General features: G+C 52.5%; 1 protein-coding gene across 1 annotated transcript; it reads left to right on the forward strand.

Annotated features, from left to right (window-relative positions):
- The first annotated feature begins 10,317 nt into the window (after positions 1-10,317).
- Positions 10,318-93,963, forward strand: MYOM2 (myomesin 2). The gene is made up of 37 exons (XM_047856717.1): positions 10,318-10,369; positions 26,002-26,120; positions 28,427-28,570; positions 32,038-32,176; positions 32,294-32,451; positions 33,854-33,946; positions 40,582-40,670; positions 40,747-40,797; positions 43,155-43,319; positions 45,854-46,015; positions 48,390-48,531; positions 50,557-50,756; positions 51,394-51,447; positions 55,374-55,501; positions 59,049-59,232; positions 60,447-60,621; positions 62,160-62,281; positions 63,150-63,337; positions 65,322-65,448; positions 65,870-66,048; positions 67,067-67,181; positions 68,129-68,285; positions 68,368-68,474; positions 70,943-70,987; positions 71,543-71,679; positions 76,270-76,414; positions 76,525-76,584; positions 77,867-77,934; positions 82,570-82,683; positions 82,857-82,944; positions 83,469-83,507; positions 86,822-86,927; positions 87,995-88,158; positions 88,364-88,400; positions 89,682-89,704; positions 92,089-92,144; positions 93,264-93,963. The coding sequence occupies exons 2-37, from the start codon at positions 26,014-26,016 to the stop codon at positions 93,576-93,578; spliced, it is 4,383 nt and encodes a 1,460-aa protein (XP_047712673.1). The 5' UTR covers positions 10,318-10,369; positions 26,002-26,013; the 3' UTR covers positions 93,579-93,963.
- Positions 93,964-142,472: the final 48,509 nt, after the last annotated feature.

Raw genomic sequence — 142,472 nt, forward strand, 5'->3', positions numbered from 1 at the left:
GCCGTGAGCTGTGTGCGCCGGGCTTGTCCCCGGGGCGCCAGCTCCCCGATCTGTGCACGGACCTGCTCCGGCCGAGTCTTCAGGCATTTTCTCTGGCTGGGACCCTGGGCAGCCTGTAGTAGAAAGACCTGTAGGGTTTTGGGTTTTTTTTTTCAGACTTAAAAAAAATTTTTTTTAATGTTTATTTTTGAGAGACAGAGAGAGACAAATCATGAGCAGGGGAGGGGCAGAGACAGAGGGAGACACAGAATTGGAAGCAGGCTCCAGGCTCTGAGCTGTCAACACAGAGCCTGACGCGGGGCTCGAACTCATGAACCGTGAGATCATGACCTGAGCCAAAGTCGGACGCTCAACTGAGTGAGCCACCCAGGTGCCCCGAAAGACCTGTAGGTTTTGGAAATGTCACTGGCTTTACACGAGTGTAGATACAAAGTTTAGGTACTATTTTGGGTGGCGCTCACTGCTATGAATCAACCATTTCAACACAGAATTTTGCTGCTGGGAAAAATCTAGTGAACCAGCTGGCTTTTCCCTTTGTTGCAGGAATAGACCAGCGCTGGGACATGGCCCCTGGGCCTTGTGGCTGTACCAGGTGCTGGTTCTCCCCGGAAAACCCAACTAGCAACGGGAACATTATAGACCGTTGGAAACTAGTTTTTCCTGTAAATACGGGGACATACAGATATATGGACGCATATGTACATCTGAGGGCGTTGGGGACGACATCGATAGACTAATGAGTGGCGAGTTGGAATTCTGGAGAGAACAAAGAATTAATATTCTAGATCCTTTTCCTCCCCTCGTAGTGCCTGGTGTGTATTGTTTCCTCGGGTGGAGGAAGAGTGATGTGTGATGGGGAATGTGTGGGACCAGTTGATTTACAAAGCCTAAGATGCCCTCGGAGCCAATGCTGATTTATCACGTGAGCGGTGGTGTTCCTAACTTGGTTTACAGTGTGTATATGTGTGTGCGTGTCTGTATGTGTATATGTGTGTGTTTGTGTGTCTGTATGTACACGTGTATGTATGTGTGAGTGTGTGTGAGTGGGTGTGTGTGTATAGGCATGTAGCATTCTGATGTCATATTTGTAAATGTTTTCGAAATATTTATCTCTAAAATCTGTAAGACTAGAATTTCTAGACCAAAGGGAAGGTGTATGTTTAACTTTGTAAGAAACGTCCAAATATTTTTCCAAAGCGGTTGTACGGTTTTTAAAAAAAAGAATTTTTTTTAATGTTAATTTATTTATTTTTTTTTAATTTTTTTTTTCAATGTTAATTTATTTTTGAGACAGAGAGAGACAGAGCATGAGCAGGGGAGGGGCAGAGAGAGAGGGAGACACAGAATCTGAAACAGGCTCCAGGCTCTGAGCTGTCAGCCCAGAGCCCGACGTGGGGCTCGAACTCACGGACCGTGAGATCATGACCTGAGCTGAAGACGACGCTTAACCGACCGAGTCACCCAGGCACCCCGGTTGTACAGTTTTACATTTCTATCAGCGATGCCCGAGAGTTCTGGCTGCCTCATATCCTTGCCAAACTTGGTATTTGTCAGTCTTTTACAAAATTTTTTTTTAAACGTTTATTTTTGAGAGAGAGAGGCAGAGTGCGATAGGGGGAGGACAGAGAGAGAGAGAGAGAGAGAGAGAGAGAGAGAGAGAATCCAAAGCAGGCTCCAGGCTCAGAGCCATCAGCACAGAGCCCGACGCGGGGCTTGAACTCACAAACTGTGAGATCACGACCTGAGCCGAAGTCGGATGCTTAACCGACTGAGCCACCCAGGCGCCCCAGTATTGTCAGTCTTTTTAATGTTAGCAGCTTTAATGAGGATACAGTGGTATCATTGTGGTTTTAATTTGCGTTTCCTTGATGACTAATTATATCTACATATCTCTATGTCTGTCTTTCTATCTCCCTCTGTGTAGTGTTGTCTGAATTTTTAACTGGGTTGTGTGCATTTGGGCTCCTATAACAAAATACCATAAACTGGGTAGCTTATAAAGAACAGAAAAATGTCACAGTTCTGGAGACTGGGAAGTCCAAGATCAAGGCACCAGCTGTTCTGGTTCTGGCTGGTGAGGGTCTGCGTTCTGCTTCATAAGTGGCTGTCTCTTTGCTGTAACTTCACATGGTGGAAAGTTCGGGAACTATGAGGGGTCTCTTTTTTAAGAGGCTAATCCCACTCATGAGGGCTCCACCCACGTGATTTGAGACGTCCTAAAGGCCCCTAATTCCAACACAGTGGGCATTAGGATTTCAACCCATGACTTTGGCGGGGTGGGGGGGACAGTGGGGGGGGGCGGGGAACGATAGAAACGTTCAAACCGCAGCAGGTTGTTCACGTGACTACTGGGTTGTAAGAACTTCTTCTGTGTTCTGGATATGTATTCTTTGTCAGATATACATTCTAAGAAATATTTTCTCCCAATTTGAGGTTTGTCCATTAAATTTTCTCAGTGATGTTGTGTCATGAGCAGAAGTATTTTCGTTTGATGAAGTCCAAACATATCAATTTTATTATTTCGTGGTGTTACTTTTGTGACCTAAGAAGTCTTTGTCTCCTCCCAAGTTGCAAAGATATTCCATATTTTTTTTAAGAGTTTTATAGCTTTTACTGTTACATTTAGGGCTATATCTCTGCTTCCACAATTTTTGTGCGTGTATACTAAATTTTTGTATAATATAAATTTATACTAAGATTTTTAATTTTTACTTGTTTTGTTTTAGAGAGAGAGAGAGAGAGAGAGAGAGAGAGAGAATCCCAAGCAGACTCCATGCTGTCAGCTCAGAACCTGATATGGGGCTCGATCCTACAACCTGGGATCATGACCTGAGTCAAAATCAAGAGTCGAATGCTCAACTGACTGAGCCCCCCAGGTGCCCCCGTACTAAATTTCATGTCTGGCATGTGCCGGGTATATATTTTTCCATGTAGATACCCAGCTGTTCTAGCATCATATATTAAAAGGACTTCATCCATCTTTAAAAAAAAGAAGTATATCTCTAATTCCATTTGAAATTTTCAAATATAAATTCATACATGCCAGCAATTCTGTCCAGTCATTCAAATTTCATGGGGTTTAAATTTTGTTTTTAGGAGAAACTCACTTTTGTTAGGTAAGTGTGGCCATCCACATGGCAGACAGACCCACGAAGGGGAAGCTGCTTGTCAGATGTGGCCAGGAGCTCCCAGGTGACTTTGTTAGCAAAGTTAAGGACATCACGTTTCAAGTGACACCCCATCCTTGGCTCCTGGGGTCTAATTTGTTCAGTCACCTCTTGCCACATTCTCCCATTATGACCACATTTTCTTTGCCCGAGAAAAACAAGCTGCTCTTTTCACTGAAAATATTTTTGCATCTAGGACAGAAAAGAAAAGAAAGCAAATCCAAAGAACACCACCCTGTAATCGAAATACTCCAGACCAACGGTCAGCAAACGTTTTCCCTAAAGGGCCAGACAGTAGATATTTCAGGTTCGGTGGACCTACTGGTCTTTGTCCGTATTTTTCTTTATTGTGTTTGGTTTTGTTTCTACAACCTTTTAAAAATGCAAAAGCCGTTCGACTTGGGCCGTGTACAAAAACACGCGTGCCCTCTTTCCCCGAGATGAGCGTGTCCTGCAAACGAGGCAAATGCCGGCGATGTGGGCCACGATGCGTGTCCCGTTAGGATGTCATCGAGGTCTTATAAAACTCAACCCAATTAAAGCAATTTTTTTTCCGTGAGTTTCATGGGTGAGCATTTCTATAGGATTGAGGTGGTTCACCGCTTTCTTTACCCTGTAGCTCTGTCCCGTACATTTCCCACCCGGAGCCGTTTTCCTTCGTCTGCGTTACACCCTTAGCGTTTTCTGCTGCTCGGAAAGTCTCTCAGTGGCTGTTTGTCTGGAACGTCGCCCGCACTGCTGTTGTTCTCGGGGGATCTGCTCTCTGGTTGTCAGACACGGTTCCGGGGGGCAGCCGCTTCCCCGTGGCCACAGAGGACACCGCTCCGGTGTCGCTGTTCTTGGTGGCCGCTATAGAGGGTCCACTGTCCTCAAACTGCAGGTAACCCTGGACCCCTTTCCACTTTTGTTTGGTTCTTTGTCGGCTCGCCCTGCCTCTCTGTCTCTGTCACAGTCAGTTTCGGTGTGGATTTCTTTGTCTTTCTTCTGCTTGGCATTTGTGAGTTTTCTGGAATCTGTGGATTGGTATTTTGCATCAGTTCTGGAAAGATGTTATCGTCTCTTCACATTTTGGCTCTGTGTCAATCTCTAATAAAGCAGATTTTAGAATGTCTTACTTTCTACCTTGTATAGCTCTCACATTATTCTGTATATTCTTAGCAGTTTTGTCTCTGGATAATTTATTCTGATTCATATCCCGGTTCGTGAAATGTGACGAATCTGCAGTTAGGTTTACCCATTGACTTTGGCTATTTAATTTTTGTTTCTGAGAGCTCTAGTTGGTTATTTTAAAATCTGAGGTGTGCCTTTTTATGGTTTCCTGTTATCTTAGATACCTTCAGGATTGCCTTTTATTTCAGTGGTTTAGCATATATTTTAGCCCCATGGCTACACACACACACACACACACACACACACACACACACAGTAAAACCTTCGTTTGTGAGCATAATTTGTTCCAGAAACATGCTTTTAACCTAAAGCACTCGTACATCCAAGCAAATTTCAAAAACCATTGGCTCAGTTGTGATCATGTGACATTTGGTGTCATGTACGACTCGAATTGCAAGACATCGCTCGTCTGTCAAGTTAAGATTTATTAGAAATGTTTGCTCGTCTTGCGGAGCACTCGTAATCCGAGGTTTTCTATATCTATATCTGTATCTATCACGTACCATACACTTCTCCCGTTTAAAGTGTATGATCCCGTGGTGTGTAGCACATTCATAGGGCTGTGAGCCCATCACATGGGCAGCTTTAGAATGTCTTCCTCATCCCCAAATCAGCCCTGTCCCCGCCAATGGTCACTCCCCTTTTTTCCTCAGTCTTTCAGCCACTAAGTTCTCTAAGCTCCCAAGAATTGGCCTCTTCTGGACCCTTCGTTAAATGGAATCGCCCAGTAGGGGGTCTTCACGACCGGTAGGTACGCGACGTCTTATTTTACCTGTTGATCATCTGTTGGACGGTCGAGCTGTCTCCACTTTGTGGATCTGACGAGCCATGCTGCTGTGAGCGCTCATGCACGGGTTTTGTGTGGGCCCCTGGTTTCATTTCTCTGGAGTGCGTATCTGGGAGCGGCGTCGACGGTTTTCTGTTTTCTCGGGTCCTCTGCGATGCTGGTTACCATCAGCCTTGAACATCATAGCCATGTAGCGGGCATGCAGTGTTTCATTGTGGTCTGATGTGCATTTCCCTGATGGCGAATGCCGTAAGCACATCTGTTAAGAGCGTATGGTTCTCCGGTTTATGGCATATTGTGTCTGCCTGATGCCGGCCACGGCAGAAGTCTCAGAATCTGTTTTCACTGTCTGTTGTCTCTGATGCATGGGGTAGTTGTCACGGATCTTTCCTTCTCTTTGACAATGTGCTAGTTACTGTGTTTGAAAGATTGTAGGAACCATTTGTTCCTGCCAATGAGGTGCCTTTTCCTTTTTGTTTACATTTAGTTCCACCAGGCTGCCGGGGATGGGCGGGGGTGGGCGGGGGTGGGAACCATTAATCTGGGACTCCCTTCAACCAAGCTCAAGGCACAAGGTTCTCGTGATGGTACTGGGGGGTTGACCCGAGGCTGTGGTTTTGTGCATCGCCCCGTGTTCACCCTGACCTGTGCCCCTCTGGATTTCCTGGTTGGGAGGGGGTCGCCCACCAGATTCCTCACCTCCTCTCAGCCACGGGAGTTTTATTTCTGCCTTCCTAAGTGAGGCCGTCAAATGAAAGGGTTTTGTGTGTGTGTGTGTGTGTGTGTGTGTGTGTGTGATTAACAGAAGCCATCAAGGAAAAATTGTTTCCATACTCATCGTGTAGGACTTTATTATTCTTTTCTGTTTAGGCTGGTATTCCTTGTGAAATTCTTGGTCAGTTCTTCTGTGTGTATGAGTCTGTGAGTGTGTGTGAGTGTGTGTGTGTGTGTGTGTGTGTGTGTGTGTGTGTGTGAGAGAGAGAGAGAGAGAGAGAGAGAGAGTGAGAGAGAAAGAGAGAGAAAATGAGGGTTCTCCAGAGAAACAGAACCAACAGAAGATAACACATAAAATCAAATGTAAAAACCAGACCTAGAGAGAGATTCATTGTAAGGAATTGGATCCCACAATTATCGGGTTTCGGCAAGTCCAAAACCTGTAGCTGGGCAGCAGCCTGGAGACCCAGGGAGAAGTTGCAGTTTGAGTCTGAAGGTGATCTATGGGCAGAATTCCCTCTTCTGAGGATGTGAGTCTTTTTCCTATCGGTGCCTTCAACTGATAGGATGAGGCCTACCCAGTACCATTCAGGGTTATCTGCTTTACTCCAAGCCTACTGATTTAACTATTAATCCTGTCTAAGAGATACCTTCATGGCAACATCTAGACTGGTGTTTGACCAAGCATCTAGTTACCATGGGATGGCCAAGTTGACACATTAAAGTTAACCATCACAGCATACACACACACACACACACACACACACACACACACACACACCTTCAGATATTCCAAAGTTTATTTTCAGTGTAAGAGTTGTTATAAACAACTAATTTGCCATTAATCAACTTGGAGTTCTTTACACTGATATGTTTTTGGTTAGATACTATTACTGTGACTAGTTGGAGCCAAGTTAGGATTAATATAATTTTTCCCAAAATTGCAAAAGATTGTTGGCAATAGAATTTTAAAAGTTTATTTATTTGAGAGAGAGAGAGCATGCATGTGCAAGCAGGGGAGGGGCAGAGAGAGAGGGAGAGAGAATCCCAGGCAGGTTTTGAGCTGTCAGCACAGAGCCCAATGTGGGACTTGATCTCATGAACCGTGAGGTCATGACCTGAGCTGAAATCAAGTCAGATGCTCAACCACCTGAGCCACCCAGATGCCCCAGAAATAAAATTAGTTAAATTTGTTTAATGTTTTCCCTCTCTCTCATAAAGTGCTTTTGGATTTCTTCTCAAAGTTATTGATATGGGTACATTTTTTTCCCCCTTAGAAGGACAAAGATGGTTTTGAGGGTTTGGAGCTCCATCTAGTGGATGTAAGTTGAATTCTCCCTTTGGCGAGATTTCCCAAGCCTGGAAGGTGCAGAACTTTAAAAGAGGCTGGCTTGGCACTTCTCCAGGTGTGGCCAGGAGTCTCCGGGAGATCTCTGATATCTCTTAGGGAGCCAAGGGGTCCGAATCATTTGCATAATGCTGATAAGGTCAGTGATTGTTTTAACAATGTGAGTTTTTGCTTCCGGGTGATGGCATTTGGGTGGATTGCATAATTCAGTGAACTATTATTTTCCAAATGGCCAATGTGTGACGTTACCAGGTTCTGCATGGGTGAAGATCCACCCACGTGTGGGAGCTGTCGAAGGGGCTGGTGTGGTTTCAGATCCCACGTCACGGCTCATCCTCCGGAAGTTGCCGTGTGGCAGAGCACGATGAGGAAGACCGTCTACAGCCGTCTGATGGGGCTGACCCTGCTCCTGACTGGGTTTCCTCCACACATCTCAGCCCGCACTTGGGTCCCAACACACCGAATGCACAAACACACGCCCAGTTGTCTTTCCCTAAGCCTGACGTCGAAGAGATTGGCAAAAATATGAAAACGTGCCGCTCTAGCTGTTTTCTTGTCTTCAAAATTATCGTTATTGTTCATAAATATGTTGTTGGTGTTAATATATAATGGGTTCATTTTTGTTACTTTAAAATGAAAAAAGCACATGAATTTTATAAAAAATTTCTCCGTTTAAATTTCTAGTGTGGTCGATGTAGGTAGATACAACCTACATAAAGAAACGCCGTTTGGGTTATCAGTCATTTTTAAGGGTGCGTAGGGCTCCGGAGTATTTGACCAAAACGTTTGAGAATGTTTAGATTGAAGAAATAGTACCTGATAATCTACAGAGAATTAAAAATAAAATGTAAAACTGAATTCAAAAACTATAATGGGTCGCCTGGGTGGCTCAGTTGGTTGAGCATCTGACTTCGGCTTAGGTCATGAGCTCACAGTGCGTGGGTTCGGGCCCCACGTTGGGCTCTGTGCTGACAGCTCAGAGCCTGGAGCCTGCTTCGGATTCTCTGTCTCCTTCTCTCTCTGCCCCTCCCCTCTTCGTGCGTGCTCTCTCTCTCAAAGTAAATATTTAAAAAATGAGAAAAACACTATAATAATTTGAGTCATATCTTGTTACTTGTTGATACTTTATATCATCTCCTTGGTATATCAGAACAGTTAGTAGTTGATAATTATAGTTTTACATTTCATAGTTTAAAAGCAGGTTCCATCCCTGACTTGACCACATGTCTTAGCTCAGTTTATTTCATTATTTTTTTAAAACAACCAAATCAAGAAGTACTTATTGGGTATCTATTATATGTGCAGGGACATCGCTGAACTATAGCAAGAGAATGAGACTAGTTTCTACCTCTCCCGGGGTGAGACAGTAATAACGTATCTATGTACGTATCTAAAAATAATTTGCTCAGTTTCCTAACATCACTCCCAAATTTAACTCAGAAAGATCATCTTTTAATTTATGAATAAGTGAGTGTTCTTGGGCCCCCGGCATTGAGACTTGTGGTTTTATGCCTGATTGGCAGTAATGAGAATTTTGTGCACATAAACTTTCCATTAACTTTATTCTGCCATTGGTGTGGTGTGTGTACGTTTTCCCCACAGAATCTTCTGCAAGTAAGAAAGTCTGTTCTGATGGAAGAAATGCTTTTAAAGAAGGATGACAGCGGCGCCTGGGTGGCTCAGCCGGTTCAGCGTCTTTCTCTTGGTCTCTGCTCAGGTCATGATCCCAGGGCCGTGGGATCAAGCCCCGCGTTGGGCTCTGCGCTGAGTGTGCAGCCTGCTTGAGATTTCTCTCCCTCTCTCTCTCTGCCCTCCCCCTGCCACTTGCACTCTCTGTCTCTCTCAAAAATAAAAAATAATAACAATAAAAAATACTTAAGGAAGGATGACAATCGAAAGCCCAGGTTCGGTGACATGACTCCGTGTAAGCACCACGTAGTTATAAAAGAAAATAACTAAGTACAGAGCTCACGGGCAAAGTAGGCAGAACGACGTGGACCCCGCACAAACGTTGGTCTTTTGGAGAAACATTTTAATTGTCCTTCGCCCAGAGAGAGCCTGCCTGTGTTTCCCTCTCATGCAGCGTGCCTCCTGCGGTGGTGACCGTCGATCAAAGTGTGAGGTGGCCGGCGCTGTCCCGTTCTTGGATGCTTATTTCATGTTGGTTGTCACGAGGCTGTGTGTTAGCGTCCACGGAGGAAAAGAACCGGTCCGCTACGGGTAGATGGACAGGTCGGTCGCTGGGTCGGTGGAAGTAAGATTTATTACGGGCATCGGCTCCCGTGATGAGGGAGGCCGGCAAGTCCCCCCGTGTGCCGTCTGCGAGCTGGGCGCCGGGAGCGGCGCTGTAGAACTCCATCCAAGCCCGACGGCCTGGGCGCCAGGGAAGCGAGGTCCGAGGCCGGGAGGAGACGGCTGTCCCAGCCCCGCAGAGGGAGGGGATTGGGGCTCCTTTCGGGCCTCAGCGGATTGGATGTTGCCCGCTTGTATCTCAGAGGGCTTCTCCGCTCGCGTGCTGATCTCTTCTGGGGGCACCCCCACAGACGCCCCGGAAATCGCCAGCGCCCCGGGCCTCCCTGGGCGCGGTCAAGTTGACATGAAAATGACCCCTCACAGGGTGATGGCAGATACACGCCCGTTGTCGCAGCGTATTGATTATTAGTCCCTTCTCCCACTGCTGAGGGGGTCCCTGTGTGGGTCATGGGTTGTGTGGTCCCCGCGTTGTAACAGAACCACGGACGCTTGGGGGTGAGGTAGATCTTAGTGATTGCTTTGTTTGACTACTATCTTTTCACCGCCTGCGGTCTAGTGGGAGGCTGCATATTTGTGTGATCTGATGTCACAGGGCTCATCGGTGACCATCTCTAGGATGCACGCTTGGAGTGTCAGTCCAGGACCACGTGTACGGCCACTTATTCGGCGTCATTATCTCTCCTTTTAGTCAGTTTGCCTGTGGCCTAATGGGTGTCTTGGCATGATGGCGGTGGCCCCAGAGGGACTTGCTGGAGGCTGGCGCTTGAGCCCCTCGGGAGAAGAGGCCGCTGTGCGATGGCAGCTTCCCCACGGCAAACAGACTCGAAGAGCCGGACACCACGTGAGGACCCAGTTCCTGAGAATGTGCTGGAGAGCGGGGTTCATCCTAAGCCAGGCACATCCAAAAGCTCAGCTGTCTGAGGATGATGGGTGAGTGTTGCCTTGACCTCCGTTTAACCCCGAGAAGAAAGTTTCCTTCATCCCACCTCGTTATGCGGGTGGAAAAAGCCATGCTCTCTGCTGTCCCCAGGGGAACTGGGGACAGCTGTTAAGGGCACAGTCTTAAGGTTTGCGTGGGCCGGTAGATTTGGAGTAATCACAGCGTCAGCTTCCTGGGGGAGATGCCTCCGTGCCTCGCCCGCTGCGGAAGCCCAGTCTCATCACAGGGGCCCCCGCCCGAGCACAGCCTGCCCTTAGGAAGCAGGAACAGACCACCCCGCTGGGAGTAGCAATGCCAGGGAAGTGACACAGGATTCTAGGGACCCTTTCTGACTTTCACGGATTTAAGAAGAATTTGCCCCCAGAGCCTGCTTTTGTTATGCATCAAGCCTAGGGTCTCAGCAGACGTGACCCAGTAACTACCCCTGGAGGTTTGGCCAGAGTCGAGTGCAGAACAGGATCATGGCCTTCACCTTGACCTTGACCTGGGAACCACCCCTCCCTGGAGGCTGAGTAGCGATGGCCTTGACATCAAGATACTTAAATTTTGGCTCAAAGTCATTGCACAGCCCTGTGACCCCGGACAGTTTTTCCTGTCCCAGCCTCCAGCCGCCCCACCCTCTCCTGGAGCCCAGGGGCACTTGGCTGGTTCCCTCTCCGGCAGGACAGGCCGGCCCTGCCAGCTGAATGTGCGCACGAGTGCCTTCCATCCATTTTTATTTTATTACGACCACTCTTCTTCCAAGCACATGGCTGGGCCGCATTGTTGGTAATCTCTAAGCCACTAAGTGCTTTCGGAATGGAATCCTCTTGGCGTGGCCGGCTTGTGCTCTGGTTCCCGTTTCCTGGATCCTATTTGGAGCCAGGCAGCTGGTGACTGTGTCCATGTGCGGGGACGCTCCCTTCCCTGGGCATGATCATTCAGGATTGAAATCGTAGCGTATTGGGGCTTAAACGGGGATCATGTAATCCAAGTCTCACTTTACCAGCGGGAAAGCCAAGGCCCAGGGCGGTCGAGGAGATTCTGCCCGGGTCACGCAGCTTTGACAACAGATTAGCAAACTTACCAGCCAGGCCCGGAGCCAGTGCCCTTGACGACCGGCTCGGGGCTCGGTGGCCAGATCTCGGCCTCTGTAGCCTCGCTGTGATTATTTAATGACATCGCAGAGATAAACTTCCCATTAATGGAGGGCTGTATCTGTAAATAGAAACCTGCAAATAGAATCTACAGGATAAAAAAAGGTACTTGTTGAGTTTCTGTGATGCACAAGGCACCGTTTCAGTCAAAGTCGGGGGATCTGCACCCACTTTTGTCTCTCACAACCCTGTGGTCACTGGGTACAGTTCGTTCGGGAGAAAGGAGCCCGTTGTATGGTTTTGACTCAGGCAGGTGGACGATTCGTACGGTTTTAAATATAACCACGCGTATCGCATCCACGGCCACGTTTTCATCTTTTACATTGAAATACAGTCAACATGCGGTGTTCTGTTAGTTTCTGGCGTGTAATATGATGACTCCACACTTCTGTACATCACCCGGTGCTCGTGTTGAGTTTTACCGAGATGCAGAAGCCTGTGGTGGTCTAACGCAAACCATACGCGACCTCGGTCTTGGCCTCTCTTCTTCCCGCCTGGATCTCCGCACCCCCTTTGGGTTTCTCTCTGCCGAGAAAATGTTTACCCCCTACCTGGTCCGGAAGATCCTTGTGAGTCAGAGAAGAACTTGTAACTGCTAAGTGAGCTGGGCTACGTGTGTCCACGGCCCTGGGCCCCAACACCCCACCTCGTCGACGGGTACGACGGAGGTCACGCCGGGCAGAATGCACATATGATACCTGCCGAGGGCTGCCTGCCAGGTTTCCTAGGCTGTGTTGATTTACAAAACATGGAAAAACTTCGGGCCTCAGTACAGAGCCATTGAGCGACGCCCAAATACCGACCAATCTAGTTGCTTTGATGTTTGGGGAAGGCTATCGGTTTTATCACCGCTCAGTTTCTTATTGATAAAAAAGGAGGCACATTAACGAATTTATTTGGTTTACTGGTTTGGGAAGTGAATGTTTCTTGAGGTGTATCTCTGCACCTCCGGGGATTGGGAAAACACCCTGTGTTCACGGTCGGCTTGGAGAGACGGTCGTGTGGGGCAGTGGCCGTAAGGAATGTGTGGCTGCCTGTCGAGGCAGGGCCCCTGGGAGAAGGAAACACGGCTCTCGGGAATGTGTCACAAAGGAACCTGACAGACTGGGGTGGGAAAAGGCATCTGAGAAATGGGCGTTTGAGGGGGAGTCTGAACGGGAGTTAGGCCGGGGGCCGGAAGAGGCGGGAGGGACCGTGCGGAGGAAGGCAGGGCCAGGCGGGGCTGTGGGTGAGACAGAGTGGTGGCGAGGGTGCCACGGGGTGACTCTCCAGGTGTGCACTCTGAGACACTTGTGTGGGACTTGGTTTGGAGGACAGTTTGTAGCCTGCTGGGGCACGCGGTGGGATGCGGGAGGCGGGGCGAGGTGGCGCCCGGGCGGTGTGGACGGAGGCGGGTGGCAGGCTGGACGGGGTATCCAGGAGGGACGACGCCTGGGATGTGTGGCCTGAGGAAGGTGTCCACGGCTTACGGCTGGTGCCACTCAGGGGTAGGGGACACTGACAGAGGCCAGATGGGGAGCTGCAGGGAGAGCACGAGTTTGGTCTTTGACCTGTTGGGTTTGAGGTTCCATTTACTCTTCAGAAGAAGGCGGAGAGGTTGCTTGACATCGAAGCCTCGCCCCTCAAAAGCCGTGGCCCAGCTGCGGACGAGCAGGGAGGGGGCGTGAGCCATGCCCTGCAGGGGCTGGAGGCAGGGACAGGGGCCCAGGGAGCATGGACTCCAAGCGGGAAGACAGTCGGCGGGCTCGGAGGATGGGGACAGGTGGACAGCGGGAGAGCAGGACAAAGGCTCTGGATTTGGTGGCCATGGTGACGTCCAGCTATTTTGGGGTGTGATGTGGCAGGAGTGGAAGGCAGGCTGGACTAGACAAAGGGTTTGGGGTTGGTGAATGCATGGAAAAATGTGACCGTATGCAGCTCTTTCCAAGGTCTGGCTGGAAGGACAGGTCAGCAGCTGCAGCAGGATATGTGGCCGAGGAAAGGGTCTGGGAGGTTGGAGGACATTTGGGGACTATGGGGACATATCCGGGGGGAGGCACTGAGAAGCAATGGTGTAGAGGGTGGGGGCGAGAGAAGAGCCTCAGGGCAGGTGTGGGGGGCGGGGCCCACAGGGGAGGAGAAGTTATTTGCATAAGGTGAGGGGGAGGGACTTTGCATGATGTTAGGGGGCCCTGGAACCTATTTAACTCCTGTGTGACTTCGAGGTCATCGTGCTGGCCCAAGAGGGGTCTGCTGCCTCCTGACTGCTGTGTGCGGTGGGGGCCAGGCTTGTCCTGGGGGCGGGGGCTCTTTTTATTTTCCTGCCTTTTTTTGCCTGGTTGTTTTATTTTGCATATTTTCTGTTGTTATATCTCCAATATATTCACTGACCTTTTCTTCTGAAATAATATGCTGTTAACCCCATCAGTGCACTGAAAATATCTCAGACGTGGCCGTTTTCACATACAAAAGTTTGACTTGGATCTTTTTAACATTTTCTGTGTTACTTAGTGAGTTCGATCTGTGTTCCACCTTCTGGAGCTCACGGACATGTGAGAGCAGCCTTTCTCCTGGGGCTAATGGTGACCCAACTGCTGAGTCAGTGCAAACATCCCATGAACCAGGAGATCGCCCTCCTGCCTGAGGGGCACCCAGAGTGTTCCAGACCCTCTGTGAGCTCCGGGAGTTTCCACACATGAGGGCGTGGAGTCCATGCATGGGAGGGCATGTGGGCCAGAGGGGGAGAGGGAGAGCAACGGAGTGTTGTTAAAGCTCTTTATTAAGTTCTTACCATTGGTTGTATTTTTCAGTTCTAGAATTTTCTTTTTATCCTTTAAAAAAATCAATTCTGGGAGAAAATCTAGATGACTTCGAGGACAGCAGTGACTTTTAGACACAACACCAATGATATGATCCATGAAAGAAATAATTGATCAGCTGGACTTCATTAAAATGAAAAACTAACTTCTGCTCTGTGCAGAACATTGTGAAGAGATCGGGCGGAAAGTCACAGTTGGGGACAAATATTTGTAGAAGACATCTCTGATAAGGGGCTGATATCTAAAATATATAAAGAACTTGTAAAGTTCGGCAAGAAAATGGAAAACCCGATTTAAAAATGGGCAAAAGACTTGAACAGACACCTCAGCAAAGATGAAAGGCAGATGGCAAGTAAGCCTATGAGATGTTCCGCGGCACATGTCATTACGGAGATGCAAAGTAAAACAACGCTGAGGTGTCACCTCACTCCTGTTAGAGAGGCTCAGAACCTGAGCACTGACCACGCCCAGGGTTGGTGACAAGGGGGAGCCCCAGGAGCTCTCACTCACCACAGGAGGGAATGCAGAATGGGGCAGACACTTTGGAGGACAGTTTGGTGGTTTCTTGTAAAACCGAACATTCTCTTACCATGTGATCCAGCAGTGGTGCTGATGAGTTGAAAACTCAGGAAAACAAGTTTCATGAATTGAAAGTTTTATGTTCACCTAAAAGCCTGCACATGTATGTTGATAGCAGCTGTATTTATCCTTGCCCAAACTTGGAAGCAGCCGGAATGTCCTTCAGTAGGTGATGGCGACGCTGTGGTCCATCCAGACAATGAAATATTATTCAGCACTAAAAAGAAATGCGCCTTCAAGCGGTGAAAAGACACGGAGGAACCTTGAATGTTGACGCTGAGGGAGAGGAGGCTGTGTGCAAAAACAACGTACTGTGTGATTCCAACTCTGACATTCCGGGAAAGGCAAAACTATGGAGGCAGGAAAAGATCAGTGGGGGTGGAGGAGGGCTGGACAGGTGGAGCACAGAGGATTTTGAGGGCAGTGGGACTATTCTCTGTGACACTGTAATGGTGCACGCGTGCCATTATATATTTGGCTAAGCCCACAGAAAGCACCCTGCCAAGAGGGACCCGGATGTAAACTCTGGATGATGACGTCGTGTCCGTGTGGGTTCATCAGTGGCAACAAAGGTACCATCTGGTGGGGATTTTGATAGTGGAGGAGGCTGTTCACGCGTGGGGACACGAGGTGTATGGGAACCTCTGCACTTCCCATTGAAGTTTGCCATGAACCTAAAACTGATCTAAAAAATAGAGTCTGTTTCAAAAAGAATAAGGAGTAAATTACAAAAAATATCCATGCTGTTCTTTAAAAAAATACAGTTCTCTGGTGAAATTCTCCATCTTATCCCCTTTTTTTCTTGAACATAGTAATTGCAGATATTAAAAAAATGTGTGATAATTCCAATGATTTGGAAATCTGGGCTCTTTTTATATGATTGGGTTATTCTTTTTTTTAAAGCTTTTATTTATTTCTTTGAGAGCAGGAAAGATGGAGGGAGGAGGGGCAGAGAGAGAGGAAGAGAGAGAATCCCAAGCAGGCTCTGTGCAGTCAGTGCAGAGCCCGAGGTAGGGCTCGATCCCACAGACTGTGAGCCGAAGTCAGGACTCCGTCACTTAACTGATATAGCTGCCCCCTGTGATTAGCATATTCTGGAGGCCTTTATACTGGGTTGAATAGCCACCCCCAACCCCATTCACTCCCACTGGCCACACACCATGTGATCTTATTTGGAAGTAAGGTTCCTGCAGATATAATTAGTTAAAGATTGTTCTGAGATCATACGGGATTATGGTAGACCCTAAATCCGATGTGAGTGCCCTGATGAGGGACAGAAAAGGACACAGAAACAGGAAAGGAGACGTGGAGACAGACACCGAGGTGCCCGAGACAGAGGCATCCACGGTGGTGGATGACAGGAGGCCATCAGGAGCTGGAAGAGAGGAGAAAGGATCCCTCCTGGAGCCTGCAGCGAGCACAGGCCCCCGACATACCGAGTTTTGACATCTGGCCTCCAGAACGGGGAGGGGCTACATTTCTGTCTTTTTAAGCCACCAAGATCGCGACAGTCATTACAGCACCCACAGCAAACAATAGTCTTCCTGTTTAGTGAACTTGGCCTGAATGACTGAAGTTGCCTTAGAGATATTGTCCGGGTTCGGAGTGATGCTGGTCTCATGGAATGGGGCCACCTGTCCTGAATGGCAGCGGGGAGATGGCACCTGGATCCACTGGGTCCTGAGGACAAGCAAAGCCGGTTGGAGGAGCAGGAGGCCCTCTGCCTCCAGGGTGCCCCCACTCTGTTCAGGGTCCCCGTGGAGAACCTGGGTTGTTTAAGAAGGCCCTATCTTTTTGGAGGGTCTAAACCCCAGTGCTGGTCTCAGTAGCACCATGGGCCCACTGGAAACCCTGCTTTGCCTCTTTACTACTTTTTGTTTGCTTTTTGCTCTCGCGGTGCATTGTGGTGAAAGTCAGTGCCTCGCCCTGGGCTCACATCCGTGGGCCTCGCCCTCTTCCTGCATCCTGGCCTTTCACGTCCTGCACGCGTCCTCTGACTCAGGCTCCAATTTCTCTCTCCCCAGCCCTGTGACACTGCTAGAAAGCTCCACTGTTCTCTCAGCTTCTTAGAGCGGGTCTCTGCCTTCCTAGCTTTCAGCCAGCCAGGAGTTGGAAAATGTCCAAAGGTCAAGAACAGAGTGCGGGAAGACGCAGTTCTCTCTAGGGGCCTTAGCATCTCTCGTCCTGGCTGATCGATCGATTGACCCACCTTATCTATCTTCTATCTATCTATCATCTGTCAGCTATCTGATCTCTCATACATCTATTCTTTCTTTCTCTCTCATCTCTTTCCTTATTTATATTAAAATTTTTTTTAAATGTTTACTTTTGAGAAAGAGAGAGAGAGAGGCGGGCAGAGAGAATGGGAGAGAGACAATCCCAAGCAGGCTCTGAGCTGTCAGCACAGAGCCTGATGTGGGGCTTGAATTCATGAACTGTGAGATTGTGACCTGAGTAGAAGTTGGACGCTTACCCAATTGAGCCACCCAGGTGCCCCTCCTTATTTGTATTGAAGCTGAATTTGTAGTTGTTCTGGGTAAGAGTCTTGTCCCAACAGGAGCAGTTGTGTTACGGATAGAGGGGTAATAGACGTACTTGTATGTACAGAAGTGTGGTCTACTTCAGACATCTGGAGGAGGGGAGAAGTAGTAATTCACCTTCGCGGGGAGATCGCCTGACACCCCGACGCCCAGGGAAGCGATGTGGAAACCTCTCCACCAGGTGTTCCAAGCTGGCCGTCCCTGTTGGGGCGATGAGAACAAACTGTCAGAAATGATCACAGCGGAAACAATACAAAGACACCCACCAAGAGTGCGCGTGGCCTCAAACTCCTCCGCATCCTCGCCGACGACTGTTGTTTTCTGGGTTTTTGTGGTTGTTGTCTGATGCTAGCTGTTCTGACAGACGTGAGGTGGTATCTTGTTTGGATTTGCACGTCTCTGATGAGGAGGGATGTTGAGCATCTTTTCATGTGTCTGTTGGCCATCTGTGCATTGTCTTTAGAGAAATGTCTATTCAAGTCCTTTGCCTCTTTTTTTAATGTTTATTTTTGAGAGAGAGAGAGACAGAGACAGAGAGAACAGTGGGGGAGGGGCAGAGAGCGGGAGACCAGAGAATCCAAAGCAGGCTCTGAGCTGTCAACACAGAGCCCAAGGTGGGGCCTGAACTCACGAACCATGAGATCCAAAGCCGGACGCTCCACCGACTGAGCCCCCCCCATTTTAAGAATCAGATTTTGCCCAGTTTAAGAATCAGATTGTTATTTAAGAGATTTCACACAGAAGTTTCGTATTTTAAGCAGATTAAAATGGGATCGAGGCAGAGACGGCCGTATGGCACTTAAAAGCGTCTCTGTTAGAGTTTCACTAGCTCAGATCTGAAGTGAAGCCAGCCGTCGTGGGCAGCCCCGAGCTCCGCACGCTCACGGGCCAGGAGGCGAACGTACCGGGACCCTCGTGGACGTGGCGAGGGGGGCATGGCCCTGTGAGGCCTGTGTAGGTGGCAGCTGCTGGGAAGAGAGCTGAACAGAGCCAGTGAGCTGAGCTGAGGCAGGACACCTGTTTCGGCCGAAGCCTAGGGCCGGGCGGGCCGGGCGGGCCGGGGGCAGCTCCGTCCTACTGCAGCCAGACCACCGGGATCAAGTTCTTTGGGATGAAATGAACACCCCCTGTGCCAGAGAGATGACCAGTCGAGGGGGAGTCAGGGAAGCCTGGGGCTGGGGGTCCGGCACCCCAGCCCGTCACCGCAGCTGCTGTCCGTTAGGGCCTTGACGCGTGTCAGACACATGCTGTCTCTGGGCAGCACTGGGGGACCCACTTCAGAGACGAGGAAATCCAAGCTAAGGAGCGTCCCACGGGCCGCGTGGCCCACAGGTGGCCAAGCCGGGCGCAAGTCTTGGCGTGCCAGGGCCCGTGTTTCTGCCACCCCCCACGTCGCGGCCCCCTGGATGCTCCTTTTCTGTGTGGCCTCATCCTTTGTAATGTAGAACAGTTAGGAATATCCGGCCTGTTGGATAGACATTTTCTAAAATACATCAGGCCATTTTTTTGGTTGTTGCTTCCTAAGAGTATATGGAAGTTAGCAAAATACCTTAAGAACAATTTTGCTCCTTTTTTCAAATACTCAAATAGATTTTGTGACCTGAATATCAGTTTTGGGCCCTGCGCTAGAATTTAATGAAATCCTGAGGACTTGACTTTGCCCCGTGAACCACGCACCGTACCCGGTTCCTCTGATGGAAAATATCGGGTGCCACTTGTTAGCGTCCCGTGTCCTTTTTTACGTCATCTGACACTTCTCACTGATGCCGATTTCGCTTATCGTTTGCATGGCGCAAACTCCAGCTGTGGGTTTGGAAATAAAATCGCTGATCGTTTTTCCTATGTGTCTGTCAGGATTCTTTGGGTCGCGCAAGATACGAGCCCGCGTCCAGGGAGCTTCAGCAGAGACTTTGGTGGTCCTGTAGATGGGGAGGTCTAGCGGCCACTGCCGTATGGCGTGTCTGAGCACACGGGCGGGGTCCCAGCCTGCCCGCAAGTGCCCCTCACAGTGCCCTTGGCGTCATCTTCTAGGACAGCGATGGCTGCACCGAGACAGGTGGGTCTCACCTCTCAGTGAGGGGGACTCTCTTCCCGTCAGGGGCCTGCTCTGTCCAGATGAGTGTTTGGCTTCCCTACGTAGTGTGGCTGAGACGGTGCGCCTTTCCTAGGGCAGCATTCTAGGAGGCGAGCTCCTACCTTATAGGAGGGGCCGGGGCAATTCTGAAATGGACGGTGAGGAGCATGAGAAGCTGGTCCACCTCTGGTCCCGTCAGGAGACGGCCTCTCCCTGCAATGAGATTGTTTTCTCAGAAGAGGCTAGTTTCCTGGGACTCAGTTGGCTGCGATGCCATCTGATGGGAGATGGGCCCCTGGAATCGTCCTTTCCGCACTGTGGGGCCGTGCCTGTGGGCGGGGGGCAGAGCCCACCATGGACCGTCTTGCGGGGCTCACGGACGAGGGCAGGATTGGTCTCCTTCGAGAAGGTGCCAAACAGGTAACACACCAACTACCTGTGTTTATTTGATACCCATTTAACTAACATTTATTACATTAAAAGCTAGGCCACTGGAACACTAAGTGGGAATAAGGCCCCGAATAGAAGCGTGCAGCCCCTGACCAAGTACGTCAGGGACTCTCAGCTAAGATTTACACACTCATTGACCTGCGTTGCTGGTCCTTGGCTGTGTTCCTGATACACCAGCTGTGCGGACACAGAGGGTTTTTTTAGTGCCCAGGCCCTTCCCAGGATAGTATTTTCTCCAATGTTTGTAAGAAACGTAAAGACAGCTTTCCAAGTGGGGAAAACAGAGAGGAAGACCAGCTGGCCGAAGGTCACACGGCCTCCGTGGTGAGCTGTGGTTTGACCGCAGTCCTCTGGATCCTGAGGTCGAGGGCCACGGCCACACGGCCCCTCCTCTTGGCGATTCGTGCCAGGTTACAGCCCGTGGCCGTGCCAGGCATGTGTTATTTATATTTGGACACATGCTGTGCGAAAAGACGGACACCCTGCAATTATCTGGTTGTTAGACGCAGCGCACATCTGTGGTAATAACTATAAATAAGACGTAACTTGCCGACTGGGCTGGCTCCTCTTTTAGGAGGACAGTTCCTGCTAAATTAACCTCAGGATGAGACCAGAGAAAGCTCGAATCGTTTCTGGAATAAACACAAAACAAAACAAATCCACACACCCAAAAAGCCACAGAGGCTGCCTTCCTTTCCTCCAGGACCAGAAGCGCTCAGGTGCCCTGGGGACAAAAGGCAAATGCCTGCTGGCAGTCTGGCCGTCATCAGACTCCTCTGGAGGTGGCAGTCTATGATCCAGGGAACCTGTGTTTCCACAGGATTGAAGAGAAGTCTGAGAGTTTATGCATAAAAGTTAAAACGCGTCGGGAGAGCCAGCCACGTGGATTGCTGGCCCGTCCCTCTTTTCCTGGGGTTCTCCCCGAATTGTCACACCCATGCCCGGGGAGAGACAGGTGCGCTTTGCAGACAGGACAGGCACTGTGCACTTTGTGATTTTGATTTTTTCCGACTCAAAGAATTTTCCCTTTTAGATCAGGCTGATGACTTATGGTGCAGGTATTAGTTCGGGGCGAGGCAGTCCCTGTGGCTATATATAGCGCCTCCCAGGCCATAAATGGGAGGGAGGGCTGGGCACTTGGAGGCAGAAGTAGCTGCGCTTTCCTCAGCCAGAGCCGCGTCGTGGGCGAGCCAGGCCGGCAGGGCATCTCTCCTCTGTGCCGTTTTCCTTTCTCTCTGGGTGAGTCCCCTTTTCTTCTTTCCTTCTCTAACCCGGGGCTTTGGAAGAAGGAATGACGACGCATGCCGAGCCGGTAGCAGTCAGGTGTCCGAGGTGGACCTATTCGGGGGAGGGCGCTCCGTTGGACAGACAAGGCAGCCAACGACTCGGTCTGCGTCTGTCCTTCCCGGACTAGACTTTACGCTTCCAATGCTTCCCGAGGTCACGGTCGCGAGTGTTATCGGGTGCGACCCGCTCAGGGCACCTGCCGGCTGACCCGAGCTCTACGGCATTTCTCACTGGGGCCCGGAGCCCGTGCCCTTTCTCCAGAGTCTGAGCCCTGAAGGAGTCTGTGGGGGCAGTGCAGATTGAAAAGGTGTGGAATAAAAGGTATTTTCTGGAGAGAAGGAGGAAGCAGGGACATTAGTGTGGCCTTGGACCCTGGTGTCTGGGGGAGGGGAAGAAGGCTCACTGCCAGCTCCCCACGTCGCCTTCTCCGTGCTCTGTGATGAGCGACAGTCCTGCAGAGTCTCTGGGCTCGGTGCCCTCGGCGGAGCCCGCGTGCTCCCTCCCGCCCTTGGAGGTGCGTCCACGAGGAAGGCGCTGGGGCGGGGGCCTGTGCGCAGAAGGGTCACTTTCCCAACTCCCGGTCTCAGCTCTCGCTTCCCGGACACAAGTGACACAGGCATCCAAGAGCGAGTGGAAGAAAGATAATTGAAGTTTTAAGTAAACCAGGTCTGGGTCACATTTGCAGCGAACTTACCGGAAACTAACACCGAACGGGGGACCTTCACCCACACAAAACCCAGAGACTCTGTGCGTAAAAGTTCACGGCACTGGAATATTTCCGGAGCTGTTGGTTTGTTTCTAGTTCTCTGAACTTGTGAAGAAATGGCAACCGTCTCTCGTCCAGGAAGCTGCACACGATCTCGTTGCTTGATCGAATTTGATCCTGCTTCGGCGTCAGGACACAGGGACTCGGGGTCCTTGGAAGCCGGAGAGCCCTGTGGCCGCGAGGGCAGGCCTCTGCCGTTCAGGTCACGGTTCCTAAAGATGATTCGGAGGAATGCTGGAGAAATTCAGCCGCCAGACATTAGATGTCAAACCGTGTTAGATTTGTCATCGAGGCTGATTTTAAGAGTGGTTCTGTGCTCAGTTGTCTTTTGGTGCAGTCGTTCGCAAAAAGCTTCGGGGAAAGTAGACCTCGGTGTGAATGAGGGTGGGTACAACGTGTCTCGGGGCCTGAGGGTTGAGTTACCTGGGGGGCGTCGGCCCACTGTGGGCGCCAACCAATCCTTTTCCTTCCTCTAGAAAAGCTTTCACTTGGTACGCTCATTGACTTGGACATTTTTAGCTGCACAGGCCACGGCTTCTTTTATTAAATGGAAATAAATGCATTGTGGTTGAAATGCGTCCACAAATTCAATTTCTTCTTGGTGGCAGGGAAGGCGGGTTCCAAATATCGTTGGCAGGAAGGGATCAGGTCTAAGCATGTCACAGACGCACAGTCTCCTGTACTTGAGGACAGGCTCGCATTTCACTTTGGTGTCCTAATTCCCAAACGTGTCAACAGCGTTCCGTGAGTGGCGGGGATGGGTGTGGGCAGGTGGGCACAGAGTCACAAGTGCAAGGTGGGACGTCGGCTCTGTCTCCGACGAGCCAGTGACCCGGGCAGATGATTTTTACCATCTGAAACTCAGTTTCCTCGCAGGGAAGGCTGAGATCCACCCGGGACAGAATGAGATCATCCGTGGCAAGTTGTGGAATCGCTCTGTGGTTTCAGATAAATGCCTTGCGACCCAAGGCTGCAGCTGCGAGCATGTGCCGAGCCTGCGGGGATCTCAGCATGCCCGGTCTGGGGCGGTCAGGGACAACGCGGAGGCGCTGAGACGTGAGGTCCACTGGGCGGGGAAGAGGTCGAGTGGCCTGGACGTGGGCCGCGTGGTGGTCCTGCCGCTCGGTCTGGGTCACCCAGGGGATCGGGAAAAGCCAGCACAGGCAGGAGGAGCTGAGGTCGCTGGCACAAGGCTCAGATGTAAGACGTGACGTCATCCCTGGGGCAAGGGGGGGCCTCTAAGACGGCCCCGTCCTTGACATGCAGTGGTTCTGTGATTCAGGCGTGGCCGCCACGGGGCAGGGGCTCCACGTGTTTGTGGCATGAAAAGTGGGCAGAAGTGAGGATAATTGCATTTGCAGGGTCCTCGGAAGCCCCTGGTTTTGATGGCCGTCTGCACAGTGTGTCGCGAAGTGAGCAGAGAGTAGATGTGGGATCAGTGCAGTGAAGTGCTCTCTTCCTGCCCTGCCCAAGGCCTTCTGGGGTCGGGAGAAACAGCGATAGCAGGTCTAGGAGTCGGAGCGAGGACCACCGGAGCCGTGTGCGCTCAATTCCGGCCCCGCGTTGCTAATCAGTACAAAGTGTGTGCTCCCTGAACGGGGAGTGTTGAGGACTCCCAGACCCGCACGAGCACACGCCGAGTTAAGTCAGAACAGAAGCACGGGTCCCCTCGAGTGTGTATTACCCTCCTCTGGGTGCCGGCTGCCACAGTTTAGACATGTCAAGGTAGCATATCACCTCTTATCGTCGGGGCCGTTTCTGGGCTCTTCCCTTCACGGAGAAATGCAAGCGCGTTTGAAGGTTGACTCAACGGCAACGTTAGCAAGTATCGAGATGGGACGTGACCACCTGGCATCACAGCACCTGCGGGCATCGTCCTGGATTGGTGCCGTAGAATTTTCCTCCGGCCCTGCAGGTGCGGTGGGAGAAGCCCGAGACAGGAAGCTGGTTCAGAGTGGTGCAGCGTGTCCCCCGACCCTGGTCTGACTTCGGTTCCTGAGCTTTCCGCAGCACACGGGGGACTCCGGACGCAATCAGTGGAAGCCACGCGGTTGTGGGCAGGAAGCTTCTCTTGAAGATTCACCTTGCTGCACTTGCCGGAGAACCCACGGGGATGCCATCGAGGACGTTTCAGATAGTCAAGTGACAGAAAGCATTTTTTTCAGGTACCTTTTCCTACCCACAGCGTCCAGCTGGAGAACAGCGACAGCATGTAGCGTGACGGGGACAGCTGCCGATTTTGGTTGTTGGAGACCGTGTGCCAAACGTTCCACAGAATCCGTTCAGAACCCCAGGGTTACAGCAGCGAGAGAGTCACCCGCGGCCACGTCACTGGGCGGGGCTCAGGATTTAGACCTCGGTCTGCCCGATGTCAAACCTGTGGTCTTGGCCTCAGTGCTAGAATACCTGTGTCAGAGCTGAGGTGGGTGGAGAGGTGCCTTTTTCGCTGTGTTCCACTAGGCGCCACGCTCTGTTGCATATTTGTAATCAGATTTATGCTGTAAAACACATGCCCGGCCCTCAGTGGACCCGTGGAGGTTGGTTGACTGGTTGGTCTTTAAGAGGAAACATTGGTATTCATGTGGCAAAGGGTCAGAGGTCCAGAAACAGAAGTCTGAAGCCCTTTCTGCATGATTCCGGGGGAGCATTGCTCCCGTCCCCACCCCCAGTACAGTGGGGGTGGAGATAATCCCTAAGGATCTTCCTGAGCCCTGCGATTCTGTGACTCTGGGAGATCACAGTCTACAGGGATCACCAGCAGAGCACCTGGAGGGTTTTGTAACACCCGTGCCAAGGTCTGAACGGTGGCGGAGGCCAGGCCGTTTCACCTCAGAGCCGCACCTGCGTGTTGACCACTCCTGGTCTCCGTTCCCGTTGTCCCCCAGCACTGCCTTGCCTCTGCGTTTTCTTCTTCGAGTGGGGGGGATGAACTTACACACAAAGGACCAAAGTGGAGCTCGGATTGAGAATTCCTTCGCCCCTCGGTTTGGGGGGTTAGGGGTCACCGAGATGGAGGCATACTGCCTGTGTCACGCTTCGGAGACGGCCAAATAGCCCAGTGAGAAGTGGCGCTTTGTTCATTGTGGGTGCAGGTGGCCCCGTGGCCAGGTGCCAGCACTACTGCAAATTCCCAGACGCCGCACCGCAGGACGAGTTCTCAGGGAGTTTGACCAAGATGTGTCGCGTGCCCGCGCCCCCCTGGCTTCCCTGCTGGGCTCAGCCCTGCTCCCGCCCACCCCAGCCGTGGGCACCTACAAGTACCCTGCGGGATGTGATTTTAGAAGCGTGGATCTGGACAGCGTCCTGGAGACGAATTCCCTTTCCAGGTCACCGTATGTGGTTACGAGCTTTCCAGAGTGATTTCTTGTCCCGTCTCTTCAAGTATCCTGAGATCCTGTCTCCCCGCCTCCTACCTGCGCTCATGGGATGCCCTTCTCTCTGCCCCGTCTGCATCTGTCAGCCTATCCATCTGTCAAGGCTCTTCTCAAATGTCACCTACTTCAGGGGACCTCATTTGGCTGCCCTCTCTCCTGTTACGTGTGCCCCCTCCTAGCTTCCCAGGGCGTGTGTCCCTCTTTCCGCCCTTATCTTGTATTCTGAGTATTTGTTTACTTCTCTAATCTGTGTTTTACCTATTTTTATCCTTGTCACTCACACTGCCTTTCACGTTGCCTTGGATAAACGGGGTGTTGTGGAAACATCTGGTGAGCTCACAATGAAAAGAAACCTACAACCCAATCTTCTAATTTCCAAAGAACCCAACAGAAAATGAGGTCGGACCCCAGGGAACTTGATAGGTGTCTGGTCTCCCAGCCCCAAATTATTTTCACTTACATAACGTTTCTTCCATCCGTCCCTCCCCCGAAGGGGTTTGATGGACTGAAGTTGGTTTCCCCCCTTGGGACAACCCGACGTGTTGGCGTAGACACTGCCCGGGCAGGACTGCACGGGGGATGGAGCTCAGCACCGTCCGCCTCCCTCCTTACTCGTAGGTACCCACCGAGATGTCACTCGCCGCAGTGCCCCTCTACCAGAAGCGACACAAACACTTTGACCAGTCGTACCGCAACGTTCAGACGAGGTACCTTCTGGATGAATATGCTGCCAAAAAGTAAGCTGGAATTCAGCGGCTAGACTGGGAGGGGTTGGGTCGTGGGGGTCTGGCGTCCGGTCCCCTGCAACCTGGACGGGAGCGTCGGGAGGGTCAGAGATGGCAGGCCGCCTGACGCCCGCGCCCAGCACCCCAGGGGAAATCTAGCTCTCCTGGCTGCACCAGAAGCTCCGGGTTGCGCACCCGGGATCCCGGTAGATGCTGGCGGGTCCTGGCAGATCCTGGTAGATGCTGGTAGACTGGCTCTGAGCCCCTGGTGTAGATGATGAACACAGAGACTTTTTCGTAAGTGCTCCTTGACTTTGCTCTTCTCTACACATCTTCCAGAACTAGGATCCGGAAAGTCTAGGGCGCCTGGGTGGCTCAGTTGGCTGAGCGTCTGATTCTTTTTTTTTTTTTTTTTAATTTTTTTCAATGTTTATTTTTTTGAGAGAGAGAGAGAGACAAAGCGTGAGTGGGGAGGGGCAGAGAGAGGGAGACACAGAATCCGAAGCAGGCTCCAGGCTCCGAGCCATCGGCACAGAGCCCGACGCGGGGCTGGAACCGGTGAACCGTGAGAGGCCGCTTAACCACTGAGCCACCACCCCAGGTGCCCCGAGTGACTCTTGATCTCGGCTCAGGTCATGATCTCACAGGTCGTGAGTTTGAGCCCCACGTCAGGCTCTGGGCTGACAGCGCGTATCCTGCTTGGGATTCTCTGTCTCCTTCTCTCTGCCCCTCCCCGGCTCCCTCTCTTGCTCTCAAATAAAACCAAACAACAACAACAACAACAACAACAACAACAAAACCAGTCGGCACAAGGGCGGTGGGAAGGGCCACGGGAAGAGCGTCAGAGGGAGGAAGAGCTCATGAGGCAGAGTGAAGATCACGTGGAGGCCGATACCCGTAATTTTGCCGCAATAATACGCATAGCAAAACCGTACACGTATCCGCTGCCGAGTGGGCTGGCGTCGAGCCGCAGATCCGGTGGTTTCCGAAGCCGGCGTCCTCGGGGACCCGCAGCACGTGCCTGTGTGCCGAGCCCGGGATTGGCCTGGGCCGGTTAGACGGCTGTGCCGAAGGACGGACAGACGCCGCGGGTGTGCCGGCCCGGCCCGGCCCGGGGGCTCGTGCGTGTCGCCGACACCCTATATTTAGACGCGCCCGCGGCCCCGTGTCCTTTGCCATCCTTGTGACACACAGCCAAGCGTTCGCAGCGCTCCCGGCAGCCTCCGGGAGCCTCAGATCCCCGGAGATATATATAATCGTGGCGCTGGGCCAAGAGCGCCGTGGAAGGCGCTGGCTGGCACGGATGGAAAATGGCAAGGGGGAGGGCCGACTCACGCGCGCACGCGCCCCTCCGGGCACAGGCACGTGCAGACGGGGGCGGAGTTCCGTGTGCGTGCACGCATGCGCATGTGTTAGCTGTGAGCGTGCACGCACCCGTTTGCGTGTCTGCGCGCGTGTGCGTGCTCCTTCACGCCGGTGTGCCGCCGCTGGGAAAGATGGCGTGTCTGCCATGATAACTTTGTGTACTGTTTTTAATTTTAGTTTTTATTATTTTTTAGCATTGTTTAAACACTTTTTTAAAATGTTTATTTTTGAGAGAGAGACAGAGCACGAGTGGGGGGAGGAGCAGAGAGAGAGAGGGGGATGCAGAATCTGAAGCAGGCTCCAGGCTCCGAGCTGTCAGCACAGAGCCCGACGCGGGGCTCGAACCCACGAACCGTGAGATCGTGGCCTGAGCCGAAGTCGGACACTACACTGAGCCACCCAGACGCCCCTACCATTGTTTTTAAACATTTACTTATTTTTGAGAGAGGTGAGAGAGAAAGGGAGAGGGAGAGCATGAGTGGGGGAGGAGCAGAGAGAGGGGAAGACAGAGGACCCAAAGCAGGCTCGGTGCTGACACACAGAGCCCCTTGTGGGGCTTGATTTCAGGAACCGTGTGACATCGTGACCTGAGCCGAAGTCGGACGCTTAACCAACTGAGCCACCCAAGTGCCCCTGCTTTTAGCATGAAAACATTTAAATTCAAGTTAGCTAACCTACAGCACAGTCCCGGCTTCCGGAGTAGAACCCAGTGCTCATCTCTTACTTATGACACCCGGTGCCCGTCCGCCAGCCCCCTCCTTAGTGTGGTCACCCGTCTGGCCCATCCCCCCCACCTCCTTCCGGCAGCCCTCAGTTGCTGTCTGTATTGCCGAGCCTCTTACGGTCTGCTCCCGTTCTGTTGTACCTCATTTTCCTTCGCGCGCCCTGCGTGCCATCTGTCACGTTTGCCCGTGTACTTCTCTGACGCGTCCGATTTCTCCGCGCTCACCCAGGCGTACCTCCACGCAGTCGTCCGTCCAGAGGAAGTCGTCTTCCCAGAGGGCTTCCGGCCAGACGGCACTGGGGACAACGTGCAGTATCTGTGCGAAGAGGGTGAGCACCGAGCTGGAGGAGGAGGAGCAGGACAAGAAGAGAAGGTAACCCCCGCCTCCCCCAGACTGCCTGCAGAGGCCGCGCAGGCCCGCGGAGTCACCGCGCCTCGGGAGGGAGGGCCTGAAGGCCAGAGGGGGGGACAGTGACTGGGCGGCAGCCAGACGCACACCCGAGAGAGCCTGGAAGGCCACACTTGCTTCTTTTTTATTTTTTGTTTTTAAAGAAATTTTTAAATGTTTATTTTTGGGGGGCAGGGAGGGGCAGAGAGAGAGGGAGACCCAGAATCCGAAGCAGGCTCCAGACTCTTGAGCTGTCAGCACAGAGCCCGACGTGGGGCTCGAACCCACGAACTGTGAGACCATGACCTGAGCTGAAGTCGGATGCTCAACCGACTGAGCCACCCAGGCGCCCCGGTGATGCTTGCTTCTAACAAAAGCATAAGCTCCCGCTGCCTGCTTATTCGTCAGTGACATCACCTCAGTGGACCCTAAGAGGATAACTGTCGCAGAAGGGAACGTCGCAGACGGGGCCGCGTGCCATGTGTGCGTTGCCACTGGCATCCTGTATCAGGTCCCGGTCGCCGTCCCACGTGGCACTCGCTAGCTTTCCACGCACAGTGGGATTCTCACGTTAAAGCCCTAAGACCTGGCGGTTTGAAGGTCATGTGGAACCCCCACCGACAGCCTCCTGAGCTGCTCAAGTGGGGCAGTGAGGTCGCCGACTCCAGGAAGGCGATCTTCCTGAGACGCCCCGGCATTCCCAGGGGTGTCCGTGGGGAAACCGTCGTGAGGGGCCCGTAGACGGCCGTGCCGTGCATGTCAGGGGACTCAGCTCATGGGGAAAATGTCACGGGCGTGACATGGATTAATAGGGACGTCGGTCTTAAAATTATTTCCAGATCAGAGAGGCAGGTGGTGATCTTAGAAGAACAAAATAGTTGGGTGGGTCATGAGTGCTTTATTTCATTCCTGCTGCTTCCCCCCTCACCTCTCCCTCCTACTTCTAGAAAATTTTCTCGATATCTCTAACACATTGAAAACCTAAAAGAAGAATGAGATTTTGGTAAACAGGTTTCATTTTTGATGAATTTCACGATGGAAGGATCTGTGTAATAAAAATGTACAGCTGAAGAGATTAGCCCTCATTTTTAATCTTTGAGCGGTCTTTTAAATGCCTTATGGGAATTTTGACACATGAATTTCATTATAAAGTGAGGATTTCTTTTGTAAGAGAATCATTTCAAAATGTGTACGTTAGAGGAGTGCCTGGGGGGCTCCGTCGGTTAAGCGTCTGACTTTTGGTCTGATTCAGGACATGATTTCACGGTTCTTGAGTTCAGGCCCCGCGTCGGGCTCTGTGCTGACAGCTCGGAGCCTGGAGCCTGCTTCAGATTCTGTGTCGCCTTCTCTCTCTGCCCCTCCCCCACGCGCTCTGTTTCTCTCTCAAAAATAAACATTTAAAAAATTTAAAACGTGTACATTATAAAACTCTGGATTTTCTGGTATTGGATTATTTAAAAAATGGTTCTACCCATAGTTAGGGTTCAGGTGCGGGGAGTGAGAGGGCTAGAGCTTTATAAGTTTATGAGCCATTCCTTGTGTCCTTGAACATGCCACAAGAACTCTCCACTCTTCAGTTTTCGAGGGAGTGAAATGGGGGGGAAGGTCGACTTCTGTTGATCTGAGAGGTCAGGGATTCACGTGGTTTTGGCGATAATGACTTTGGTGACCTTCTGGCTGTGGGAAATCTTTCTGGGATACACGAGGCTACTCGCCCGAAGTAGGAAGCTGACTCATGGCAGGTATGTGGGTTATAACCCGTGTCTCCCCAGCTCATTTTGTTCCTCACCTCCTGCGGCAGAAACTAGTTTAACGCGTGGGACAGATTGGTTGGTGCTCGAGAGATGAACCCGTGGGTGCATCCGTTGGAATTACCACTGTATCTTCACGTAAAATAGGAACCCAAGACTCGTCGGGAGCTCTGCACATCTCAGCGTGTCCTCCTGGGGGATACGTGGATTAGAAGCAGCCCTTTCATGCCCCTGCTTCTGTGCTAGTGAAAGACGGGCCTCTGTGCATCACACAGGCTGTCTGTGGGCTTGCAGAAGAGGGCCAGAGGCCCGGACACCTCATCACAGAGCAGCGGGGATGCTCCCTCAGCGGTTGGGGGGAGGGAGAGGGAGTAGGAGAGAGGGAGGGAGAGGGAGAGAGAAGAAAGAAGGAGAGGGAGGGAGGGAGAAGGACAGAAGAGAGGGAGAGAGAGAGGGAGAAGGGGCAGGAGAGGCGGGCCGGGAGCGGGCCCGGCCCTGTTGGGCTCACAAAGATGGCACCCGGGCCAGATCAGCCGCACCTCGTTCTCTGCTCTCATAGATGAAAGGAGCTTCATTGTTTGCATCCTCTCTATTTTCCTGGAACACAGGTTTGCTTCCTGTCTGTAGCTGTGGATTCAGGAGGCTTTAACCCAGTCCTAAATTCACTCAGAACAGCAGTCTCCCCAGGAGAACAGGCGGTTTTTATAGGATTCCGCGCAGGAGGAATCTCCCGTCGTCTGCGTGGGCGCCTCAGCGTGGGGTGTCAGACCCCTAGGCCGCCAGATGCTGACTTTCTCCCTTTTTCAATGTTTATTTATTTTGAGAGAGAGACAGTGCGAGTGGGGGAGGGGGAGGGGAGAGAATCCCAAGCAGGCTCCACGCTGTCAGCACAGAGCCCGACATGGGGCTTGAACTCACAGACTGGGAGATCAGAACCTGAGCCGAGAAAGAGCCAGGCGCTTAACCAACTCAACCCCCAGGTGCCCCCTCCCTTTTTAAAAAATGTTTGTTTATTATTTTTGAGAGAGAGAGAGGGAGGGAGAAAGAACACGAGCATGAGCGGGGGAGGGGCTGAGGTAGGGAGACACAGAATCCTTAGCAGGCTCCAGGCTCCGAGCTGTCGCCACAGAGCCTGATGCAGGGCTCGAACTCGTGAACTGCGAGGTCATGACCTGAGCCAAAGTCGGATGCTCAACTGACTGAGCCCCTGGGTGCCCCAGTTGTATTTCAATTTTAACTTTTTGTGTGTTTATAAAAAATAATGCATTTTTGTTTCAATCCCTGAATTTCCTTTTTTTTACATTTTTTTCGATTTTTTTTTTTTTTTTGCGAGACAGAGAGAGAGAGAGAGAGAGAGAGAGAGAGAGAGAGAGAGACACGGAACATGAGCAGGGGAGGGGCAGAGAGAGAGGGAGACACAGAATCGGAAGCAGGCTCCAGGATCCGAGCCGTCAGCACAGAGCCCGACGCGGGGCTCGAACTCACGAACCGCGAGATCACGACCTGAGCCCAAGTCAGACGCTCAGCCGACTGAGCCCCCCAGGCGCCCCCCGCATGGTCTCATTCACGCCTCCTACACCTGCCCTCGTCACAGCTCTGTGTGGTGCAGGCTCACCAGCGCACAGAGGTCTCGAAGGAGATAAACACAGGCAGACGTGCCCTTTTCGGTGTGTCCTGAGAATAATGTCCCCTCTCCCGCAGGTACCAGTCTCTGGTGGCTTCGTATGGAGAAGCCAAGCGGCAGCGTTTCCTCCGGGAGCTGGCGGAGATGGAAGAGAACGTGCACCTGGCTCGCTCACAGGCGCAGCACCAGCTGGACAGATACGCCATTCAGCAGATGGTAGGGGGCCGCCTGCGTCTCCGGGAGAGGCGCGGGCCTCGCCCTGGGTGCTCCCGATGCGTTCGCGCGGCCTGTTGGCGGGGCAGGGGCGCTGACGCGTCCTCGTCCCCGGGACAGGTGGAGGACAAGCTCTCCGGGGAGAGGCACTCGTACGAGGAGCGGATGCGCAGGGCCCCCGAGATCCTGGTGCGCCTGCGGTCCCACACCGTGTGGGAGAGGATGTCCGTGAAGCTGTGTTTCACCGTGCAAGGCTTTCCCACCCCCGTGGTGCAGTGGTGAGTGCTGTTCCCGGCCCGGGAGGGCTGTCCTGTTCTCGCCCTCTCTTTTTAATGATGGTTTTTTAACGTTTATTTATCTTTTTCAACGTTTTTTTTTTTTTTTTTTTTTTTTTTTGGGACAGAGAGAGACAGAGCATGAACGGGGGAGGGGCAGAGAGAGAGGGAGACACAGAATCGGAAACAGGCTCCAGGCTCTGAGCCATCAGCCCAGAGCCCGACGCGGGGCTCGAACTCGCGGATCGCGAGATCGTGACCTGGCTGAAGTCGGACGCTTAACTGACTGCGCCACCCAGGCGCCCCTAACGTTTATTTGTTTTTGAGAGAGAGAGAGAGAGAGAAACCTAGACATGGGGCTCAATCAAACGAACGGTGACATCATGGCCTGAGCTGAAATCAAGAGTCAGACTCTTACCCGCCGAGCCGCCCCGGCACCTGCACTTTCTTGCAGGGATCTGGAAACGGCTGCCTGAGCCGCGCAGTGGGAGATCCACGCGAAGGAAGCACGTGGCACACGGCCCGTCCCGCTGACCACCTTGCGCGAGACTCCGGGAAAGGCCTTTATAAAAACTCGCAGGGCGTCCATTATAGATACCATGGCAACGTTTTTCATGTCGGTGCAACAGACTCAGCTGGGTTTTCAGAGGGTTTTTATTTCAGAGAGAGTTCCCTCGGGTGGCCCGTGTTTACACGAGTGGCTCTGCTTTTAACATGGGAAGGCTCCCCGCTGGAGCTGGGCTGTGGTCGACCGGACCTTAGGAGCCAAGACAAGTCTCCGGGCCCCATATGTGCTTGTCTGTTTCCTCACTTGCTGGAAGTGATAACATTCCCGAAGTTTGTAGCTTGCTGCGAAAACTGTAAGCATTTTACTCACACCCTGGATTGGGGCGCTCAGCCCAGATCAGGAAAAAGGAGCCCATGTGCCAGGCGGGCAGGGGAGGCTGCGACCCGCAGCCTCTGGGTCTCAGGGAGACGAGGTCCTGCTGTCCTGCCTGGGGCAAGGAGGCCAGCTTCCTCGAGTCAGGGTCCAGTGTGGTTTGATCCTGTGGAACTCTCTGGAGAGGCTGGCCCGGAATCCAGCTAACGCTGGCAACATTTCGTTCTCACGGAAGGGCTTTCCCTGGATTCCTGACGGAGTCCAAGGAGCCCTGCGGCCCTCGCTGTCATCAGTTGAGGATCGCCCAGACGGGCTGAGTCCTGTGAGAGCTGCTCTCCCCTAAACAGACAGGCAGACACGGGCCCTAGATCGCCCCCCCCCCCCCGGCCACTCCGCTGTGCCCACGGGCCCTGCGTGAAGCTCGCACAGGCGGGGAGTGGCGTCCCGAGGGGCCGTAAAGGAGGCTGGGCCAGAATGCAGAGTCCACTCTGCCTTTGCACTAAAATCAGCGTTTCCCTCGTTTAGGTATAAAGACGGCAGTTTGATCTGCCAAGCAGGAGAGCCGGGGAAGTACCGAATCGAGAGCAAGTATGGCGTGCACACCCTGGAGATCAACAGGTGAGGTCTCCGTGGGCCTGGCCACACGCCCTGGGACACCTGCCCCAAATAGCGCTGCTCATGCGGGAGAGAAACCGAATTTAAAACCAGGAGGTCGGGGTGCACCCCGTCCCTGTGGGTTCCACGTGCTCTCGCTGGTATTTCCGAGTCAATCTGCGGTAGAAGCTTCCCTTGTCATCCTCGGTGTCGGGCCGCAGGGAGGCAAACCCAGTGGTTTTGTCCGGGCCCCTGCTCTGGGAACAGGGCAAGTGGTTTAAGGACAGATGGACACGCTCAGGTGTAAAGGTTATGGCGGGTGCAGGGGATTCCTCCACACCTGTCCGGCCGCGGGGCTGCGTCTCGTACAGGTTTGAGGAGTAGTCCCTCAACCCAGGCTCCTCAAGGAAATACGACTTTTATATTTTTTCTCAGAAATTGAAAAAAATGTAGGATACAGCTAAGTAAAAGAAGAAAATCGTATTTCCCACAGCTGGCATCAGTATTTTGCTGGATGGATAGCGTGTCATTTTCCTTACACAACACATACACAGGCACGCACACACACACTACATCCACGTTGACATACGTGATCTAAACAGGTGGTGAGCGTGTGCGTGTAGGACGTCCTATCAAGTCCTTTCCAGGAAAAGATAAGGGATCCTAATACAAAGGCAAGAAATCAGTAAGACGTTAGAATATATAACTTTACTGGGTTCGCTGTTACCACCCTGTGGAGCCACCATGTCATAATTAGGTTCAGTTTACTTAGAGGTAAAGGAATCCCCAGTAAAATAGCTCCAATGAAATAATTCCCAAGGCGACTCGTGGAAGTCACGAGTCAGTACAACGTCACCTTTACCTGGCTCCGTCTTCCAGACGCACTTCTTCCGCTGAGGGGATTCTCTCCCGTTTTGTTGAAAAGCCTTTGTACCTGGGTTCCGTTAAAGAGAAGGTGATTCTGAGGGCGCTCCGTCTGGCGACCAGGGGGTGGGGCCCAGGCCCCCGCCCCAGAAGGGCAGTGGGGTGTGCTCCTCGGAGCGGGCGGGGGCGCGGAGGGAGACCACCGCGAGGAAGCGTCAGGGGGCGGGGGTCCTTCCAGACCCACCGGCAGGATTCGTGCCGAAGGCCGGCCAGGCGATGGGACTCGCCTGGGGGGCGGTGAGGAGCCCTGTCCGACACGGAGCTGGGGGCTCCCTGAGCTGACGTAGCGGGCTTCCCGAGCATGAGGACGAGGCCCAAGGTCGAGGTTCGGCGGAGGCTGACCCAGGTTGACCCGGGCGGGAGTCTTTGCCGGCTCCCTTCCACCCAGCGGGAAGTCGGTCTCGCCTCCTTTCTGCACTTTCCTTCGTCGCCCTCGCCGTTTCGTCCTCTGCCTCCTGCCCGTTTTCTCCCTCCCTGTTTCCCACTCTGACTTTGGGGTAGAGCCCAGGCGTGAGCCCCCCGGGCACCACCCACCCAGCACTCAGGACCGCACCGCACGGGGGGCCGGCTGGCTGTCAGCCCCAGGCTGCGTGTCCCCTCCCACCCCCCGTCCTCACGCGAGGCCAGCTTCCTCGTCGGTCACACGCACCCGGTATGTGCCTCTGGAGGCCCGGAAGGTTCCCCGTCACCAGAACTGTCACTGCACCTACAGATTACTTAGAACAGATGTTAGAAGACTGTAATGAACATGGAAGCGTCTGACAAGTCGTTACCCTGTTTTGCCAGGTAAATATGAGGCTCTTTCAGGAAGCTGGAGGTTCTGGCCTCATGGGCCTACTGGTGCTGTTTATTGACAGCCTACTGTGTACCAGGCACTGGTCCAGATGCTTGGGATACACGACCAAAACTGAGGTCCTCATCTCAGGTCTTATGTGCTGGCGTAAGGAGGTGAACTGTAAGCGTAATAAAATAGTGAATTATATAGTAAATCAGGAGGCTGTGGTACTGGGCGTGGGGAATGGGGGTGTCTTGGTGTGGGGGTGGGCTAGGTGGTGGGGTTAAGTGGGGTGGTCAGGCCAGCCCTCCCTGAGAAGACATCTTCTGAACAAGGCTTACAGGAGATGGTGACTGGGATAGATGGGGAGTTGGGCCACGAGGGTGCCAGCCCGGGGCGGCAGCTGCAGCAGAGGCTCCGAGAGGTTGTGTCCCAGCCCCTCGGGCTGGTCTGGGCTGTGGCCGGCGCGGGACAGGAGGTCAGAGATAGAGCCGGGACCGTGAGGGCCACACGGACGCTGTGGGCCGTGGCAAGGACTTTGAGGGGGGCGGTGGAAGATCTGACCCGTGTCTTGAAAGGGTCTAAAGCCTGGCTCTGAACAGAAGGCAGGGCTGAGTGCTGGTGGCCATGCCGTGGCTGGCGAGAAGGGTGTGGGCTCTACACGGGTTCTGGAGAGAGAACGACAGGAAGTGTGACAGATCGGAGGCGGGGTGCTCGTGGAAAGGGGGGCCGCTGAGATGAGCAGGCAGAAGGGGGGCGGGTCTAGGTGCAAGCACGCACAGAGGGTCAGGGTCTCCTCGCCTGGGGCATTGGAATGCCCTGGCCCCTTGCTGCAATTTTCTCTCCTTTGGTTTCCACAATTATGAAACTTTAGTGGACGGAGAGCCACACTCTGTAGGAGAATGTCCACCCTCATTTGGGGGGTGCGTTTGTGCTCAGGGACATCTCTTCTCTGGCCTGGGGTGCGTTGTGGCCGGTGAGGGTTACGAGGGTCAGGCTGACGATCCAGCTAGTTCCCCTCCAGCCGCGTGGGAAGGACAGTTTTAAGAGGAAAAACCACTTTCCACTCTCAAGTATGAAACTTTTAAATTTTTAGAAAATGCTTATTTATTTTTTGAAAGAGAGAGAGAGAGAGAAAGGGCAGAGAGAGCAGAGAATCCCAAGCAGGCTCCGTGCTGTCAGCACAGAACCCCACGCAGGGCTTGATCCCACGAACCGTGAGATCGTGACCTGGGCCGAAATCAAGAGTTGGACGCTCCCCCGACTGAGCCGCCCAGAGGCCCCAAAACGTTTAAATTTATACAGGCTTTGGACCAAACAGACTGATGAATCCTCGAAGGGCCCCGGATGCCGTCATCCGCAGTTCATGAACCCAGATAGGCCTGGGTCGGGACCCTCTGGGCAGAGGCAGTGTGAACCTTCTTCAGACACAGAGTGGAGGTGGGGGGGGGACCCTGCAGCTGCCGCTGGGCTCAGCTGTTCATTCCAAAGTGCTGACCTGCCATCATTTGATCTGTGGCCGTTCCGAGTGGTGGGGAATGTGCTGGCCACGTCTGTTGGGAGGGCAAGGGCGGGAGGAGGGGGGTTTGTGAGCTCTTCCTTCGTGGCCGCAGGAGTGACGTTCACCTCCAGGAATACTCCTTGGCGGCCGTCTGAATTCTTAAAGTGCCGGAAGGGAAGCTTCTGACCCTTTGGTGCTGCTCGAATTCGACACTATTTTATACGCTCGTAAGATTTTCTCTGGGGACTCATCATGCGCGTCCTGTTTCTTCAGGGAATTTTAATGCTGCTCTCATAGTGTAATGAGAGCGTTTAGAGGGATCTGGCTCCCGTTTTCTTTGTAGCACTGCCCCCCCCCGCCCCCCCATGCCTGCTGAGCTCAGCACGGCTGACCTCCTCTTGCACTTTCTTTAGACTTCCACATGCAAACTCTGATTCGAGTTAAATGGTGAATCCCGCGTAAGGACATTGGGCCAGAGTAGCCAGGGCAGGCCACAGACCACTGAAACATTCGTCTGTCCTCTTTAAGCTAGATACAATACCATGAGTCCTTTTCGAGGCAGTTCAGATCAAGACTTGGAGACACAGAAGTGCCCCCGGGAAGTGTGTACGAACGGGGACCAAAGGAACCCTCCTCTGTCTGTTCCGGCAACCTGTCCCAACAGAAAATAAAACCGTTTGCCTCTTAATCACTCGCTTGCAGTTTCTCACAGCGTGAAGGACAGGCCGGAAGCGGGCTCTGCCCCGGGGGGTGGGGGTGGCAGAGGATGGGGAGGGGATTGCCCAATGCCACCTCCCGGTGCGGCCTGGGGGAGGAGAGAGAGAACGCAGTCCTGCTGGCCCGTGGGAAGGCTGGACAGAAGTTTGAGCTGGGTACAGTCTGCTCAAAATCTGCGTGCCCGGCCCGTCCACCCTCTGCTTCCACGCTGCCCCAGTGCCCCAGACACCGTCCTTCCCGCAGCCTGCACGCAGCACCCGCACGGGGCAGCGTGTGTGAGCAGCACCCCCATACACCTGGGGACGCTTCCTTACGGCCTCGCGATGTCCCGGAGTTTTTTATGCAACATAAAACGTTTGCAAAGGGGAAACGCGAGAGCAACGAGATAAAAGCAAACGTAAGACCAAGTGTCGACTTAGCCACAGCCAGCACCTGTGCGGGACGCCCTCCCCGGGCGGTTGCAGTAAATCAGGGCGTCTGAATACTTGGGCGTATGGACTTCCTCGCACCCCGGACGAGCGCCGTGGACCCTGTTCTGGATAAATGCACGCGAGCACATACACAATCAGTCTATGTGCCACCGAGGAAGGTTCCAGCTCCTAAGTACCGGCTTTCTCCTCCCCAGCCCCATCCCTGCCGCTAAGTACTAAGTGATAATTGGTCCCTTGACAACCTGTCAGTGCTAATGTGTTAGGGAGCTCCCCTCCGTCTCTTATTCTCGGCTGAGACACGAGCTCAGAATCTTGTAGAAGTTGCTGCCTGGCTGAGTCCTGCCCTGCAGGACTCACCCTGCCCCTTCCTTCCCTTCTCCGAGTTGTTTCCAGGGACTCTGTCACAAGGCGCATTCCCTTCCCCTGTCCCTTCTGGCTGTTCCACCCACAGAGAAACGAAAGAGCAATTAATTGCAGTTCTCAAAACCCTTAGAAGTCTGTTTTGGTTTGTTGGAATGTGGAGGCAGAGGAGAGAGCCCGAGTCATGGAGCGAGCAGGGAAGCATCTTCGAACTTGGGTCCGGGAGCTCTGCTAATATGTTTTAATGAATAATGTACGAGCGAGGGACGGTCCTACAAACTACAAATGTTTTCAAATACGTTGTTTTATTTGATTGTCAGAGTCACCTGAGTGAAGGGCAGGTGCACGGTAGACGTACTTGAGAAGTTTAAGGCGGATGCTATCTATCCGTTACAAAGTCAGCGGATAAACTCGTCAGGCAGGTGGAGCGAAGGCGAGGATCTGACGTGACCCGTCTGCCAGCTCGTAATATCCCAGCACCGCTTGCCGAGTGCCTGTGGTTGCTGCACTTTTTAAAGGATCTTTCTTTTTAAACTTTATTTATTTTGATAGAGAGAGAGAGAGAGAGAGAGCACGCGCGCATGTGCGTGATGGAGTGGGGCAGGGGCAGAGAGAGGGAGAGAGAATCCCAAGCAGGCTCCACGCTGTCACACAGAGCCCGACTCGGGCTCGATCCCACGAGCCGTGAGATCGTGACCTGAGCTGAAGTCGGACACTTAACCGTCTGAGCCACCCGGGCACCCCTGCCGTACTTTGAAAAACTGCTAAAATATACATTGAAGACAAAATGGGAAGATTTGGTTTGTAAACCACGGGGCACAGCCTGAGGACCGCCGGTATGAAGTCCAGGAGGCCAAGGAGACAGGAAAGAGATTCACGGTGCCCGACTGGACAGCGCTAAGTGACCTCCCCATACGTGCTCTCTGAGGACCCGTGTTCCTGTGGCGGCCGGTCTCCCTGCTCTGCACGTGGTGCAGGGTCGGGACACCCTGACCCAGCGGTTCTTACAGACCTCCGTGCTTCTCTCCCTGTGGCCTTGGCTGTGCCGTGCTGTTGCCGGTGGGGGTGCTGCTTGCAGGGGCAGGTGTGGGGCTGATCCCAGACGCAGGATACCCTTCTGTCTGCAGAATGCATTTATGGAAACGAAATGGCTTGGGGCGCCGGGGTGGCTCGGTTGGTTAAGCATCCCACTCTCAGTTTCGGCGTGGGTCATGACCTTGTGGTTCGTGAGTTTGAGCCCCGTGTTGGGGCTCAATTTCCTGCCTATATCCGTGGTCTCTGTGACATTTTCTGTATTCTGCTGGGAAGCTTCAACTTTTTCCAGATCAGTTTTGGAGGGGGTGTAGGGGGGCTCCAGCCTGGAGAAGCTGGGGTCTGGTGGTTCCTGGGTCACGGTTCTTTCTGGAGGTGGGTGTCCATCATCCCTATGGCCCTGGGGGTGGCTGCCTGGGCTGGGTCCAGTTCGACACCTTCAAAACACCCCCGAGTGGGTGCTTCGTATCTGTTATTTTGGGGCTTGGGAAATACTCTCCCGTCCACATGGGAACCCGGGGTGTGGAGTGAGGTGGAGTTAATTTTCCCAGTGGTGGAGGTCAGGGGGGCCTTCCCATTGGCAAAATAAAGCCACGAGTCCTATAGAGGAAGAAAAATTGAGCCAGAGGGGAACATAGACTTCCCCTTGAGAATGCAGTCGAGGAGACTGAGAAGCATCTGTACTACTGTTTTCCTCGAGGACAGGGAAGCCATAGCCTGGGATCAGACCTTGCCGTGTCTATAATTAACAGCTTGTTCCACAGACAGAGCTGGCATTGTTCTTAAACCACTCACGAACAAAGGATCTGGGTCACACGCGTGGCTTTCGAGGAACCTTGCGCTCAGATTAGGGTCACCGGCCCCTGCAGAACAGTCCCACAGTGCATTCAGGGCGTGACCTTGCTTTCTCTCCTCCAAGGGCGAACTTTGACGACACAGCAACGTACTCCGCGGTGGCCACAAACGGGTACGGACAGGTGTCGACCAACGCTGCCGTGGTCGTGAGAAGTGAGTTGTCCTCCCGGGGTGCGGGCACGCCTTGGCGCCTCCCGTCCCCCGTGCCCTTCAGCGGCTTGTCTTGCAGGGTTCCACGGAGACGAGGAGCCGTTCCGTTCGGTGGGACTCCCTATCGGATGTAAGTCCGCTGTTTTCCTTTTTGTGCCGAAAAACGCGTGGCGACACAGCACAGAGTTAAAAAGTCGTTTTCTGAGGGTCGAATCGTTTCTTAAAGCCGTGTGTTTGCTGGCACTGCTAGTATGCTGACAGGCTGTCCCCACGTAACTCTGTGGCTAGGTGGAATTCTGAGACGCTGGTGAAACTGACGGACCTCACACCTTTGGATTGGGGACAACACGGAATCCAGATCTTTGACCTGAATGCGTGCTGTTGCCACAGGGCCCATTTATAGCAAACAGCCACCGTCGAGCAGGGTGACGGCATGTGGCAGAGGACACTCAGAAGCTGGCTCGGGGCCCTGCCTTTAAATGGTGGACGCTCCCTTCCTGCTGTGTATGATGCCCGTAGCCCCTGTGACTTCGGACCCGGCTCTTTCGCTTACCTGTTGAGAAGGTTCTCCCTCTCTGCACTGGACACGTGTCTGATGCCGTCAGCTCTTCTGCGGGGCTTGGGGACTGGGGGGCCACCGGTGGGCCCCCTGTTTCCAAGGCGACCGAGGTGGGCCCCTGATGAGGCAAGTCGAGTGTCTTCCTGAGCCCCAGGGCTGGTGTCGAGCCAGAAGGCCAGGAAGCTGGGGTGGCCTGAGTCAGGTGAGGGTGGAGAAGGGAGCCGTGTCCGCAGCATCTCCAGGACCAGGACTTGGCAGGCTGACTCAGTGACTTACCATGGCTTTGTCACAGGACGGGAGTGAGGCTTGGGGTTGACCTGACCTTCCGAAAGAATGATCGTGTGATTCCACGGCAGTGTTCATTTTACCCTGACGGGAGGTGGAGTTGTTCAGGTCAAGTGTCGGTGAAGACCTGACTTCAGGTCGGGTGCCCGAGGGGAAAGCCTTTCTGGCAGCTGCTGGACACTTGTGTGTGGTGGGCCCTTGGCCATTTCTGGGTCAGGTATCGGATTGGCTCGTGTCCTTCCCTCGGGGGTTGTCGAAGACCATTAGCAGGCGAGCAGGACAAGTTCAGAGCCGACAGGTGGAGAGGCAGGGAGGCCCGAGAACGTGTGTGCCGGGGAGACGTTTGACAGTGTCCCCTGGGTTCCAGGGACCATGTGGAGCCCGCTGGGAGGATGGCCCTGAGGCACCGGTGGAGACAGAAGGGACCTTGGGGGCTGTCCCCTGGTCCCATCCCCCGGGGTTCCTCTGTTGGTTAAAATTGTGTCTGCTTGAGTAAAGCCTCTGCGGTATCTGTAACATACTGATATGCACGGACCGTGACATAATAGACGCTGTGCAGTTGGTCACCACCCGTGTTCAGCAGAGTGAATATTTTCCCACTTTTTTCAGTTATTTTAAGAAAATTGGAGTCCGGTTGGCAGAACACAAAGCTAAGCATTTTCAAATGGACACTTCGGTGACCCTCGGGTGTTTTTAAGGAGCTAGAACTATCAGGAGTTGAGGAGTCTCCACAATCCTTCCCTCCTTCCCCTCACCCGTCTTCCTCCAAGAAGAAACCGTCACCTTGGAGCTCCCAGCTCCTTAAAAACATCTTCCCTGCAGACATGTGTTTCTAAGTCACAGGTGGTTTTCATTTCGAAAATTTACTGTGCACTTTTTTTCTAAAATACTGCCCCCTCCACTAAACAGTGTATTTTTGAGATTCAGTCTCGGTGCCTCTGGATCTGGTTAATTCATTTTGTCTGCAGCGTAAACGGCATTCAGTTGATGAATGTGCCTCAGTTCATTCTGACGACGAGAAAGCCCCCCATGTGGGGTCGATGCAGGATTCACACCCTTAACTCTTACCTGTGGTCCAGACTCCGGGTTGCCTCCTGTCCCGCCTGTTTCTGTCCCCTCTGTCACAGAGGGTCCGCTCCTCTCCAGGACGGGTCTTCTGGTTCTCTGGGAGTGGGTTAGTGAGCTCAGCTGCCAGGACGTGACCACACGCTGGGGGCCTCAACCTCACGCGTCTACTCACGGATCTCAGAAGTCAGAGATCACCGTGTCGGCCCAGCGGCTGCGGCCCCCTTCCAGCCGTGTGGATGGCTCCTTCTCACCGCGTCCGCCCACGGAGGAGAGAGAGCCCGAGCGTCTGCCTGTCCTGATAAGGACGCTAGTCCCATCACGGAGCCCACCCTCATGGCCTGATCTAGAACTGCTCCCCTTCCCAAGACCCCACCTCCTCGTACCTTCTCTCTGGGGCTTAGGGCTTTGACACGTGACTTTGGGGGACACCAGTCTATCCCATCACGCACCTCTCTCGAGGACGGGATGTGTGATGGTGGATTGGGGGACTTTCGCGGTCACGGCCTGCTGTGCACCTGCTGGGCTGGGAATGGCTGCGCCTGCCGCCGTAACGCTGTCCCGCTCTCCCTGTGCAGTGCCCCCTTCGTCCGTGATCCCATACATGCACTTTGACGTCCAGTTTCTGGAGAAATTTGGAGTCACCTTCAGGAGGGAAGGCGAGACTGTCACTCTCAAGTGCACGCTGCTGGTGACGCCGGAGCTGAAGAGGGTGCAGCCGCGTGCCGAGTGGTACCGAGATGGTGAGTGTGATGTGGGGACAACCCCCCGACCGGGGACACCCCTGGGCATTCGTGTCCCCGCCGTGGTCGCTGCAGACGGCACGGCAAGCAGGGAGACTGGGGAGAGCCGGGAGACTGCCACGGACCCTGACCTTCACCCCGGCGTGTGAGAGGTTAACGGGGGTGCCCGAATTTAGAGGAGATCTTCATAGCTGCCTAAGAAGGGTCTTTCTGGGGTTAAGAAGAAGCAAGGTGTCTGTGTCTTTATGTTCCTCCTTGGCTAAAACAACCCCCGCCATTTATTGTGTGTTGGACTGTGTGTTGAATGTGACACCCTTCTTCCACGCGGACCCGAGACGGGGATGGGGTTGTGGCTCCCTGCGACAGGCGGGCGCTGTGGCAAGGGGCTTGTTCAAGGTGCTTCCTGAGCAGCAGGACTGGGGCAGACGCTGTGCTCCTTCCCAGCGTGCACGGCTGTCCTGCGAGGTGCGGGGACGGTGCGAGAGGGTTTTCCTTCATCGTGTCTGCCCTGGGGCTCCTAACAGAAACCGGTTTTCTGTGCAGCCAGTGCGACTGGCCTGCTTATCTCTTCTTGGGCCCTAACACGGTGCAAAATATGACAAGGACGTAGGCCAGCCTGCCCACGAGGTATTTATAAACGGCTGCAGGAAAATAGAAATATAAAGCCGTGTCCTTTTAAAGTGTAAGAAATGTCCCAGAACGTGACGCTTTGCCAAATACACGGCAAGGACCACGTGTCCAGTCTGAGCGGAGCCGAGGGAGGGAGGGGGACACTCTTTGTGGTGACAGACGGGATTTAATTTACCCTCTGTAGTTCTAATTTAAGACAGGAGGTCTAACTTGAGTTCCAAGATTCTAATTTACTTCTTCTGTGGAGAATGACATCGGTTTGAGGAAAGTTTTCATTATGTCCCCGGAGGATAGTGATGTCAGCTTTGGAGGGTTTCCTAGTGACGGGGAAGCGCCTGGCATCCGGGTGACGCGGCACTTTCCTGGCCTTGACCTGTGTGCGGAGAACTCGTGCTCGGAGCCCGTGCCTGGCCTGTCCCCATGGCGAGCTGGGGCCTTGTGGCATTAGGGGGCTTAGCTGTGCCAGACGCCCCGCGTGCACAGTCACGGTAAGATCTTCACGGGCTTTAGTACTCAAGAGGGAACCGGTAGAGACTTATCAGTGGCTTATTTGTAGACATTAAAATGCAAGGAGATTTTGGGTTTTTTTTTTTTACCCTTTAAAATTAACGAGCTGTGAGGCTCCAGGTGGCTGGTAAACCCCGAGGTGATGTCAGCCCGAGGAATGCTATCCTCCGTGAGGCACGGCAGGTGCACCGTGCAAACGGGACGTGTGGAATTGGGGACACGAGTTAAGATGGATTAGAACTCTAATCTAACAGGAGGAGGGAGAACCAAGTTTACTCCTATTAAAACCCGAGACCCACCCTTGGGTGTGATTTGCACTTGAGGCCGATCTGGCAAGTCCTGAGATGCTTACGGAGCCCGTGGTGGGGTGGGCCTCTGGTCGGGGGACTGGCTCCTGGCTAGACATGCCACTCCAGCTGATGGGCCCTGGTCTTAAACACATGTGACTGCAAGCAAGTCACATGCGTACGTGCTGTGCATTCCCTATGGCGCGTGAGGGACTTTGTGGGGACAGACAGGTCCTCGGGAGCACGAGCCACGACAGCATCCTGCCGGGAATAGCCTGGTGTCTTAGTCCGTCCCGGCTGCGCTGACAGAAATACCACGGCCGGGCGGCTTACACAGTGGACGGACCTCCCACACTTCTGGAGGCTGGAGGTCCAAGTTCTTGAATGAAATTGTCACCCCCTGGGACACGTTCTTGGAACTTGTGCTTGTGCCCCAAACGGTGTGCCTGTCCTCAGACTCACCCCGTGTGGCTGTCCTCCCCTGCGAGGCGGGTGGCGGGGTCTCTCTGCCCTTCCCAAGTGTGGATGTAGCCAAATTAGGAGGCGGACGAGGATCGCTCGTTCGGTGTTTCCTTGATTTCCAGAGTGGGTGTTCTTCGCCGCTTGTGGTTTCATCTGTTCTTTTTCCGCAGCCGCCTTTTTCATTTCACGGCCTCTGATGGATGGTTTGTCGGTGCTTGTACTTTCTTTGCTGAGGCGCATGGGCGGGGTCTTTCCCAGGCCAGCTTTCCACCCAGGAGAGTGTTACCTGCGAGGAAGCCGTGGCCGTGGCCGTGGTTAGACCACGTGGTTAGGTGCGGGTGGGGCGGGGCGGGCAGACAGCAGTCACACGGCCGGAAGCTCTGAGCCCAGGTCGACCCGCCGTCCCCGCGGAGACGCGCCGGGTGTCTGTGCACCCCGAGTGCGGGCCTCGGTCCTGTCCTGAGGATGCCCCCGTCCTCCCGACGGGCCGTCGTGTGTGCTCCTGGCGTGTCACACGCCCTCGGGTCGTTGTGAGGCTGAGGCTCCCTTCCTCTGTGTCCCGCCGCCCGGCCAGGACACGTTGTCCACTTTCATCGTCCGATCTCCTTGACGGTTTCTGAGGCGATCCCGTGTTGCCCGCTCTTTCAGATGTGCTCGTGAAGGAGTCCAAGTGGACCAAGATGTTCTTCGGCGAAGGCCAGGCCTCCCTGTCGTTCAGCCACCTGAACAAGGACGACGAGGGTCTGTACACCTTGAGGATTGTGTCCAGAGGGGGCATCAGCGAGCACAGCGCCTTCCTGTTTGTCTGCGGTACGTGGAGCCTCCAGGGGCGAGGGGGGCACAGTCAGGGCGTGAGCGCGGGAGGCTGGGACCTCACAGGGGCTAGGCCGGAGCAGGTGCGTGTGTGGGGTCACTCACGCTGCTCCTCGGAGCCTCCTGACGTGACGTGAGTGTTCCCTGTCCTGCGTGTCAGCTCCTGTCCTGACAACGAGTCCCTGACTACACTTGGAAACAGATCAGAATCTCCATTTTTGTCTCCCCGTTGATAAATCGATAGAATCTATGAGACGGCTTTCCGGCATGAATACGCCTATGTCACTAATTCTCGAGAGCGTTGCAGAACTGAGGGGGCCCCGGAGTAGGGGGTTCCAGGGGGGTGCCCCTCATTGCCTCTGGGCACACTGACGAGGACAGGCCGGGAGGGGAGGGCTGCTGTTGTCACCACTGCCTCCAGCGAGTGTGTGGGTAGGACGCCCGCGTGGCATTGGCACCTGCAAAGAGCTTGACATCCAGCAGTCTGCGCGCTGTCCCCTTTCTTCCTGACGTGGTCCCGCCGGGGGCTTCCTGACTCCCAGTTCATGGAATTGAGGACAAAGTCATGGCATACCAACCACGGGGTCACACGTTCTGTACATGATCTATGAATCCCTATCACACGTGGGCACGGAGGTGTGTGTATGTGTATGTGCATGTTTATACGTAGACGTGTCATATGTGTACACATCATATATCTATCCTGTACAAAACGGACACATGGACACATGAAATGGATAAAATTATGTATATCATACGTATGCAGTGTATGTATGTGTCTGTGTATGTGTGCACACAGGTGTGCATGTGCACGTCCACACACACACACACACACACACACACACACACATCCACAAGTATGTGTATATACCCTACAATTCTTAGGCCCATTTTGTAAGCAAGGGCTGTTATTCTCGGTTTCCCAAATGCAAATGTGGAGGCTCAGAGGCCTGGGGGACTTCTCCAGGCTGGAGGGGCAGGGGGTCAGGTGTCTGGACCCTCAGCTGGAGCCTTCCCTTGGACACTCAACAGCCCCCGGGCTTTTTTCTTCACCTGGCAGAGCCCTTTTCCCTGTATCTACTCCCAGACCCCTGTGGCCTCCAGCTTGGAGGCCCTCCTCCGCAGGGCCCAGCTGAGCCCCGCCGAAGATCCCGGAACACTTCCGCTCTAGTTGCCCGGTGCTGCTGTCCTGAGCCCCTCCATTCGGAGGGGCTGCCCAGCCTGACCTGCGCTCGGTGTTCCGGGCACCTTTGTGCCTACCGCCAGCTCTGGTTGTATGTGCCTGGGATGGTCCCATCAGCATACTTTGTTTTCCGCTGGAACTGTCAGAGCGCGAGAAAGGGCTGTGTCATCAGGGAGTATTATAACTTAAAAAAAAAAAAGGAATAAATGTAAAACAAATACCCTCCCCCTCCCCACTCCCACAAGATGGCACAAACCTGCAGGGCCGGGGTTTTAGGCCCTTCCGTGAAGTTTTACCATTTTTATTAGGTTGGCATTAAAGTGTCCCTCCGGTTCTCCTGTACGCCTTCTGGCAAGATGTCTCGCCCCGTAAAGATGCAGTAAATACAGCGTAGCTGAAATTGCCTTCCTTATTCAGCACCACCAGCAGGAGGAAAATAATGCACGCAGGGGGGAGTTTTACTGTTCTGATTACTTTCTGAGGATTTTGAATGGGAGAGAAAATATTTGGCTCAATGTCACGAAATGCTTAGCTTTTAATATGCCTCGAACAGGAGAGTGTGGCAGTCATGGTTACGGAATAAATACAGATTGTAGGTAAGGAAATTCAACGTTCGGCGTATCCACTTTCTGAATAGCTCTGCTGGCCTCAGTGCTCCTGTAATTAAAACCTGAAAATAAAACTTAATGTGCACCGTGGTCACGAGCGGCCCATGAAGGAGTGAGTGTTGTGTGGACCTAAACGTTTGCTCACAGCTTGCAGAAAAAGGAAGGTTTAAACCCTCAATCTCCGAAGGATTTTGAAAGATAAAAGCCTCTAAGGTAATATTTCTCAGGTGTTAAAAAGGCCACACTGTTATCATTTCATTGGTTAGTTTTTGACATGACCTTATGGGATAATCCACTATCAAGAGAAGGTGACCTTCCATTTTGCAATCAATTACAAAAAAATCATAGACTTGAGTATCTTATAGAGGGCAGAACATGTTGACTTTAAAACCTCCTAACTAGGCTTCTATTTCTTGTCACCAATCCATCATAGTCAAAAAGAAGTCAGGTCATGTAGACGTGAGGACGAAGCAGGGGTCAGATCGAGACGAGTAGATACAAGTCTGAGTTTGAAGGAGCCATGAACAGGCTTGACAGTGTCCCAAGCCTCATGCCTCCCCTCCCCCGCCCCCCGGTGCAGACGCAGACCCACTGGTGACTGGGGCTCCTGGTGCGCCTATGGACTTGAGGTGCTATGACGCAAACCGCGATTATGTCATCGTGACTTGGAAGCCGCCCAACACGACCATGGAGAGCCCTGTCATTGGCTATTTCATTGATCGGTGAGTGCCCATTGTCTTCTTCTGGGGATGGGAACGTTCCTGAAATTATTGTTGGCATGGACAGTGTCTCTGGATATACTTCTAAACTCAAGTTCATGACAGCGTTCTTGATCAGGTACGTCACTATATGGTTATTTAAGGCTCCTGACCGGATAGTTGGAAGATATCACCAAATGGCGGGGCGAGGGCGGGTAGACTTCTGCATGTGGTGCTTGGAGCTCTGCCTGCCTGTCCGACACCCGGTACCGAATGCCCTCCAGCTTCTCCCGGCACGCGGAACCCTGGTTGTGGGTTCTGGGGAGAACTTCAGTCCTGCGCCTCCTTCCGGAGCAGAAGACAGGCCGCGTGAAGCGTAGCTGGGAAGAGCGCCTGCCCATTCGTACCAAATTCCAGTCTTCCTCTCCATTAAATTAGGTTTTCTTCTTGTTTCCGAGTTAAAAAAAAAAATCTATTGACATTTCAAGTACAGAAGATCGGACTTCACCTTTGAGTTAATAACTTAAATGTGGATCATCACAAAACGCATCAGAGTCTTAATTCTTTCATGTTCCTTTACTTGGTGTGGTGCTCAGGGCCTGGGAAGCAAACCAAGCAGAGTTGGTGAATTTGTTGCACATGCAGTTTATGCCTCAATCACACACACCAATCACTGAGAAAAACTGTAGTCAAAGAAAATGAATTTGGAAGTAAGATAAAAGGTCTAAGCTATGGATCTATCAGAAGATGATGCGTCTGGGGAGGGATTTAAGATGCCATATGTATAAAACACAGTAAAATAAGACGTTTGTTTCAGAAAAATCAAATCTTTTTTTTTTTTGTCAGTACGTTTGTTAAGTTCCCTTTTCCACACCAACAAAGCTGCTTGTTTAGGTAAAATATTCACCATCGGGATGATACCTGGAAGTGCTAAGGTCAGCTTTTGCAGAGGGCATCGGTCGGGGTTTACCTTGAATTAAAAAACAAAAAACTAAAACAAAGCTATTTTCTGTTTTCCTGTGACATTTGAGAATTTTTTCAGCCGTTTGGCGAAAACAATTTCATGGCCCTTCGCAGTTAATGACCTGCCCCCTCTCTCCTTCATTGACAAAGATAAACACAACGACTTCAGGTGGGGGGAGGCAGCTCTTACCCTACGCGCCCTCCCGTCCTGCAACAGCCAGGTGTCGATTTAAGCCAAGTTGTTCCCTGCTAGACGCTCAGCTATGACCATGTCACGTTCTGCCTGTAACAGGTTAGCACGTGTGGGTCGCAGAACTTCCATTAAAAATTCCGAAGAGTTAGAAAGAGAGTTGATTCTTTAAAGCAAATATACAACCTGGCTCCGAATGGCTCCGAAAATGATTTCTCTGAACTTGCTGTGTTCTCCTGGGAATTTGACATGATGTTTTGGGGCTGAAATTTCTCAGCCTGTGAAAAATGGAGGCCGATCTCTTCTGCATTTCCAGGTGTCCGGTCAGCACTTAACTGTTTTCAAAAGACTTCCAAATTCCACACGAGACGTGCTTGAAAGACACGTATTTCTGACATCGGGAGAGACTGAGCCATTGGGCTAGAGACCCTTCACTCCTGGGGCTCAGTAGGGTGGGAGGCATGTGGGGGATGGGCAGCGGGGCACTCCCCTGCACCCTGGCATTGGGCATGCTGGGGAGCTTAGGGCACCCTGTGATTTCGCCAAGTGTGTCGGAAAAAGGACTATCAAGGATACGCCTCGAGGGACCTTTGGAGGTCATTTTGCCTAAATGTGGTTGAAGGCAGGAATTGATTTTCAAGCTATAAGTCATCAAGCTTTTAAATATATAAATATATCTATTTCACATTTCCTAAGTGGCTTTGTCTTTTATGGTTTATTTGTACTACTTTTGACATAAATCAGTACTTCACCAGCATCGGTTTCTACCAACGCAAGGTATTTTCCTGTTACGGTTGTCCTAGATACATCACATGTGTGTAGAATAGATGTATAGACCTGAGTGAATTTACTAGGCTGATGTATTTGTTATTCTCTACTCTTTTTGTAATTAACAGATGTGAAGTGGGGACAGACAATTGGGTTCAGTGCAATGACGCACCTGTGAAAATCTGCAAATACCCCGTGACAGGCCTTTTTGAAGGGAGGTCTTACATATTCCGCGTGAGGGCAGTCAACAGCGCGGGCGTCAGCAGGCCTTCCAGAGTCTCCGAGGCCGTGGCTGCCCTTGACCCCGTAGACCTCAGGAGGTTACAAGGTAGGCTGTGCAGATTTCAAGCTCCAGTCGTGTCTTGGAAACTTGGGACGTTGTCTTCTGTGCTCAGCTGTATGTGAGCCTTAAGAACGTCTCCCGGGGCCGAGCGCGGGGCGGTGATATTTCGTGGTGCCCGTGTGTCCACCGGGGCCGCGTTAGGGGCGGGGCGGCCAGGCGGGCGCGTGTGCTTCACCACGAACGCACACGGCCGTCCTCATGCCCCTCCACTGGAATCCAGATCGCTGGGTTCAGAATTAGCCTTTTCTTAGTCCGTTGGTGATGCGATCTCAACACACGCTAAGACTCAGAAGGCTTTGAGATCAGGCCGCTCTGTTTCCGAAGTTTAATTTCCCACGACCCAGATTCCCGAAAGGGATGGGACGGTGGGCCCCTCAGTCGTGGTTTTAAGTGAGCCCGTACGTGTTCCTTACCCCCCCCGGTCTTTCTGATCCAGTACAAAGATCTGGGAAGCACTAACTCTTAAGCCTGTTTGGAATACCTACGCTGACTCCTGTAGAGTCGGGGGTATGCTGTAATTGTAACGCGGAGGTGATTTGGATCCCACGCTCGGTTAGGGAAGCTGGGCTTTCTTCAGGAAACCATTGGATGCCAAATTGAGCACCAACCTTTCTCTCTGCAGCGGTCCATTTGGAGGGGGATAAAGAAGTCGTAATGTATCAGGACGACCTTGAGGGTAAGTGGCCTCTCACCGCTTTGGCTCAGCTGGGGATTCAGCGTGGCAAGTAGAGACGAGTGTGATCAGCTGGTCAGCACAGGCTTTACATGTAAACGTAAAACCCGCGGGTCAGGTCTGCGTGCTTACGGCCTGTAGAAGTCAGGAAGCCCAAGGAGGGCAGATCGAGGAGAGCATTAGAATCCAGGGGTCCTCACGGGGCCTCATTGCTTCCGTGTAGGGTTCACTACGGCGTTCTCCTGGGGGTGTGCAGAGAAGATCAAACTGAACCTGAGCCTTGATCACCGGCTGAGGCTGGGGCCCCTTCTCTCAGACTCCGTTAGTGGAGGACTATTTTAGTCTTTCCTTTTAAGCCAAGATTGTATTTCCAGCATTTTAACCGAAATGGAGTGAGTTCTTGCGGTCGGTATCCCTGGTCCGAAAGTTTGCATTTTCCTCATTTATACTGGATTTTATGAACACTTCTCCTAGATAGTTCTCTCAGAGACAGGGAGGAGGATGAATTTATTAAGGAGGGGAACCTGGCGTTATGAATCACAAAGCCAAAGATCTTACGTGGACTTACAAGGACAGTTCATAGAGAACAATGAAAAACTTAAAAACGAAGCAAGTTGAGTTTGGAGCCTCAGGACACGTACTTTGGAGCGAGCTCTCCTTTGAAATCGCTGTGGTCCAAGCACTCTGTCCTCAATTGAGGGGTCCTTCGTTGATTTCCATATTTGCCCCCGGATGGTCTCCAGACTTGCAATCTTCTGCACCTAAAATGGTTTTTCTCTAGTATCTCAACACCCAACATCCAGAGGGACGCCCTTTAAGAGTCCTGGCTGAGCCCCACGGGAACATCTGAAGGCTTAGATGAGACCTCCACTTCCAGACATTCTCAGAGAAGGGGGGAGATGCCCAGGAAAGCGGTGACAAAAGAAAAACAATTTAGGGAAGGTTGACTTAACTGTGGCTTCATAAATACCCGATGGAAACATCGCTCTTTGAACAAGTAAAATCTGGTCCTGCTAAGAGTGGAGGAGGGGTTCCCGCAGCACCCCAGCCTGGGTAACGTAGGCGCTTTTGACAGGAGCGAGGAAAAGGAAGTTCTTTTGTTCGCGTCTGGTGGGCGATGGGGTCAGTGAGGAGAGAACCATCTGGGCCATCCTGAGTGGGTGTGTAGGAATTCACATAAAATTGCCCCAAACGAGGAGGCGTTGGCTGCTCCCCACGCCTATCAGTGGTGAAATTTGCATTACGTGAAGGTCACCGTGCAAAGCAATGGGAGTAAGAAATAATATAATAAACCTGCCCGTGGCAGGACCCGTGCCCGTCTGCAGAGAACATCTGCCTTTTTACACATAGATACGGACGTGTTGGGTGTAAACGGCCAGCTATTAAGTGCCAAAGAAATAACACAACGTAAGAGACTTCGTTTTCCGGCTGATAAAATGGGAGTTACAGACGCCGTGCATCTTATTTCCAACTGGAGTGACGTCACAGACCCCACCCTTCATGGTTCTCATGCTTCCTTTCTTATAAGAAGGCGGGTGCCTTCGTTTTGTGTGATGCGCCCTCGAACGTGGCTGTGTTATATGCACACTGTGGCCGGTGTTCCTGAGGCTCTGTTTGTGTCTGGCCACGCGGGCCAGGGGCTGAGACGCTCAGATGGGCCATGGTACTCCCGGAGTCCAGCCAGCGGGCGCCAGCTCTCCGGGGTGCGGCCGCACATTGTCCGAGGTCAGGGGCAGGCGGGTCAGAGAAGGCATCCCGGCGCCCCCCTTGCAAACATGTTAATTACGGTCAGTGCTGGTACTGGTCTCTGAATGTCGCCCAGCCTTCCCAACCTTTCCTGACTTGCTCGCTCGCAAGGTGCACGGTCTGTTCTGGGAAGGGCCGACAGGCCTCGCAGCCCAGGCAGATGGCTTGCCTTCCGCTAACTGCACACCCAGCGTCCGGGGCGAAGGCACCGTGTGCTCTGAACACGTGCGCCGTCTCGGGCTCTGTCATCCCGGGGATGAAGCTCAGGTTTCACTGACTTGGAGGGGACGTCTGGGCAGCCTGTGGAGGTTGCAGTCTCCCAGGGTGGAGAGAACCAAGTGCAGAATTTGCGATCGGGAGACCAGGGCCTGGGCATCCCAGCTTGCTGACCTGCAGTCACGTGGGAGCGCCGTGGGCTCCAGAGATGCGCAGCCCTGGGCGCGGGGACACCCAGGGTAACCTGGTAACGCACTTGGAGTTTCCTGTCTTCTCCGTTTGCTTCTCTCTGCGCCCTCCTCTCGGCTGTTGGGAGTGTGGATAACGGAGGTGGGTTCTGCTCGTGGCCTCTCCTTGTCCCCCTCCCTGGCCCCCCTCTGCTGTCCGTGGCTGACGCCATCAGCACATCCCCAAGGCTCCCGCCGCTGCAGGTCGGCCTGACGCCGAAAGGCTCTGGGACCCAAGCATCTCGCCCCAGCCAGGGGTCCCCTGCTGACACGAATGGGGACTCTTCCTCCTCCCCCAGCATCAGACGAGATGCTTCCTGCTCCGTTTTCTCTGGGCCTGGCAGCTCTGTGCGGGGTCTGAGAACAGTGACACGCTCAGACCTGAAAGCACGTGGATGGCAGCTCTGTGAGCGGGCACTCACACGTCCTTACTGCCTTCACCACCTTCCTTGCCGCCCTCTGTTCCCTGGGCTTGCCTCCCACGTCCTGCGGCACCTTGGACATAAAGCATAAACCAGGCTGCAGCCCTGGGGGCTTGGCACGCGTCACCCGAGGGGAGGTTCCTGTATCTTCTCCCGTCAGGGCTGTGTCTGGATCTCTTCAGGAGGGGACGCAGTGCGTGGGTCCCGTCGGGTGTCCGGAGGCCCCGCTCCACCCGGCCTTACTGGCACTTTCCTGGAGAGACTCCCTGAGTCCTTGTTTGAATCCAAGCCCCTTGCCAGGAAGCTCCTAGATCAGGCCACGACACCCTTCTGTGCCTGGTGGCCTGTAAAATGTGTAACAGGACTCCTGGGAAACCAGACCCAGTCTTGTTTGTCCCGTCTCCATGCAGTGGTTCAGTTCCTTGCCGGCTGCACAGTCCCCAGGGCGCAATGGGATATGGAGAAGGGCTCAGACGTGTCCTGGGGACGTTCAAACCGGTTTAATCATGTGCTAATCTAATCGGAAGCTCATAATATTTTGTATCACAGCTACAGAGATTGTGGGTCTGGAAAACCTCCACATCTCATGAAAAGCTCTCTCCAGATATAACGCCCCCAACACCTTCACGTGTGTTAAAGCAAGGGGTGTGTCACAAGCCAGGCACAGCAGACCCCTCCGATCACAAATGTTCCAAACTAGTTACTTGCAAGAGGCTTATTGATATCACTCCAGGATTTTAAACCTGTGGGTATAGGTTCCAGTGCTTGTGAACGTGGCCCGGGCCCCCCTAGGGAGGGAAGAACGACGGGCTATAGAAGGTCGGTGTTCAGATCCAGGGCTGTGAGGGCGAGCAGTACGAGGAAGATAACCCAGAGGACCAGCACAGCGAGGGTAATCCCCTTCCAGAAGGCTTCCGTATCGCGGAACACAGACCGCGAGCACCTCCTCTGCACGGGTTCCCGGCACCTCTAAAGCTCCACTCTGGTTAAGCACTCTATTTCTTCCGGGTGGATCTTCCCGCCTCCCCTTCCAGCGGAACTCTGGAAGATTTTTGGATTAGATTCTTTTTTTTTTTTAATGAGCTGGCTTATGTTAGAAACAAAACTAATTAGGTGATCTTAAGCAGTGCATTAGACTTGGCTGGGAAAAATAGTTTGCTTACCGTCCCCAAATAGAGGCGAAGCAGAGGACGTCACTGATAGGGCAGATCTTTGGTGCCTGGGAATGTACCCCGGGGACCGCACTCCAACGATGGGCTCCGGCGAACGGGGGGACCTGGGGCACACCCAGCACTAACTGAGTTCATCACTCCTGCAGGCGACGTGCAGATCCCAGGGCCGCCCACCAACGTGCACGCCTCAGAGATCAGCAGGACGTATGTGGTCCTCAGCTGGGACCCGCCTACTCCCCGGGGCAAGGAGCCGCTGATGTATTTCATCGAGAAGGTACCGTGTGTTGTAAACCCTCACATCGTGCTGTTTAATGGGTTGCGCTCTGAGGGCGCCAGGGCGCCGGCTGTGCTGTGAGTATGTGGCCAGCCCGGCCGTGCAAGTGGGAATCAGGGGACTGCGTCCTGGGTCTGGGTTTGCTGCCTTCCTGTGAGTGAGCGGCCCCACCCCCACGAAGGCACCAAAATGGGGGATCTGTATGTTTTCTTCCTGCCGACGCAGTCTAGCTCCCACGTCTCACTCAGGACGAGTGAGACGTGGGCAGGAGGGTCATTTGCTGCTGCTCTGCATTTGTTTCAGAGGTCGCGTGGCCACTTGGTGGCGGTCTTGTACAGGGATTCACACTGCAGCTGGCCGGGAGAGCCAGTTCTTGTCTGGAGGGCTCTAGGTCTTGACGCAGAGAGAAGTAGCTGTGTATTGCAGCCCTGCACACGCACGCACACACACTCATAAATGCACACACATATGCACATGCACACACCCATACACACTCACACACATATGCACACATGCGCACACACTCATACAAACACGCACACACGTGAGCACACACTCATACACGTATGCACACACTCATAAATGTGCACACACATTCACACATGCATAAACCCATACGCATATGCACACACACTCATACATGTGCACAAGCACACATGCGCACATTTGCACACACACGAACACACATACATGCACACACGCACACACGTACACACTCATACATGTACACAAGCACACATAGGCACACACATGCACACAGACACACATGCACACACACTCATACACACACACATATGGGCACATGCACACAGTCATACACGCACACACATATGCATACATGTGCACACACTCATACAAACACGCACACACGTGAGCACACATACACGTATGCACACACTCATAAATGTGGACACACATGCATACACCCATATGCATATGCACACGCACACACACTCATACATGTGCACAAGCACACACATTTGCACACACATGAACACACACACGCACACACACACGTACACACTCATACATGTACACAAGCACACATAGGCACACACATGCACACACTCAGACACACATGCACACACACGGGCACACGCGCACACTCACACATGCACACACATGCACACACGTGCACACATGCATGCACTTGCACACATGCACACACAGTCGCGCACACACGTGCACACGTCTAACCAACAACTCCCAAACCGCAACACCCTTACCGCATGCTCTGATGCGCTCCGGCTTTGGTCTGTCCCGTAGCACTGGACACAGCTTTTGACCCCTTCACGGGCTCAGTGACCTGCTAGTGGGCTGTGGGTCATATTGAGAAAAATCGCTGTGGTCCAAATCCCGTGTCTGGTTTTGTGACCCTCCGCTTACGCCACAGTGTGGTGTGGAGCGCGCCGTTTATGGCACGCACACGGGACAGAGCAAGTAACAGGTGCGTGCGGCACAGGAACGGCGCGTGGTACAAGTAGAGGAAGCAGATGCGGGAATGAAGTGAGCGCTATTTCAGCCTCCAGGGCGTGGACGGACCCCGTGGCCCTCACCGCTGGTCTGCGGGGCCGCCTTACGTGGCGGCTGACCCTGCAGTGCTGCAGGGCGAAGTGTTCGGGGCCCGGCGGCGTGCGCCGGGGGCCCGGGGAGCAGCGTGAGGCCCCCGGGAGGGGCCGGAGCTGGGCCACACTGAGCGTGGGCTCCTGGCGGGCGGTCCACCCCCAGCCCGTCTGAGGTGGTCTTGTGGTGACTTCATTCCTGTCAAGGCCCGGAAGGAAGCGCAGGAATACGGATTCCTCTTTCCCGCTTTATGCCGACACCAAGAGTGGGGGGCGGCAGCCCGGCACCCAGACGCCGAGCGGGTGGCCTGCCGCATCACCCGGAGCGGAGTTTCAGCGCCATTGTGCCTCTGCTGGGTAGCTCCTGGACGGCTCCCGGGCCGTTCCCGCCGTGTTGACGCCCGTGGTTCAGCGGCTAGTGGCCGGTCATTTCTGACGCCCGTGGTTCAGCGGCTAGTGGCCGCTTCAGTGGCTAGTCTGCCTGAGGTGAAGCTGGCGGTGCCCCGAGTGCTCTCCTGCTCCAGACGCATGCCCTGGGGGCCCTGCTCCGGGCACGGGGACCTACACACGTCCTTCCAGCCTCCACCGAAGGATGAGCAGCTCCCGACTTAGCTCTGGCTCCCGAGCCTTTCTTGGGCTTCTAGAAGCTTGGCAGTAAGCCCCTTGTATTTCCTCCCTCCTCCCTGTCGTCATTCCTCCAACGCGAGGCTCCTCCTCTCTGCTCGGCCCCAGCTGAGTGTCAGACGGGGGCGCGTGGGGGCCTCCGACTGCGGGTGCCTGCACCAGCCCCTAGACGGTGACTTCGCTCCTGCTGAAATGAGAGACAGCTTTCAGTGTGACTCTGACTTCTAGAAGCCCGGGGTCATTTGAAACGCTTTCACTGTTCTTGGGAGCCTTTCCAAGGGTCACCGTGCACGTGCTTTTGCTGCCTCAGGATCCCTTCAGGAAGGGGGATCTTTCTCTATAGGAAACAATTAAGTGAAACTTGTAACTGAAGTTTAAAAAAATAATTATCAGTGATGAGAAAATCAAATGATAAAAACGAAACCTGCAGTATGGAAAGTTTGGGAAATACAGAGACGTTATATAGAATAGAATGAAAATCACTGATAACTCCATCATTTGAAATTGTCATTATGCTTTAAAAAGTATTTATTTTTGAGAGAGAGAGAGAGAGAGAGAAGGAGGGAGAGAGCGAGTGGGGGAGGGCAGAGAGGGCGACACAGAATCCGATGCAGGCTCCAGGCTCTGAGCCGTCAGCACAGAGCCTGATGCAGGGCTCGAACTCACAGACCGCGAGATCGTGACCTGAGCTGAAGTCGGACACTTAATTGACAGAGCCCCCGGGCACCCCTGAAATAGTCATGATGAACGTGTGATACATACGTTAAGAGTCTTTTTCTCTATAGTCTTTTGTATACTTTATATGTCATCAGTACAGTTGGCATCCTGTGTTACATTTAGCAAAACAGTCGCTCTCCTCTGATTGAGGATTTTTATAAGGTAGCCTAAGTGACTACGTTCTCCAATGTACGGATGTATCATAGCGCGTCTGACGTTGCTGCTGGTTAGGTAGATTGCCGTTACTACGATAATAGTCGCAAAATACTGTACATTTTAAATTGAAATGTGACCAGTTGAGTTACGATAGAATTTTATGAATATCTTAAATTATCTTTAATTCTTTACAGTTCATTCCACTTTACTAAAACTACAACCTATGTGTTAATTCCTTGAAGTTTATTTGCTTTCACGTAAAACTTTTTACTGCTGAGCATTTCCAACTTGGGGTAATTTCTTATTTACCCCAATAAGGGTAAATTCCCTTTTCACGTGATTCAGGAAAGGTTTACTGATGGCCCAGGATGCGCTCTACCCCCGGACGTCCCTACAGATTAGTTTGGCTAGCTAAAGCAGAATGGTTCCGTCAGCATGTGTTTGGGCAGTTCTTGGCTTCCTTTGGCGAATCCCATGTCTCTTCACAGTCGGTGGTCGGGAGCGGGAGCTGGCAGCGGGTCAACGCCCAGACGGCCGTGCGGTCCCCTCGCTACGCCGTCTTTGACCTTGCTGAAGGGAAGCCATACGTGTTCCGGGTTTTGTCAGCCAACAAACATGGCCTGAGCGAACCATCAGAGATCACCGCCCCCATTCAGGCCCAGGATATGATTGGTGAGTACGGTCATGTCCGCGAGCGACCACAGCTGGGGACAGGCCTTGAGTCACTGACATCAGAGGCCATCATGTTGTGTTGAAAAAGACAATTCATGTTTATGGGAGTTAAAATTCAAGCTGTCTTAAAATTTCATTTTACAGGGGACAGAGATCTCTTTGCCCTGTGTTGGTTGGTACTCAACATTTCTCCAAAGTTCTGTCTTATTTTAAGTTTACTTATTTATTTTGAGAGACTGAAAGACAGCTTGTGAGCAGGGGAGGGGCAGAGAGAGAGGGAAAGAGAGAATCCCAAGCAGGCTCTGTGCTGTCAGCGCAGAGCCCGATTTGGGGCTCAAACTCCTAAACTATGAGATCATGACCTGAGCCAAAGTCAAGAGTCGGATGCTTAACCGACTGAGCTGCCCAGGTGCCCCTCCGTCTTATTTTCATGGAACTAATAAATGGGTTAGAAATATTTTTAGGCATTGGCCACCTTTTTAAAAACCCTGAACACACCGGAACTCCTTGCCCGTATGGCTTCAAGTTCCCTCTTGGAAGATGTCAAGTAGGAGTTACAGAAATTCTGAATTGCACCAGTGAGAAAAATCTATGGTCAAGTCACGATTAGATTTGGAATCCCGTCAAGTTTCTGATCACTCTGATACAAGTGTGTCTTGTTTTCTTAAAATCAGTCATTTCACCCTCCAGAAATTGTTAACTACCCTGTTAGCCAAAGTGTGTGTGTCATCAGAATATGCTTTTTTTTTTTATTAAGTTTTATTTATTGAGATAGAGAGAGAGAGAATGAGAACCAGCAGGGAGGGGCAGAGAGGGAGACAGAGAATCCCAAGCAGGCTCAGCGCTGTCAGCACAGAGCCTGATGTGGGGCTCAATCTCATGAACCGTGAGATCATGACCTGAGCTGAAACCAAGAGTTGGGACACTCAACCGGTTAAGCCCCCCAGGTGCCCCCGAACGTGATTTTCAACTTTTCTGGTGGGGGTATGGGAGATTCGGTGGTTGTAATTCCTTTGTGAGTCGGGTAGGACTTGGGAGGACGGAGGAATGTCCGGCACCTTCTGGCTCCCCGGGTGGCAGCCTGCCCCCCACTTCCCTCCGTGTGCAGATTTCAGGTCGTCCTTCCCTGTGGACACAAGGGCTCAAGGGTCTGTGGTACAGCTTCCAAAACTCTGATACCGTGTCCCGTCTGTCACCGTGTCTCCCCTGCACAGCCGTGCCTTCTGCCCCTGGCCGGGTGCTGGCGTCGCGGAACACGAAGACGTCGGTGGTCGTGCGGTGGGACAGACCCAAGCAGGAAGACGATCTCCTCGGCTACTACGTGGACTGCTCCGTGGCGGGGTCCAACGTCTGGGAGCCGTGCAATCACAAGCCCATTGGCTACAACAGGTGTGGCCCTGCGGGGGCCCCAGAACTGCCGTGTGAGGGGACAGAGTAGGAGACGCAAAACCAGACAGGAGCCGCTCAGGCTCAGAGCGGTCCACGCCGTGGCGCCCACACCCGTGAGCCTCTACACAAAGGTCTGTTTCTTATGCCCACGTAAGGGGCGCAGGACTCCAGAGCTGACAGGCTGCTCGGGTCCCCAGGCTCGTGCCTGATACGATTAGGGTGTTCATGACAGAGGAGGCTCCAGAACCTTGACTCTCCCGACACGGGAGCAGTTAAGGCTTCCCTTCCAGCGGGAAAGTTACTGTCGCAACCGCGACCTGAGAGGCGTTTTATTTTTCCGTGTTGATTTTTCGAACTTTTAAAATTGCTTCATTCTTGTAAGTGAGAGCCCGCACTCTACCCCCGATTGAGACAAAGCCGGGGGACGTCCCATCTCTGGTGCAGGGGACCTGGGCCCCTCCTGCCGTGGGAGGGAGCGTCTTCACTCTGGCATCGATGCACTCCCTTTTCCTGCCAAGGGTGCAGAATGTCAGACCCTGTTAGGCCCTCTCCAGGATGTGCTGCTCCAGAAAACAGAGGCAGCTGTCCGGCTCTGCACCATGGACGGGCGGTCAGTGATGGCTCAGCCGTCTTTCCCGTTTCAGTCTTCTTAAGAAAGTAATAGATTGGAAGAGGCCGTGGCTGCGAAAGAAGAGATGCGACTGAGAGCATTGGTTAGATGTTATTTAGAGTTCACGGGCGGCAAATGCAGAAAGAGATCTCAGAACAAAGAAGTGAAAATAGCATTCTCAGGCCGGAGTTTTATAGAAGGTCACAGCACGTTCACAGGCCCGGTGAGGCAAGCGGTGACCGCTTACGCGGACCGGGCAGAGCGCCGGCCTGTGCGGGGCGACCCAGATCCTCCTGTGCCATTTCCCGGGTGACACTTGCCAGGGGTGCTGGAGGAAGGGGCCGATGTCCTGTTTCACAGATAGGCTAGCAGCCTCACCAAGGGGGAGGCACATGACTAGGGGCCCAAATCTGTTGCGTGTGGAGGCCGGTGTTCGAGCCTCGTCTGACTAGGGTCCCTTCCGTGTCCGGAATGCTTCCTGCTTCTAAGCCTTCCACACGTGGGTTCTTTAGATGAGGACTTGAATGCTGTTTTGTGATAGACGTTTGATTCAGACAGAACCTGGTAACTGGGGAAGCGAAGGGGAGGGGGGGCGCAGAGCACGTGGGCGACACGGAGGAAGAGGGGCACTTAGGATCTGAGGGGCTTGCTTTCCGTGCCCCCAGACCTGTGCCCCTCCAGCTCCTGGCGTAGCGAGGCGTCACGCCGCCTTCCTTCCTGACCCCGCGTGCTGGTTTGCATCAGAAAGCTAAAACTGCCGGCGCGAACCCATGTATACGGTGTGCACACAACTTGACTCAGAGTAACGTTCCTTCTCGTCCCCCGTGGAAAAAACGTTGGCGTGTCCCCCACGATTTGTACTTGTGCTATGGGAGAGAGAAAAACGGTTCAGCAACGTAGTCGTGACCCTGACTGGTGTCTCCCTCAGGTTCGTGGTGCACGGCCTGACCACCGGTGAGCAGTACGTGTTCCGGGTGAAGGCGGTGAATGCCGTCGGCACAAGTGAAAACTCCCAGGAGTCGGACGTCATCAAGGTCCAGGCCGCTCTCAGTGAGTAACCCGCGGGCTTACTTAGATTTCTGACGATACACAGTGTTACGGAATTTCCGAGGAATGTCGGGTCCGATAACACTTAGGTGGGAAATAGAGCAAAAAAAAAAAAAAAAAAGAAAAAGAAAAAGAAAAAAAAATCAGTTACTCTTTACTTTTAAGGTCACTATTCTAATCTGTCAGTTTTTCCCGGGAAGGACTTCCAAACGTTACCATTTTCCTCTTCGAGTCCTTTCTACTAAATGAGAAGCAATCGTCTACATTTTTAGTCTATGATGAGAACGGATCTTTCCCGGGTCACCTGTGTCTCAGGTGACAGAGGACAGCTGGGCGTAGGTCACCCAGAGTTGGGGGTGGGGGAGCAGAGACGTGTCCCTCTTCAACCCGGTAGGAAAAGATGGTCCATTTCCAAATGGGTTCAGAAGGAAAATACAAATTTGTGCTCACCTGAGTGATTCTGGCGTCTGTGGCGTTCATCATCTCTGGTCACAGGGGGCACAGGTGTTGTTCATGGATGTGATGAGACGGCTCCTCGAAGCTTTCCCCAGAGGAGGGGGAGGAATCTCATATTTCAGCCATCCGGGCCAGATTTCAATAATTTATCGCCCTTGTATTATTGAAATATTGGAAGATGTCTGTGTGCCTGTGTTATTTATTGGGGGATGTGTTTAGAAATAGCAATAAATACATACGACGGACGCGTCCTCTCTTCAAAGGAAGAGATGAAAACACACAAAGATGGGTCGAGTCTGGGCGCCACCCCCCAGCTGCCGCCTGCCCCCCCTTACCCCAGTGCAGGAGCCGCCCCGCGGGGCAGGGGGTGCCCAGGCCGACTCTGGGGTAACCCTCCCGCCCTGTGTCCCTGCAGCTGTCCCCTCGCATCCGTACGGGGTCACGCTTCTGAACTGCGACGGCCACTCCATGACGCTGGGCTGGAAGGTGCCCAGGTTCAGCGGCGGGGCCCCCATCCTGGGTTACTACATAGACAAGCGCGAGGCTCAGCATAAGAACTGGCATGAGGTCAACTCTTCGCCTGTGAAGGAGAGGATCCTGACGGTTGGTTCTTCCGGGTTCACGGGTCTCCGCTCTGCTTTCGCGTCCCGGGCAGAGTCTTTCCTTTGGCGACTCAGACACTAGATCACGTGACACAGAAGCAAAAGCGGGTTAAGAAAAGTTCGCAGTCTCCTGAGATCCTGTACCTCTAGAACTGGGCCTTAGGAAGCATTTTGTCCTATGAAGCAGGAGCAGGTGGAGAGGCAAGGGGGCGGGCGGGGGAGGGGGGCTTAGGGTCACCGCCGCGGCCGGCTCCAGGCCCCGAGCTTGTCACAGCAAGCGGCCACGGGGATGTGAGGTTTGCGTCCAGCAGGTGTCAGTCAGGGAGTCCCCCTGCCCCCCGGCTTCTTTGTCGCGGTTTTCCCGAGCAAGGCTGCATGCCCGCCCCCGAGTGAGTCACTTGTCCAAACGCCTGTTCTGTCCGAGCGGAGAGAGTGGGAAGGACGTGGGTTTGGAGGAAGGAAGATCCGGGACCGAATCCAGACACAAACCCTCAGCAGCCCGTGGGCTTTCTCTTCTGCCCTCTGACATTCCCACTCCTCGTTCGCACAGTGTAGGTCACAGGCTCGTGTGTGTGAACGTGTGTGCACGCGTGTGTATAGGAGTGTGTGTGCACAGTGCACACACACGTGAGCATGCGCACGTGTGCCTGTGTGTGCACGTGAGTATGTGAATGTGTACGTGTGTTTGTGAATGGGTATGAGTGCACACGTGTGTGTGCATATGTGTTCACGCGTGTATGAGGAAAGCATTTACTTAAAAAAATTTTTTTAATGTTTGTTTACCTTTGAGAGAGAGAGAGAGACATAATGAGTGGGGGTGGGGGGTGCAGAGAGAGACAGAGAATCTGAAGCAGGCTCCAGGCTCCAAGCTGTCAGCACAGAGCCCGACACGGGGCTCGAACCCACAAACAGTGAGATCATGACCTGATCTCACTTAACTAGCTGAGCCACACAGGCGCCCCCTTTTTTTTTCTTTTTTTAAAATTTTTTTTAAGAGAAAAAGCATTTACTTAAAAAATTTTTTTTAATGTTTATTTACCTTTGAGAGAGAGAGAGAGACATAATGAGCAGGTGGGTGGGGGCAGAGAGAGACAGAGACCCAGAATCCGAAGCAGGCTCCAGGCTCTGAGCTGTCAGCACAGAGCCTGACGCAGGGCTCGAACTCACAGATCGTGAGATCATGACCTGAGCCGAAGTCGGATGCTTAACCGACTGAGCCACCCAGGTGCCCCCCTTTTTTTTGTTTTAAATTTTTTTTAAGAGAAAAGCATTTACTTAAAAAAAATTTTTTTAATGTTTATTTACCTTAGAGAGAGAGAGAGAGACAATAATGAGCAGGTGGGTGGGGGCAGAGAGAGACCCCTGAGCCACCCAGGCGCCCAAGGCTGTTGAACTATAAACACACTCGCTTTGCAGGTCATCTGTTTTTAGAGACAGTATTGTCTGGAAACTGCCAGGCAGCGCTAAGGGTCCTGATCAAGGCCTTCCCCTCACGTTTGGGTACAGACCCTCGTGTGGCTGAGGTCCCGACTGAAGGGCCTCCAGGTGGTGTGCTGGGGACGGTGACGGGTTGCCCGGTGTCACAGAGTGAGGCCCTGGTCTGGCAGGGAGGCCTCGGGTCCCCAGCCCGTGGCGGCCAATGTGCCGGCGTTCACAGAAGGGACGGGGGCTTGAGGGCGGGCCCCTCTGCTCTGCTGTTCACTTGCCTCTGTGCCTTCGTGTCTCCAAGCCCCCGGAGCCCTATCTGCCTGGGGGGGGGGGGCATCACGCCGCCCCTGTAGGCGAGGTTATGCAAGGAAGGAACAGGGCAAAGCAGGTGAGGTCCCCTGGAGCGGCCACATGCGGCAGGGGCATCCACAGCCCTCCCTGACCTCACTGCACAGTTTACTGACGTGGCCCCTCCCTCGGGGTTCATTCGTGAGTCAGTCGTGAACGGACTGCAACGCAACGCTTATTTCATACATTAACTTGAATAATCCGTGTAGGTGGATGGCTTGACAGAAGGCTCACTCTATGAGTTCAAAATCGCGGCCGTCAACCTGGCGGGGATCGGGCAGTCATCGGACCCCAGCGAGCTCTTCAAGTGTGAGGCGTGGACCATGCCTGAGCCTGGTACGAGTCCCCCCTGGGGCCCCGAGTGCCCTGCGCATGCATGGGGCTGGCCAGGGGGCGGGCGCTGCGGCGGACAGGTTTCCTGCGTGGGCGTGGGTAACACGCGTGCCCCACCTGGGTGCACCTGCTCTGTCTGTGAGACAGGCTGCTGGTCCTGAGCAGCGATGTGGGCTCACGAGCCATCGCGAGGGTGGCCGCAGTGCCCCCCGTGCCCCATGCGTGGCTGTGGGGCCGGCCGGACGCCCCCCACTCCCCCCCTCCACGCTCCTCCCAGACGTTCTCGGACAAACGCCGATAGAGACATTCAGTAGGCAGATTAGCGACGACCGTGGTGTGAAAAAGTAGTGTTTCCCCGGGGCGGCGGCTGTGCTGTGCGGCCGGCATGTGCATGCATGGGCACGGGGTATGTTCCACTTTGCAGGTCCTGCCTATGATCTGACGTTCTGTGAGGTCAGGGACACGTCGCTGGTCATGCTCTGGAAGGCGCCCATGTACACGGGCAACAGCCCCATTTCTGGGTATTTTGTGGACTATAAGGAGGAGGATTCTGGAGAATGGAGCACCGTGAACGAGGCAGCAACCGCCAACCGTTACTTAAAGGTGACCGTGTTCCTCCGCTCGCTCGCTGCCTCGCGGGGAGGGTGACTTTGGTCCCGCGGCGGACGGGCTCCGAGCCACCAGGCGGCCGCCCGCATAGCTCGGTGCCACCGTGCACGGTCTCCACTACTGGTTTTTTTGCGCTCCAGGCCTTGGAGTTCGTCCAAATAATTCAGGATCGCTCACAGAGGTCTGCCCGAGAAGCACACGCACAGCTTTAGTACATTTAACAAGATTGCGCTGTTCTTGCTCCACGTGTTTCTATTTTTAGCACCTACGGTTTGCCCATCACTGGGGGCGGTTGTGACCCTGGTCTTTGGAGCAGGAGGCCACCTGGCTGGTTTGTTCCCCAGCTGCCCTCACCCAGGGGTTTTCGTCGCTTGACCGGGGTCTCCGTGGCGTGGCACGTACACGCCTGTATGGAAAGACCACACCTGAGTTGTGTCCCCGGCTGCACCTTCAGACACGTAAATCGGCATCAGCCTCTGGGAAGCAAGCCGACAGCATAAAACAAGATCGGGTTCTTCTGAATGAACCGATCGGCTTCTAAGGATCTAGCAAAACAAATGACTTAGGTATACTTTACTTACCAGTGTGGGTTGCGGCGCACATTACCTCCGTATGTGCGAGAGGAAAATGATTTAATCTTCATGCCTCCAAATGATGGGATATCTTGCGCAGTTAGCACTCACCGTGAAAATAATATTTCGTCCCGTAGAATCGTGTTAAGTATGAACCTCAGGTTGCAAACTGGAGGTGTGATTTTAATTCTGCTTTGAAACATGCAGAGAAAAAAGAAACAACGTAGCAACATTGAAGAGTGAGTGTTTGCTCTTGCAAAGTAAGGCTGGGAGTGATCGTCAGCCTGTCTCACCTCTGGCCTTCCTCCTTCCTTGCGTGCAGCCGTTCTAGCTGGAAAATGAATTGCTTTTTAAAAAAGCAGGTTCACGGTAAAATGTGAAAAGTATAAAGTCTGTGTCGTTTGTCGACTGACATGGGGTATTTTCTCTGTCTTCCCAAGGTCTGTAACCTGCACCAGGGTAAGACCTATGTCTTCAGGGTCCGGGCCATGAACGCCAGTGGGGTGGGAAGGCCGTCGGACACGTCTGAGCCGGTGCTGGTGGAGGCCAGACCAGGTGAGACTGGAGCGCGTAGCGACGCGAGGCGGTGGCCGGGCTGCGGGAGGAGGGGCGCGCGCTCTGTGTCCGCGTGAGCGCGGTGACGGCTGGGTCCCGTCGCGATGCTGGAGCAGCTGAGTGGCAGACGGGAGCGCGTGTGTCCAGCCAGCCCCGTGCCCTGGCAGACCCTTGGGTCAGGGTGGGGTGTCCCAGGCCACGTGGCAGAGTCAGTGGCAGCTTTACGTGGAGGAGGACCGCAACCGGCGGGGATGACGGTGGTCTTCGTTTCACTGCTGCCTCTGGACCAGGAGCTCATGAAGCCGTTGGTACTGCTCGCGGTTCCAAGTAGCCAAAGCCCCGTGGAGGTGACCTCTGAGGACGAGGTCGGCGCACAGGGCACGTGGGGAAGGAGTGTGCTCGAGCCGAAGACAGGGGGGTCAGCGGTTCCCCTCCCCGGGGCTGGCTTCATTTCCTTCTGCTACCCGGCGTTCCGTGCCTCTCTGCCTTCTCGGAAACCGGTGATCTATTCGTACCTGCCCGGGCTGACGTGTCCCTGGTTCCCGAGGGGCCGACTCGGACTGGCCTGCGATGGGCCGGGTGTCCACCTGCTCCCAGAGTAGCCAGAAGTCCCCCCCCCCACTGCCCCTCAGGGAAGGAGAGCAGAGAGGGGGGCCCGCGTGTGCCCACGGCTGCCCGGGCCCCTAGCGGGGGTGAGGGGCCAGATCTCAGAGAGAGGAAGGGTCTTCCTGGCCGACACACTCTCCACGGCGGGACTGGACGCAGAGAGGGCGATGGGCGGAACGCCCAGCGCGCTCTGCCCTCTGCTCCCGCGGTGGTTTGCCCTCCGACGGGTCCGACTCAGCGTCCTCGGTGACCGTGGAGAGCAACCTGATGAGTCGGGGTAAAGGGAGCCACCCCTCCAAAAAAAGAATCGTAAGGCATCTAGTTGTGTCCTCGCCCTTCAGGCACGAAGGAGATCAGCGCGGGTGTGGACGAGGAAGGAAACATCTACCTGAGCTTTGACTGCCAAGAAATGACAGACGCCTCCCAGTTCACTTGGTGCAAAGCCTACGAGGAGGTCGGAGACGACGGGAAGTTCAGGATCGAGACGGTGGGAGACCAGTAAGTCCGCTTTGGAGCTGGCCGCTGGGACTCCGGGGGACCGTCACAAACGGTAACGTTTCCTATGCTTCTTCCCTTTCAGCTCGAAGCTGTACTTCAAAAAGCCGGATAAAGAGGATTTAGGAACGTACTCCGTGTCCGTAAGCGACACCGATGGAGTGTCCTCCAGTTTTGTGTTGGATGAAGAAGGTAAGGTCCACGTGACGTGGGCTCGCCTGGCTCGGTGTGTGACGCTTGGAAAGATTGACAGCAACACAGGAGGGACTCACTTAGGGAAAGGGCGTGTGCCGGGGGGAGGCTGGGGTGCGGGACATTTACAGAAGCAAACCTACCGTGGGACCGAGGAGACTCTGGAGCTTGTAGTCCGTCCGCCACGTAAATCACCGGCCCAGGACCTGCTGCCTTTATAGCTTCCCCTTGTGCCTTTTCTTCTCAAGTTTATTTATTTATTTCGAGAGAGAGACACAGGGAGTGAGCAGGGGAGGGGCAGAGAGAGGGAGAGAGAGAAACCCAAGCAGGCTCCGTGCTGTCAGCACAGAGCCCGATGCGGGGCTCGGACCCACCAACTGAGATCACGACCTGAGCCGAGACCAAGAGTCAGATGCTCAGCCACCTGAGCCCTCCAGGCGGCCCCTGCTTCCCCCTTGTGCTTTTAACGTTGGGTTTTGCTACATTTCGGAGGCTTGCAAGCAGGGAGGGGCATATTAGCAGGTAAGTCCGTGAGATTGATGCAGGGGACACGTATGGAAGATGCCCCCTTCCCTCCCAACATTGAATAATCAGGACGATAAAAGAAAACATGCATTTTCTGCGTGTGAAATAGGGTCTAGCCAGCAGAGTCAACCTCTCGTGCTCTCCTAGGAGTAGGAGACCGAAGGAGGAAATGAGCAAAGTCTGTTTGGGCCACGGGGCTCAGGGAAGGTGGTCTCAGGTGGGCTCACACACCCGACTCCGCTGGGCAAACGGGGGAGCCTCGGGAGGCGGATTCTTGTGCTGCCTGGGCTTCCGTCTGTTTGTGTCCAGCCCTTGTCTGCCGTATGTGCAGGTCAAGGTCAGCCTTGCCGGGATGTGGGGTGAACCGTGCAGTTCCAGACAGGTTTCTTCAGGTCCTTGAAGCTTCTGAGTCCCTCCGAGCCCTCTATTAAAATGCCTCTCATGCCTGATGAGCAGACCGTGCGGCCACCCGTGGCGTGGTGGCCGGAGGCAGTGTGGTCCCGAGGCAAGCTGACCTAGAGTGGCCGTCCGGTGTGGGTGGGCGGGAGCGGCCTGGGCCCCCTCCGGGAGGCGCCCCCTGCCCCTGACGTCAGGCCCCTGCGTGTCCAGTGCAGGTGCTGGGAAGCCTGGTGAAGCAAATGCAGATTTCACCAGACTGAGCAGGACTCCAGCGGGGGGCTCTGCACAGAGTCTGCGTGTGGGGTCCTCGCTCAGTGTGCCCGTGCCCAGAGACAGGGGCACATCCACAGTCTGCTCCAGTGCTTTTTAGGCTGCCTTTTCTGACCCAACTCAGTGGTCCTCAAACCATTCAGGCTGCAAACACCCCTAGGTAACCCTGAAAAGTGGTCTGTACCCCCTTGGCACCATCGCTAAGCTTCTAGATGGCGTCTTTACTTTTATTTTATTTTATTTTTTTAAATTTTTTTAACGTTTTATTTATTTTTGAGACAGGGAGAGACAGAGCATGAACGGGGGAGGGTCAGAGAGAGGGAGACACAGAATCTGAAACAGGCTCCAGGCTCTGAGCTCTCAGCACAGAGCCTGACGTGGGGCTCGAACTCACAGACTGCGAGATCATGACCTGAGCCAAAGTCGGCCGCTTAACCCACTGAGCCACCCAGGCACCCCTCCTTTTAAATAGTTGCAAACGATGCACATTTACAGCGTGTTCTGTAACGTATGTGGACTTTGGACGTCTGTCTTGTGGATGAAGCTGCAGGTTTTGCCCATTTGATTTATGGGGATTCCTATGCTTAGACCTCATCAGGAAGCCAGGCCAGCCGTCCAGTCAGGAGCAGTCTGACTTCATTGTTGAGTTCAAATCAGCGTGTTCACACATGCCTTTGTGACCACGGCTGCCTTTCTCAATTCTCATTGAGGAGGAAGGAGACAAGGAAAGAAGGAAGCAGGGAAGAAATGGCTGAGAACCTTCAGGGTTTCTTAGCTTGTCCTTGAGACTCAGGAGTGATGCATTTTTGTTTTTGTTAACTTGTGGCAATAATACATCACAGTGAAATCGTGGGGGGGGGGGGTGGGGCGAAGGATTTGGAAGAAGGCCATCTTGCAGGGGAAAGAAAATCACAGACCACCCACCTGTCCCCAGCCTGCCGGATCCATGTTAGGATCCTATGGAATTAGAGGGTCTGGAAATGGATCTCTGCAAACCTCCCCTCTGCAAGCCGCCCCCACCCCAAACCCGCTGTCCCCAAGGCTCCGCCCTCACACACCCCACTGCCCGTCGGGACCGGGTTATTAAATGGTGAGGATCTCGGCCGAAGAGAGTGTTCGAAGGTGGCTTACCTCTGACTTGTGCTTTCGCTTCTGGTTCACATTTCTTACACCACCCCAGATTAAATCTCGGTGATGTCCCATCTTCGCTCGATTGTTTGTAAACTTCTGAATGTACAGGGCAAAACCGACACGAGTATTTTTCTTAATTTTAGAGCTTGAACGTCTGATGGCCCTGAGCAACGAAATCAAAAATCCCAGTAAGTGAGCCCGGGACCCTGCAGGCTGACGCAACGGGGGGAGAGGGGGGTGTTTGTTGCCGCACGGAGCTCACGGAGGAGCTCTTTGGGGCAGAATGCCTTCATTTCACGCTCCCAGCTTACAGGCGTGTCCCCTGCACATTTAAAACAAAAACGAATTGGTACTGTAACTCGTAGAAATTTTTATTGCATAGAGAGTGGTTAGAATTTGGGGCTTAGCATAGCTGTTCCTAATCCAAGTGAGTCAGTCAGATGGCACCTTTGGTGATTGAGTTACACTGAATACACAGATCCATACATTCGCAACCGTCGGATCAGCCAGGAAAGCGAGGCTGTGCCGACGGGCACACAAAGCTCACACGGCACGCCTTTAGCTACAGCAGGCTAACGAGGGGTTTGTTTTTATTTTGGGTTTTCATAATCCAATTCCGTACTCCTGGGCTTCACGTTCGCAAAAAATTTAATAACTGGGATTGATATTTTCCACCAATATGTAGCAATTTTTCTCATAAGGATTCATGCATTATTGACTTCTGATTTCTTTTCTTCCTGTAGCAATTCCTTTGAAATCAGAATTAGCTTATGAGATTTTTGATAAGGGCCAGGTTCGCTTCTGGCTCCAGGCTGAGCACTTATCACCAGATGCCAGCTACCGATTTATTATTAACGACAGAGAAGTCTCCGACAGTGAGGTGAGTTCATGTGTGAGTGATCTGGGGCTTTGAAGAGGGCCAGGTTTTACTTCAGTAGGTCAGTTCCTTAAAGTCAGTATTCTGTGTTTGAGCGGTAGAATTTGGGGTGTAGCAGGTTGGTGAGATGCCTGTGTGATGGCTGATTCTTGGGATGTTCAGAGATTGGCCTGGGCCAGAGAAGAGATCGGAAGCCCTCTGAATCCCAGCCTGCCAGCATTAAAAAAAATGACACACTATGTTTTAGAGACGTTGGGCCTGTTGTTTTTTTTTTTTTAATTTGTGGATTTTTTTAATTTTTGAGAGAGAACGAGACAGAGTGTGAGCGGGGGAGGGGCAGAGAGAGGGAGACACACAACCCGAAGCAGGCTCCAGGCTCCGAGCTCTCAGCACAGAGCCGGACACGGGGCTCGAACCCACAAACTGCGAGATCATGACCTGAGCCGAGCTTGGACACTTGACCGACTGAGCCACCCAGGCACCCCCCCCCCCCCCCCCCCCCCCGGAGACGTTGAGCCTGGTTTTATCAAAAGGTCCAGGTGACACGAGGGACGTGGGAATATCCCTGATGGATAGGTGTATTTATTCTCGATCGTGGTTTTGAAGGCATGCATTTTGCAACGTGGCCGGCGGGCCCCCCTCCCACGGAGAACTTCCCGTATCAGGCACCTCCTGGTAAATCTGTTTCTACACCTTCCCTGAACTTTTAGGCTGCTCTCTGTTACGGCAGATCTGGGCAAAGACCAGCAGAATCGCCAACAATGTGTAGTGTGCTGGGATTCAAACGCTTTTACCGTTGTTCCGCTTTTCATTGTGTGCAACGAATCCTACAGTTATTCTAAATATTCCTTTTCTGGCTGTGGAACCTTGATTGTGTTCCGACGTATTTCTTCTTGTCTGGTAACTATAGTTCACCTGGAGATCCGGCTAAAGGAAAACCTTGCTCGATGGGCCCTTTCGTTACTGTTGCACGGAAAGCTAGGGGACTGTACTTCCTCTGCTCTTCCCCTGGAGGCTCAGTGTGAAGTGTCCTTGGTCCGTGTACCATCCTCCTAACCCCTGAACGCCTCACCCCTGTGTGTGCTGCACACACGTTCACGGGGCGGTTGCAATGTGGGAATCGCTGTAGCCACGCAGGTGCCTTTCACCGGGCCCCTCGCCCCTAGTGCGGGCATTGTGTCCGGTGGGCGTTTGGTAAAGCTCATCTGGCAGCGTGAGCGGCTATCGGGCAGAAATCCTGAATGGACAAGGAGCATGTGATTTTTCTTCACCTTGAAAAACAGCGACGTACGTTAGACTCGTAGACGTGGGAGGATCGGCCGACAGATAGCAGTATTTTCTTCCTGGTTGCAAACAAGCCAGAAACGTGACTCTTGTCCCTGGGAGAGTACGGCATGATGAAGGAATTGGAGGCATTTTCTTCGAGCAGAGATGGTGCCAGGAGATGAAAAGGAAGTTAGTGTAATTGCACTTTATTTGAAGAACATCTTTTGATTAACGTTTCCTACCTGCTGCATAGACCTTGCTTTAAAAACTGATGTCTCTGCCGCGTGGCTAATCTTTTGGAGTAGGGCTGAGCTGTTTCACTTGCTTAATTAGCAATCCACAGGTGGCTTTCCCATGTGAAGATTGATGTTATCTTGCGTAAGTCACATAAAAGCCTGCATTTATGGCACCCGGAAAATCGTTGAACTTCATCTGGCTGCATAATAGCGAGAAGCCTAATGAATTCCTAAAACCTGCCCAGATACCACAGTGCGGAAGCCGAGAAAAGGGAAACGGCTGTTGTATTGTCAACAATCTGGGGGGTGAGAGTGCCGTGTTTTTGCTTCTCAGACTTGACGAGGAGGCTCCTGGGGTCCCCTTACTTACAGGTGTCTGAGTGTGCCTTTACTTACAGGCCTTCCCCTCCTCCTGCCCCCCGCACCCCCCCCCACCCCCACCAGGAGTGACTCCACATTCTGTGATCAGTACCGCTTCTTACCCTGGCCTCTCTCTCCCGGAAAGCGATCTGAAGCCAGCCTTTCTTGCTCATTTCTGTCTCTCCATCACGTTCCACAGACCAGCGTCCCATCTGGACACGGCGTGAATGACCTCAAACAAGCACATATCGTGTGCCGTACGTCCGTGAAATCGCACTGCAATTTCTAACTATGAAGGTGGTTTTTTAATGTTGACTGGAAGTCAGGGCCGGGGAGTAGGTTTGATTCACTTAAAACCCACAAGGTGTATTTGATGAGCCAGGACCTGAAGCCTCATCGTTAACCACTGAGAATGTGGTAGTCGTCTTTGTCTCCCGCGGGGTATGTTTTGCGAATCGTTTTTGATGGTCCCCCGGAGCCAGCCCAGCAGTAGGGACAGAGAAGTGAGGTGAGCCTGCCCTCCTGGAGGGTCCCCTGGAGCTGGAGGACCGGTCCCTCAGGGGAGGACGCAGGGACTGAGAACAGAGCAGCAGGGCCATCTGAGCTCAGGGGCAGCGGAGACGGGAGAGGCCCAAGCCGTTAGGAAGGCTTGGGGAACGGGGGTGCCCGGGGTGAGTCTGGGGGAGGTGGGCGGGGGACAGGCCAGCCTGGTGCTGCCTGTGCTGAGCGCTGGCGGTGTGACAGCTAGATGCCAGGAGCCGGAGGGGAGCTGGCCAAGATGGGGGCCTTGGCCTTCCTGCGGGAGAGTTTAGACGGTGCCCGATGCTCCTGGAGATGCGCTCACCGGTAAACCGGGCAAAGTTGCTGTTTTGCCAATAGCTGTGTTCTGAAGTCTCTTGGGACACAGCCATTTGGAATGCTGAGGCGTCAGTGTGGTCTCAGAGAGAGGAGAGCACCGTGGAAATTACACGCGGTGTTTGTCAGAAAGTGAGTCCTGTTTCTCTGGCTCCGTTCACAGATGTTTTAAATAATGTTTATTTATTTTGAGACGAGAGAGAGCAAGCGGGGGAGGAGCAGAGAGAGCGGGAGAGGGAGAGAGAGAGAGTGAGGGGCAGAGAGAGCGGGAGAGAGAATTCCAAGAGAATTCCAAGAGAGCTCGACGTGGGGCTCGAGCTCACGAACTGTGAGATCACGACCTGAGCTGAAATCCAGTCTGATGCTCAACCGACTGACCGCCCCCCCTCCCGCCCGCCAGGCCCCCCTGCTCACAGGTTTTCTGTTAAGTTACCTGCAGACAGAAATTCTAAACTCTTAGAAAGGGGCATGTCATGGAGCGCACTTTCTAGGGGGCCAATGGGGTTTCCTTAGCCTGCTGACCACGGGTCACGGGTGTTTGTTCTGTTCTCCTGGCTCGTGGGCCTCCCCCTCTCAGGAGCGAGGTCGTCATTCAGGTTGGAGAGTCACTGCCGCAGTCCCAGTGGGGCTCAGCCTAATGGGAGGACGAGAGCCGGCCGGGGCCGTCCTGGAGGTCACCCTGGGCACGCGGAGGTCGAGGCCCTGCCGTGAGCAGCATCTCTAGGGAGGAGCCCCAGTGCCTTGGTGCCGTCCTTTCCCTGCCGATTCTCTGCATCGGAGACGACTCATTCTTTGGATGTGGTCCCCGCACCTCCGTGGCCCTGCTTAGTTTCAGATTCCGTGGTGTCCGAGGTGGGGATAAGATGGAGTCCGTTAGCCACCACAAAACGTCAGCGTGTGTCAGCTCGTCACGAAAGATGAGAGCAGCGTGAAAGGAAGCCGGGCTTCGGGTGGGCTGGGCAGCACGGGGTCATGTCCCCGGTCGGACGCGTCGGTGGGGAACTACGCTGCGGTCAGGGACCGCAGCCAGCTCGGCGCCGTAGACGGCAAGATGAGCCGATCGGCACAGGCTGACTTTCTCGTCGAGAATCCCCGACACGCTCGTTTGGGCGCTCACGTGCCAGGTGGAAAGGGTGAGGACAGTCCTCGCTCTTGAGGATTTACCGTCCAGCCGGACGGGCGGACAGCGAGAGGACATCTGGACCGGGGCAAGGTATGGCCCTGTAGGGCAGGCGGGCACTGTGGGTGTCTCAGGGGAAGGCACCCCGCCGATCCCCAGGGCTGTTCAGACAAGCGCTCCCCACACCAGTCTGCAGGGCATGGGGCCGGCGGTCAGCTGGGAGCACTCAGAGGCCGTGTCGGGTCATGGCCTCAGGACGGACTCGGGCGCAAGGTGCCAGAACTGCCAAGTCACGCACAGTTCCTCCTCGCTCCTCCAGAAAACCTCTGCCCACCTGACACGCAGCTCCTGTGGCCCTGGTCACATGGCGGCCTCGGAACCACAGGCCACGCGGTGCATTGTTGCTGGCTCCCCGTGGTTTTGTGGTCAGCGTGGGGTACGCTGACATGCACACCGTTTCGTCCCTCCTGCGTGTCTAATTTTCTGGCGCTAGGCGCCTGTTCTTGGGAGTGAGCCTTCCTGGCGTCGTCGGCTCCCACGCAGAACGCGGGCTTGGTCACCGAGGGGTTGTTTGTGTCCCTTGGTGGATGTGCCGTTCTCCAAGAGGTTTAGTGGATAAAATTTCATTCTGTGTTTCTGTGTACGTCCCAGTCCCCGAAGACGCAGTAGTGACATTATGCCACTACCTAACGTCAGGGATCAGACCGGAAGACGGAATTTCACTGTAGACCTCTCTACTTCCCCCATTGCTTCCAGAAACACAGAATTAAATGCGACAAAGCAACGGGCATTATCGAGATGGTCATGGACCGATTTACTATCGAGAACGAAGGCACCTACACTGTGCAGATTCATGACGGAAAAGCCAAAAGTCAGTCTTCTCTGGTTCTCATCGGAGACGGTATGCAACACTATTTTTGTATGCCTGTAAAAGAAAATTCAAAGAAAATTGTGTTGACCCCACAGAAGCAAACATCTTTCATTTCTTTCCCCCTTAAATACCGAATTTAGCATTCAAGGCTATTCTGGATGAGGCTGAATTTCAAAGAAAGGAGTTCCTCAGGAAGCAAGGTATGTACTTAACCCACCCCCAGCACGAGCCCCCAGCAGACTCAGTGTTTTCTTTTTTAAAAAATTTTTAATGTTTATTTATTTTTGAGAGAAAGAGAGAGCACGCAGGAGAGGGGCAGAGAGAGGGAGACACAGAATCCAAAGTAGGCTCCAGGCTCCCAGCCGTCAGGACAGAGCCTGATGCAGGGGTTGAAGTCACGAACTGCGAGATCATGACCTGGGCTGAGGTCAGACGCTTAACCAACTGAGCCACCCAGGAGCCCCCAGACTCAGTGTTTATTTGAATGCTTGTTTAAGGCCAATTCTGCTCAATGCCCAATGACTAAATGCTATTTTAAATGACCGCGATGTTAGATGGTTTTTATCTGCAGAAATTTGGGTATTTTTCTGTTTTTTGCACTTTACATGGATTTCATCTGTATTCTTTTCTTGCTTCTACCTTTAAAAGTCCCGGAATCCACTATGTAGTGTTCATACTTCTGTCACTGCGAATCAGGGACATGATCAGGGTAACCAGAGGTACCCGGGCTCTGTGGCCAACCTGCAGACCAGCTAGTCTCTCCTGAGCCCGCTGGTCTCCTTACAGTCCCACTCCCCCCTCCCCCCCACACACACATTTTCCATCCCTCTGTGGTCTGGCCATCCCACAGCGACATAGTCTCCCATGGTCCCCCATTCAATCCGGGGCACCATGCAAAGTGCGAGCTGGATCTCCAGGCTACTCCCGTATGCTAGACCTGAGCTGGTGTTTTGTTGGAGGCCATGACCTTGAGCTTCTGGGGACCGGGGCCGGTCAGAACTCAGTACTTACCACATGAATGATTCGGGGGGTGGTGATGAGGAAAGGGTACATCCATCAGAAATGTCATCTCAGTTTCAAACAGAAAAGCTATGTTCTTCTCAAAATGCATCACAAGTATAGATACACACACACACATATATATGTATATGTGTGCCTGTGTGTGATATATATGTGTGTGGGTGTGATATATATATGTATGTGTATATATGCATGTGTGTGGGTGTGATATATATGTGTGTATATATGTGTGTGTGTGTGTATATATGTGTGTGTGGTATATATGTGTGTGTATATATATGCGTGTGTGTGGGTGTGTGTATATATATATATGTATTGTGTTGGTGTGATATATATGTGTGTGTGTGTGTGTGTATATATATGCATTGCGTCGGTGTGATATATATGTGTGTGTGTGTGTGTGTGTGTGTGTGTGTGTGTGTACTTTTTCCCCCTTTTAAAACTTTTCTATTTTCCCCCCAGGCCCTCATTTTGCCGAATATTTGCACTGGGATGTTACAGACGAGTGCGAGGTTCGACTTGTTTGTAAGGTGAGGACTGAGCTCCAACAAGAGAGTGGTAAGGTGTCGTCCGTGGGCCGGCGAGAGCCCTTTCGGGGAAGCGTGTGCCGTCCGTCCCAGGACGCGAAGAAACGCCGCACGTGGGCGTGCCGAGCGACTTTGCGTCTTGTGGACGTTGTGGTCTTACGCTTCCGTGCCCGTCTCTGCTCTTTACGAGGGGACTATGGTGTGGTGGCGTGCCAGGGAAGTCAAGTGGGCCGTTTAGAAGATTTAAGATCTTGGTGAGTGAACTCAGGGACAGTGTGCCACGATGACATTCATCCGGTGATTCCTGTGCCGCTCACGTGGTTTCTTTAAGAAATAAAAGGTATGTTTTGGGAATAAGATGCTCCTTAACGCTTTTCTTTAACAATTGAATAGTAAAGTAAGCCTTAGTTACTACTGACTATACAGATCTCTGTTTGGGGGACCAGACTTTAAGGAGCATCTCCTGCAAGACTGGCACTATCATAGGTGCTGGGGAAGATCGATAATGCAGGGTTTTGTTCCTCAAGCTACTCACAGACGAGCAGATGAAAGAGAAGGTAAACAGAGAATTTCAACAGAGTGAGGGTTTTTGGGGTGGACACTGGAGGAAGACCAGGAATGGTCCAGGGGCAGTCAGGTTGGAGAGACTTGTCCAGGAAGGCCCAGGGCACGGACAGAGCAACGGAGCTCGGAAACTGCCAACTTGTGGATATTCGGAGGCTGGGCGTTGTGGCAGATGGTAAGGCAGGTCCTCAAAAATTAAATGTAGAATTATCTGAGGATCCGGCAGAGAAACGAATTGAAACCGGGAACTCAGATAGGTATCTGTGCGTCCGTGTGGACCGCAGCATTTTTCCCAACAGCCGAAGGAGGCAGCCAAGTGTCCGTGGGCAGATGAATGGGTTAATGCAGCGTGTGTATCCTTAACGCGGAGTGTTATTCGTCCTTTGGAAGGAAGGGCGGCCTGCCACTTGTGACAACATGGATGGACCTTGAGGGCATTGTGCCAAGCGAAGTAAGTCGCACAGAGAAGGAAAACACCGTACGATCGCACGTATGTGTGGAATCTAAAAGAACTGAGCTTACAGAAGCAGAGTGCAGGGGTGGTTGCCAGGGGCTGGGGGTTACGGAACTGGGGAGAAGTTGGTCAAAGAGCACAAACTTCCAGTGGTAAGATGAGTAGTTCTAGGGCTGGTAAGTGGACAGCTTGGTGACTGTAGTTGGTAATACCCTATAACACCCTTAAAACTGCTGAGGGCAGATCTTCGAGTTCTCAACCATAAATATACCAAAAAAAGGTGACTATGTAAGGGGATGGATGTGTTAATTAATCTTAAGGTGGTGACCATCTCGTGGTAGTTGAATATATCGTATCACCACGTCGTATCCCTTAACCTTAAATGATGACGTTGCCAACTGTATCTCAGTGAAGTCGGGAACAAAGAGTTACGGGGTGAAAGCAAAGGAAAGTAGGATAAAGGATGGAGCGGCATTCGCCTGAGGAGGCGAGAACGGGCGACGGTCGGGACCACGGCGTGAGGGGCCGGTCTGAGGAGGCGAGGACGGGCGCCGTGTGCTGGTGATTCCGTCGTCAGCCGCTTGTGCCCCTGGCCTGATGGGTTGATGGAGAAGGAGCAGGTGGGCCATGCGGGTGTGCATCCGTGCAGGGAGCTGGCATTCGGGGGGGGGGGGTGCAGGAGGAGACGGGTGATAGTGGGGTTGCCGGGGTGGCGGGGCAGGGGCACCAGGATGCCGGCTTCTCCACGTTGCTGTTGTCAGATGAGGGGCCAGGGTAAAGGGGAGGCCCGTGCTCAGGTGCAGAAACGTGCAGGGCGCTGACATGCGGCGGGGGCACAGGGCCCCGGGACAGGGGGCGTGAGGTAAGGACGGTCTGCAGGAGGCAGCCGCGTGAGGGCCGTGGGCGCCCTCGGTGCATTCCCGGTGGGCCTTGAGACCCCATGCTTACCCCGACCTTTTCCTGTTCGCCCCCACTCATTGTTGGTGTTGGCGACTAATTTGAAACTGGAGGCCTTGTTCCTGGCTCTTTTGTGTGTGTAATAACTGAGGCTAAAGTTTTGATATTTGACACACTCGAGGTTGTTACAGAGCCATTTCAGAAAAATTCCTGGATGTCTTTCTTCTCATAGTGAGTTTCTTACCCCGGTATGCTTACAAGGAAGATGCAGGACAAACTCGTTAAAAACATTTTTTTTAATGTTTGTTTATTTTTGAGAGAGAGGGAGAACATGAGTGGGTGAGGGGCACAGAGAGAGAGGGAGAGAGGGAATCCCAAGCAGGCTCCGTGCTGTCCCTGTCCGCACGGAGCCCGATTAGGGACATGAACTCATAAACCACGAGATCATGACCTGAACCAAAGTGGGATGCTGAACGGACTGAGCCGCCCGGCGCCCCCACCTCATTCTTAAAGTACAAGAAGCTGACGGGCACCGAAGTTACAAGTGTCTGGTCAGCAAATGGGAGCAGTAGGTGTTTACAGGGAAACCCCACAAGGTCCCCGAGGACGGGCCGTTTACTTCGGAAACAGGATCAGAAGAGCAGCAGTGTTTTCCGATGATTGTCAAATGCAAAGAAGGTGTGTATCTTCAAAGTTTTCGACCCCAGCAACTGCCCAAGTCTGTTCTTCAGACAGTCAGCAGCTCTCGTTGGCCAGCCGGGGCAGAGGGGCTGGTCATGGTTGGGTCATTGTCTTTTCCTGATTGTGGGCATTCAGTAGCCGCCTCCGTGGGCGAAATGGGAGTTTTTCCCTTAATGATACTTGGGCAGATTTTTAAAATTCACTTAAGAAACAATGGAGACATTGAGACACATGGAGATAATTTATGCAAGGGTACATAATTCATAATATAACTTCACAGAAAACCGTCTTTAATTTATTTATGTATATATTTTTTAAAGTGTATTTATTTTGAGAGAGAGAGAGAGAGAGAGAGAGAGAGAGAGATAGCAGAAGAGGGGCAGAGAGAGAGGGAGAGAGACAGAATCCCAAGCAGGCTCCATGCTGTCAGCACAGAGCCAGATCTGGGGCTTGATCTCATGAACCATGAGACCATGACCTGAGCTGACATCCAGAGTTGGACGCTTAACCGATCGAACCACCCAGGTGCCCCAGAAGAAAACGTCTTTTAAAAGAAAAGTTTATAGTAAAAGCAACTTGAGTCTGAAACCGAAGAAGATCTTCTAGAAAGTTCTTGTACAGCAGATGTGGGGACTCAGGGCGCTCCCTCTTGGAGAGTGAGTCAGGAGTGTGCCACGTGGATGTCTTGGGGGTCTTGCTACTGTCTTTTCGAGGTATTTATGTACCTTTCAGGGGCCCGTATTTTAGGAGCAGTAGGGAGAAATCGTAGAGAGTACAGAGGAAAGACCAGAGTCCTCCAGGGGCAGAAGAACGTCCCAGCTCTTGGACCGGGAAGCCAGTTGAGGGTGACTGTTGTAGAGAACAGAGGCGGGAGGCCCTTGGAGAGGGTTTATTTAGCGCTCAAGGACAACGCAGCCGGGAAAACCAGAGTCAGGGAAAGTAGTACTGACTTGAGGTGAAGGATGTGAGGGGGAGGGTTGGCACTGAAAATGGATACCGAGGTTTGGTTAGGGACGGGAGGTCGTCTGCCGGAATTGTTTGGATGCAGTCCGTCCTGCCATTTATTGTCAACTCTTGCTTCCGGCTAGAGAGCCCAGCTCCTGTCCCACAGTCTGGTGGGAACAGTCCGTCCACCCGCTCAGCAGACGTTCGTGGGCGTGCCGCCGTGGCCTGGGCTGCAAGTGGGAGTAGCACACTCAGAGTCGCTGCTGTCCGGGGATGGCGCTCTGACGCTGTCACCAGCGACACCAGCTCAGGGCCCACGCGGAAGCTCTGGGCCGTGCTACCGCGCAATCGGATCGAGTCTCGCTGTCTGGATACTTGTCATGTGTTCCACACTGGCCTCACTGTGGCTGAGCCCATATGGGATGTAAATGCATCTTGTAAATGAAATGGATGTAAGTCCAGCCCGTGCATCCTGGTGTGGCCGGTACGTTCCGTTCATAGGAACCAGGCTTCTTTCTCACCCGCATGATGTACGTGTCACAGCATGTGGATCGACATGCGTACTCGCCCTTGGAACTCTGCAAAGCTTAGTTGCAAATTCAAGCTCACGTCAGAGGTTGACTTGTGAGGAATTTTAGTAGAAGGGGAGTGTCCATTCCCAGGGGGCTTATCTTGTGTTACGGTTGCATTCACTCCACACGGACACGTCTGAAATGTCCTACTGCCAAAAAGCAGCCAGTGAATGGTCGTATAGACGTCTAAGAGTATTTCATATTATCTGCAAATTTAAAATACACTGCTTACGACTTGTTTTTATTACTGGCGTTTCACATAAACCAAAAGCGCCTCACATCATTTAATTCCGCGGACTAGGACAATTTGCCCTTCTCTGTGCAACTGTGAGGGCTTAATTATTTCAGAAGCTGGAATTTAGAAGTCGACTGGCCATTATTAGGACTGACAGCTTTTCCATAAGCCTCTATCTGAGGCTATAATAAACATTGATGGTATTTTTTTTTTTTAAGTCTGTGATTTAAAATCCAGAGACTTTTTCCTGGAGCGATTCACATACTAACCATAAGATTTCTGCCTCGTAGGTTGCAAACACTAAGAAAGACACAGTTTTCAAATGGCTGAAGGATGATGTTCTGTATGAAACGGAGACGTTGCCTGACCTGGAGAAGGGAGTTTGTCAGCTCCTCATACCGAAGGTACGCCGTGGAGGGCCAAACAAAAGCTCGTCTTTCTAATAACTTGCAAAACCTGCGCTGTCTCCCAGCTTGTGGCCTGAATTCCCAGGGTTGGCTAAAAACCGTATTAGCACTTCTTACATTTTCCATCTTGGCATTGATTTTACACGCACGTGGGGTATGTTTTCTTGCAGCCGTCAAAGAAGGACCTCGGCGAATACAAGGCAACGTTGAAAGACGACAGAGGTCAAGATGTGTCTGTCCTGGAGATCGCTGGCAAAGGTAAAACAAAACCCTCTTTGCTCCCCGCAACGAGAGATCCGTTTTGCCAGCGGGATGCCACGTGCTATGAGGGCACGTCCGTCCGTGTCCTTATGGCGGTAACGCAGCAGGAGAAAGTAGATTTGTGTTTTATTTCCATTCTAACCTGCTTCAGTGTTCTAGAAGAATGTGTGATGTTACTTCGCCTTCGTTAGAAACGCCATTTGAGCGCGTCATCGTCAGCCAGGTTTTATCCCATTACTAATGCAGTTAAAATGATTGAAACAGCGAGGAAGTTAAATTCAATTAAAGGTATAGTTGGATTTACGTGGCGTAAGGTTTTCTTGTTCCTTGTTTAAAGAGCGAACAGGTTAGAGGGATTTATGACACACGTGAACCTTTCTTTAGTGGATAAATGTCACCGTTGTAATGTTTCATTTTTCAAATGAACATGACGATTTCCTGTATCCATTTAATTAAACGTGAAAATGCTGCGTCCTGATAAACGCGTACGTCGTAACGGCACCTCTCCTTCTTCCTTTCAGTGTACGAGGATATGGTTTTGGCAATGAGCAGAGTCTGCGGTAAGTAAATGCCCACTAACTTGCGAGTTATTTTGGGTGCGGACATCTCGTTCGCGGAGACGGGCACTTAGCACCGCAAGGGGAAGGCTGAGGCACCTGCACGTGGACGCCGGGCGGCCCGGGGGCCAGACAGAGCCGTCCGCCGACCGCTCCCGAGGCTTTCTGAAGGGGTCTCAGCACTGTATTTAGGATCTATGTCGTATTTTAAAAAACCCAGTTGGGACTTCCTGATTAGCCACGTCTTCCGATTTGCCGCCGCTTTGTTTGGATGATTGCCGTGCACGTAATTGCCGTCAGCGTCTTTATTACCCATGTGGAGCAGCAATCGTAGATTTTAAGCCTCTGGCTTTGCATCACACGTATTAGGCCATTCTCTAGCTTTGCAAATAAATTCTTTCTCTGCACGTCCCCTTCCACGGAAACGGACAATGACGGGATCGGTTAGTAACTCAGTAACCGTAGCTGGCATTCGTGTAGAGTTTTATGCTAAGGGTTACACCACTTATCGCTGTGGGCTTTCTAGAAATCCCCTAAGTTCTGTCTTCGGAGCAAGCAGCCAGGCCCGCAGCAGGAACCCGGCTCAACTGTGGGTGTTCGCTAGCTCGAGCCGCGGCTCTCCCGCCAAGTAGCGCACGTCCAATTCCAAACCCAAATGCTTTCTCGCCAGGCTTTCTGACCTTCTCCTCAAAAGCTTCTTGTGGTTTTGTGGTTTTCGTTGTTTCCTCAGAACAGCTCTGTGGGCTAGATTTCACTTCTTTCTCCTTTTGGTCAAGGAAACGTGACCACGTTTTAAGTGAGTTTTAGCCTCGATGGTCATTAAGGGACCAAACACGCCTTCGTGGCGGTGGAGCCCCTGGGGAAGGTGGATGAAGCTGTCAGGAAGGTGGGTGCGCTCCCGCGCCCCTGGGAACTACCTTGTGTTAAGTTGTCGTGTCACATGCGCCGTGGAGGCAGCCGAGCGCCGTCCTTGAAGACGTGAGCGGGTGTGTGCAGGGGCCAGAGTAGTGAGAGAACAGACGCGGGGTTTTCCAGGGGCACACACGCGAAGACCATGTTCTCCCGAGAGGCCAGGCCCGCGTGTGCGGAAGCCCCTGAGGGAAAGGGGCAGGAGCCGCTGCCGTCTGCTGAAAGACACGTGTGTGCTGGGAGCGCACCGCTTTCCCCGCGGCCCCCGCACCCCGTGCCACGGTCCAGGACCCCCAGGGCCCTGCCTGCTGCCCCGGGCCGTCCTCTCCGCGGGCCCCTCTCAGGCTGCAGGGACATTTCTGGTGACCTCGAGGTGTCCCGGCCTTGCGTTAGTCCCGGAGCGACATCTGTGGGCTCCCATGCCACCTGCCGTTCGTCAAGGGCCACCATCCCCTGTGCTGTGGGTCCCCTCGGCTTTCAGAAACTGGGGCCTTTGTTCTTGGACCTGTCGGTGGGGCCGTATCCATCCTGCATCCTCGGGGACACAGCACACTCGCCTCCCTCGGTTTCTCCTGGGAGCATCGGCAGTGCCCATGAACAGACTCACACACACACACTCACAGTCTCTCTCTCTCTCTCTCTCTCACACACACACACACACACACACACACACACACACACACAAGCACAGACTCACACAGACACACACACATACAGACTGACACACACAGACACACCCACAGACTCACGTAGACTCACACACACACTTAGACACACACACAGACTCATGCACTCAGACTCACGCAGACTCATACACACACTCACAGACACACACACAGATACACACAAGCACAGACTCACACACACACAGAATTGCACAGACACACACACAGACTCATGCACTCAGACTCGTGCAGACTCATACACACACAGACACACACGTAGATACACACAAGCACAGACACACTCACAGACTCATGCAAGACACGTGCACAGACACACAAGCACAGACTCACACAGACACACACACATACACACAGAATCGCACAGACACACACACGTCGCCACACACACTCACAGACACAGACTCACACAGACTCAGATATACACACAGAATCGCAGAGTCACACACACACAGACACACACACAGACACACCCAGCCTCACACACACACACACACAGAATCACACAAACTCACACACACGCACACATACACATACAGACTGACACACACACACTAACATACACACAGACTCACACACACAGAATCACACATGCATAGACTCACACAAACACACATACAGATTCACACACTTACACACAGACTCATACAGACACTCACACAGAATCACACACACACACACGTACAGACACACCCAGCCTCACACACACACACACACACACACAGACTCACACCTCAGACGCCCCCTCGCCGAGCGAGCCCCTGCCCCTCCTCTGCTCTCAGCCCTCCCTCCCTCCCTCTACGTCTGTCTTCCTGCCCAGCTTCTCCCTGCACCCCCACACCCCACACCCTTCGGCCCTTCCAGGAGAATGTCCACCTGGTTTGGAGCCGAAGGCTGTCACACCTGAAGCCCCAGAGCCACTGCGCGTCCGGCACCTCGGGCTGCGGGTGCGGCGACACCTGTAGGTACGATGACCGCGTGGAGTGCTGTGACTTTAGGATGAATAGAAGTCTCCAGGTCGCTTACCACAGTTAGGAGATGGTGCGTTCGGAAGGTCCTTCTCCATCATATCGTTTCCTTTTATTTTGCCGGGCACGGACACGGCATCTTCTGGGTGATGGAATACCCCGGGCCCACGCCGGTTCTCCGAAGTTACGCATCTAGTAACGATCTCCGCTTCCGGGTCAGCCTTCGCCGTAACTTCCCGAGTCCTGACCCCTCGCCCCCCCCCCACCCCGACCCTGTGTCCTGTCGCGTGAGGCCGCGTTCCTGCCCCAGACACACGAAGTCTGTTCTCACGTCGTGGGTTTTCCTCCCCTGTCGCCTCTCCTGCCTTCTCCCTCTCATCCCGTCTTTACTCAGCTTGAAGGCCGAACTGCAGTTTTAGGACTCCCTGACCCCTCCCTGACCCCTCCCTGACCCCTCCATGACCCCTCCCTGACCCGTCCCTGACCTGTCCCTGACCCGTCCTTGACCCTTCCCTGACCCGTCCCTGACCTGTCCTTGACCCCTCCTTGTCCCCTCCCTGCATCATTTCTGCTGACTCACCATCCCCCCCGATACTTCAGTTCCGGATCAATTCACACAGAACGGACGGTGTTCGGCGCCGTTTGCGAGAATTTTCCTCCTCTTCTTAAGCTGAGCTGCCAAGGGGCAGTAGCGCCTTGCGTTCCGAAGGCACACCCGCTGCCCTTCTTAGATCCGCATCTCTTCTGTTTCCTGCAGGCGCGTCCGCTTCTCCGCTCAAGGTGCTCTGCACCCCGGAAGGAATCAGGCTTCAGTGTTTCATGAAATATTTTACCGAAGAGATGAAAGCGAACTGGTATCACAAGTAAGTACAAGTGTGATTCCCTGTGGCCTTGGCCCGGGACAGCAGGCGGGCCTCGCGGAAGGGGAAGACAGAAATGCCTGAAGGTGCCGGAGACAAATGTCTTCACCTTCTGGGTTTTGCCAAACGTGGCTCTGTTGCCGACGCACATTTCATCTGCAATCCAGCAGACCGCCGACGGGAAAATAATACGTGGAGACCACATTCTCAGTTTCCAGTCTGTCAGCTCCTCACTAGCTTGGTTGCGAAGAAAAGGACCAACTGGGGCGCCTGGGGGGCTCAGTCGGTTGAGTGTCCAGTTGTCGGTCTCAGGGTGTGATCTCACAATTTGTGAGTTCGAGCCCCTCGTCGGGCTCTGTGCTGACAGTGCGGTCTCTCTCCCTCTCGCTGCCCCTCCCTTGCTCGCTTTCTCTCTCTTTCTCAAAATAAATAAATAAACATTAAAAAAAAAAAAAAAGAAGAGAAGCACCAAAGAAGCCCAGAGGTAAAACGTGGAAGAAGATGAAGCCTGTGAGACCGGCAGGTTTTCTGTTTCACATTTGCTGCTCCTGCCTCTCTAGGTGGGTGGTGTCCCCTCCCAAAGCAGCCGGGACTTTGTGATAGTCATGGCACAGGCGGGCTCCTGCGGTCTGGCTCTTTCCAAACCACACCCCAGGGGTGTCTCTGAAACAGTTGCCAGAGAAGTGGTTTCTGAGCACAGAGGACGGAGGTCAGCATTCGCCTGCAAAGGAGGGGGCGTCAGCCGCGGCAGGTGGAACAGGACGGGCTGTCTCTGCTCTGATCTGAAGGCGTAGGCAACATATTTAGTCCATATTTTCTTTTTTTTGTTTTTTAAATGTTTGGACATTTATTAATTTTGTGAGAGAGAGAGAGAGAACACGAGCAGGGGAAGAAGAGCAGAGAGAGAGGGAGACACAGAATCCAAAGCAGGCTCCAGGCTCCGAGCTGTCAGCACAGAGCCCGACATGGGGCTCGAACCCACGAACCTCGAGATCATGACCTGAACTGAGGTTGGACGCTCAGCTGACTGAGCCCCCCAGCCAGGCGCCCCCTTTGATTTCTTTTTAAAGAGATGCCAAGATCGCGTCTAGTGAGCACATGAGGGTTGGAGGCACCGAGGATATGGCCTGGCTGCAGATCTGTGAGCCCACGGAGAAAGATAAAGGAAAGTACACTTTTGAGATTTACGACGGCAAAGATAACCATCATCGCTCCCTCGACCTGTCCGGCCAGGGTAAGATCACATTCCTTAGCACCCCCTAACTTCAGATTCGGCGATCCACAGAGAATGCTGGGAGAGGAAGCGCTCGGGTTCATGATTTTCATTCGGAGAAGATTGTCTCCGAATAATCAGTTTAGTCTTTGGCTCTTTGTCGGTTTTCACTAAGCCAATACATTGGCAACGAAACCATTAAAATGTTTGAAATGTTTCCTTACAGCGTTCGATGAGGCCTTTGCAGAATTCCAGCAGCTCAAGTAAGATTTGTGTGTGTGCGTGGCGGTCTGTCTGTCCCTGGGGCCACCGACCTCGTGGGCGTGTGGGTGGCCGCTGGGCGCCCTGTCCACGGAACTGACCTAAAAGTGGCGGTTGAAGCGTTCAGTGTCGGGGGGGGGCAGGCATGCCCCTAAGCCGTGCGTGTGTTTATAAAGTAACTTTCTAGAGCCCCCATAACCCTGGGTTGCTTCAGTGATTATAATGATGGATTTCTCCAATAGTTACAATTATGGTAATGTGGCGCAGAGCAATTTTTTAATGTTAGGTATTTAGGTTCTTTTTAAAGACCTTGTTTTTCTAGAGCCATTTAATCACAGCACCATGGGGAAGAAGGTGCAGAGTTTTCCCGGGTCCCCGAAACCCAGCCCCCCCCATCAGCATCCCCTCTGGGTGCTGCATCCGTTGCCATTGATGAGGCCGCACGGACACATCATCCCCACGCAGAGTCCGCCGTGCACATCACGGTTCCCTCTAAGTGGCTGTGGGTCTGGACAAATGTATGGTGGCACCTGCCCACGACTAGAGTATCGTACAGAGAATTCTCAATGCCTCCCACATCCTCTGTGTCCCTCGTTGTGGACCCCTGGTCACTGTCCCCTGTCTCCACGGTTTTGCTGTCTCCGCAAGGTCACGGGGCTGAATCATGGATGTGTGGGCTTTTCAGGCCGGCTTCTTTCACTTAGTGAATCTGCACTCAGGGCTGCTCTGTGTCTTCTCATGGCTCGAAGCCTCCTTTATGTTTAGCGCTGGATAATGTCACCTTGTTCAGAGCAACTTTTTAACGAATCACTTGAGATTTTAAGTGTGTCTCTGAATTTGGGAGTACCCAGAATGGACAGCGGTCACCGGCCCTGCTAGGCTAGTCAGGAAACGTTGGCTGAACGAATGAACAGATGGCTGAGATAAGTCCGAAACCAGGGTTTTCAAAGATATCTAAAACTCTCCAGTGCCATCTGGTGAATTTGGTGAAGAAAGAAATCTCTCCAGCCTACGAACCTGAATGTCGACCTTTCCCGTGGGTTTCACCTGCTGAGAGACAGGGAATCCCGCCGGGCCCCCCCAAGGGGCAGCGGAGAGGGCAGGAGAAATGCACACAGTTTACGGTTCCTTGGGCCCTGTGCCCTGGTGTCCTTCCAAGGGGAGAACACACTGCTTGTTCCTCTCGCCCCCTGCCCGGCGAAGCCCTGAGATGTGTGGTGCTTGTCGTCCAGAGCCTTTTCTCACGACTGACTTCCTGTTCTCTCCGCCCCTTTAATTCCTAGGGCAGCCGCTTTTGCAGAGAAGAGTGAGTATATGTTATGTGGTATCGAGCACCCTTTATTATCTGGGGAGGGCCAGCGGGTCCCACGGTAGAGTTTTAATGCCGTGTATTCACTGATAGACAGCAGACCTGCTCCGTGGGCGGGGAACCTTCCAGAACTCCTGGCACCTGCCCTCCTGATCCTGGCACTCCCTGCACCCCCGCCCAGCCCACCTCCCCTTGTCAGCTCCTTGTCGTTTGTGTGGCCTCCGCCTCCCTTCCGCCCTCCACCCGCCTGCCCCCTGGTCTTCTACGACATGTCAGGCAGGTGCAGCCACAGGTGGAGGAGGCAGAGGGGAGGCTCAGGGGGTCAGAGTCCATCACACTCGCAGGTGCTAGAGACGCAGGCACCTGGGGAGGCACCGGGTCAGGCGTGGAGGAGGCAGGAGTGAAGAGAGCGCTGAGGCCGTGACCTGTGTTCGGGTTTCCGTGGGACACGCAGGCAGGGCAGGGGAACAACTTAGGACTGACTAGTTTGAACGGTTTTGTGGGTTTTGGTCAGTAGGGGAGGCCCCTAGTTGCCTGGCACCAGACCCTGGGATGATCAGGGCAGAGGAATAGGGCTTCTGGATGCAGGGGCAGGTGGAGGAGGTGGGGTGAAGGGGTGTCGCCTCCTGTGGGCAGGGGTGAAGGGGTGTCACCTTGCCTCCGGGGTTCAGGGGTGGGTGGAGGACCCAGGGTGGAGGGGGGTCGCCTCCCAGGGGGCAGGGGTGGGTGGGGGATGCAGGGTGGAGGGGGATCACCTCCCAGTGCAGGGGTAGGTGGGGGAGGTGGGGTGGAGGGATGTCGCCTCCTGGGGGGCAGGGGTGGGTGGAGGACCCGGGGTGAAGGGGGGGTTGCTTCCCGGGGGGCAGGGGTGGGTGGGGGGTGCAGGGTGGAGGGGGGGGTCACCTCCCGGTGCAGGGGTGGATGTGGGACACAGGGTGGAGGGGGGGGTCACCTCCCGGTGCAGGGGTGGGTGTGGGACACAGGGTGGAGGGGGGTCACCTCCCAGTGCAGGGGTGGTTGGGGGACGCAGGGTGGAGGGGGTCACCTCCAGGTGCAGGAGTGGGTGGGGGACACAGGGTGGAGGGGGCCGCCTCCCAGGGGGCAGGGGTGGGTGGGGGACGCAGGGTGGAGGGGGGTCACCTCCCGGTGCAGGGGTGGGTGTGGGACGCAGGGTGGAGGGGGGTCACCTCCAGGTGCAGGAGTGGGTGGGGACACAGGGTGGAGGGGGTCACCTCCAGGTGCAGGGGTGGGTGTGGGACGCAGGGTGGAGGGGGGTCACAACCCAGTGCAGGGGTGGGTGGGGGATGCAGGGTGGAGGAGGTTCACAACCCAGTGTAGGGGTGGGTGGGGGACATAGGGTGGAGGGGGGTAGCCTCCCAGGGGCAGGGGTGAGTGGAGGACCCAGGGTGGAGGGGGGTCACCTCCCGGTGCAGGGGTGGGTGTGGGATGCAGGGTGGAGGAGGTTCACAACCCAGTGCAGGGATGGGTGGGGGACGCAGGGTGGAGGGGGGTTGCCTCCTGGTGCAGGGGTGGGTGGGGGAGGTGGGGTGGAGGGGGGTTGCCTCCTGGTGCAGGGGTGGGCGGGGGATGCAATATAGAGGGCATTCGCCTCCAGGTGCAGGGGTGGGTGGGGGACGCAGGGTGGAGGGGGGTCACCTCCTGGTGCATTGGTGGGTGGGGGATGCAATATAGAGGGGGTTCGCCTCCAGGTGCAGGGCTGGGTGGGGGAGGTGGGTTGGAGGGGGGGGTCACGTCCTGGGGGCAGGGGTGGGTGGGGGACATAGGGTGGGGGGGGTCATATCCCGGTGCAGGGATGGGTAGGGGAGGGACACAGGGTGGAGGTGGGTCACGTCCTGGGGCAGGGGTGGGTGGGGGAGGTGGGGTGGAGGGATGTCACCTTCCGGGGGCAGGGGTGGGGTCACCTCCAGGGTGCAGGGGTGGGTACAGGTGGGCTGGCTCCAGATGGGCTGGCGGCCTGTCCCAGGCTGGGACCTTTGTCGTCTCTGAGAACTGGCTGCCGGGGGAGGCGCCGTCTCCCGGGCAGGAAGGTTTCTAGGATGTCAAGCGTCGTAACCCAGAAAACAGTGGAAACATAACACAGTGGACAGTCCACTGCCCTGGGAGAGTCCTGCTGTCTAGACGCAGGGGACCCCTCTCCCTTCCAGGGACCACGTGTCCGGTTCCCTGTGTGGCCCTCGGGGAACTCTTCATCCTCAGTTCCGTCCCTCACGGGACCAGTGGGTCCGCCCCGCCGTCGTCCCGCTCCTAGTGGTGGGGGCCCCTCCTGTGTCGTGTTGTATACACTGCTGCGCGGCACGGGGCCTGCTCCTAGAAACGTCCCCGGGGACGGTTTACTCAACCCAGTGGCCTTCATGTTGCAGATCGTGGCAAGGTGATCGGTGGCTTACCTGACGTGGTGACCATAATGGAGGGCAAGGTAAGAAGGACAGTGGGACTCATGCGGCCCAGTGTAGGGGGATCCCAGGGACGGGGTTGCTGCCCAGAGCCCGGACCACGGGGAGCTCCCCACCCACCCCGATGGCGGTCTCAGGCTGCCCCTGGTCACCCTCACGTTCTCAGGGGACGGCAGAGTTTAATATTCTGAAGCCACAGGCCCACAGGGACACGGAGCCTGACGCAGGTGTCACACAGCCACACGGTGTGTGGCAGGTGTGGCTCCCGGCCCTGGGCCTCTGCGGGGTCCTGGTCCTTCCAGGTGGTAACTGCCCACCGAGAAGGTGGGACACGCCCGCACCCCCCGCCACCCTTGGCCCGGCAGGAAGGTAGAAAAGCACTCCGGTTTTCGAGGTCCTTCTGGAATTTATAACGGAAACCACTTCCTAGAGTTTGTGTTTGTTGCCTGTCAGCGGAGTTGCCGACATCCGATTGGAACCTCTCTCTGTCTGCAGCCGTCCTAAGTCAGTGTCGAGGGGACAGAGACACGAGAGAATTTTATTAGGCCCAAACACTAAAATTTATAGGCCTTTTCTTGAGCGGCTAAAGAAATTCTAGCGAGTTCCTGAGACGGAGGAACCGTGGGCCTCACAACGAGGCTGTGCTGGTGCTGTTAGCTGCTCATGGGCCGAGCACACGTTGTCAGTGCATTTGCTGCGCCTGATTACTGGTTAGAAGACATCTTCTCTGGATTTGCCAGAGGAAATCCAGAGAAGATGTTGGTAAAATGGATCCATTGGTTGGAATAGAAAGGAAATTTAGAAACAGGCTAAATATGTCTACTGTAAAATGTAGTTTCATTACCTCTAAATGCATTGATCTTGTCAGGCCGTGGATTAAAACTGAGAATAAAGAGGGAAAACTATCACTGATTTTTCTCATGAGCTGCCTCACGGAACGGCGAACTCGCTCGCGTGTGCTGTGTTCGGATCCCGCGTGTCTAGCGTGGTGCTTACACAGAGAAAGAGCGTGTTGGCCAAATGAACGTGGGGGATAGGTAAACGCTTCAGTGAGTGTCACAGGGAGCCGGGCCCCTTTGGAAGGCTGGTATGACTTCTCTGTCTCTAACCCTCCCTTCTCCGCCCACGCCTCCCTCCCGAAGACCTTGAACCTGACCTGCACCGTGTTTGGAAACCCTGACCCTGAAGTGGTGTGGTTCAAGAACGACAAGGACATCGAGCTCAGCGAGCACTTCTCGGTCAAGGTGGAGCAGTCCAAGTACGTGAGCATGACCATCAAGGGCGTGACCTCCGAGGATTCGGGCAAGTACAGCATCAACGTGAAGAACAAGTACGGAGGCGAGAAGATCGACGTCACCGTCAGCGTGTACAAGTACGGGGAGAAGATCCCCGACGTGGCACCACCCCAGCAGGCGAAGCCGAAGCTCCTCCCGGCGTCTGCCTCCGTGACGGAATAGGGGGGTGGCCGCCGGCGGGGGGCAGGCCGCTGAGTGCTGTGCACCCGTTCCGGTGAGTGACCACGGCCCCAGGGATGCCACGTGTGCCGATAGGCCGTCACGCGTTATGCTTTTAGTTGATTCTTGGCATTTTATGTTCACCTAAGGGGAAGAGCTAAGGTTTTGCACTAGGCTGACAGAGCTAGGTCTGCGGGTTCCCGCAGAGGGCGGGTTGCAAGGTGGCCGCTCCGGTTTCCATCGATGCTGGCACGGGGCGCAAAGCCCCAGGCCGCCTGGTGGTTGTCGTCTGTGGTGCAGACAAGATCCAGCCGCTCGGAAATCCTGGTTGTAGAGCCTTAAATGCACGTGTTACCGGGTACACTCTGGTTTTTGTTGCCGTAAACGAATAAAACTTTAAAAGACAACTCGTGGTTCTCCTGTATGAAGCCGTACCTGACTCCACCTGCTCCCTTTTTGGGCCTAAGTACGTGTGGTGGCGTGGCCAGGAGCACCAACGCGTGGGCCTGTGATCCGGAGAGCCGGGGCGGCGGGCAGAGCCCAGCCGTGCTGGGCCCTCTCCAGGGGTGGTGGCCAGGAGGGCGTCCTAAGAAGGGGCACTTCGTCTACAGGCACTGTTACGTGGTTATCACCGCGTGGGCCTGAACACCTCTGTAGAGGGCCACAAAATGTGCAGGTGGCTGTGTTCCTTTTCAGCGTGCTGGTTAATCAGGGGCTTCCCAAGAGAGGAGGTAGCGGTTAGAAAGGAGCAGAGCAGTGGCCTGGGGAACTCCGGAAATTTGGCCGACCGTCCGTCTCTCGGTGAAGTTAAAATGCGCGGATGGACCCAGCCTTCCTTTGAACTTTTTCTTCCTTCTTTTGGGAAGAGGCTGAAATCCCTTGGGCGCAGAAATCCTACCTCCATATTTTAGTTTTGTAGTAGACACGTGACGTTTATCAGGAAAAGCTTTGGTGGTTCAGATTATTTTCTCTCTCTGTCGTTAAGGCCGATCCAGACTCCATGAGATTGTGTTATATTTTCCCAAGGTCATAAAAGAAACTCTGCCATTTAAATACGTCTCTGGTATCGCCAGGTGGTTGAGGGGGTTTATAGCAGGTAGAGTGAGTACCCTCCAGAATTTCCACAAGTATTTTTACCTTCTGTGTCGGGCAGGCGAACTCCAGCTGCCTCTGTTAGTACTGTAGTGTGGAGCGTATTTCCCAGACATCTTGGCAAGGGTGGGCACAGACAGATTTTCCTGTTATTTGGCCTTTATTGGGTTAGACGGAACTGGCTTATTTTCTAGTTTCAATGGTCATTTTTGTTTAGCAATCGTAGTTCGTGGGAAAGAATGAAACGGTTGTGAATTTCTTAAAGCCCTATCACTTCTTTTGGTGGACTTTATATTTTTAGAGCAGTTTTAGGTTCACAGCAAACTTGAGACAAAGGTGCAGAGATTTCCTGGGCACCCCTGCCCCCCACCCCCCCACCGGCACGCACAACCTCCCCCTCCACCAGCACCCCCACCAGATGGTGCATTTGTTAGAACTGATGATGTCGTCATCGCCCAGAGTCCACAGTCTACATCAGGGTCCCTCTTGGTGTCGTACATTCTGAGGGTCTGGACAAACGTATAATGACATGTGTCCGTCATTATGGAGTAATGGCGTAGTCTCACTGCCCCAAACCTCTCTGTGCTCTACCTGTTCGTCCTCCCTCCTCCCACAACCCCTGGCAGCCACCGACCTCTTCGCTGTCTCCAGTTTGGCTTATGATATTTTACGTTTTTTAAGTTTTTTAAATGTTCATTTATTTTTGAGATAGAGACAGAGCATGAGTGGGGAAGGGGCAGAGAGAGAGGGAGACACAGAATCCGCAGCAGGCTCCAGGCTCCTAGCGGTCGGCACAGAGCCCGACACGGGGCTCGAACCCATGAACCATGAGATCATGACCTGAGCTGAAGTCGGACGCTTAACCGACTGAGCCACCCAGGCGCCCCCTGGCTTACACTATCTTAAACACGAGCTTGTTCTGTTTGAACAACCTGAGGCTCACACAACCGTTGCGAAGACAGCGCAGAGTTCCCTGCCCCACACGTGGCTTCCACCGTACCTTTGCGGGAGCTCAGGAGCCCGACCTTGGTAGGCTGGCTGTCCGCTGCAGCCGGCTTCTGGATCCCCCCGCTGGTCGCACCCGCGCCCTCTCCGGACGCCACTGGCACCCGGCTGCCACTTCTCCCCGGTCTGGTCCCCGACACTTCGTCTCCCCTTGTTTCTCCAGAGCGCGATGGTTTTGAGGATGCCGTCCGGTCTGGGTCTGTCCGACGGCCCCTCCTGATGGGCCCGGGGTGGGGGGTGGGGGCTTTGGGAAGACCTGGCGGGCGGCCCGCACCCACACATCAGGGTGGCGCTAACCTTCCTCACGTGACGAGGGGTGTCGGTGGTTTCTCCCCGCAGCGTGACCGACTCCCCCTCTCCTGGTCTGTTCCTGCATCCGAGTGCCGAGGGCCCTTCCGCCCTCAAGGGAGGGGTCTGCGGGCTGGGAGCCCTCCTCTTGGAGGGAGAGGGTCTGCATACGGTATTTGGGGTTCTTCTATAAGAAACACGAGTCTCGGGGCGCCTTGGTGGCGCAGTCGGTTAAGCGCCCGACTTCAGCCAGGTCACGATCTCGCGGTCCGTGAGTTTGAGCCCCGCGTCAGGCTCTGGGCTGATGGCTCGGAGCCTGGAGCCTGTTTCCGATTCTGTGTCTCCCTCTCTCTCTGCCCCTCCCCCGTTTATGCTCTGTCTCTCTCTGTCCAAAAAAAATAAATAAAAATATTAAAAAAAAAAAAAAAAAGAAACACGAGTCTCTTCTCTGCCTTTTCTTTCTTTATTCAGCCACTCATGTATACTGGCATGGAGTCAGACTTCCTTCCTACTCTGGGTTACAATCCATTATGAAGCGACTGCTCTCCTTGTCCAGACTGTTCCACTTTGGCCCCCGCAGGCTTCTTAGGCTTGACCCCAGGTCCTTTGCCATTTGCTGTTTTGAGCCCTTCCTGACTTTCTGGCTCTCGCGGACACCGTGTGCTCACCTTGCATCTACCCTGGCCCAGCCCTAGACTCGGCCGTTTCTCCAGCGACACCTGGTTCCTCGTCCTGGACCGTGGGACCAGAATCCAAGGACTGGGGCTGGGGTCATCTCGTATTTTTTATCACACATCCCACCTGCTGTATCTCTGCAGCACAGTATAGGTGATCCCAATACGATTACCAGTTACTCCCTGGGAGACAGAAGGGATTAAGTACCTGGGGAAGGTATCGGTGTCATCCATTAACTGTCTAGAAATGACTGGGCTTTGCCTCCAAAGAGCGGTTGTCTGCCTTTAGTTCCTTTCTGGAATCCACACCGCTCTTGTCGAGACTGCGCTGGGCTAGGATCAGGGGTCGGGGGTGAGGAACGCTCACGGCTCGGTTAGGGGACGCCATCGGGCCCTGGGAGCCCTACTTGCTCCCTTGAATCGCGTGCTCCCGTGACAGCCGTGAGAAGCACAAGGCTGCCCGGCTGAGGCGCTGATTCGGTGAGCCGAAATAGCACTGTTTTCAGAACCACAGGAGAGCACACGGCACACGGCACACACATCAGTGGTCTCTCTCCCTTAACGCTGTGGCTGTGTCTCCTTCGAATGAAGACGAAGGTATCCTCTTACGTTACCACCGTACAGTTATCAAGTAGAAGGAATTTACCTTTGATACAGAACTGTAATGCAGAATCCACATTCTGACCTGGCCAGTTATCCCAGTCATAAGCTCTAGAGGTTCCCTTGAACCCAGAACCCAGGTTAGGATCCTGTATTGCATTTACTGGCCACGTCTCTGGACTCTTCTCAAACCTGGGACAGCTCCCCACCCTTCCTTTTCTTCATGTTGTTAGTTTTGAAGGACACAGGCCAGTTATTTTATAGAGTATTTCTCTTTTTTTTTTTTAACTTTTTAACATCTATTTATTTTTGTGAGACAGAGACAGAGCATGAGTGGAGAAGGGGCAGACAGAGAGGGAGACACAGAATCCGAAGCAGGCTCCAGGCTCTGAGCTGTCAGCACAGAGCCCGACATGGGGCTCGAACAATGAACTGTGAGATCGTGACCTGAGCCGAAGTCGGAAGCTTAACCGACTGAGCCACCCAGGTGCCCCTGTAGAGTCTTTCTTAATTGGGGCTTGCTGATGTTTACTGACGATTAAATTCAAGCTATGCATCCCTGGTTGCATTACTATTTGCATTAGTTAAGGTTCTCCAGGGACACAAAACCAATAGGAGATAGATGATAGCCGATAGATAGATTATAGGTAGACAATGGATAGATAGATAGATATGGAGATAGATGGATGATAGACGATAGGTGGATAGATGATATATATATATATAGATATGTAGATATATAGATAGATGATAGACATATAGATAGGTAGATAGACAGATGATGGATAGATAGATGAGAGCCCATAGATGGATCAGGATGAGCAGATCTGTTACAGGAAGGGCTCACGGGGTCACAGAGGCCGGGAAATCCCACCGACTGCGTCTGCAGGTGGAGGCCCAGGAGACGGGGGTGGCCGTCAGCCTGAGTCCGAAAGCCCGAGAGGCAGGAGTGCTGGTGTCCGAGGACAGAGGAAGTCTGTCTCCGCTCAAGCAGGGTGAGTCCACCTTCCCACTCACTTTCGCTCCACTCGGGCCCCAGCGGATTGGATGATGGGGTTTGTCCACTCAGTCCCCCGAATCACATGCTCCTCTGTCCTCACGGGTGCTGGCCTCCTGCCAGGCCCCTCTGGCTGACACATACGTTGACGGTCACGCGGCTGTGGTGGCCCCCGCGGTGGCCCGTGCAGAGGCGCGTGGAGTGTCTGCCTGTCGCAGCAGTGTGTTTCTGTCCCGGGATCAGAGGCTGCAGGGACCTCACAGCGGCCGCGTGTCCCTGCGGCTCACAAGCCGTCTGCGGGGACACGTGGAGACCAGGTGAATGCTCCCCGGGGGTGGTAGCCACGGACTTTCCCGTGGCTCCAGGAGTGCCTGCGCCATTTCGTGGTCCTTGCTCCGCTCGTCGTCACGCACTTCTGCCTTGTCTGTCACCGTCGCACGGGACTCCTGGGCCCCGTGCCATTCTGTATTCAGTATGTCCGTGTTTACTGTGGTGCCCGATGGCACTGTTCACTCGTCTGTGCTCCGCTCAGTCCTCCTTCCCATGTCTGCACCTCTGAGCTGTCCGTACACGCCCTTCCCCCGCCCTCTGCCAGCATCCCTGGCTGCACTTCCGGCTGGGAATTGGGAGCTCCCCTGATAACGCCCATGTCGGGGGTCACGCTTCCTTTTCACGGCTTGCTGCCCTGGGAAGGACCCGTGACCCGGACACGACCTCCCCTGTTCCCACCTGTGGCTGTCGGCTGACAACCGCACCCGGGCCAAGGACAACAAGGTGTGCGGGGTCCACGCGTCCTGCACTGCGTCCCCGCTCAGTGGCCGGGCAGCTTTTTCATTACGGGCCGGTCGTTGGACTCTTTAAGCCTTGTTTCCTTTTATCTATGAAAATAGAAGAAACGATGCCTTTTATGAGGGGTGTGGTCTGTATTCCAATAGCTCGTTACAGAAAGAGTAAATTTAGGATTTGCATGATCACAAAATGTGGTGATTTGGGGTAGAGGTGGGGCTTTTAAATAAATCAGCCGTCTGTTAAAAATGTGCATCAGTTCTGCCATTTCTAGGGTCACCTCTTGAGAATAGTTAGATACAAGTTAACATAAGTCAGCCCCAGAAGTCGGCTTCCCCTGAGACGCGGCTGCCCCGAGCGGGAAGCAGGGTGGGCGTGTGGGGCTGTGAATAGCTGAAAAGTGAGCCCTTGTTTACCAACGTTGTGCTCACCAAACCGATGACGTCCCAGGTCATCAGCTCCAAAACTGAGTCAAGGCTAATTAGGGGACAGCCAACCGCAACACTTCTTTGCAGCTTTCCACGTTCCTAGTAGCCGCTTGTCACTGGAATGTGTTAATGCTCGTGGGCATATCTCCAAAGAAAACGCAATTACTGTCTCCGGACACACCTGCCCCCCGACGGCCATGTTACTCACAATCCCCAAGACGTGGAAACAACGTAAGTGTCCGTGGATGGATGAACCGATAAAGATGTGTGCGTGCGCGCGCGCGCACACACACACACACACACACACACACACATGCATGCGTGCACAGACATACACAGAGACACCCACGACGTGTGCACACAGAGACACACATGCACGCGTGCACACACAGACACACAGACGCACGCATACAGACATGCACGCACACATGCACACACACATAGACGCACACGTGCACACACGCACGTGCACGTACACAGGCACACACGCGCGTGCACGCGCGCACACACACACAGAGTGGAATATCAGCCACAGAAAGGAAGGGAATCCTGCCATTGTAGACAACAGCGATGGACCTTGAGGACATTATCCTAAAGGAGGTAAGTCAGAGGAAGACAAATCCTGTATGGTTTCATTTATATGCAGAATCTAATAAGGGAGACCCCGCAGAAGCAGGAGGTAGAATGCTTGTTACCAGGGGCAGGCGAGGGAAACAGGAGGTGTTGGCCAAAGGAAGCAAACTTCCAGCTCTAAGATGAGTGGGCTCTGGGGGTCCCGTGCACAGCAGGGTGACTATGGCCAACAATACGATATTATATATGGGAAAGCTGCTAAGAGAGCTGACCCAGAAAGCTCTCACCACAAAATGAAATCGTAATTATGTGATGGCGACGCCGTGGTGGTAATCCCTTTGCAGTATATTAAATCAGCACCTTGTAGGCCTTACCAGATGTCCTGCCTCAGTTATATCTTCTAGAGCTGGGGGAATGTATGCGCTACCCCGGTCAACTCATGGGAGAAACAGAAGGATTTTGCATCTTCTGAAAATTAAATTTTAAGATTGCTCATGTCCTGTTTTTAAAGAAATAATTCACTGCTTACTTTCCTCCTCTCTGCTCTCAGGCCTGGCCAGAATGAAAGGGTATGAGTTAGAACGTGAGCTGGAGACTCCTTTCTGGGATCGCTGTTTTTCGTGTGTTTGTTTCGTTTTGTTTTATGCATCGGAAGGGCATGTTGGCAAAAGTAAAACTTCCTGTGGATGGAGACCCGGGAACAGGAAAGAACCACTTTGTCTGCAGAGTTTAGTGCAATTCACCTACGTCACATGAGCCCTGATCCCCGAGATGCACGGCAGAGAAGCAAAGGGGACCGCAGGCCCTTTGCACGAACCAGCTGCTCCCTAAGGGTCCCCCACTAGCTTCTTTAGTCAAGAGACATTACAGGGAATCCCATCTCTTACAGCACCTCAGAGCGGCTCGCTGTTTTTGGAGAAGGAGACGCGTTCTGGGGATTTACTCCGATGGCCAAGCAGGGAGACAGGTACCATTGCTAGCGCTCGGATTTCATTTGTGCACCTCATTCAGTGGGCAACAAATGTGTTCCTTTCAGCAAAACACGTACTTTCCCCCCATGAAACGTTTTAACCGGGGAGCTCAGTGGGAATCCACATGTGAACGTTAATGACTTGGAAAATTAAAAACCATAAATAGGTTTAGAAATTAAATTTCATAGAAAGTACGCGCACGGCATTAAACAGATGCGCATTCGTGGCAAAAGGTACCCAGAGTGTTTCATTACTGGGTGGGTACTTGCTATAAAGGTTTTGTTTTGTTTTGTTTGAAGGACTCAAATTATTTATTAACTAAACAAAGGTAGGTTTGTGCGAATGTCGATGGGGGAAAGTCTATCACCCGGGTGCTTCACAGAAAGCTTTCCTTCCATTCTGGGGTTCTGGGTTGGAGGGGTTTCCAAAGAAGGCCAGGGGTGCGTGTGCGGGGCGCCTGTCACCGGTCAGACCAACACGACTCTCCCGCCTTGTTCCCAACGGAATGGCATTAACTCACCTTTCAGTTCGAGAGGTGAGGGAGGCGGGCCCCAAGGGAATGTTGGGCAATGTCCCACGAGGAAGATTCCACATCCCAGCCACTTTCTGTTGGTTTTTTTTTTTTTTTTTTTTTTTTACTGTTTTAATTTATTTTTGAGAGACAGAGAGAGACAGAGTATGGGCGGGGGAGGAGTAGAGAGGGAGGGAGACACAGAATCTGAAGCAGGCTCCAGGCTCTGAGCTGTCAGCACAGAGCCCGACGTGGGGCTTGAACTCACAAACTGCGAGATCATGACCTGAGTCGAAGTCGGACACTCAACTGAGACACCCAGGCACCCCAGCCACTTTCTGTTCTTGCACTTGGACGAAGTCTGTCTGCAGTGCTCAGCTGATGTCCCGCCAGCCCCAAACATTTTCTGAGCTGTCTGGAAGTTTCTAGGCCCTGATGAAGACAGCCTTCACGTGAGCTTGAGGAAACTCTGTAGCCTGGAGTCTTCCTGTGTCTATGCCTCCGACCTCCCTTTGACGTGTACGTAAATCTCCCAGCCCCTTGCCAGTCTCATAACCTGGACTGTCCCGCTCAGGGATCTGGGAGCCATCCCTCGGTCATACAACCATCACGACAGATAGGGCCCCATGTCCTGTCACTGGGAGGGCCAGGGAGGCACTGCTGTGGGCACCAGGTGGCCAACACAGCCCCGACTCAGCCACCAGCCTGCCTGGACGTCCCCCACGGCATGCCCAGGCCAGATCATTCTTTAAGAAATAAGGAGCCTTCTTCTCCTCTCTACTTCCCCCCCCCCCCTATGGTACATCTGGTCCCCGTTTAGTGTCCCAGCTGGTCCGCACCAAGGCTGCCAAGGGCCCAGACTCCTGAGCTGTGAGGTTCGAACGCCAGCTCTGTGTTGACGCCCTGGGAGCCGGGGACAATCCTTGTCTCTTGGTGCCTCATTCTTCAGCTGTCAGGCGGGGGTGATAGTTCCAGCCCAGGGCTCCATCGGAACACTTGTGAGCACAGGTCAAGTGCCTAGTATACAGCAAGTGCTACATAAATGCATGCGGGCTAACACCCATCACTACTAGCATTAATGTCTAATATTTAGTATTTCACCTAGATTATTTTTGTCTTGATTTTTTCCTCTTTTTTCCCCATCCACACTTTGATGCCTTTTCTCAATCATCCTTTCTGTGATTTCATTGAACATTTTAGGCCATTCCGTACCGTTTTCCTTCACGGGAGTTTTCATCTGGGGTCAGGCCTCTCCTCCCACCCGTCACGGACCACTTGTCTGTAGCGCTACTGAGGGATGCTTTTTTCTTGTCTCTGCGTTTACTCTGTAAACGTTCCCTTAAAAAAATAACGCTCTTGGAAAGATGGGATTGTTCCGCATTTTCATCCAAATTATGGCTTTGTTGCTCTAGCAGCAGAAAATGGAATCTTCGGTAGGTCGGCGGCCATTCCTGAAATAGCGAGACTGGTCAGTCACATGTCTCCATCGCCTGTGCTCAAACGGCAGCACAGACAGCACGTGTGACGCCAGCGTAAAGCAGGGTCCCCTCCCCGGTCTTAGTGCTTAGTGCTCACAAACCCACAGGGCGCGATTCAACTGCGAATCCCCAGCCTGGCGGGCGGGGACCTCTTCCATGGTGTCTACTGCCCTCGCCAGAACTGCGGTGGCCGCCGTGGCCTCCCAGTGGCAGGTGGCCGGGTGGCGGCCCAGCTCAGTGCTTTCTGAGCCCGCGGGGCTGGGAAGATGGCTCTAGTGCGGTGCTCCTGCGGAAGCACCTGTCTCCCCCAATCTTCCTGCGCACCTGCTTGTCAGAAAAGGAACTCTGTTAAAGCCTTGCCAAGGCCAGCTTCTCGGCGGCTTTGAGGTGTTACCTCGAGGGATGCTGGAGGTTCACGGGCGAGCTTCCCGCTTTCTGTTTCCCCGGTACAACCTGCCCCAGACCGGGGTTCAGCCCCGCCCCGGCCAGGCTGGCCCTCAGCTGAGTGTCACCTGTCCGTTCCCACTGGGAGGGAACAGACTAGGGTTCAGCCCCGCCCCAGCCAGGATGGCCCTCAGCTGAGCCATCGGTTCCCCCTGGGAGAGAAGTTACATAATGACAGCACCCCTGGAGGCCTCCGTTCCCAGCCTCACGAAAGGGTGTTAGGACCCGAGTAAATAACGTGAAGAATGGTTTTCGGGCCCCGCGAAGCCTCTAGATGGCGCTCCGAGAACAGATCCCGGACTGCCTGCCTGCGCGGCCGACCCGGATACATCTTCCTGATGCAAACACAATCACTTAGTGATGGAAGATGATTAAAGGCACCGTGACAAGGACAGGTCCGGCAAAGTACTGTTTCCAGGAAATAGCAGGCCATTCTGAAGGCAATAATATAGCCTCTTAATCTTCACATGATAACACATTAGAAGGAATAAAACACACCTTGTGAGATATTACAAGGCTCTTATGACATCAGCAAAGTCATCAAAATATGTGATGTATCTATACATTAAGTTTGGGGCATGAATTTTAAATATTCCATGTTTCAAGGAGTCCTGTCAAATGCAGCCGGTTCACTCATTTTTCAAGGCAGTGAATTATACGGCATTGACGTTTTTCACCGGAAGCATCTGATACTACAAAAGTTCAGTCGGGGACGGAGGAGGTGAGGCGGAGGGGGTTCTGGATCGTCCCGGAGCTGCGCTCCCCCCGCGTCCTTGTGTGTCCTTGAGTCTTTTCTCCGTGGTTGTTCTGGTTCCTGATTTTCAGAGGCGTCTTCCTTACGGATATTTGGCAGAAGCAGCTTTGGGGAGGCATCGGGGAGTCCTATCACCCCGTCTTTTACAGTGAACACACATGGTTAACTGTGTGTCTTTACTGTTTCTTGGTTTTAATTGTCCCTTTGAGATTTAGTTAAGTCATGGAAAGAAAGATTAACTTGTAACGGTCTCATTTTTCACTGGCTTCAAAATGGATGGGGTCCATGTAAACATCATCTTACCTGGAGAACCACAATGATACTTCTTATGCGGGGAGGGAATACCGAAGGGGCACGTTAAAGGACCACATTACGAATTCCCGTGGAGACCAGCGATGCCCCCCCCGAACCAGCCTTATGACATCGACAGGCCCGTCCCATTTGCCCTTCGGCCCCCTCCTGATGTAGCACGTCTGCTCTCTGGGCCTGGTCTCACTCATCTTGCGTTAAGTGATCTGCTCTTACCTCATTCGAGATGTGAGGCCGCTTCTCCGGGAGCACACGGATTTCTTTCACTTGTTTCACTGCATCCACAGCACAAACAGATGAACACAGACTACAGCGGGGAGAACACGGTATTGGCTCCGAGAGGCTGTCTGCACCGCCTTGCGCCTGTCTGGTCTTTCCGCGCCTCGGTTTCCTCGAGGGGGGAGCGGGGTCAGCTGGTCTCACGCCGAGCCCCATTCAGGAGCCACAGGGCCCAGCACACCTGTACCCCCCACCGGGCACGCTCCGCAGTGTCCTGCACGTGGGACTTTCGTTTCCAACACCTTCTTGGGATCGTTCGTTCTGTCGGGCCAGCCGGCCAGAGGTTTCCTAAAGCCCCGTCAGAGCTCTCGCGTTGGGACATCAGCAGGTGCGTCTCTCGTGTCGATGGGGAGTCTGCTCACGACCTCGGCTACCCAGCCTCGGTGCCACGGGCCCGGGGTGCCGAGGCCTCCGTCCTCCCGGGCCTGGCCTGGTGGAGACTGTGCGCGGCCTTTGCCCCCGCAGAGCTGGTCTCCTGGTCGGGGATGCCACGCGGGCCACCGTCGGGTCTGGCAGCAGGTTGGGACGGCAGCCACCCCAGTTCGTCCTTCCGGCTTTCTTCCCATATCCTAACGGAACTATTCAGAACTCGTGAAGGGCCTGAAGAGCCAGGTCACCACACGGGTACAGACAGCAGGCCTCCCAGCCCCACCAGGAGGGACTCTAAGAAACAGGCCACATTTGAGGGCCATTGCAGGACTCGCCCTGGACAGGCTGCAGTGTGCCCCCCAAGGTCCGCAGAGGGCGCTTCGTAGGCACCTGCTGATTGAGGACCGGCTTGTCAGGAGGGTGGGGACAGCACCCGGGACAGACAGAGGACGGTCTTCCGAGGATTCCCGCAGAGACAGCTCAAAGCGCTGGAGAAGCACAGCGACCTTAGGCCCAGGGCTTCCGTCGGGAAAGGCTGTGTGTCCCGCCCTGCAAACCCGGAATCCAGTAGTGGGCGGGGCCTGCTCCAGCAGTGGGCGGGGCCATGGTGCTCGGGGAGCAGGTGGTCAGGGCTTGGGCAGGAGAGTGGGTGCGGAGGGGGGGGGTGGGGGGAAGGGGTCGGGGAAGGGGGGCCAAGGGAGGGGGGCGGGGATCTCCTCCAGTGGGCGGGCACAGCCTCCTCACCTTCAAGGCCCTCCTCAAGTCTGCCTTCGACTGGCATAGAGTGATTTTGGTTTTTGTTTGTTGTGTTTACTTCATTTTATTTTCTTTCCAGTGTAGTTAACACACAGTGTAATATTAGTTCCAGGTGTGCCATACAGTGACCCTGCACGTCCACCCCACACGTGCTGCCCTCACCACAAGTGTATTCTTGTTCCCATCATGTGTGTCCCCCTCTCCCAGCCCCCTCCCCTCTGGTGACCACCGGTGTGTTCTCCGGACTTAAGAGTCTGTTTCCTGGCTTGTCTCTCTCTCTTTTTCCTTTGCTTGTTTGGTTCCTTAGATTCCGCCTAGGAGTGAAATCATATGGTATTTGCCTTTCCCTGACTTATTTCGCTTAACATTAGACTCTCTAGCTCCATCCATGTTGCTGCAAATGGCAAGATTTCATTTTTTTTAAGTTTATTTATTTATTTTGAGAGAGAGAGAGAGAGTGTGTGTGTGCAAGGGGGGGGGGGAGGAGCAGAAAGAGAGGGAGAGAGACAGAATCCCAGGCAGGCTCCACTCTGTCAGTGCAGAGCCTGATGTGGGGCTCGACCCCATGAACTGTGGGATCATGACCTGGGTGGAAACCAAGAGTCGGATGGTTAACCGACCGAACCACCCAGCCGCCCCAAGATTTCGTTCTTTTTTATGGCTGAGTAATTCGCCCCCAAAATACAAAAACACTAATTCAAAGAAATACATGCACACCTATGTTTATAGCAGCATTATTTACAATAACCAAATTACAGCAACAGCCCAAGTGTTTTATGGAAACCACCCTCGATAGATGAGCGGATGAAGAGGATGTGGTGTATATTATATGCACGATAGAGTATTCTTCAGCTATAAAAAGAATGATTTTGATTTTTGCCCAATGGAAGAAAACTCACAGGCCTGTATTTCCATGCTCCCCTACTAAAGATTAAGAGAAGAAGAAGAAAAAGCAAGTGCTTGTATTTATCATCGAGGCTACCTGGGTGATAGGATGCTTTTAAAATATTTTCCACCCCTACACCATTGCTACTTGCCTTACGGTCTTTTGAAAAATTATGTCCTGGCTCTAGGCAAATAGTCATTAAACCACTCACTCATTCATACGTTCATCCCATCACTTCTTCAACAAGCACCTGAGACCACAAAGAATTATTTCGTTCTTCTATCATTGAGCACAATTCAGCTCAGATCATAGCTGTTCACTAGACATTTGCAAACAACGATAAAAGGGGGTAAACATTGCATTTTTGCAGCAAAAATTCACTTCATCGACGGATCCCCAAAGCTGGGAAAATCTTAGTTTTTTGGATCCCTCTAGCAAAATAACCTAGTTTGGTTAATAAGCTAGTTTTTATTTGGAATTATCTCTGAGCAGAGGATTTACGAAGCAAAATAATAAATGTGAACAAGATCATGGGAGAAATATTTGCACTCACTCTGATTCCCAGTAGATTGAAAGCCCACTTCAGAAGCACAGGAACAGTTAACACAGGAAGCCCTAACCATCCATACGCTGTAGCCCCCCAAGGGCAGAACCCGTGTTATTTGCTGTTACCTCCAGCCCTGAGAATCATGCCTGGCACAAGGCAGGTGCTCCATGGATATTCTGCAGATTATAAATACGATGCGGCAAACTACAGAGGGTCTATGCTAGGTCTTTCCTTGTCATTCCACTTTGTGTTACCAGAGATAGTCGAGGAAACATCTCGTTAACCATGTTTATAATTCAGACCTCGTATACATGGAAGGAAACCTAGGTGTGTATTGGAATTTATCGAACAAGTCGAGCTGTGTCCGTGTCTGCACAACCAGATCAAGAGTCATCATGCTCTTTGTAAACGTTAAGGGATAATCACGGTTATTTCTGGATGGGTTCCTCCCTTCTCTTTGTTTTTCTTCCCTCCCTCCCTCCATTTCCCCTTGCTCCTTCTTTCCTTTCGTGTTTACACTGCACGGGTCTATTTTAGTTTTATGGTTTTATAAGTAAAAATTTAAAACACCCGCAAGACTTCAGAAAATTGTGTCTCAGGCGCACGCATGCACACACACACCATTGGGTGTTGGATGTGAAGTTTGCTGCCCAGCCCTCTCCCCTCTCCTGCTCCAGAGTTAACCATGTCTTGATGTCACTGTGAATTCTCTTGCCTGTTCTTATTCTTTGTCTATAGCTCTTCATTTTCCTGGCGAGGGATAACCAGGGTGTTCGTAATCTTTGATATTGTGAACCGTGTTCAACGAGTGTCTTTAATAACGTAACTGTGTACATTTATGGTTTTTCTAAAGTAGGTGCGTGGAAGTGGAATGGGTGTGTCGTAGGATTTATGCACCGTCGACTTCCTTAGCCGTCATCAGGCTGCTCCCCGAAATGGTGATTGAGCTGTTGCTGTGATCAGGGACATATGGCACTCGTGCTGCTCCGTACTCTTGTACACATTGGCTATGACACAATGCGACGTGGCTGATGGCTCCGAAAGCATGTGTTACAACTGCCTCTCTCCGTGTGCTACTGGTCTGTAGATGTGCTCTGATTTTCTTTCTTTCTTTCTTTCTTTCTTTCTTTCTTTCTTTCTTTCTTTCTTTCACATTTTTTAATGTTTTTATTTATTTTCGAGACAGAGAGAGACAGAGCATGAGCAGGGGAGGGGCAGAGAGAGGGGGAGACACAGAATCTGAAGCGGGCTCCAGGCTCTGAGCCATCAGCACAGAGCCCGATGCGGGGCTCGAACTCACGGAGTGTGAGATCGTGACCTGAGCTGAAGTCAGATGCTTAACTGACTGAACCACCCAGGTGCCCCGTGTTCTGATTTTCTATGTTGAAAACTGTATTGCCTGCAGATTCCAATAATTTCCTTTCTCGCCTTATGATTCTCACAAATTTCATTTTTCTTGATGCATTGGCCGGTTACACCCTCCCGTTAGGGGCAAAGGGGAAAAGGGGTAATAGCAGGCTGGCGTGCTCCACATCCCTGATGTGGGGCCACAGAATGACATCATGGCGAGTTTTCCATAGATCCTGCTCATCAGGCCAACGATGTTCTTTTTCACTCTTAGTTGCTACAAACGGTGCCCCTTTTAAGGTCCCAAGCAATTGTTGAGTTTTGTCAGTATTGTATCTATACCTGCTACAATACTTATATTCTCATTTCCTCCTTTGTTTCTATTTTTTTTTAATTTTAAATGTTTCTTTGTTTTTGAGAGACAGACAGGTCCCCCATCATCAGCATCCTCACCCCAGATGGCGTGTCTGTCACCATCAATGAACCCACATGGACACGTCGTCATCGCCCAGAGTCCACAGTTCATATTAGGGTCACTCTTGGTGTTGTTCATTCTATGGGTGTGAACAAACGTATAGTGACGCGTGCACCATTATAGCGTCGTGCAGAATACTTTCACTGCCCCCCAAGTCCTCTGTGCTCCACCTGTTCATCCTGCCCTCGGCATCCTCCGCACCTGGAAGCCGCTGACCTTGTCACAGTTTTCACTTCTCCAGAATGTCATACCCGTCGGCAGCATACGGTACGTAGCCCTTGCATTTCGGCTGCTTTCACGAAGTAATATGCGCGTACAACTCCTCCATGCTTTATCGTGGCTTGATGGCTCACTTCTTTCTAGCACCAAAGAATATTCCATGTCTGGATGGACCACAGTTCATTCATCATCACCTACTGAAGGGCGTCCGAGTTTTGGCCGTTATGGTAAAGCTGCTGTATGCACCCATGTGCAGGTTGTGTGTGCGAGCACGTTTTCAGCTCCGTTGGGTGAATACCAAGAGTGTGGTTCCTGGGTTGTAGGTAAGAGTATGTTCAGTTTTGTAGGAAACCACCAAGCCATCTTCCAAAATGGCCACACCATCCTGTGTCCCCATCAACACCGAGCGAGAGCCCCCGTTTCCCCATGTCCTTGCCGGTGCTTGGTGTTGCCGGTGTTTTGGCTTTGGAGCCATTCTCGTGGGTGTGTAGTGCCAACCTACAGCTTTTGGTCCTGTCTGTTTTGAGCCCTAAGGTCCCGTGTCATCAACGCATCTTCCCTGCCTTCCCTGGCTCACCACTCCTGCCACCAGGGACTGCACAGTCCTTTGAACTAAAAAAAAAAAAAAAAAAAAAAAAAGTAAAAGCATTTCTAGGTGTCTGTCGAAGGAATTTTTCTGTAATATCCTCGTCCGCCATGTTTCTCAAATGGGGGACCTCAGGAGTGTTTATATAAAAAGGATATGTAAAGTTGTGGTTTCAATGAAACAGCGAGCTTAGAGGTTGGGCAGTGGACATTGTCACTCTCACACACAGATTCCCTAATCGGGGGACGTAGTGTTTGTGGAAGTCCAATGAGTGGTAGGTTGTTTTCTAGGCTCTAACGTGACTTCTAGTAGCCACGTGTGCTACGAGTTTTCTTTCAGGCCCAGACGTGTCCAAGACACAACTTGAGAAAGTGGTGGTTTTTGTATAAACCCCTCAGACTTCGTGCTTTGTAACTAAACGATTTTACTTGTGGGTCCATTTCCTTCTTACTAGTTGACTCTTGTGTTGGTGACCACCATCCTCGAAAGGGATTTCTCGTTCTGGGAGCTCTGGCCTATTCTGGAATGGGCAGAGGGAGACAACTAGGAACAGCCTGACTCTCTCATTGTATATCATCCGTATTCTCCTTTCAAGTCTTTTTGCCACAGGTCTCTTTCAGGCCCTGAAGACCTCTTCCTGACTCCCTGGCTGGCCTCCTCCCTGGACGTGTCGTCACTTGCTTTCCTTCCAGCTGGCCGCCACGTGCTGCCCCGTCGCCCTTCCCCGAGTGAGGCAGTGATAAAGAGAATCCCTTGTTCAAAACCCTTGGCAGGACTCCCTTTTGCCTGCAGGTTTAAATTTCACTTTCTCAAGCCTGGCTTCCATTGTTTCCTTCTGCGCGCACGTGGTCCCCAGCAGCCTGGCTTCGCTTCCGGTTGCCCTCGCGGCTTCTCTGCCCCCGTGCTCTGTTCTGGCAAAGACGGTTTTATCTCTGTCTGGTCTCCCCCCCGCCGCCCTTTCTCTTCTGGAACTTCCTCGAGCTGTCTTGTCTCCTGAAATGTTCCTCTTCTCTCTTTCTACCCTCTTCTGTTTATGAAGGACGCAGCGCACGCCATGCCTTGTCCACGGAGCCATTTTTGACTCTTGCGGAAGTCGAAACAACTTTGTATTACCCCTTCTTCCTGGAACCGGATTTGCTCCTGTTTTTATGACATTTACTTAATCTGAGGGCATCGTGCTGATCCCATACTTTATTTCCCACTCTTCATTCCTCGGAGGAAGTATATATTCTTATCCGTCTTGACACTGACTGAGTCCCCTTTCCTGTACATGTTTGTCATCCCACATTCTTATTTCAGTTCAAGAGAGGTGCCTGGGAGGGCGCTGGAGCCTCCTTGGTTGTCTCAGTTCGGCAGGACAGAGGCACCGGGGAAGCACGTCAGACCTACAGAGAGTTCTCCCCTAGACCCCTCCTTAGGCTCCCTTATATCATTGCTTCGGCTGAACCATATTTCCTTGCGATGGCATCTGCCTACTGTTGCTGGATTTCTTTCCTGAAAAGATAGATCCCCATCAAGAGGACCACCGAACAGTGCTTTAAAAATCCTAGAATTCAGGTCCATTTCTCTCTGCGCCCCCGCCCCGGGCCACTGACACCCCAGATCACAGCAGCAACCTTCCCCTCCTCCGCCTGGTGATGGGGCAGACACTGTTCCTTCCAGACACACGCTTATTCCGGGTTGGGATCTATTGTCCTGCGGTGTCATTGTCCTTCCCTCTACATAACGTGAACCGTGCTTTTTTCCCCCTGAGAACATACTTCTTTTCTATTTCTATATTCAAGTCAAGCAGCAGCTTTTTTACAATGGCGTAGCCTCAATTCAATCTAGTCAAGGAAATGAGATTTCCCCTCAAATCGCATCAAGTGTTCCGTCGAGGCCTGCCAATATGGTAACACAGAAATTGGTTTCTTTATAAATAAACAGCCATTTAAACCTTAAGAACTACTCACCAGATACATAAATAAGTGAACAAGAAAAAGAAAAAATAAGCAAAGAACATGGTCACTATGTAGGGATATGGGTGTGCTAGTCAGCTTGGTGTGTTGATTATTCCATAATGTACGCCTCTATCTCAACATCGACTTGTGCACCTTTGATATTTATGATTTGTATCAATTATACCTGGGAGAAGAAGAAGAATTAATAACTAGGACCTCAGCATCAACATCTCCACCCAATTCTAAGGAAGCACACATGATCTATTTTTGGTTTTGTTTTTTTGTTTTTTAATTAAAAAAAATTTTTAATGTTTATTTATTTCCGAGACAGAGAGAGACAGAGCACGAGTTGGGGAGGGGCAGAGAGAGATGGAGACACAGAATCCGAAGCAGGCTCCAGGCTCAGAGCTGTCAGCACAGAGCCCGACACGGGGCTCGAACTCACGGACTCCGAGATCGAGACCTGAGCCGAAGTCGGACGCTCAACCGACTGAGCCCTCCAGGTGCCCCACACAAATGTCTTTAAGACAGAGACACTGGTGCTACCTTTTCTCCCGGTAACGTTTATTTTCCTTCTGTCTTATTTAGCTCAATTTCATGGGTAATGTTTTACATATTATTTTTTGTCATAATGATCTAATGGGAACCCCTGAGAATGAATATTTTACGTTAGATTCCATCATATTTTAGCTTTCGGGTGCGAAATGAAAACTGATCGATCAATAGTACCTCAGGTAAACTGAGTCGGCTGGTGCAAAGCTCCCGTGAGATCAGTGAGATCACGTGCAAACGCGGCAGACAGAAGATGTCACGCCTTCAATTTTCTTGTACTACTAAGTTGCGGGCATAGTGTTTGGCGTAACCAATAGACGCTGCACCTTCCTGTGTCCCAGTGACGTTGCCCAGCGTTGGAAGATGGCATGTGTGAGCCGCATCCTTGGTCCGCGGGAGAGCTGGAGGGCGTGGTCCTGGGGGAGTGGTAATTAATTTTTCTGTTCCCTGAATTCATTGTTGCAGCATCTCTGCTGCTCAATCAACATGTCATTTGCCCTCAATTCAGACTCAAATATTCCCACAAGGCGTTTTTAATTCGTGAGTTCATTGTTTACTGCGGAGGCTCAGAAGACGGGTCCTCTTTGATATTCAGCTATTCGATTTTTCCTCGAAGACGTCCACTGGACGTATTCAATACTGGAATGCGGTGTCCCCAGTAACTTGGTCGGCCAGCGCTCCCCCCGTCAGACGCTGGGGAGGGCGGACGGCGGCCAGGGGTCCATCAGCCTGGTTCTCTACTCAGCTCGTGTTGACTGGCAGTGAGCGTTCTCTCTTACCTTGACAAAGACCATGACTTGTGTGCCCGACACAGTAAGTGAATCCCCGGGGGGGGGGGGGGGGTGCTACGAGAAGACGGTAGATCTGCACGAACGAATGCAGATACCGGGGATCAGAGACGGAGCCTTGGCCCAGACCCCGCTTCTCAGCCAGATGAGGGTCAGTTATACCCCCTCCTTCGGCATTGGGTTCCTAACTCTAAACGGGCTCGTGTGACCCCTCCATCCGACTTTCATGGGGGTCTATTCGATCGCCTTTGTTTAACACTCGACTTGGTGCACGTCACACAACAGGATCCCTGGCAACGTTGCCTTTTGCATCATTATCCTGATAGGAAAGTCCGAGGCCTCCATTCCATTTAAAGAGATAAGTCACTAGTTGCCCCAAGAAAGTGGAACGTTTAAGGCCTAAATCTTTAGATGTATATGTGCTCTGAGACTTGGGGTCTTTGGTTGACCCTCCCAGGGAGCTGGTCTGGAAGGAACACAATTGAACTCAACTCGCTCCCTGTGACGACAGGCTGTACAGGCGGAAAGAACAGAAAGGAAAGGAAAAGCCTAGAACAAAGAGGCTTCTGTGGCCCAGAAAGCCTGGTGAATGTCGATGGGGGCGGGGGGGTGGGGTGGGGTGGGGGGAGGGGAGGGGCTGGTGTGTCTGCCTGGCTTTTCCCTGCGGGGGACGGGGGTTGCACAGAGAGGCTGTTCTTGGAAGAGGAAGGTCACTGCTCCCCCCGGGGGTTCATGACTCCCCTGACCTCCACTCTTTCCTCCTGGTTTGGAGAAGCTGGGTCGGAACCAGTGCTTCTCCAGGGACGCCTGTGGGAAAGCGTCCGCCTCGGGGCCACATGTCCTGAGAGGCTCTCCTCGCCCCCTGCCGGTAGTGAGGCCGCACTCTCCGGGCAAGAGCCCCCACCTCTGTGTCATGGAAATGTATCACCACAGTGGATTCGGACGTCATCTCTTTGCCCAGCGTCGATTTTCAACAGGTTTCTTAAACTAATACGCATAAAATATGCTCCCTGTCATTTTTAACACCCAGGTGCTTAGAGAAGACAGATACTAAATAACATTTCCCTTTCGCGGTCACGGAAAAAAGATTCTCCGTGGGACAGCTGTGACGAATCTGCGGACAATGAGGCCCAAGGCTCAGGGACGTTTTTCTCTTGCCGTTGTTGGTGGGGAGGAAAGAAACACCAAAGGTAACACTCTTCCCTGTTATAATTAAGTTGAAGATAAATTCTTAATTTTTTCCGCATCCTTCAGGAAATATGAATAAGCAGATGAATGTTGCCTTTTCTTGCACCAAAGAAACACCACCACTGACGAAGCGTGTGGGCGTTAGCCGCCTCCCAGGTGCCCCAGCGTGTGCGCAGAAATGTCTGAACCACCCATCTTACCAGAAAGAAAGCAAAACCCAAACAACCGCCCCTCAAGCCCACATATGCAGACAACAAAAAAGCTGCTTAGAAACTTCCAGCTCCACGGACTGAAGGATACGGCTGTTTCCATCTAATTACTGCAGGCAAACACCATAACCCGTGCATTTCCCATTGGCTTAGACACCGTGTTTTACTAAAACAAGAAAACTTGAAAACCTAATGATTTTATTATTATCCTCAGTGGAGGAGTCAGTCACCAAGAAACAAATGATGAAATAAGGAAATCATTTGGAAACACAAAGGTTTTTTTTAATGTTTATTTATTTTTGAGAGAGAGAGAGATAGAGAGACGGATAGAGAGGGAGATAGGGGGACACAGAATCCGAAGCAGGCCCCAGGCTCTGAGCTGTCAGCACAGAGCCCTACACGGGGCTCAAACGCGAGAACCTCTAGATAATGACCTGAGCCAAAGTCAGATGCTTAACCAACGGGCTGAACCACCAGGCACCCCCGAACTTTTTCACTCCAGAGGAAGAAAGTTCCCCAAAATGTTTCTCTGAGTGGTGGCTTTCACATTCTGCCTGCGTTCTGTGTTTTTGCTGTGTAGGCAACGCTGGCCGCTGTGCAGGGGGGGACAAAGTGCAGAGGTGTGGGATCTGGAGGCCCGGAGGTCCCATGGGGTCTGCAGTGTCATCGGGCACCGGGGGACCTTGGCTTCCTCCCCCGAGGTGCTGACATGAGGTGCTCAGAGAGGACTCTTACCAGCACAGCCTTTCAGCCCCCCACATTCGCTGTCCCCCTTTCACGCTCCTGGGACGTCAAACGGGAAAAATATTCACCGAGAGCTTCGTCAGTGGTGCGGTATTACTTACCCGTCAACGGTGACAACTTAATTTCCTGTTCCGTGACACGGCTACCTGATTTCGTCGAGTGGGTGAGATTCGATCTCACAGACACTTGCAGGCTGAGGACGATGGATAGATTAAAACAAAGGTTCCATCAGCTGAGTCCCTAGGCTCATTGAGAAACTGTGAGGTCCTGTTGTACCTGGGCCCCTGGGGACGTGTTGAAGAACCCGGGAAGATGCTGGGCAGCATTTCTGGGCGTTCCCAGGGGGTTCTGAAGCCACCTTGTCAGGGTCCACAGCCGTCACAAAGCCATCCACCTCCGCCCGGCCCAGGGCAAGCTCTGTCTTCACTGACCCTCATCTAATGTGTGCACCTGCCGTATAAAATCGGTGTCTGTCATGTACCTGAAAACATCACTATTCATACGAGACCATCTGGGAATAGAAATGTCTTCAAATTTCTGTTCCTGGTTTTCAGGGGCTTGCAGAATCTTCCCTTCCGGTTACTTCACACCCCACCTGGCGGAGCACCTTGGCGTTGTGTGTTTAATTAAAACACCGGGAGCCACCATTAGGAGCAATTAACCTCATCAGTCAACGATTGGTACCTGATAATGATCTCTCTCCTGTGCATAATAGTCTAAGAAGCTGATTTACCCTATGTTTTAACTTCAAGCCTGTTGCGACCCAGTTAGCCAAGGCTGATTTAGTCAAGCAGGTCCAAAGAGAAGAAAGATAAATTCTCAAGCCCTCCGACAGGAGCTGAGGGCGGACACCAGGACGTTCACCACGCACGGCCGTAAGCAGAGGAGGGTCTAGTCTGTTACGCCCACCAGGACGGCAGCTTCGAGGTCTCGTGGGTGCTGCTCCAGGGCTGGTCGCCCCCAAGGCGTGGGGACAGCACCGGTTCCGGAACCAGTGCACATGCTGCCCTCCATGAGCCCTCCCACAGTCCAGGGAAAGGTGGCCTCCTGAGCCCACGGGATCACTCCCCCATGGCGCACTGAAGGGACCAGGGGCCCCTAGAGCTGGGCTTCCAAATTCCTTTCCCGCTGCCATTTCTGGGGGTGCAGGGAAGGCGGGCCACGGAAGGCCACACAGCCGCTTGCAATTCCTGGGCCGCGGGGGCCAGAGCTCAACACCCTCGGTACCTTCCCAGCCTGGCAGCCGGCCTCCCCCACTGCCTCCTGGCTGTCACATATTCAGGACAAAGCAGCCCCGCTGTTGAGCAGGGGAGGCAGGCCAGTGAATGGAAGGCAGGAGGTCCGGAGGTCCAGAATCAGTGCTCTGGGGACACAGACGAGGAGGCCGTGACCTGCAGGACAGCCGTCAGGGGCGCCTGACAAGGCACTGACCCTGGACATGGTCCGTCAGCCGTCGGGGAGGGTATGGAATACAGGAGTGGCAGAAAGGACAGGTGGAAGAGGAAATCTGGGCAGAAGCTGAATATTGAGAAAATGCTCTTTTTATTTACTTTTTTGTGATCAAGTTATTTAAGGTCATTTTGAAGCTCACACACTTTTAGAGAAGTGGAATTTATATCATTTTCTGACCCTCGCAGCTTCCACATAGAAAACAAAATATCAGGTCGACAGGTAAAGGAAGTGATCTCAGGAAAAAGAAAACCGGAAACAGAAAAGCGTCCAAAACATTTCGTCCACAATGAAAAGTACATTGTAAAGTGATTGAACCAAGTACGACATAGCTCTCCACGTAATAGCGTAAGCAAGAGAGAATTGGTAGGTTTTACGTCATCTGTATCCCAAATATCAGGAAGTGCTCTTAAAGTTATAAAAGGGGGAAAGTTGCCGTGTTCTAGAAGTTGGTCATTTTCGAGGCGTAACGAAGACGAGAACTCGGTTTATTTATTGTTGAAGCTGGCACCACACTTTGTTCAGCAAATATGCCAATACCCTTTGGAAGGTCTCACTGACCACATAATTCTCCTGGCCTTTTCCCAAACCAGAGGGCAAATAGTTCCCTTACAGTCTGATGGTCACGGGAGTCTCTCTTGTCTCATTTTTGGTGGGGTGATAGGAAAATGGCTATACAGGGACTCGTAAACAGGTGCCCGACCTCCACTATTCTGCTTGGTGTGCGAGATGTATCTGTGTACAGTTAGAGTGGACAGTTGCTGGAACCTTCTAGAACGTGGTCTGTCTTCACATCTTGTTGGCCGGCGGAGAGAAAGTAATCCGAGTTTATGGACCCTGCCTCCCATCTGCTGTCTTCTGTGTCAAGATCCAAATGTCGAGAGCACAAAATAGTCAACCGTTGCTGTCTCCATCACAATGTGTGCTGATAATAAAAGTGGTCTAAGCCGCAACCAATCACGTTCTCATCAAGGTGCTCAGGTCTTGAAGTAAATCATCTCTGTTCTCTCTGGTTTCCTCTCCCCATTTGTGAAATCAAGACGGTGACTCTTTCCATGGTTCTTACGCACTTAGACGGTAACTTGACCCAGTTAACAGAGCAGAGGTGTGGTCAGCGTGGTCTGGAAACCAATGGCTATTTGCCCCCGTCCCCTATTCCCATGGACCTCACCAACTCTGTCAACTTCAGACTTACCACTTTTTTTTACTTCTTTTCACGGAGCTCTATTTTACCTGTTTCTGAGAAACTGAGAGTCACTGTCAACTGACATCTTGATTCAGTTTTCCATAGGTGGAAGTGTATGCGCCAGGAGCAGACATCGATCCTTCTTTAAAGGAATATGACTTCTGTCTCTTGGGCAGCGGGAGCCATTTTGAGAGACGGCGCCTGCTGCCCGGTGTGGTCACTGCACATCTGAGGACACGCAGGTGGTAGACCTTTATTTTTAGAGCAGCAACGGGCCTGGGTTGAAGGCTAATGAAGAGACGCTGTGGATCAGACACTTTGTGCCAAGGTTCTTCCAGTGGGGAAGGAGCGTGGGGCGTGGTTGGCGCGTCCAGAAGGAGCTTATGCAACACGGCGCCAGTGACCCAGCGCACGCCAGGTGTCTGGCCAGATCCGATGGACAGAATGCGGCTGTCAGCGTTCTTTCCTAATGAAATTTATATCTGCATGCCTTATGTAACTCAATATTCTATAAATACCCCTAAGTCCAGGGGTAATTTGTGAGAGCCAAAGTTACCTAATCCCCCAGTGTGTTAGGACTCTGCATTAGGCCTCAGAACTTTCGGATAATCAGCTTTTAAGACGCAAATGCCCCTTTCTCTTATGTTACTCTGTGCAATCCAGTATAATTCCTGTTCCTGAAATAAAGTGGCATTTTGACAGATTGTATAACGGCTGTAAAAATAATTTCTTTGCAATAGTGTTTGATATCAAATTTTATGTATGAAGCTTATGTCAAAGTACGTGAAAGTAATTAGGAGAAAATACAGGCATGAGACGTGTTGGCACCATTTTTAGATGGTATGTTTTGTTTGTTTATATGCTTATTTGTTCTAGTTATTCATTCTCTGGATCACATTTTTCCTATAGATACCCCTATTTTTCATCATGTAGAAATAAATCAAAGTACCCACCAAATATATAAATATATCTATTCCTAAATTACTAATGTATTGTACTTAAAAGATCTCGTGGACTCTACTTAATTTATCATAAATCACGTATACTAAGCAAACAAAAAAAATCAAATCATTTAACAAAATTATTAATGATTATGCAATTACTATTCTGCAGGAAACTACACATCTCTAAATTTTTCTGCGGGGAGTGGGTTAAAAACCATTGTAGTTCTCTTTCTGCTCTGCCTCTAATCTTAGTTAATCCATTTTTGTTTCTATCTTCCAAATACAAAGTGAGTCTATAATCAAGATACCTTTTGAGGCATGTTACAACAGATCAGAAATTAGGTCATCAACAAGTACTGGTGAGCATGTTGCTAAAAGGGGATCCTTTTGCACTGTTGGTGTGAATGCACATTGGTGATGCCTTCATGGCATTTCACGTGTAAAACTTAGGGACGTACTGCATATCAACCCTATATTTATATTTATTTATATTTCTAGTACTTCATTTGTGTAGTATTTATGTTTACAGACTATATATGTTGCTATTACTTTGCGTAAACAAATGTTTATTTTTGAGAGACAGAGAGAGTAGAGGAGGGGCAGAGAGAGTGGGGAACAGAGAGAGAGAGAGAGAGAGAGAGAGAGAGAGGGAATCCCAAGCAGACCCCAGTGCCATCAGTGAGGAGCCTGATGTGGAACTTGAACCCATGACCCATGAGATCCTGACCTGAGCCGAAATCAAGAGTTGGACGCTTAACCAACTGAGACTCCCAGGTGCCCCACCTTGCGTTTTTTAAGTGTTGAAAAAAATAAATGCTCATTGCAAAAAATCAAATACTAGAAAGTGGGAAAAAACACACCCCTGCTCACTTCTATTCCAGTTGACTTTCTTGTGCTCTTCCTCCACCCTCCACCCAGGTCATTGGTGTTAAGAGTTTGATTTATATTCTCCTATGTGGAAGATTAATACTATCTTAAATTATCCTATCTAATCCTCCATCCATCCATCCATCAGTCCTTCCATCCATCCATCTCTCCATCCATCCATTCATCCATCCATCCTTCCATCCATCCATCCATCTATCATCCATCCATCCATCCATCTTTCCATCTGTCCATCCATCCATCCTTTCATCCATCCATCCATCCATCTTTCCATCCATCCATCCTTTCATCCATCCATCCATCCATCTTTCCATCCATCCATCCATCTTTCCATCCATACTTCCATCTTTTCATCCATCTATCCATCCATCCTTCCATCCATCCATCCTTCCATCCATCCATCTATCCAGTCTGTGTATCTGTCGTTCCTTCTGTCCATCCATCTGCCATGCCTCTAATCTATCATCTATCTATCTATTATCCATCCATCCATCCTTCTGTCTGCCTGTCCATCCATCCATCTAATCTGTCATCTACCAAACAACTGGCCAACCAATCTATCTTGTCCCTCGTTTCAAAACTGTTTCAAGGTAGTTTATAAGAACTTGTAGAGCACAATGGCATGAAGTAAAGGGAAGTTGGGTCAAAGAGGAAATAAAGAGGGGATATTACGATTTTGAAAACTAGCACACAGACGTGAACGTCATGGTGTGAACTTGTGCAGGGGTGAAATGTGGAAATGAGTTTCTCTCTGAGCTCAGGAGAACCCAGAGACAACAAGGGAATTGGAACAAGTCCTAAGAAAATACTGAGGGGATTCTGAGGACGCTGAGTTTTGGGATGTATTGTGAAAGGTAACAAAGGGAGAGTGGCTTTGGTCTCAGCCAATCTGGTGTGTGTTCAATTAAATGAAACCACTGGACAGTGATTCCCTTGGACCGCAGTCTAAGTGCCCCCAAACCTACACGGAACGAGTCCTCAACTACAGAAACATGAAACTGGAAGTGAAGGCGCGATTTCTTTCCGCTCACTTGATGTGCTGTCGGCACCTGCTGGTCTTCTTATCTCTTTATGAATCTGTGTCCATTTCCTCCTGGTCCTTGGATGCCATCTTTTCAGGCGGTTCCAGGGAGCCTGACCCCCAGTCTGAATAAGTTGTGCACAGCGGCGCTCGGGACTTCTGTGCGACAACGTCCATTATGGAGCGAGTGGATGGGCAAGTCCCAGAGCAGTACCGGAAAGCCTCAGCCCACTGCAGCGCCATTCCTGATGTTCCCAAAGCACTGAGTGCAAAGGCCTTCCTCTCCAAGATGTGAGAGGTGAAGTATTAAGAGGAAAAAAAAAAGAAAGGAAAAGCACAAAGCTCTCAAAGTGAGCAGCTCAGCAAAACCTATGCATGGCGCAGGCGTTCTGAACCTGTTATACTTTGTCCGACTTTAAGAATAATTTGAGGCCTTTGAATAAGCATTTTTCCGGAGAAGAGAACACGTGCATCTGTTGTATAAACGGCTGCTTCCCTACCTGGCTTACAGCCAGGTGCTCATTTGAACTCTGCACATGTATTATCTGGGTGTGGGTCCCGGCCCTGAGCTGTCCCACGTCCCTTCAAGGAAGCCCTCTGGCTTCAACACCAGGTGGCAGAGCCCCGGGATCCCTTCAGCCCACAGTCTCACTTCTGCACGCGGTGGGGTTTTGGACGCAGACCCAGTTCTGGGCCACCACGCAGGCGGGAGGAGACGCCCGCTCCCTCACTGCCAGCTGCAAAGACCCTTTCCCGGGATCCTGTGGCCCCCTCCGTTGCACACTCAGATACCTCCCCAGCCAGCTGGACCGGGGCTGAAGGGCCACCCATAACCACTGCTGTCCCCCTCCCTTCCCTCGGCCCCCAGGCGTGCTCTCCAAACACAGAGGGTCGGGTCACATGGCTTTCTTTCTCTGGTCCATTAGCTAGTTTGACCAGCCTGTAAGTGGGGGTCACTGTCGGCCGACTCAGAGGTGGTTACCCCTCAGAGAGACTCGAGGGGGGTCCAGGACACCTGCCACTCTTCTTTTTGGGAGGATGGGGACGGGAGACACCGTGGTGGCCATGACATCTATCTTGCTAGCAAACAGTGGGTCTCTGAGAGCTGTGATGCCCTTAGATCCAGACAGGAGCTACCCGGGCCTCTGCCCTGACCCTCTCAGGCCGCACCCTGACCACAGGGCCTAAGGGACATGCCCACCACGGCCCTCAGGTTTCCTGATGATTGATCTTTGTTGTAGAGATTCTTGGGCTTCTTCCCCAGGTCCTTGACTGAAGGCATGCCTCTTCATCAGCGTGAACCCAAAAGGTACCTGTGTAAGGGATGAGCAGGTGCATGGAACTCGGGTGAGCAGGGGTGGGTCTCCACATGGGTGTGTGATGCCACTTGCAGTGTAGGAGGACCCCGGGGGTGGGCAGGCCAGCATGTCAGGCGAGGCCGGACCCCGTCTCCCCGCACCCCACCCTCACATTTGAGGCAGAGCTCTGAGAAAATGGATTGTTCTCAGGAAGAGCCAGACCTCCCTGGATATTATGGAAGTATATTTGCAAAGGGTGGGGTTCCAAAAACACTCTACTTCACCGCTACTTAGCTTGATTTTAACTTTAAAACATTTAGCGATAGGTACACCGATGTCCGTATCTTCTCTTGCTCTGACTTTGCAAGTTTTATGAGAGGACACACGGCAACACGCAAAACATCGATTTCCTGAAACGGATCTGTGGTGTGGTCTGAGCTCTCGCCAGGTGCGAAGGAATTCGTGGCCTCCCAGCTTTGGGCCAAGTGAGAAGAGCTAGGATTTAGTGTTCACCCGCCTGTTACAGGGAACAGACCCAACTGCTGGTAATGGAATAATGTCAGATCAGGCAGGTAAGATTTAGTAACCCAGAAAGGATGGCCACACAGCAGGTGGGGTTCCAGGAAGCAGCTACCGTCAGAAATGTCTCCCAGGGTTTCTGGATGGGCGGTCTGGGGTTTGGGGCACGAGAGGAGGGGGATTGTAACGCATTGATCAGGAGATATCAGGATCCCCGTCCTGGATTTCCCAGATGGGCGATGAGAGTGAAGTCACAAGACCTGTGGAGGATGGGGAAGGTTTCCTGGAAGGAGTCCGAGTGTAGGCAATTAACGGAGGGACTCACCTGTAGACCCTGGTGGTCATGATGGGTTGTGAAGATCCTGAGAACAAAGCTACAACTCAGTTAATGGGGCCACGAAGCACAAGAGACGACCAAGCAAGAAGGTTCCCTGAGCGTGCCTCTGGCTTTCCCATCCCCCCCGGGACTGGAACGGCCCAGATCCCGAGGAGACACCTGACATGAATTAGTCTTACGGTGGAGAGAGGAACACTTTTCCAGCAGGTGAACAAAGGGTCAACGATTTGTAACAAGGTGACTGCACTAACGTCTAGTCAAGTTCAGCGAAAAGTCGACCGTATGAGTGAGATTAAGGAGGAGCAGGATGAAGTAACCTAAGAACTAATTTATAAACGTGCTGTTGATGGAATTGCACACTGCTGTCCACGTCTACAGCAAGAGAGAAAGAGACCGGGGTGATGTGTCAGAAGGAGGTGATAGAATGTAATCGAGGTTAATCAATTTCCTCAATTGACTGGTGACTCCTTCAGAATTTTTTTCATGTTTATTTCGAGAGAGAGGGAGCACGCACATGAGCAGGAGAGGGGCAGAGAGAGAGGGAGAAAGAGAATCTCAAGCAGGCTCTGCACAGTCAGCACAGAGCCCGACGCGGGGCTCGGACCCATGAACCTCGAGATCACGACCTGAGCTGAAGTCGACGCTCAACCAACTGAGCCACCAGGCACCCCTGACTGGTAACTTCTCAAGCAACAGATAGTTTTGTGAAGAAAAAAAAAAGGCGTCATTTGCTAACACCCCTTTATTGAGGAGCTCCTGCTGAATAGGCACGAGAGAGGGGAAGCTCATTTTCTTGCTGGATCCTTAATTTGTAGGCATCGTGTTTTTACAGGAGTGGCAACTTGTGAACTTACCATGATGTCAGCTATTTTTTCCACATCACAATAGTGCGTATACCCTTCACCATCCTTCCACGGACGTAACAATGACGTAGATACAAGAATTCACCCGTTTACTCAATGTGTCATAATTTAGATTGCCTTTCTTCTCATATTGGACATTTCTTTCTGGGTAAGTTTTATTTTTATTTTTTTGCTATGAATATTTTAAATTTTGACAGTCCCAGGGGTCGACTGGTAACAGTCACTTATTTCAAATGAACGTTCGATTTACTTAATTACTGGAAGTCTGTTTGCAGAGGAAGCAGCCCAGGGGGTAGCAAAGGTCTACAGCGTGCACCGTCCTTTGCGTGAACACTCAGCGCGCACCTACATCGGCAACATCGCTTTGGAAAACAAGATGTGGGGGGTGCCTGGGTGGCGCAGTCGGTTGGGCGTCCGACTTCAGCCAGGTCACGATCTCGCGGTCCGTGAGTTCGAGCCCCGCGTCGGGCTCTGGGCTGATGGCTCAGAGCCTGGAGCCTGTTTCCGATTCTGTGTCTCCCTCTCTCTCTGCCCCTCCCCCATTCATGCTCTGTCTCTCTCTGTCCCAAAAATAAATAAACGTTGACAAAAAATTAAAAAAAAAAAAAAGAAAACAAGATGTGGGAGCCCCGTGACTGTAACATGTCATTTCAACAAGTGCAAATTGTTAGTTTTCATTCCTTTTGAGGGGAGATCATTGAATTACCATAGAGATGGGGTGTGTTTTTTTAAAGTATTTTGCTATCTGTATATGGGTCCTCTTTGTGGACTGCTCGCACTTTTGGTCATTTGTTCAATGGAAAATACACAGTGAATGTGATTTTCACTCGTGCTTTTATGAACATAAGAAAATGTCGGTCTCCTTGTTAGGAGCTGGGGGGTCTTCAAAGTCTCCTTAACGGCTGTCTCCCCTCAGTGTCCTTGGCTGCAGGACAGCAATAAAACCGGCCACGTGGGAGCCGTCTCCTTGCCGAAAGCACCAGCAAGGGGATAGATGCCTATTGCTTATGATGGTGTCTGGCATAGGATTTGACGAGGTGATGGGGATGAAGAGGAGGAGGAGGAGGAAGGGGGGGAGTGTGTCAATGACAGTGTGTCTCCTGGGATGATAACCCCCAGGACGCCGCCTCCTGGGGTTGGGCCTGGGGTCTTGTCCACACTGGGGGTGCTGGAGAGCAGAAGCGACACGTGTCCTAGAAGCGAAGAGGCCAGGAGACTGCCGCCATTCAGCTCAGGAAAGGACAGCCCACGGGGGGGGGGGGGGACTCTCCCCTGTAGCAGGGGTGCGGCGGGAAGCTGCCCTGGGGCGCGAGGTGGGCGATGTGCGGCGTGCGGGTAAAGCTTCTCGCTTAGGACCTTATCCAGCGACTGATGTCCCGTTACTTTCATTGTCGAAGGGTCATCATTCCGTTTTAGAAGACTGGCAACGGGTACACATCTTGACGTGTCGCCGACAACGAGACTCACCAGGTGGTATGTGTTTCGCACTCTGTGCAGTTAGCGTCCTCTCGAGGGGGACAGAGCGCATTTGGTCACCTTACGGTTGGCCTTTTCTTACCTCACTTGTCAGGCCAGCCTGTCAAGCCGCCGCCCTTCCGGGTTGAACCTCGAGGCCTGCCGGCTCCAGGAGAACTTCTGTGTGTTTATTTTGCTGATAAACAGTTTTCCCCCAGTGCTGTTTGCTTACTTTCGTCTTGAACTTAGATCACTTCCTTCAGCCAAGGGGACGTTCCCATAGGAAGCGTTTTATACTTTTGACACGTGGTGGCTGCTCGGATGCTGTCGGAAGGGTGACTCGTGAGTGCCGTTCGTCAAATTCGAGACGCAGGGAGAGGCCGGATGCGCTTTTGGCCCCGTGTGGACTGGGAGGGTTTCTCAAACGTAGTTGGGGACAGATACACAGCTGCGCCCCCCTCCGCCCCTGCGGGGACACTCAGGAGCTGCTGTCTCTCCCTGCTGGGTGCCGAGAGGGGCGGTAATCACAGCTCCACCATCCGGCCAGCCCTGCTCGCAGCCCCCTCACCTGCCCCCATGACTCTCTGAGGGAGGGGGAGGGGGAGCGGGGCCAGGCGGATCCCTCCCTCCCTGCCTCTCTTCCTTCCACACCTCTTCCTAGTTACACTGTGAACTGCCCTTGGGGCTTCCTGAATTTTCTCTTCTCTGTACCCAGAGGCTCAGCGAGGAGGAAGCTTCACTTCACAGGTAAAGAAACGGGCTCTGTAAGGGCGGAGGTGGCCGGAGGGACCTTCCCGCTCCTGCCCGGTGACGCCCTTCCTTCTCACTCTGTGTCCTCAGTGTCCCGGCACAGCCTCCACCCGGCGCCAGGAAAGCAGTCATCGTGAGTCGCCACTGGTTTGAGCCGGTCCCTCGTGGGCCTTTTCCCCTTTCATGCGGCTTTACCTTGTGCACGTCTCGGTACTCGACGCGCCCCTTCTGCAAGACCCAAGCACACAGTGCACACGTCCCGGGCTCCCTCGCCGGGGGCCAGAGGGTCTGCAGACGAATTCGATGAAATGCTCACCAGACCTCCGCCTTCCTTCTGCAGACAAATAACAGTACAAAACCCAGCCCCTCCATCGGGCCGCTTGTTTGGTGGGCCCTGGTGTGAATTAGGGGCATTTCCATATTAGATGCTCGCGCACCTGCTCTCGGGTGCAGACTGATGAACAGTGGAGGCGCCTTTCCTTCTGTTCTGGCATAAACCCGTGCAGATCCTCAGTGCTGCTGGTGCGCCTCGGCCAATTAATACGCTGAATTAAAAAACGGAATGAAATTATTAACACGCCATTAAAAGGATCTATGAGTCTCTCATTCTGAGAAAGGGCAGCCCGCGGTACCGTATCTTCACAATCTAAGCGGGAATAATCAGTCCCACTCCAATTAAGCCCTGAGCTGGGTGCGCACGGGCACATGCGGTCCAGTATCTCGGGATTTTTCTAAAAAGGCCCTAAGAGGCCGGAGGACTCACGGGAAAGAAGCGTCCCTGCAGGACCCCAGTCTGTGTAGAGGTCCCTGGAGTCAGAACATCACACCGGGGCTGCTGAACTCCCCCAAGGCTGCTGCGCTAACACAAGGGCTAAACGCGGCTGGTTTTGATCCCGAGTTGTGGCGTGTAGTGTAGCCATTCAAGTGCGGCCAACGATCCCCGCAGCGGAGGTAGGGCGCTCGAATTCTCCGGAGCCAAAGGGGGTTTCGCGGGGATTCACGGTTCCCGGAGGGCCGCTCCCGCCAGGCCAGGCGGAGTGACCGTTGAGCGGAGACTCAGCAGGGCCTCCGAACATCCCAGGTTCGTGAAGCAGCAGAGCTCAGCGGAGGCACCGCCTCGTGTCCCCCCAGAGCCGGCGCCCGTGCCCGAAAGCAGGTGCTGGGGGCGAGGCGGGTGAGCAGGACGGCAGGGTGGGGGCGAGCAGGGCCCTGGAGACCGAAGGGGCTGGAATCCCCAAGGTCGTGCCGGCCCGTGGGCCCCTCGCATCCCCGAACCCCTGCTCCTCCCTGGGGCTACGCGGCAAGGCCCCTCCCAACAGAGGGCACTGCTTTATCTCCACGCTGGTTTGGTCTCAGGGAAGGTGATACCCTGGGCTCCCCGAGGATGCCCAGGGCGCTTTTGTTCCTGGGGAGACCCCATGCCCCCCCCTCCCCCGGAGCAGTCCTGAGGCCGCCCCGCCCGCACCTCCCAGGTAGACCCACCTGCCCCCTCTCTGGAGCACAGCGAGCTTGTCACAGAACGTGCCCATGGCGCTGGCATGCGTTAACTGTGCCAGCTGGTACAGTGCCAAGGCTCTGGGGACGGGGCGACCGGCAGGCCAGCACACGGCCGTCGAGGATGAAGAGAAACGCGAAGAGGGCGGGGCGCGTGTGCAGGTGGCGCAGGGGACCGTGCGGGCGCACGCCCTCCACCGGACACCCTGGGCAGCGCCCAGGAGAGGCCCCAGACGCCCGGCGGCCCGTCCACCCCTTCACGTCAGCTACTGTGGCTGGTGGATGACACCAACGGTGTCGGCAGGTGTCATTTGTCACGCGGGAAAAGGTACTTCTCAGTGTCCCCTGGTGCCCTGGCTGATCTATGACAAGGGCCTTCTAGAAGGTAAGCAGTCTACTCTGTGGGCGGGTTTGCTCACCCTGGAACCAGATCACCTGTCTCCCTGGAGTCCTACGTGACTACCCCCTAATTCTGGGCTCAACTTCAAGACCCCGTATGTGTATATTTAATGTGTGGGGTTTTCCCCCATGATTTTGCCAGCATAAAGGAGAGTTTAAAAATAAAGACGAGTAAAAGATACGGAAAAGCCCATTTAATTTAATCAGTGCCCAGTCAAAGTAACACAGAGGGGGCTTGGCAGAAGGCTTGGCACTTTGTAGTGTCCAGCGATGTTCCTGCTTGTTGAGAAACTCTTGTGGTTCTTTGTGGTTTGGTTTCTAGATGTGACAGCCCCTCGATTTGAACAGAGAATCCCAGGAAATGCTCGACCCTGGCCACATGTGTTCACCACTGGATTTCTTCACTTCCTGCATAGAATTGTCTTAGCTTTGTCACACACTTGTTTGTGTTAGTAAAATGCCTCTAAAATCAACACTCATATGATTTATAGTTGAGGCTCTGCCTTTGGATCTCCGTGCCACGCTTCATTCTTATCGTGGCAAAACATACCTACCAGCATGTGTAACGCGTTCACCGTTGTTGAGCGTACATTCGGTCGTGTCGCGTGCATTCACGCCGTCCTCAACACACGTACGGAACTTGTTCATCTTGCGAAACTCACACTGCGTCCCCACCAAACACAGATCCACGCCCCCCTCCCCCAGCCTTTGGCTTGTAGAAACGGACTTTCTGCGATTTTTGACTACTTTAGATACTTCACGTGGGTGGAATCATACACTATCTGTCTCTGGCTGGCTTATTTCAGTTACCAGAACATCCCCTAGGTTCACCTGCGTGGTCACAAATGGCAGGATGGCCTTACGTCTTAAATATTTTTTAATTTTAATTTTAATTTTAATTTTTATGTTTATTCGTTTGTTTATATATTTGTTTATTTATTTATTTATTTTAACGTTTATTCACTTTTTGAGAGACAGAGACAGAGTGGGAGCACAGCAGGGGCAGAGACAGAGGGAGACACAGAATCAAAGCACGTTCCCACGTGGGGCTTGAACTCACGAACCGTGAGATCACGACCTGAGCCGAAGTCGGATGTTTCACTGACTGAGCCACCCAGGCGCCCCTTAAATATCTGTTTAATATTCCACTGTGTATATGCACGTTTTCTTTATGCACCCGTCTTTCGATGGACATTTGCCTTGTTTCTATATCTTGGCTATTGTGAGTGAGGGTACGATGAACACAGTTGTGCAGATATCTATCGGAGATCCGGATTGCAATTCTCTTGAAGAAATACTCAGGGGAGTTGTTGGATCACATGGCATTTTTCCTTTTAGTTGTTCGAGAGGCCTCCACGCTGCTCTCCAGAGCGGCTGCACTGGTTTGCGTTCCCACCAACAGTGCACAAGGCTTCCTCTTTCTCCGCGTCCTCGCCAACCTCTGTTCTCTTCTGTTCTTTTGATGGTGGCTATCTTAATAAGCACATTTGTTTTCATGTTATAAAAATACCTGGGGTTCGCTTGCACCCGCAGTGAGGCACGGATGTGGTGGTCAGTGGGGTGTACTGATTCTCTGTGAGTTCGGGGAGGAGGGCATGTGCCGGTAACGTCTAGTGAGGCAAGGGTGGTGAGGGCGGGTCTGAGTGGACTTGGCTGCCGCCCCCTAAGAGAGCTACCTCGGAGACTCCTTTCTTCTCTCCATCTCCACAGGAGAAGCTGCCCACAACTGAGAGGAGCTCACAGAACTGCCGTGGGGCTCGGATTCAGTCGTGTGCGCGTGAAAATGCCGTGTAGACTGTGAGGTTCTATGAGCAAATATGGTGGACAACTCTAACTCAGGTCTGTTCCTGACTTAAAAATGTGTAGAATATGTTAATTTTTTTTTTAAAGTTAAAAACAGTAGCGGACACGCTCAGGCACTAGGTTCACGCCATGGTTCCCTTCCCACCTCGCAGGTGTCAGGACACAGAGCTGGAATCCGAGGCACCTGGTCTCCTTCTAGAAAGTCGGGGTGCTGGTGTTCGTGTGCCCCCTACTGGCCGCCCTCACCCTTCCGTGCAGCCGATTGTACATTTTCGCATCTGTCTCTTGTAGGACACTTTTCCTGTTACCAAATTCTGTATCAATCAGGCATACGTGTCCATAGAAGTAACATATAGCAAAACTTACCTTTGCTTTAAAATGTAAAGTTTTGCTTTGCTCACTTATCAAGGAGATGTGAGGAAGCCAAGGCAAAAATGATAACAATTTTAAAAAAATACTCCTTAATGACTGGCAAATTAAGCCAAGTGGTGCTGGGTAAAGCCCAGATCAAAGGAAAGCCGGTGCTGAGACCTCCCACTATTTATAAAGCACGCTTGCTATCAGATCTGAGGGAAACCAGCAAAACTATACTCACAGCAAAGTGTACCCGTCAAATTACATCACCGGTAAAGAAAAAAACCTCCAGTAGGAAATCTTAATTATTTTTTAACATAATTTATTGTCACGTAGGCTAACATACAGTGTGTCAAGTGTGCTCTCGGTTTTGGGGTAGATTCCCGTGGTTCATCTCTTGTACACAACACCCAGTGCTCGTCCCAACAAGTGCCTTCCTCAGTGCCCGTCACCCACTTTCCTGTCTCCCCCACCCTCCCATCAACCCCCAGTTTGTTCTCTGTATTTAAGAGTCTCTGATGGTTTGCCTCCCTCCCTCCCTCTCTTTTTTTTCCCCTTCCCCTCCCCCATGGTCTTCTGCTAAGTTTCTCAAGATCCACATATGAGTGAAAACATGATATCTGTCTTTCTCTGACTGCTTATTTCAGTCAGCATATTACCTTCCAGTTCTGTCCACGTTGCTGCGAATGGCATGATTTGATCTTGATAAATTTAAAAAAGAATAGTAAAATAACTAAAAATTATGAAGAGGGAATTACTAATCAAAAACCTCAAATTAATGACATTATGAAAGCATTGTGGAAAGGAGAATTTCCTATCTTTTAAAGTTATGAAATTAGATAAACTTTTCAAAGGCTGACTAAAGAAAGAAAATGAACAAAATGTTTAAGATTAATAGTAAGAAATGACAATGTTAGGTAAAGTCTGCAATGGAAAATGCAAGCAAATATTATATGGAGATCTATTGCAACCAATTTGCAAACCTAGAAAAAGTGATTTCTTGGCAAAATGAAACCATCAAAACGGAAGAACTAGGGATCTGAACACATCGTAGATCTCTTCAGAGCTTGGAAAAGTGATCTGAGTTTTCCTGTTTATTTATTTATTTATTTATTTATTTATTATTTTAATACTTATTTTGACTTTTGAGGGAGAGAGACAGAGTGCAAGTGGGGGGGGGGGCGGATAGAGAGAGAGGGAGACCCAGAATCCGAAGCAGGATCCAGGCTCCAAGCCGTCAGCACGCACAGAGCCCGATGCGCGGCTCGAACTCACAAACTGAGATCCTGACCTGAGCCGAACTCGGACGCTTGACTGAACCATCCAGGTGCCCCTAATGCTTCCTGTTTAAAAAGTCAGCAGACTCGGTTGTTTTGCCACTAATACCTAGTTAATTTTAAAGGGTGGACGAATATAATGTCATTGAAATGGACGTATATCATAGAAAGCAATTCATGTCATAAATTCAGTGCAACTTTAATATTATAACTTTATAAAGATCGATTAGATCGATTTATTTTACAGTTAGGGGTGTTAACTTCTAAATAAAAATTTAATACATAGGATGGAATGCAATATTGACAGAATAATATACTAAGGACTGTTACAGCTTACTTCGGGAGTCCAGAGGAAGTTAATTATCAGGATACCCGTTAACGCAGTGCACTCATAAATAAGCTAAGAGAGAAAAATCATATGATCCTCTGATCGGAACCTAGAAATGCATTCGATAAGATAGAGCAGGCAGTCCTAAATATCTTTGTGTGAAGTTAGGAGTACAAGAAGATTAGATAGTTATGAGAGCAAATGTCAAAAATAAATACCAAATATTATCGAAGCAGCAAAACACTAAAAAAATTTTTCAGTTAAAACTAGGAATTAGACACATCATGTCATGACCTGTCATCATTATTTAAGAAAATTTCTAATAACAGCAGTAAGACACAGTGAATCCCTTCAAATTAGTACAAGACAAAAAACATTAACTGTTGACTTGTGCTGATGTTGTAATTGTGTATTTAACATACTCAGGAGGGCTTAGTTAAAAAGAAACTAGAACTTAAAATATTTGTTAAGCTGGTTGTGTTCAAAATAAATATGCTATGAACACATCAATAGTGTTTCTTTCAACTAAGCATCTAGAGACAGGAGAAAAAAATCACTCAACATACAATAGAATTAACATCCATATTCAGTGATAAATCTATATAAGCCAGAGGACTTGATACAGAAAATTTTAAACAGTAAAAAAATAACCACTAAAAACAGGTCTGAAAAAATTTGTTTTCATTTTTTTAATGTTTGTTTATTTTTGAGAGAGAGAGTGTGAGAGAGAGAGACAGAACATGAATGAGGGACGGTCAGAGAGAGAGGGAGACACAGAATCCGAAGCAGGTTCCAGGCTCTGAGCTGTCAGCACAGAGCCTGACATGGGGCTCGAACCCATAACCCGTGAGATCATGACCTGAGCTGAAGTCAGATGCTTAACCAACTGAGCCACCTAAGCACCCCATGGTCTGACAAAAATTTCAAGATGTATTTGTTCAATTCTTAGAAGGGAAGAAGTAAAAATTAACTGTAATAAAAACATCAATTATTTTCATATAGCAACAGGTCTTTATTGGAAAAATGTCTCTTCAAGTCCTTTGCCCATTTTTTAAATTGAGCTATTTGGTTTTTTAGCCATTAAGTTGTAGGAGCTCCTTATATATTTTAGATATTAACCCCAACAGTTATTGTATTTACAAAGGAAAGTGTTCATCATCACTCAGCATCAGGGAAATATAAATCAAAACCAAAAGGGGATATCACCTCACACCTGTCAGAATGGGCCAAATCGATAACACAAGAGACAAGAAGTATCGAGACGATGCGGGGAGAGGGGAACCCTCTTACGCTGTTGGTGGGAATGCAAACTGGTGCAGCCACTCTGGAAAACAGTACGGAGGTTTCCCGAAAAATTAAAAAACAGAACGGTCCTATGATCCAGCAATTCCACTTCTGGATATTTACCCAACGAAAACAAAAACAGCAAAATGAAAAGTCACGTGCTCCTTCATGGTCACTGCTGCATTATCTATAACACTGTCCACAGCACTGTCTACAGCAGCCAAGAGGTGGAGGCAGCCAGGGTCCACTGACTGACGAATGGATAAAGAAGATGTCGCGTTTGTGCACAATGGAGTGTTATTCAGCCATTTGCGGCAATTGGGATGGGGCCAGGGCATGATGCTGTGTGAAATAAGTCAGAGAAAAACAAAAATACTGCATGATATCACTTATATGTGGAATCTAAAAAAAGAAAAATGAACAAAAACCTCATAGAAACAGAGTAGGAAAGCATAGTAGAAAAGTGGTTGCCAGGGGCGCTGGAGGAAAATGGGAAGATGAATTAACCTGGAAAAAAAAGAAAAAAAACCAATTCTTCTAAGAGTCCCATTATGTTTAGGTCAACTCCAAAATAAAATTCTATGAGAACTTCTTGAGAAATGATTTAGGAAATTAAATACTCCAAAATTGCCAAGAAAGAATGAAAATGTGCAGCAGTTGGGATTAGAAAGCAAAGTCGCGTGACCGGAACGTGGAGACATTGGGGATTGGGCTCCGCCATATGGAATTTGGGGGGGGGGGACACCACACAGTCCACAGCACCAGGAAAAGAAGCAATTAAGCATATAAAAAGGAAGGTAAAGGAGACTGAACAAAGCCTCCAGAAAGGCAGATACTTGAGGCGAGCAAAAGCAGGGCGGGTGTGAGGCACAGCTTGTTGTTGGAAGATCAATGTCAGATTGGTGAGTTACAGCACGACCATTACCCAAACACCTAGGGAGATAAATGTAAGGGCATCATTTAGAAAACAGAGCTCAGGATCTTTCATGAATTAAGGATTATAAGCAAACAAATTTTGTGCTCCTAAGAGTTAAAAAAAAATCCCAAAGTACATTACTACGTGGAGTTTTGAGATAATGTCTTAGACGATACCAGAAGCTCAAAGCTATGAAAAGCAACGTTCAAGTGTGACCGAAAACTTCACAAACCAAGTGAATTAAAAGTTATAGCTGTGGAAAGATACGTTTGCAACACACATGCTAAGGAAAGGGCTAATACGTGTCATAAACAAGGAGTTTTTACAAATGCAAAGAGGACAAATCACAAAATAGAAACACAAGCAAAGGTGTGAATTAGAAGGTCACGGATTAGCAGTACAAATGACCATCAAACATATGCACTGATGTTCAAAATCACAAGTAGACAGAAAAATTCCAACTAAAATAACCTCATTTAATACCTATCAAACTGGTAAAAATGGGAAACAGCAATAAACTTATTTCCTCCAGGAATACGGAGGGGGGGGGAAGCTCATCTACACATTGTTGCCAGAAATAGAAATGGTTAGAACCTATTTTTTAGAATGAGTTACCAAATCCTATCCAAATTAAATGTGCCTGTGCCCTGTTCCCTAGCCACCCACTTCTGAGACTGGGTCCCACGGACGCACAGGTACTGGGGAAGGCCACAGGAACACAGACGTCCCTAACAGCGTTGTTGACGATGGCCAGATCCACCGTCAGAGACATGGGCACTCACCAGGAAGGGTGAAGACGTCTTGTGACATCACGCAGCCTTTCGATGCGCCTTTGAAGCATGCACAAATGAATTCAGCGGGAGATCTACAGATTGCTGTTGAGTGAATAAAGGAAAGATCCAGATGGACAGAATAATCCCATTTTTGCAAAGAAAATGTTGGCCCCAAACGATACCAATGTGAAGTAAAAGTATAAGCTTGTGTGCATGGAAATATGCACTGTCATAATTATAGCAGTACGGAGCAAGTTATGAATAATACATACCAGGTTCTTCACCAAGTTTTCTGGAGGAGAGGGGTGGGTGGGAGCCACGGTGAATGCCAGCAGAGGTAGGGGTTCGAGGGGGAGAGAGGAGACGAGCAAAGAAGACGCGAAAAAAATTACAGTATGTGGATCCACTGATCCACATACGTGATCACACTGATCACACTGATCCACATTACGTGCGTGCATACGTGGGCGTGCCCATAAATTTGGGGGTAGGAAGGTAGGGCTGTCCACGCTAGCCTGGCAAACGGAAAGCGCACTCGGCTCTATAATGTAGACGGTACAACCGCATTCTGTTAAAAATCAACCAAGGGATGAAACTCACATACGCGCATACCATTTGGGAAAACGCTCTGTGTGTTTTCGGGTTTGGCGCCATGAGGATTAGTTGTGATTCATCATCCTAATCCAGCCTTCGGGAATTATTCAGCATAATGGTTTTTCAAAGGGCAAACAAGCAAACAGGCGAGAGAAAGCGGAGCGTTATTAAGGAGAAAACAGAACCCTGTCTGAAGGAACACCTCTGTGCAAAGTTAGCTCCTGAGGCGCCACCCCAGCCCCAGCGACGCCCGCTCTCCGCACGTTTTCTCCGCGATGCCCGATCCTCCCTTATTCTGTTGCCTCACGAGGATGCATCGGTTCCTCCCCCGTCACACTGAGCTCGCTTACACGTAGCAGCTCCCTGGGGATTTGTGTTCCTTTTGTAAGCACGGAGCAGAGGGAGGGAAATCTGCGGGGACGTTCCCGCGACGTGGTTCATAGGTGGGACAGATTATGGCCGCACAAATCACATCCATGATTTGCACGCCAGAATTTCAGCCCAAGCCGAACAGAAGCACATCTGTCACGTACAGAAAGAAGCGTGAATTGCCTCTCAAAAAAATCCTTTTTAACATCCTCAACGGTGCCACTTCTCTTCATCTTTATGGGCTATTTTTGCAACGAAAGAAAGAAGTACCATGCCAGCAACCTAGGTCGATGGGGAAAGTGAATCCTTCTTTCTCTTCTGGGTTCAGTCGCACCGAACGGGACCGCGGCCCCACCGTGTGCCCCGCCCGGGCCCTGGCGCGGCTGCGGGAAGGACGCCCCGGAAGCACCGTGTCCTCCAGGTTCAACGTGAGGCCCTTTAGGGCAGGACTTGGGACTGTCGGTTCTCTGTTGCTCCGACTCAGAAGGGTCAAGTCCTTTCTCCGCCGAGGGCGGGGGAGGGGTGACAGCTGACCCGCCAGCAGCTCTGGGCCGCCGCTCTGGTCCCCGCGCGCCCCAGCTGCTGGCCGCCGCCTCTGCACGCGTGTCCCGATGACTTCGGCGGCGCCCACCCACGTGGCCCGTCGCGTGCAGCGGCCGCGGGCCGGAATGGGCGGTGCCTTCTCGGGCAGCTGTTTTCCCCGCGTGGTTGTTTCCGTGGAGGCCTCTCCGCTCGGCCCTCTCCCCTTGGGGTCTTTCCGTCCTCTCTGTGGGGCGCCCTGTTTGCGGGGATGGGCGAAGCAGAAAGACCCGGGGCCGGCGTCCAAGGCTCCCGTCCTCACCTGCCGCTCGCGGTGTCTTCCAGCGGGTGGCACGTGATCGTCTCCCCGTGGGAGAAGTGGGCACACGTGCTCTTTCTCAAGCGAGGTGATGGGGCAGTGGTGTCCGGAACATTCCGAGCACGAAAGAAAGTGCGGCGTGGCCCGGGAACGTCATGATCCTCTGTCCTTTGGCAGAGGGCGTCCTTCTCCTTCCTCGGAGGGGCTGCTCTCACGGGGCTCATGGGAGCCCTGTACCTGCACCCCACGGAGGGGAGGGTCTTCCTCGGCCTCTCAGCAAAGCGACAGCTGCCTTCGGGGCTCAGCTGCCCTCGCGAGGGCCACCACGCGTGCTCCCGAGGCCGGGCGACGCACCCGTGTCCCCTGCAGTCCCGCGACGTGGGGCCCCTGCCTGCTCTCTCTCCTGTCACAAGCTGGCTGTTGCTCAGGGCACCTTGCCGGCCACCCTTCCTTCCTAGTTCTTCCAGCCCCAGGGCCCGCCCCTCGCCGTCCGATGCTACGGCTCTCAGGCTGTCCCCTGTCCCCTGTCCCCCGTGCGGCTTAGCCGAGGGCCCGTTTTACGGCCCACCGGCTCACTATGCCTTTCGCACACAGTGGGTGTGGAATAATGAATGCGCTCTCGTGGGGGTGCGGAGGGGGTGCGTGTTCGTACGAAAGTTGCGCTTTCAACGACCAGGTGGTCGTTGGCTCCATGGGCCAGACCTTTTGCGGGCACTGCCGTAGCCAGGCGGGAAATCCGAACGCTCTGGGAGTCAGTGGGCCGCGGGGTCAGGCCTGAGGCTGCTGAACACCGACCGTGTTGTTCTTCAGAAAACCCAGGGAGGGGCGCCTGGTGGCCCCACCGGCCAAGGTCCGACTCTTGATTGTGGCTCACGTCGTGATCTCACGTTGGTGAGGATGATCACTGAGCCTCTCCAGGCGCTCGCTGCCCGTGCCAGCATGTGGCCTCCGCTGTAACCCACTCAGCGTCCCTACTCAGTGTCAGCCACCCCTGGGACTGGCCGCAGGTGCCTCGGGGCAGACCCTGCCCTTTGCTGCAGGGTCCCCCTCGCTCCCTCGTCACCGATTGTGACTTGCATGGCTCGTGCTGGGAGAACCGCTCGGCTTCTCGGAGATGGACTCGTTAATTGCACTGTTTGTTGCCGCTTCACCAGATTCTCCAAAGCCAGAAGGCGTGGTGCGCGTGACGTGAGCTAAAGAAATGCCAACGCCGGCGAGATGACCCCAGTCAACACCTGTTTTCAAAAGTAAAGCTTCCAAATGAACGCGGGCTCTGATCTGGCAAAATCAGCATCACATTTGCGCCTGTGACGAAGGGGGCGTAGGCGATCAGAGACGCTGAGCCCTCCCCGTGTCTGGAGCAGAAGCGGGGGCTCCGGCTTTGGTGATTTCATGCCGCTTTAGCGACACTCTGGCAGGGTGAGCCTCCACTGGCAATTTCAGCAGGTGTGACCTCTATTTCCAAGCAATTGTGTCTATTTCAGAGGTGGGCATCATTGCAAAGTGCCCCTGCCTGACAGTTCCGAGGGACAGAAGACGCCTCCGATGCTGGGATTTCCTTGCCTCTCGGAAGCGTGGAAGTGTTGTCAATCACGCTGTGTTTATCCTTCATCAAATGGGACCACGACACCATCCCATGGCTCCTGAGAAGTAGGGTGATAATCCCACACCTTGCCACGTGTGCCTGAGTGCTTGGTAGCATGTTACCAGCCCCCTCTTCTCTGTCACAGAGGCTGTGAAGCATCCACAGGGGACGAAGGTTGGCCAGACCCTGTGCTAAATCATTAAACCCTCATTTTAGCTCCATTCCACCCCCACCCCCCGCCCCACCTCAGCATCTTCCAAAGTCACTGTTCTCGTATTTTAGGTCTGTGATGGTACTCTGAACAAATCAATCTCCCCCTCGATTTAAACTGAAATCATCCTGAGTGATGGCTATTTAGGTAATTTTATACTAATCCCAACCCGAGAGGGGCAGGTGCTAGGTCTCTTGGATGCAGTTGTGATGGGCAGAAGGCATTCCCGACGTGGTGATGAAAAGGGCCCCGGATTTTGTTGGTTCTGTCGAACTGCCTGTTTGAGTCACTACGAGAGTATAAGCTGACAGGCTGTTTGCTCAGTGGTAGGAAGCCTGCCGTCACGGCACAGACTTCAGGCGACTGTCTGTCTCCACTTGAAACGTACACCGTCAGCGAGAATAAAATGTCCAGCAGGGGCGGGGTCTGCAGAGTTGCCTCTCTACGCGTCCGACCTGCACCTGCCTGTGGCCCGTGTGCTCGTCAGTCTCCACTTTCCAGTTTCCCGCCAGTGGAGAGCGTCTGTCTTGTGCGGCCAAAGTACACGATTGCTGTAATGATGCTCAGCTGGGTTAGGCTTTCAGAGCGAGAGATTTGCAGTCATCCTGTGTGGGCTGGGGACGGAGAGGCTGGCACAGGAGGAAGGATAGAAGATAGGGGATTTTTTTTGAAGTTTATTTATTTACTTTGAGAGACAGAGAAAGGGCAGGGGAGGGGCGGAGAGAGAGGGGGAGAGAGGCTCTCAAGCAGGCTCCGCCCTGTCAGCGCAGATCCTGACGGGGGGCTTGATCTCACCAACTGCGAGATCGTGACCTGAGCCGAAATCAAGAGTCAGATGCTCAACTGACTGAGCCACCCGGGGGCTTCGGTTTTCTAACAAGAACTTTTTGTTCTCGAAACGAAGGTGATTTTGCCTGAACACAACCCACATAGCATGTTAGCTGGGGATTCCCTCTGCTGGAGTGGATTCGAGCCCCCGTTCTGGATCTGCCACTGGCTGGTTATAAATTACGCCTGAGAGCCGGCCAGACCTTGGAGCTCAACTCTTGCAGGTGTAGGGAGCAGAGAGGACGTCTCTGAGCTGGGGTACGCTCAGTCTGCTTCCCGGTGCTCTCCCGAGCAGGGAGGTGTCTAAGACCCGTGCGGTCCTCAATCCATAGGTGTCTTTCCAGCTAAAGCCCGGGCTCACTTAGCCTGACCTTCCTGTCCCTCCCTCCCTTCCCCCCTGGCACCCACATGCTCTCCCCAGCACACGTGTCCTAATGGGGCAGGTGCTGACGACAATGACCTCCATAGGCTTAGAACGTGAATATTCAAGTTACTTGTGAACTCTGGGTGCTCCTGGCCGTGAAGGGAGATTCAAGTCTGCTTTGTGCTGACAAACAAAAACGTGTCCGGTACAAGAGGGGCACTGGGAAGGCGGGCTGACCTTCACTCTGTGGGTTTTTAAAAACTTTATTAAAGCGTAGGCAGTTATCTGATAATGATTCCAGGAAGCTCTCCTCCCTCCCCACGCTTGGCCGGGAGGGAGTCACAGACAGGAAGTAGGCTCCCTCTAGCACCCTAGGTCACAGCACTTACAGTCACCAAGCATCAACCCGAGAACCAGCCTAAGGTCACGCCGTCGCCCCGTTGCCTAGAAAAGTGACCGTGCTGTTCCCTGAGGCTGACCACGGCGCCTCTGTGGAACGGTGCACGGGGGACTGGAGTCAGGGCCCCCACCCCGAGAATCTTTCTCCCCGTGCAGGAGTCTCACACGGGACAGCCGCTTCTCTTTGGAGAGGTGAGTCCCTAGTGTGAGCCTACGTGATTACCCCTGGATTCCCGTTCCCAAGCCTCGCGACCGGTTCTGACGCGGCTTCCCGAGCGCTCGGCCTCAGAGCCGCGCACCAGGCCGGGTGGGAAGGAGGCAGACACTCCGTGGGCTTTGCCGAGACGGTCCTTTAGAGCTTAAAGGACAAACTTGGCTACCGGGCTGTGCTCAGTCTGCAATAATCCCGTGAGTTATATCCTTAGTGTGGCTTGTGCACTTTCCTGTGGATTTTATTTTGATAAAAATGTTAAACATGAAAAGACCCAAGGGTCTGGTAACACACACACATGCACACACACACGCACACGCACAAGCTGATACAGGCTGAATGTTTGTGTCCCCCAAATCCATATATTGTGTCCTGACCCCCAGCGTGATGAGGTCCTGGCGGTGGGGCCCCCACGATGGGATCGGCGTCCTTAGAAAAGAGACCCGCAGAGTTCCCAGCCCCTCCTCCGTGCGACACAGCCAGAAGCTGTCACGGGGGTCCCACCAGCACCCGCCCACACTGGCACCGGGTCCCAGCGCAACGAGGCTGTGCTACTTGCTCCCAAAGCTGGCCGCGGGGCAGTGGCTGTCTGGGGAGGACGTTCTCTCGCTGTGACCCTGGACGCTGTGTTCAAGGTCTGCCTGTGGCTCCATCGTCTCCATCCAAGGCCTCCGGGTCGGCAGGAGGCCACACTTCCTCCAGCAACCTCGCTGCTCCGGGGCACTGAGCCCAAAGCGCCAGGGACGTTGGCATCACATGGAAACAGAAACTCAGGGCTCCTGCCCCTGGAGTATGTGCTCCCCAGCATGGACCCCCAGGTAAATAACGGGACAATCAAAAGAATAATGATGATAATGAAACGTATATATAATATATAATATATATATATATATATATATAAATATATATAAATAAAGGTAATGTCAGGATTTCCAGCACCTGCTAGGCCAGATTCAAGACTCTGATAATATGAAAACACATTCAGCCCCAAAGGAGAAGCAAATGACGCTGATGATGGTTTCCCTTGACCCGGAGGAAAGGGCGTAGGGAAGCAGGGAGGCATAAAGGGTCCCACCTGCCCGAGAATTGGCCACGAGGGATCGTGTCCCGTTGTGAATGGGGGGGAGCTTCTGGAGAGGAAATCTGCCCTGTCATCAAAGGGCCTGAGAACGGACTTGTTCTGGGAGCAAAAAGAAGCATCATTGTAGGGGCGCCTGGGTGGCTCAGTTGAACGTCGGACTTCGGCTCAGGTCATGATCTCATGGTTCGTGAGTTCGAGCCCCACATCCGACTCTGTGCTGACGGCTCAGGGCCTGCAGCCTGCTCCGCATTCTGTGTCTCCCTCTCTCTGCCCCGCCCCTGCTCACGGCCTGTCTCTCTCTCTCTCAAAAGTGAATAAAACATTAAAAAAAATTAAAAAAAAGAAGTGTCGTTCGTCGTTTTCTCCAGCGTCACCCCTTAGGCCCCTTGGAAATAATTTCTTTGTTGGATTGGAAAGGATCCTTGAGAATTTATTATTCGGTGTTGACTACCTGCTCCTGGTGAAAACAGCTATCAAATTACCTTAGAAAAAGAGATCTCCAAATAATCGGATGGCCCGGTTTCTCGTAGGCATGCATTTGGTGCCTAATAATTCTTGTAATAATAGTTCTTTTTAACAGCTAGACTTTCCAACCCGCCTCTACTTGCCGGGTAATCAGGATTCCAGGCTTCCGGGTAGGACCTCGTCACCGATGAATTGTGTGAAGTTGAGCAGATCCCAGAGCATTTTTGTCACTCACTTTTTGCCAGCCGGTAGTCGTGTGCAGCTTATACATCTTGCTGGGTTTAGGTGGAGGCCAAATGGGAAAATACACAGGTGTGCATTACGATACAGAAAACGTGATCCAGGTGTAAGTGGCACAACGAGACCTAATGGACGTCGCTCCCATGTGCACCGATGCCAGGCTTTTATCTTTAACGAGGGGTCTTGACGGCAGCTGTAGATTGGGCTGCGAGTTGTAAGGGGAGGGGAGAGCGCAGGGGGAGCGGAGCAGGGACACAGAGGCCCTGGCCTCTCACTCCCCGATGGCCCCGGGAGGCATGGGGCTCACCGATTTCTTCTCTGAGACGTGACGGGCTGCCATACACAGGATTCCTAGATTCCTATTCAAGTCTCAAATTCTTAGTTCTCTCTTAGTTAGATTTTGCGGCAAGATCTTTCTGGTGCACAAAATGCAATCATCCTTGGAATCAGATCCCTTAGGCACCAAATTGGCTTTCCGTGGGATGAGGAGACTCTTTCTCGGGAAGAATTTGGGATAAAGTAATGTCTTCCTTGCGTGTGATGGTATAAAATTATACCGGGAATCTCTCCCAGGATATGCCT

This window comes from Prionailurus viverrinus, chromosome B1, assembly GCF_022837055.1.
Source record: "Prionailurus viverrinus isolate Anna chromosome B1, UM_Priviv_1.0, whole genome shotgun sequence".
Lineage (NCBI taxonomy): Eukaryota > Metazoa > Chordata > Mammalia > Carnivora > Felidae > Prionailurus > Prionailurus viverrinus.

Bases quoted from the DNA above. Each gene is read 5' to 3' on its own strand.
- MYOM2 (XM_047856717.1), top strand. From the start codon at position 26,014: ATGTCACTCGCCGCAGTGCCCCTCTACCAGAAGCGACACAAACACTTT. The intron at 33,947-40,581 runs GTGAGGTCTCCG...CTCTCCTCCAAG, and splicing joins CACACCCTGGAGATCAACAG to GGCGAACTTTGACGACACAG. The intron at 62,282-63,149 runs GTGAGTAACCCG...GTGTCCCTGCAG, and splicing joins CAAGGTCCAGGCCGCTCTCA to CTGTCCCCTCGCATCCGTAC.